This window comes from Schistocerca cancellata, chromosome 3 (genome assembly GCF_023864275.1).
Source record: "Schistocerca cancellata isolate TAMUIC-IGC-003103 chromosome 3, iqSchCanc2.1, whole genome shotgun sequence".
In the NCBI taxonomy this organism is placed as follows: Eukaryota; Metazoa; Arthropoda; class Insecta; order Orthoptera; family Acrididae; genus Schistocerca; species Schistocerca cancellata.
In genome coordinates this window covers 328,594,223-328,731,802 of record NC_064628.1, presented here as the reverse complement: position 1 = coordinate 328,731,802, position 137,580 = coordinate 328,594,223, and the positions used below count along the sequence as shown (strand labels likewise).

The window sequence follows — 137,580 nt, the reverse complement described above, 5'->3', positions numbered from 1 at the left end:
CAACTAGCATAAATGCCTTTTTATTTATGCACCCAGATGCATTTTGCCTTTTTTACAAGGCACCTTCAGTGGGTGTCAGGTTCAGTGAATTAGAAGTTACCTGACACCCACTGAAGATGCCTTGTAAAAAAGGCAAAACGTGTCTGGGTGCATAAATAAAAATAAAAATTTCAATGTGCAGCACGCAAAAAAGGCATTTTCTTTGAAACAACTGCAATTGTGAGAGTAACTGTGTGTGCAGAGGAGCGGCAAATCATCAAATTCCACAGTAAAAGAAATATATTGAAATAACTTTCAGAACTGCACACAAATTGTGAGATAAATGAAAGTTTAATTTATCTTCTGTTACCAAGTATCCCCACATATCACAACAAAAATGGGCTTTGTTTGTTTACCTCTGATGACCTGTGTAGAAAAGGACTGTTTGGATCAAATGCATATAATCAAATAGAGCTCCGCTTTTCCTGTATCATGAATCTGTAATGGTTTGTTTGTGTGTATATTGTATGGTCGCGGTAAATTACAACTTTACTTTCTTGCACTTAGAAGCAGTTACAGAAATACCATGGCCCAGCCTTCATACTCCTTTGCTCTGCTGGGATGTTTGTTTCAGCCTGGGAGGTTGCTTAAAAGACCAATGACTGCTGAATGATTTCAGACTCTTCTTCTTGTCAATACACATATTCATTTCCCGTTACGAGTACACTGCATTTTTACAGTTATACAACATTGGCTTTTACAGCATCTATAGTATGTCAGGGCTGTCAACAAACAACTGATTTTCCTTCCAAAGTCTCCAACTCCTGGGGCTTCCATGGACTGGAGCATATCTCCTAGGTGGGATGCAAGCAGCATGGAATAATTGCTCGCTGCAGTAAGTGCTGCAATGCAGTGTTGTATCACTGTCCCACTTTACTGATACGCTGCATTCACCCCAGCACATGGTACATGTACAAAGAAAACAAAAATTCCGTGCACAGAAGGTGGATGGTTAACGTCTATTAAACTAAAAAAGAAAATTCCTTTTAAAACTCATGGACATCATTTGTTGTATTGAAAGAGCAAGGTATAACACATTGATTTAAGCCAAAGCGATCTCTTACACTTCATGGTCAACCACTTATTATTATTATTGTTGTTGTTTTATTTTTTTGTGTGTTCCGTCCCGAACTAGAAATTATAGTTTGTAACACCTTACATTACAGTGAATTAGTCTTTAAGTTTTAAATTACCTTTAATCATCTTAGCATGGTTTCTAACCCTTATATGTGCTTACATCAGTCCATGGATTTAACTTGCAAATCCAGTACCAAAATTTCTATTTTCAGTCTACTGTTCCTCATACCATATGATTCCTATTTCAGAAATATGTGTGCTGTATCCACAAAAGATTATCCATCGAGTACATTCCAGGTCCAGCTATTAGTTGTTCACCCTGCTTACTCATGAAACAGGTAAATGGTCCTTCAGTATAGAAAACTAGTCCTGTTACCCAGGTTGTTTAAATTCACTAGCCCACAGAAAATGTGAAAAAGAGTGTGGCTTTCTTTGATACTGTATAGAATCCATCCGCCTCGGTAGTGTAGCCGTAGCGTTACTGCCTACCACGCAGAGGGCCCAGGTTCAATTCCCAGCGGGGGACTGGGTGTTGTGTGTCCTTCATCATCATTTTCATCATCATTGACTCACAAGTCGCCGAAGTGGCGTCAACTAAGAAGGACCTGCAATACGCCAGCCGAACTCCCCTAAATGGGGCCTCCTGAACAACAATGCCATATGATCATTTCCATTTTTTTTAGAATCCAACTACTACTCATATAAGGTTGTAAGTAATCAAGTCATACATGCATGACATTACTTACTTAACAATGAATCGTTCTTTTGAGGAGTTACAGGCCAAAAGCAACATGCAACTCATTGTTGCTCCTTACCTAATACTCGTGTTCCCTGTGACTTATGTAGACAAGGAAGCTCAACCACACACGTCATCATTAATTCATTTAGCCAAATATCATGTGACTTCAAGGAGCTGCACTATGCAGGTAAATTCTTCTATCTTGCTATACTGGAGTAAGCCTTCGAATAACAATGGCATCGTACCATTGTCAAGCTGTTGAACATACTGCTTATTGCAGAAATGTGGGGACATTGTCCTCTTATCTTTTCTTACTTCCTTTATGGCACAGGTCCTCCCTTGCTAGGATGTATGTAAACAGTTCATATCGAGATGCATTTTTCCCTGCATCATGAAGTATTTTTCCTATCCATTGACCACTTTCCTATTCTCAAGGTAGCTTATTCCCTTTTATGGATACAAAAGTGTCCTGTGTCAGTGAAGTATGTGCCACTGCTGACCATCTGCTACAGCTGGCTATGTTTGAATTCAAACTTCTTGTTGTTCCCCCCCCTTGCAGCATATGCAATAGGGACAGCAACAGCTATGAGTCTTCTCTGCAATGCACTGGAATGGATGCACCAGCTTCTATGAAATACTAATCATCCAATTTTAAGAAAACTATTAGGTAAAAAAATTGATTCTTTTGTGTCTTACTGCTTAATATCTTCTCTGTGCAAATGACTGAATATCATTTCATTATTCATCATAGTTACTGTGGTGCACTCAACTAAGTAAACAACTGCATGAAATTTTGAAGAATTTGTATTGGTAGCATTGAACTGCATTGACTATACGTATACAGGATGTATCATGATAGATGATAATCTGCTGGTAGTCGGCTGCATGTGCACTTTCCCCGAGTTAAGCATAAACAATGTTGCCATCTGATTAACTTCAGATTACCTTTATTTACAGTAGGTGCTCAAAATGATGTCCCTCTGTGGTAAGAGTAGTGTGACATATTAGCAGACACTCGACAAATTTCAGCTGCTCGGCTGCCAAAATCTGGGAAATGACTAGCTGAAACATGTCTTCCAGCTCTTCAAGCATGTGGGGACAGGTTGCACACACCTTGTCTTTTAACATTTCCTAAAGATAAAAATCACACGAATTTACATCTGGAGAACAAGGAGGCCACTCAACTATCCTATTATCAAGAACACTTCATACTGCTGTCAAAGAAGCATTGGCAATGTGGAGTTTTGCATTGTCCTGCATGAAATACTGTACATATTTTTGTTAGGTGTTAATTCATATTGCTCATATACCTGTCAGAACGTATTGTTTCATGGAAAAAGATTGGTCCAGTATTTCATCTTGCTCTAACTGCACACCACATTCCTGTTTTCACATCACGCAGAGGTTGATGATGTCATTCGTGAGGATTTTTGGAGCTCCAGTGTCGATTGTTTTGAGAATTTACGTACCCTGACAAATGCAGCTATGCTTCATCAGAAAAAACAGCCTCAGGATCAACTTTCCCATCATGCACAGACTGTAACAGCCAGTTGCAATAACAATCTCGAGCAACAGCACCCGCGATCCTCAGATGACGCACCACCGTTATTTTGTATGCTTTCAATTTCAATTTGTGCACAGCTCTGTGAGCAGATGCTCTAAAGTGCCAAACAATGCTGAGATTTTTTCGAACTTCTTTCCAGGGCCTCCCCTACCTCATCTGCTTTATTTTCAGTTAAAACACTAGGTTCTATAGGCCTTTATTTCTGTAACACAGATCTAGTCTCTTGAAATTTCTTCACTAATCTGCATATTGTTGAATTGTTGGGAACATGCACACCAGGAAATTTTCATATGAGTTCAAGACGATATTCCACATAAAATTCTGATTTTGCATAGTTCAGCACAAGAAACACTCATTGATCCCTCGTATATACAATAACGAATGGAAACTCGAGAGGAAACTCAAAACAAAACCCCCCCAACACTCAGCCATAGAGTATAGAAGATGAGTGCATAGTGTTTCTGTCTGAGCACCAGGCCCACTGACATACAGGCAGCGAAAGCTCCAGACTACATATACATTTACATCTATATGCTGCAAACCAATGTGAGGTACATGGCAGAGGGTATGTCCCATTGTACCAATTAGAGTATCTTCCTGTTCCATTAATGTATGGAATGCGGGGAGAATGATTGCTTGAATGCCTCTGTGTGTGCAGTAATTTTCTAATCTTATCCTCACGGTCACTATGTGAGTGATATGTAGATGGTTGTAGTATATTCCTAAAGTAATCATTTAAAGCCAGTTCTTGAAACTTTGTTAATAAACTTTCTCATGATAGTTTACGTCTATTTTCAGAGTCTTCCAGTTCAATTCCTTCAGTATCTCTGTGACACCCTCCCACAGATTAAACAAACCTGTGACCATTCATGTTGGCCTTCTCTGTACATGTTCAATATCCCCCGTTAGTCTTATCTGATAAGGGTCCCACACACTTGAGCAATATTCTAGAACTGGTCACACAAGTGATTTGTAAGCAATCTCTTTTGTAGACTGATTGTACTTCCCCAGTATTCTACCAATAAACCGAAGTCACCTGCTTTACCCACAATTGAACCTATGTGATCGTTCCATTTCATATCCCTACAAAGTGTTTCACCCAGGTATTTGCAAGAGTTAACCAACTCCAACAGTGACTCATTGATATTATAGTCATAGGATAATACCTTTTTTCATTTTATGAAGTGCAAAAATCTGCATTTTTGAACATTTAGAGCAAGTCGTCAATCTCCGCAACACACTGAAAGCTTATCAAAATGTTACTGAATATTTATGCAGCGTCATTCAGATAGTACTTCATTACAGATAACTCCTGCATCTGCAAAAAGCTTGATTTTACTATTAATATTGTCTGCAAGGTGATTAATATACAACACGAACAGCAAGGGTCCCAACACACTCCCGTGGCGCACATCCGAATGTACTTCTACATCTGACGATGACTCTCCATCCGAGATAACATGCTGTGTCCTCCCTCTCAAAAACTCCACAATCGAGTCACAAATTTCACTTGATACCTCTTGAATATAAAGCTATGCCTAGTTCTTGGTAAAAGGCACAGGTCACACTCATCTACAAGAAGGGTAGTTGAAGTGATCCACAAAACTACCATCCAATATCCTTGACATCAACCTGTTGTTGTATCTTTCGACAATAAGCATAGGTGCGGTACTGAGTCAAATTCTTTCCTGAAATCAAGACACACTGCATCTACCTGGTGGTCTTGATCCAAAGCTTTCAGTATGTCATGTGAGAAAAGTGCGAGTTACATTTCAGATGATCGATGTTTTCGAAATCCATGGGGGTTGGCATTGAGAAGGTTGTTCTGTTCAAGATACCTTATTATGGTTGAGCTGAGAATATCTTCTAAAATACAACAACAGGTTGATGTCAAGGATATTGGATGGTAGTTTTGTGGTTCACTTCAACTACCCTTCTTGCAGATGAGTGTGACCTGTGCCTTTTCCCAAGAACTAGGCATAGCTTTTTATTCAAGGGATCTATGATGTATTTAGAAGAGGGGCTAACTCAGCCACAAGTTCAGTATGAATCTGAAAGGGATTCCATTGGGGCCTGGAGTTTTGTTCAGTTTTAACAATTTCAGCTGTCCTTCAACACTACTGACACTAACACTTATTTTATTAATCTTTTCAGTGGTCTGGGGATTAAATTTGGGCAATTCTCCTTGGTTTTCCTATGTAAAGGAACATTTGAAAGCTTAAGCATTTCAGCTTGTGCTTTGCTGCCCTCAATTTTAGTTCCTGTCTCATTCACTAGGGAGTGGACACTGACCTTGGTGCCACTAAAAGCCTTTGCATATGACCAGAATTTCCTTGAGTTCTGTGAAAGGTCACTTGACAATATTCTGCTACTCTAGTCATTGAAGGCTTCACGCATTGCTCCCTTGACAGCCAAACACGTTTCATTCTGCATCTCTCTATCTATAGCCCCATGTTTTGTTTTGCACAAAATATGCAGTAATCTCCATTTATTTAGACATTTCTTTACAGTGACTCTATACCATGGAGGTTCTCTACCATTATGAAATGTGCTACTGGACACACATCTATCCAGTGCCCAGTCAACTATTCTTTTAGACTTGAGCCAGAGTTCCTCTTCGTGCTCCTGCCCTGTGCTGGAAGTTTCAAGTCCCTCATTGAGATATGACACTACTGAACACATGTATCTTTCTGCTTGTTTTAGTTGCCCATTGGGGCCACAAGTAATACCAGTTTCAATGTGGACTGCCGCCAAGAGATCAGGTCTATTTGTTGCCTTTAGACCCAGTACATTTCTGTCATGAGTGGGGTACCTGACTATCTGTTCTAGGTAGTTTACAGTGAAGGTATTTAGTAAAGTTTCACAGGATGTCTTATCATGCCCACTACTAATAAAACTAATTTTTCCAGTTAATTGTTGGTTGGTAAAGTCTCCACCAATGTTTACAAAATGACTGGAGATTTTACGTACAAGTGAAGTGAGGTTTTCTCTAAAGTTTTCGGTTACATCAGGAGACGAATATGATGGGTGACAGAAGGATCCAATTACCATTTTACACTCAGCCCTGATACTGAGTCTTGTGCAAACAGTCTCACGTACAGCTTCTATTTCTACCTCTGTGAAGTTGAGTTTCTTGTCTACTGTGACAAATACACCACCTCTATTTCGCATTTGCCTATCCTTATAATATACACATAAATTTTCCTGAAAAATATCACTGCTAATAATTTCAGGTTCCAATCAGCTTTCTGTGCCTAGTGTTATGTGAGCTTTACTGCTTTTCGTGAGTGTTCAAACTCAGGCACTTTGGTGCAAATGCTTCAGCAGTTTACCATTCAAATTTTAATACTTTAACGTGAGGGAGACATTTATTTCCTTCTGACACTGATACTTTGGGTTTCCTACAGCTATTATCATCTTGATTGGGTGGGGAGTTGCCTAATCTAAGAAACCCTTGTGTGTACCCCACACACACAGTCAGCTACCTGAGTATTAGCCTCTGATGTGTAGTGCATAACTGACCTTATTTCAAAAATTTTGTATTCTTTACTTATGAAGACAATTTAGATTAATTGAGACACTTGGCATTAACATTGGAATGTAATTCATTAGCAATCAAACAATCAAATATCACTGAAGGTGCATGGTTGTTCAATGTGCTAGGAATTTAAAATTGTAAAATACTGGGATAAGTGTGTATACAATTAAAAATCAAGTACTTTGGGAAGACCTTAAAAATATATGTTGATATGCAGAGTAAAGAGTACAGACAAAACTTAATACACAGAACAGGTGACAACAACCCAGTACCCATTCGGATACCTCGAGGGAAAGTAACTCATTTTCCTGTCCTTACATTAGTCAATCATTCTTATACACTTATCAGGTGTTGTAAGTTTGTGTTCACATAAGAAAAACCCGTCTTTAATACAGTGATGAGATAGTCAAATTTATTTCTGCTGATCTGCGGACATTTAAAGAAATTGTCAGATGACCTTGGTAGTTGATGATAAAAATTATGAGATTATATATTAAGATCTTTCCCTCAGTACGTTTCACGCACGGTGCACCTTATCATGATTTTTTTCTTAACTAAAACTATTTTTGCTGCCATACTCTTAAGTTACAATATTCTACGATTTATGGGCGCCATTTTATAGAAGCAGCTGGCCAGCTCTAGTAGTATCTTGTAGCAGGAGTTCATCACTTGCAAGCAGTACACAGGTGCACCTCCTCTGATGCTGCTACTTGTAGCTGGAATATCGCAAAGCCAGATGTTGTGCTAACTTTATTCTTCTTCTACTCTTCTTCTTATTTTATCCCCCCACGCCCATTATGGCACGGGGAGGGGGGGGGCTGTCAGCAGTACAGGCAATTGACAGCAAAAAAATTGAAGGAGATGATAAACAAGAAACAGATAGTGAAAATATTTACATTGAATGTAAAGGTGAAAAATAACAGTTTTAGAGATAAGATAGATGACTTTTTGCATTTTTAGTTAAAAACAGCAATAATAAAAGAGATAATGAAACACAATAAGCATACAGTTAAAACATTTTGCTATAACACAGATATTTAAAAGAAGCACTTTTCCTGACACTAGAAACTGGAAGGACCTATCATGGGATCAGGAGTCAGCTGTTGGAGGGGAAAAGGTTGGCTGGTGAGGAGAGTAGGAATGTGTTGGTGTAAGGATGGAGTACTGTTGCATTGCAGCCATGGAATAGGGGCAGCTGTTGGGACAGAAGAGGGGGTGGAGCAGAGTGGTGTTGAAGATTACGTTGTGAGAGGATGGATTTGAAGGCTGTTGTGACTTGCCGATCATTCAAAGTGCCGCCGCGCATTTATGCGCGTCCTCTACGTGCGGCGCTGTCTGCCAGCCATGCAGCAGCTGTACCAACTAAGCGGCCAGCCGAGCAGCGGCCGCTAGACTGGGACTCAGTGCTCATTCGAATGCTAACGTGTACACATGTCTTACTTGTCAACTTACTCTGTGACTTATATGTGTTGTTGTGTCGTTCCAAAATATATGTGTTAAACTTGAAGTTCTAACAATTGGCGATGAGGTAGTGGATTTTTCCTTTTCACCGTTGACTCAGGGTTCCACGGCTACTGTCGAGCAACTATTGCATAATCTCCTTGAACAGCAAATGCTTCTAACAGCGGCGATTCGCGATTTCGTCGTGGCGTCAAATGCGGGGCGTTTCTCGTCGTTGGCTATACCTCCTTTTCCTCCTTACGACGAGACGCCGGAAGACTGGTCTGATTATGAAAAACGTCTTCAACAGCACTTCTTGGCATTTCATGTCACGGACAAACAACCATGTAAGTCTCTGTTCCTTTCCTGGATTTCACCTCAAATGTGTCGGTTGTTGTCGCAATTGGCTCCTTTGAAGGATCCTGCGTCTTTGTCCTTTGCTGAAATGTGCTCACTTCTGTCTGTCTATTTTCAAAAGTAAACGCATGTGGTAGCCTCTCGTGTTGCCTTTTATCGTTGTTAAAAACAACCAAATCAATCCTATCGCGCTTGGGCTGCTGAACTTCACGGCCTCAGTCGAAAGTGTCAATTTGTTACTGACGTTCACAAAGAATCCTATGCCGATTCGATGGTACAGAATGCTACTATCCGGTCGGCGCCTGACAAAGAAGTTCGGCAACGTGCCCTTCAGTTGGCGAATCCGACTCTAGATAAAGTTCTCTCCATCGCACAGTCTTTTGAAATTTCTCGCGCCGCTGGGGCGCAAATCGAGGCATGGGGTGATGTCACCTCCAGTGAGTGGTCCTCTCCTGTCGTTGTAGTTGCTAAGCCAAATGGTGATATTCGTCTCTGTGGCGATTTCAAAGCCACTGTAAATGCTCAATGCCTCATCGACACTTACCCTATGCCCCCTCATGAAGAACTGTTCACTAAACTTGCTGGAGGCCAGTATTTTTCTAAAATTGACCTGTCAGAAGCTTATCATCAACTTCCTCTCGACGCTGCTTCCCGGCAGTATCTGGTCCTTAACACGCCTTTCGGCCTCTATCAATACCAACGCTTGCCATTCAGGGTTGCTAGCGCCCCTGCTCTCTTTCAACAATTCTTGGAACAATTATTGCTCCCTGTCCCTGGGTGTATCAATTACATGGACGACATTGTTGTCACTGGCTCCACCACTGAAGAACATCTTCAAAATCTCCGCACACTTTTTCATGTCTTACAGACTGCCGGTCTTAAGTGTAATCTTCAGAAATCACAATTTTTTCAGGCATCTATCACGTACTTGGGGTTTCAACTCTCTCGGGATGGTATTCGTCCGCTTCAACAAACTGTTGCTGTGATCGATGCCCTTCCTCGCCCTACATCTGTTAAGGAACTGCAGGCCTTCTTGGCGAAAATAGCATACAATCACAAGTTTTAACCGTCTGCGGCTTCGGTGGCTCAGCCGTTGCATCGCCTGTTGCATAAAAACGTGCCTTTTCACTGGTCCACGTCATGTGAAGCGGCTTTCCAGAAGTTGAAGACTATGCTGAAACAGGCCCCGTGCCTGGCTTCTTATCAGCCTGGCCAACATCTTGTTCTTGCCACAGACGCCTCTCAATACAGGGTCGGTGCAGTCCTTGCGCACCGTGTTTCTGACGGTTCGGAACAACCCATTGCTTATGCCTCCAAAACGCTCACAGATGCCCAACAAAAGTATTCTCAAATTGAGAAAGAAGCTTTGGCCATCATTTATGCTCTTCATAAGTTTGGTGTTTTTCTCTATGGCTCAAAATTTCATCTTGTTACGGATCACAAACCACTTGTTTCCTTGTTTCATCCATCAACATCACTTCCCGACAAGGCTGCACACCGCCTCCAGCGTTGGGCTCTTTACTTGTCCCATTTCAATTATGAGATTCATTTCCGGCCAATGGCTCAACATCCGAATGCTGATGCTCTGTCTCGCCTTCCCATGGGTCCTGATCAGGCATTCGATAGGGATGAACTTTTGTGTTTCTACCTGGATGTTGCCGAGCAGCGGGTTGTGGACAGGTTCCCCATCACTGGGGACAGGCTGGCGGCTGCTACGGGTTCTGACCCTACCCTCTCCCGGGTTTTACGCTGTATTCAGAAGGGTTGGCCATATCGCCCGTCCGCTAAGACTTCTGATCCGTTGCGGAACTACTACACTTTGCGCTGCCGCCTCACAGCTAGGGATGGTGTTATCCTCCTCTCCACTGACAATGCTTCGCCGTGTGTTGTGGTACCTGCATCTTTGCATGCTTCGGTCTTGCGCCTCCTTCACCAAGGGCACTGGGGTGTGTCTCGCACAAAATCTCTGGTGCGCCGTCATGTGTACTGGCCTGGCATCGACTCTGAAATAGCACATATGGTCACTGCCTGCGGCCCTTGTGCGTCACAGGCCACTGCCCCGAAGTCATCTTTGTCACCGTGGCCTTCGCCTGAGAAGCCCTGGGAGCGCATTCATGCTGACTTTGCAGGACCCTTTTTAGGTACTTATTGGCTCCTCGTAATTGACGCCTACTCTAACTTTCCTTTCATTGTCCGTTGCACGTCACCTACCACTGCGGCAACCACCAGTGCTCTCACCCGCATTTTTTCTTTGGAAGGCCTCCCCTCTACTCTTGTTACTGATAATGGTCCGCAATTTGCCTCTTCCGAATTTGCGGATTTTTGTGTTCGTCACGGCGTTACGCATGTCATGGCTCCATCATTCCATCCACAATCCAACGGTGAGGCTGAACGACTGGTCCGCACATTTAAGGCTCAGATGCGGAAACTTCTGACTTCTTCTGCTGCTGATGATGTGCTTCTCCAATTTCTGGCATCTTACCGTTTCACCACCGTGGGCGACCACAGCCCGGCTGAGCTCTTACATGGCCGACAGCCCCGCACGCTACTTCATCTTCTGCGGCCTCCCACCTCACGGCCGCAGGTGCCTTCACTTGGCCGGTTCACCGCCAACGACCTCGTCTGTGTGTGGGGACATGGCAGGCAGCCAAAATGGAGCCCGTGCCGCATCTTAAGACCGTGGCAGACGCCTGTATGAAATCCAGACAGACACGGATGTTGCAGTGCGTCATTCAGACCAGCTTCGGCCTCGGGTGCCAGCAATGCCTGTTACAAATGCCGCCACACCACCTTTGGCTCTACCTGACGCTCGGGATCTTGGCATCTTTCAATACTCACAACGCAGCCCTCTCACCATCATCGCGATGCCAGCACCAGAACGGACGCCACCAGGAGACGTGCCCATGCAGGAACCGGAGAACCATCCTCTGTCAGAGCAAATCTACTCGCCTCCTCCTCCAACGGACGCTGACACATCGCCCATGTCTCCTGTCATATCAACTGGACTTGACGCAACGGGCAGATTGGTGCATGGGGCCCCAGCAGATTCGACCCCTATGTCTCCTGTCATCTCGACCCGTTATCATCGGGGACACTTCTGTCCGTACGGGAAGCCTCCTCCTCGAGACTTTATGGCGAGTCAAACAACGCCTATGGACGTTAGCCATCTCCAGGACACCTCCATCAAGACCAGTGCAACAATTTCAAAGGGGGGAAAAGTGTTGTGACTCGCCGATCATTCAAAGTGCCGCCGCGCAATTACGCGCGTCCTCTACGTGCGGCACTGTCTGCCAGCCATGCAGCAGCTGCGCCACCTAAGTGGCCAGCCGAGCAGCGGCCGCTAGACTGGGACTCAGTGCTCATTCGAATGCTAACGTGTACACATGTCTTACTTGTCAACTTACTCTGTGACTTATATGTGTTGTTGTGTCGTTCCGAAATATATGTGTTAAACTTGAAGTTCTAACAAAGACTTTGCTGAACACCGAGATGAGGCAGATGGGGTGGTACGAAGAGGTATCAGTAGGAGGTTTCTGTTATTTAAGGAAAAGTAGGATTTTGGAGGTTTTCCACAACTCAGGGTAGTAACCTGTGGAAAGGATAGTGGTATAAAGGGTTGCAAAGGTGATGAGAAAGGAGAGGGGGCATTCTTTTAAGGTCTTGATAGGTGATGTAGTTGTGACCAGAGAGATGTGTTGCATTGCTGTGAATTACTTGTTTTATGTCATGCTGTGACTGGTGTCTTTAATTTTGTTTCTGGTATTTTATCCAAGTACTGGAAACTGGAAGCCAGGGGTGGGAGAGATTAGTGTTAGTACATTCATAGATGGTACAGAAGAGGGAGTAATCAAAATGAGAGTCATCAGGGGTGGAGGATAAGTTGGAGAGATAGGACACAAAGTATCAGCTTTGCTCTGGTTGTCAAGTAATGGAAGGTTGTTGAGAAGGATCGGGTAATGAGGTATAGGGTTATTGGCAGTGAGTTGATGGAAAGCTTTCCAGTACTTGGAAGAGTGTAGCATTGAGTCTGGTGCATGTCTGGCAGTAGTCCTGGTGTCCGCCGCTCGTGGTCTCGCGGTAGCGTTCTCGCTTCCCGAGCACGGGGTCCCGGGTTCGATTCCCGGCGGGGTCAGGGCTTTTCACCTGCCTCGAGATGACTGGGTGTTTGTGTTGTCCTCATCATTTCATCATCATCCAGGAAAGTGGCGAAATTGGACTGAGCAAAGATTGGGTAATTGTACGGGCGCTGGTAACCACGCAGTTGAGCGCCCCACAAACCAAACATCATCATCAGTAGTCCTGGTATATTTTAGCATTAAGTAAGTTCCTGGTGTGTGTCTGTATTTCCAAGTGGCAGATGAGTGTATCCCAGTCATGAGTGTATAAGAAAGAGCCGTACTGGTGATGCAGTTCTCAGAGAAGGCGTAGCTTGTGAGGGGGAGAGTGGGGTGATGAGAACATATGGCCTTGGTAGGTATGTGGGCAGATATTGCATGGGGATGGGATTATTAGGTTAGATGTAGATATTAGCACAAGTTTTTGGAAAGGAGGTTGAGGATAAGGCATGCAGTGGGAGTGTTTAGTAGTGTTATGGCCAATTCACCTCTGGCCAGGGGAAGGATAGCACTTGGTTTCAGGAGTATGTGGCCTGAGTGCTGAGGTGGAAAACAGAGCAGGCAATGAGAGAAATTTGTTGTAGGGTATGTGGTCATTGTAAGGGATGGATTTTTTGGAGGGCAATGGTGAGGAACTTGACGATGTCTTCAGCAATTGGAGTTGGGCGGAGTGAATCATTTGGACTTATAGCATGATCAGTAGGATGGATGGGTACTGTTAATTCTGGTTTGACAGGTGGGGGTTTAGCCTAGCACTGGACGAAGGTGGTCATTAGAGGTGTTCAGGTTGTCAGGGAGATGAGGTTGGGACAGTTTTTGTGGATGTTGGAGTCTTTAAAGTTAGAGCAGGTGAGGGGACTGAACTTTTAGTCAGGAATGGGATGGTCATTATAAATAAGGAATTTTTGACATGGTAGGACTAGCGAGGGGACTTGAAGGGTTCGACTTTATGCCAGTGGTTGTAAATCAGGGCTTCCTCTGTGAGGAGGTGATCAGTGCAAGGGGCAGACTCTGTGACGAATTGCATGAGATAGATGGGACACAAGGCATTGTAGATACAGCAGGCTTTATGGATATCTAAAACAGGATTCAAATTGAGTTCAGGAACTATATCCTCTGCTGTGATCTCAGGTCCAATCTTTGTTATTACAGCAGTGAAGTTAGGGGACAGTGAGGAGGCTGTTGTTGTTTGGATGTGAAGTGGTGCTGAAGGGAGTGAGGGAGGCATAAGGGCCAACAGTAACATGGGATTTTGAAGAGGAAGTCAGAGTGAAAGTTGGGATTAGTGGATTTTATGAGGATAGAATCTTTGTGGGGGGGGGGGGGGGGTGATTGAGTGATGAGGATGTGATGAATGTATTTTCATATTTTTAAAGTGAGGGATTTAGCATGTAGGAATTTGGATCAGGGCTGGAGATAAGGAAAGTGGAAACAGCCAGGGGAGAAGATGCACGGGAACAGCAGTGTTCATGTACTCAGTAGGATCGGGAGCTGTTTGTGACTTTTTGGTTATGTTGCTAGTAGTGGAGTCTGTGTTAGGGTACTTACATAGTTTTTTGTTGACTTGAGTATATTATGGAGGTTGGGGAACTGGAGGAGACAGGATGTGGTGTAGTGCTGGTACTTGCAGCAGGCTCAAGTAGGTTCAGACACGTGTTGATTGCGATGTGGTTTGAGGCTTTGTAATGGTACCTCAATGAGCTATTATTTATGTGGAGTTGCTGAGGAGATGGACGGTGTGGGAAAAGTTGGAAATGGGGGATAGACAAAGAATGTTGTTGAAGATGTGGAAGAGGCCATGGGAAAGGCAGTGTAGGTAAAGGAAGAAGGAAGTGACTGCAAATGGTGACAGTACTGTTGGAAGGGAAGAGTGGACATAGGGTGATGGGCTGCTCCATGTAGTCATAGTGCAAACAGAAGAGGTAATGGTGTAAATAACAGGGTGGCTGGAGTGTCCAGTGTGGATCAAAGGATGCAGTTGAACATACGCATGTCCAAAGCATAGCCTAGTGGCCCCTGCCAGTCTCTGCAGCAACAAATGCGAACTAGGGGCAGAGATCTCTAGTTGGTTGGTGCTGATGGTTGCGCTGTAACAAACATAAACTTTTCTGATATCTATGCAGTAGTAGATAATGATAAAACTGTGTAAAATGAGCCCCTCAATACCATTTTGATTCTGACAATATTTTTTGGCATTTTCTAAATGAATTTCTCTGTGTGTGCTTGTGGATTGATTACAATGTATGGTAATTATTTTTTGAAATTACATTCATCGCATTATTTTTTTTCTTGACAGTTTGAAATGTTTCTTCTTACTTTCACATATTTTCAGAAAACACCCACTGTTATCAGTTTTGCTCTCTATACCAGCCATCAGCAAATAAGCTTATTCTTGCCAAATACAAGTTCTGAAAAGATATTAGAAAAGAGACATTTAAAAAATATCTGACAGTTAACATTTTACAAAATGCACTTATCATTTGAGTAATATCTTCTGCACAAAAGTTATCACAGTTGAATTGTACCGATATCAGTAAAACTCTGTAAACTATCGAACTTTGTTTTAAGCAGTAATGACTGCTGCACACTGTTACTAGACTGTGCTGATACTGTGTTCGGCACGTGTGATAGTCACTTGCACCAATCTCAAGTGTGTGTGATGACAGAAGAACATCATCCAGACGCTGAGCGTTTTCGCCTCGTGGAGCACATTAATACGCCTGCAGCAACGGGCCACATTTATTCTTAGAACATTAGAGCAGCTAGTAATTTTTACTCTTTCTCTGAGTCATTTTCTTACTCTTATTAAAAACTACACCTATACCTAACTTAATGATCAGATTTTGACAATTAATTGATGTATTGAATGATGGAAATAAAAAAACGTTTCAGGAGTGAAATTAAAATTCAATATGAATGGATATGAATGATACGATTCGCTGATGGCATTGCTATCCTGAGTGAAATTGAAGAAGAATTACATGATACATACAATCTAATGACTACAGAATATAGACTGAGAGTAAATCAATGAAAGACGAAGCTCATGAGCAGTAGTAGAAATGAGAATAGTCAGAAACTTAGCATCAGGGCTGATGGTCACAACGTATATGAAGTTAAGGAATTATGCTACCTAGGCAGCAAAATAACCAATGATGGGCAGAGCATAGAGGACATCTAAAGCAGATTAGCACTGGCAAAAAGAGCATTTGTGGCCTAGAGAACTCTACTAGTATCAAACATAGTCTTTAAGTTTTTGGACAGAAATTTGTGGAAAACAGTGACAAGGAGAAGGGATAGGACTTCTATTAAGACATCAGGGAATGACTTCCATGGAACTAGAGGGAGCTGTAGAGTGCAAAAACTGCAGAGGAAGGCAGAGATGGTATACATCCATCAAATAACTGAGGAAGATAAAACCCAAATGCTAGATCGATCTGAAGACAACTTCACGCAGGGATGAATTAGGGGCCACGAATATATTTATAAAAGAAATAACATTCGAAGACAAAAATTGTCTCTGCTATGGCAAAATAACGAACAACTTACTGCAGACAGTTCAGTCTTCCAAGATTTTAGAATCTTATTGTAGGATATTCGTTGATCTAGTCATTTCAAAAAGACTAATTTTTAGTTTAACAGATGCCACATCACACTAAGGGCTATTTCCCACACATAATTTGCAAATAGATTTGTTTTTGGAGGGGGTGTGCCTTGAGCAAAACATAGTGTTTTATTTTTCTTTTTATTCCCCAGACATGTTTTGCTGAAGTTTCAGCATCATCAATGTTTTTAAAAATGCTTTTTCTACTGGTACACAAATAAATTTGTGTTTTTAAAAACAGTATTTCCATATCTGAAAAACCGACAATATTTTATATATATTGCATATATATACCTTGGTACCACACTCTGTGGATTTCCTGGATTTTAGCAATTCAACACAGTTAACTTTTGGATGGAGTTTGGATGGAGTCATCTGCAGATGACAAACTTGCCATGGATTTCCCGGATTTTATGTAATTTAATGCAGTTGTTTTGTTTCACAGTTTGTCAAGTGATGTAAAAAGGTACAATGAAATTGAACTTTTTGTGGCATGAAAAAAGTTGCACCTCTGAAGCAAGCCATTGAAAACTGGGAGTTCGTACATGCAACTGCAGTTTGCTGTGGCGACGCCTTGTTGGATGTGTGAACCCGTGTTTACTGTGTGTCATTCTGTAGGTGTGCCATTGTTTGTATACATGATGATTTTTATTAACATTTAAAAACACACGAAGCCACATAGACAGAGCTGTGACAAGTAATTACTGTATGAAACATGTCGCCGCAAATGTCGGGAAGTGCCCAAAATGTGAATGACAGATGTTGAAAATGTGACGTCAACAGATGACATACCTCGAAAGCGTGCCCTATTTATATCTACATTACGAGAGGTATTGTGACAGAACTCCTCTCAAACACTACATTTTCATGTGACACACCTTTCGAAAGGCGAAAACCGGATATTGGAAACAGTTTTTCGCTGTTGTTTTTACATGTTAAGTTCTGAAATTAAATACGGCCTCTGGAAAACAGCTGATCCATTAAACACAATTGTTATTTCTCTTCACTTAAAATATTACAGGTAGACAGCTTCATGATCAGTCTAAGACTTCTGCTTCTCCTTCACTGCACAGTACATCAATATTAACCGAATATTCTTAAAACAAGACTTAACTTGGCAACGCAAGCACGTTTCAAAACCGGTTGTGTTTTCATGGGAGCGAAAATCAATAGTGGAATTGGAAAACCGGCTACTAGAAGCGGATTTCCAGAATGTATTTTAAAGTGTTTAGATGACCACCCAGAAGAGGTATTGAGAAATCGGTTAACGAAATCTGGATTTGGCAGCCCCATGCAAACAGGGTGAAAGATATACTTAAGCTGTCTTGAAGGTCTCAATATTCAGTATATTTACGTAAGAGCGTGCAAAAACGTAGAAGGGCATAGAGAATGTTCCACTGATCAATTTGAGGTAGGGAACCAGAGGTCGGAGAAGCCAGTTTGAGATATCGATTGTCTACCGCTTTGTCTAGTTTTACTGTTTTCCAGCTTATTTACAACTAACATGCGTACAACTTAACATGTGCTGTGCTGTTTATTTGCATGTTCATTAATTATTACCTGCATGGAAACGAGGAGGTTACTAAGAAGTATCTCCTGGTCACTGAGTTTGAAGGAGAGGTACTGTTCCATGGCTTGCAAGGTTACCTGACCTGACTCCCCTTGATTATTTCCTCTGGGAATATCTAAAGTGACTTAAAGTCACTTGTGTATGAGACCCTAGTGCATACGGCGACGGAATTAGTTGCCAGAATTGTACCTGCATGTAAGGTGATTCGAAACACGCCAGGAATATTTATCAGAGTGCGTCAGAATCTTGTTTGCCGATGTCATGCTTGCATTGAGGTTGATAGCCATCAGTTTCAGTGAATTTTGTAAGATGCAGTACAAATGGTACGTTTATTGCGTCAAATATGGCATCTGCAGTTAACTGTAACTAATGTAAATAAAAAAGTTCCCTGTTATCTCCTTAAGATGGCTTCTCCACCCCTTGGTTCCCTACATCAAATGGTTCAGTGGAGCATCCTGTATGCTCTATCAAATTTTTGCACGCTCTTACGGAAACACCCTCCCATCTCTGTTGTCAAGGCAACTCCCAGCCTAGCCACTTCGCTCGGCATGGATGCAATTCAGCAAACGTCTCGGAGTTACCACCTTCGCCGCTGCGTCGCTAGTATTGTGCAGTATGCTGGAAAATGTCTGCACCAACAGTGCAAACGCAGTAAACATTAAGCTTTGTCGTTTCCCTTTCTAGATTTTCGAGAGTACGCTGTTGAAGTGTGATTAAGGGATTACGGTGGATTTATTTCGTTATAAGGTGATACATAACTGTAGTAATTTGGTATAAGATACCATTACAGAGCTTGCAAAAATCTGATGTGTGTTTTGTGTTTCACATGCCCTCCCAAATTTGCCACCTTATCAGTACAATCACACAAATAAGTTATTCCTTATGAGCCTGCCATATATTACATAAACACTGTAATGTCTTGTTACTGGTTTCACTTTACTGAAAGCAATTATGTAATGCTCTGTGCCTTTTTTGCACAAACCGAAGTGGTAAAATCAAAGGAGTTTCATTTCACGAATTTCCCAGCCAGAATGGCCTCAAGGAACAGTAGATCTTATGTGGTATACAGCCTTCATTTCCGAGAAGCTGACTATCGACCTAGAATAAAAATTAAGAAATTTCAGAACGCTGTTGTTCCCTCAGTTTTCTCTTTTTATCTAACTTGTACAGTCTGAGGAGTCAAACAAGAACGTAGGCTTATTACCAAACATTCGTTGAATGTGTCATAAAAAAAAACGAAAATATGAAAGCACTGGGAAAACCCATGATCAAAGCATTACTTCAGGTGTCTCCCTGGACATCGGTGACATTTTAGAAGAAAAGGTGATCGAAATAGAACAAAATAAATTGTGATTGAAACTGTGGAGAGTGCAATTTAAATTTTTTTTGTCATCCGTCTTCTGACTGGTTTGATGCTGCCCGCCACAAATTTCTCCTGTGCTAAACTTTTATGTCTTGAAAAGAAACTCAATGAAACCGCTCAAGAGTTGGGCCTTATAGCAATAATTGTCGCAAAGATTTTTCAAATATATAATTAAAACAGCAGAGCAAGATCCATCAAATGCAAAATATTTTTTCTTCTAGCGCAAATATCAAATTTCAAAAAATCCTGTCCCAGATGGACAGAAGATACTATAAAACAGAATATAGTGCCGCAATCAGTCTCACCCAAAGCATACAGATGTGCTAGAAAAAAATATCTTGCAGTTACCATCTAAGAGCACACTATCCTGCTATATGGGTAACACTTCATGCAAAACAGGAGTTACAAACGTTGTAAAAAGGACGAACCTCATAAGCTAAACTTTTGAATGAGTTTGAAAGATTTTGTTCCTTGATAGTGGATAAAATTGCAGTAAAACAGCAATATGATAGAAAGCCAGATACTTTCTTTGGTCATACAACATATGTTAACAAAAGCTATTAGAAGTTAAGAATGACAAGAATGTGAAAGAATGTAAAATTTCCATCAAAAATTTACTATTTTCATGATAGCGAGTTTATGCACGAAGTACAGGCTGCCTACTGTATTCTTCTTCACCAAACGAATCGCAGGCAAGGAACTACACAATTTGACACCGTTCATTAGCAGAGAGTTCAAGGACTGCAAATTTCTTACAGTATGTCTAGCTACTGACAATTATAGACCAATGTATATATGATAAGACACCTTTCCAATGGTAAAATTTTGAAGTCACAAATTATTCACCCAAATGATCCAAATCGACCACCATTTCTTGCGTTTGATCGGTGCCATATTTTAAAAAATACAAGAAACGTATTTTTGGAGAAGATCATATTTGACAGAGAAGACAAAATAAGTGACTGTCACTTGAACACCCTCTATGAACCGAAGGCAAATCAAGTCATAAAATCTGTCCACTTTTGACTCAAAAACACACAAGCCATAACAACATAGAAAAATGATGTGAAGCGATTGGGGGATATTTTTCCTACATCAATAAAGCTGGGTTTACACTAGCAAGTCGCTTGCAGAAGTTATTGCTACAAGTTATTGCTAGCCATTTGCAGCTGTGTTTACACAGCAGCGCAAGAATTAAGCAAGATTCTTCCGCAAGTTCTTTGGCAAGAAACTTGCGTCAACAATTTTCTGATACTGTTTACATATGCTTTCAGTACCACTACGAGTGTCAGCCGAAGTGTAAAATGACAAGTAGGCGGGTGAGATATGTTGGAGCTCTTGTAATTGTAATGCAAAACGTGAAAAAGAAAAAGAGAAGTATTTGGGTTAGAGAGTAGATAATGAGAAGATCGCAAAATGGTGCCTATAATAATCTTTTGCAAGAACTTAGTATCGAGAGCATGGATACCTTTGAAAACTTTTGCAGAATGTCCTCAAATGATGTGGAGTATTTGTTGATGTTAATAGCGCCCGTCATATCAAAACGAGACACAAACTTCCATACTGCTATTTCAGCAAAGGAATGTTTGCTAGTCCCTCTATGATTTACAGCTACCGGTGAGCCACGAATAAAATAGGCATTTCATTTATTCATGTGAAACATACAGCCAAAAAAAGTTTGAATTTTGAAATATTTTCTTTGTATGAGACTCATACAAGTCCCTAACGTACTTGTTTCATATTCCTGTCAGCGCGATTTCTCTGATCGTACCCGATGTATGTAGAGCTATTTTTAATGTCTTGAAAAGGGAAAATTATTTGAAGGTATGTGAAAACACAACAATGCAATTAAATTTTTATTGAAATAAACTGCATTATACAGAATGATATGCTTATAAAAATGTTTTTTTCTAATGCTCATAAAATGGGAAGTGACAAGCTAATTAAATAGAACATGTAATAATTACACCTCGTCTTTTTCTAAACTCCTAAAACAACAAGCGAGTGTATGCAGGTGGCAAAGGGGTTATGTCTTCAAGTTATGCTACTTTCTATGTACTTCTTTTACAGATGTGTCAAATATCGACGAGATTTCATTTAATGCGCTCATCTTCTTCACTCTATCCTTAAAGTCTCGGTTATGCACATTCCATATTTCGGGGTAGCTCTCCACGGCTTCAATAAAATGTTCTGTATCCTGCTTCAGCCACTCCCGTTTCTCCTCCATTTCTGAAATTTGTTTGCATATAATCTGTAAGATGGTTGGATAAAATTAAGTTACCACATTAAGTAAAATGTTGAATATGAGTGTTATGCAGACGACATACTTACTATAACTTGCGATTCCTACTTGCAGGAAACAGAAATAAATCCTAAAAGCTGCACGTTACTTGCAGATACTTCTTGTGTGGTGTGCACACTGGAAGCGGAAATCGTGCAGCAAGTCACTTCCGCAATGAATTGCTGCAGTCACAAGTCGACTTGGCGATATATTTACACTCGCAACTCGCGCAGCAAGTTCCTCCACACAAGTAAATTGCTGCAATAACTTGCTAGTGTAAACCGAGCATAATATCTCTACATAACTAATATCTCTGGAATATCTCCAAACATATTCTGAACATCCAAGACCACAGTAACAGTATATTTCATGAAAATGATACAGACATGGCTCAACACCCACGATGTTAGCAGTTATGACAACGCTAAGTTTTGTAAGAAAATGAAACGCCTACAGCCCTCAATGCTTCTATGTGCTATGTTCAGGCCGTAGTTGATGCTGATCCATATATACACCCAATCAGTGGCCAACATAAATGGTTACACAGACTATCTGTAAACAATGGCGTCAGCACTGCAACCATGGTTGGCAACTGTTATGTTGACCCCTGATGTGGTGTATATATGGATCGTGTTGACCGCTTCAGCACCAACTATGGCCTGAATGTGGCGCACTGAAGCACCGAAACTGGTAGCTGCACAATAAATAAGATCATAAGGATGACTGTAGACGTTTCATTTTCTTGCAGCAGTGAACGACTGTGGTCCAGAAGGCCTCCAGTCAAGAGGATGGACATACAAATACGCTAAGTTTTGTCCTGCCAAGATCAATTTTTTAGAACAGTGATGATGACAGGCATCATTGCCTGAAAAATGAGGTCCTTATGCATCTTTAGGATGCAAAAAGGAATGGCATGCACAAGGAGTGTTTTTCCTCACCAATTAGACTTACGAAGCATTTCGGTTGACTGTAGTGTTCTAAGTAGTGTGTGTTCGATGCCTATTGTGATTGAACTTTCATTTCATGCTAATACTCTATAGAAATGTTCTTCATCACTTTGAGGAGAACCTCAGTCAACAACGACATGCCGGATGCAAGAGCTATTATCCTTGCCCTTAATAGAATCTTGAAGATAGGAATTCCTTTTCAACAACGAAATCGTCGTACTCCGAGAGATGAATGCTGCGACAAGTCATCTGATCCAGTTTCATTGGAAGTGATACCTAAGATACCAGAAACAGTGACAAAAATCCTGCAGAAACATAATGAGCCGCAAGGTACACATAGTCTCTTCAAAAAATTTCATTACTGCCAGTTGTTTGATGATGGTGTTATTTATAAAGGGTTGGACAAGATGGCGGAAGGTATACAGGCAGTGGCGAAACGCTCCGCATTCAACAATAATTTTTTCTGTACCAAGTGTCTTTTGTGTAGTGAAAAAGTGATAAAAGGACTCCGAATATGCTCAACATTTCAGAAATGATGGCACTCTAATGTTTCACGCGAGCCGATAATAAGGAAATAACATGTGACTGTGTTACAAAGTGTAGTGGTCGTGAATCGGCAATTAAAATATGCATTGAAGGTGCGGAACTTTCTGTGTCAAAATCACTGCTCAGTGAATTAAAAGACGACAGAAATTACGTCAAGATGCTTGAAGATACATTAAGCTATATTACACAAAACTCTGTGAACTCGAAAAGTACTGAACAGTCTAAAGACACTGTGTGCAATTCAAATTTCCGTCCTGTGCTTAAAATGACGAACTATCATATACCGCCACGTAATAGTGACAAAATGTCGACGCCTAGTACAACTAATAAAGCTTATACAGAACAGAAAGAATGACAACACTATGTAAAGAGCCGAGGAATAAACATGAAATCAGTATATATTCCGACAGTCATGGCAGAGGAATGACAAACATTTTATGAAATGATCACAGTGTAAATGCCACCAATGTCATCAAACCAGGAGCTCCTCTGTGTGAAGTCGTTAAGAATAGCTACAATAAATGCAGAAGTACTAGCAGCTGCAGAGTTACCACATATATTTATTATCTCAGAACATGGGATGAAAGGAAGTGAAATTAATGTTTACAACATACAGGGATATAAAAGAGTTTCAAATTTCTGCAGATCTGAACATAATGGCGGAGGGGTGGTAGTCTATGTACACAGTAAAAAAGAGGGTACCATTCCATGGTCAGTACAGAAATATTGTTAAAAACTGCAGCAGTACAGGCAACATATTATGGGGAGAAATGTGTGATAATAAGTATCTACAGATCACCAAACAGTCAGATAAATGGATTTCTTAAAGAGTTAGAAGTACTGTTGGATAAGGATAGCCGGGAATTCACCTATATAATTGTAGCTGGTGACCCTAAATATTAACACACTAAAAGACAACTGTTATACAAGGAGTTTTCAAGATCTGATTAAAACTTATAGACTTCATTTAGCAATAGACGGTCCCGTGAGATACTGGAAAAATACAGGAACATTAATAGATCACGTGATCACTAATATACAACAGAGCAGGGAGACAGTACAGATCATAAACACGACCATTGCAGACCACTATGGGGTAGTTATTGAATTAGCAGGCAACATAGGAAAGCCAGAAGAAATATTTAAAGAGTTTAGACAAACAAAGCAAACAAACATAGATAGGCTACGAAGGCTATTGGAAAGTTAAGACTTTAGTGAAGTATACATAGCAGAAAACCTAGATAAAGGATGGGAATCGTTCTTGAAAACATTAGGCCATTAAATAGATATTGCATGTCCATTAGTATGTAGAGAAATAAATAAGAAGAATAAAAATTGGGTCAAAGTAGAGACAAAAAGGGAGAGGGAAGAGGTGAAAAGCATGTATGAAAAGTGTCAGTAAAGGCCAACCCAAGAAAATAGGGATGCATGTAGGCAAAAGAAGAAAACATACACCAAACTGATAAAAGAGACTAAATGTAAAAATGAAAGTGTCCAATATCATTGTAAGAAATGATCCACGGACAAATAAAGAATAAAGAAACTTGAAGATGAATAGTAAAATTTTTGTTGATGGCAGGACACAAACCAAAATTATTACATTTGCAATTCCACCTCTTCATCCGGTACTGATTACTTTATCTCTACACTACGGTGATAACATAGGCCTACAACTAATAACTTTGCCCTATACCTCTCAGTATAAACATAGAAGTTACAAAATTACTATCTTCTCTGTAATCAAGTAAAAAGTGTTCTCATTTTGCGTTTCTTCCCTTTTGCCCCTTCTTTTTCTGTGTACAGATGTCATTTATGAAAGGAAACTTACAGGTCAACAAAACTAAGAAGGTAATATTTATTTACTTGTTACACAATATGGTAGGTTTTTGTTGTACTGTACTTTGCATTTAACCAGCAGAGACCACAAGACCAGTAAATGAAATTTAAAAAAATTACTTCAATGTAAACACATATATGTCTAATTCAGTGAAAAAAGTCTGCCTGTCAGATACAAGGCTCGAACCATAAGCCTAATGTGCTAGAGTCATGCATGTAGGCCCACAGCCACACTGACATGAATACCTTACTTAGGATGGGAGGATCATTTGTGACGTCCAAATGATAGGCTCAATCACTGCATGTGTGGTGATGTACATCATCTGACCACATCACATTTTCAACATTTGTCATCCACTTTCGGGATATTTCGCGACATTTACAGACCCATGTCTCTTAAATTAAATTACTTGTCTCAGAGTCAGCTACATCGTTTTGGAGGTGTCTTATACATTAATAAGAATCGCCCTGAGTACATCATGAGAGGTACTGTGGCTCCACTCCTTACAACGATACACGTAGGTTTTCTCGAAGGCAGCGATAGATGTTTCTGTTGTCAATGCACTGCAGTATTCTAGCAGATGAATTAAAGCAGAGGCTGTTTATATGTTCTGCTGGTTCATTCACTGCAAATTTGGAAACTGTTTCTGTCTTTTCTTTCTTTGAAAGGGAAAATCTGCCCACTTTATACCCATTATTTACATAGGAGTGTATAGTGTGAAAAGTACCCTAGACGCTCCCCCAGCACAACATAAGTGTGCTGATTGCGTGAAGTATGTTCTAATTTGTTCGAAAAATTACAATTCACTGACAGGAAAGTAAAATTCTTCCTCTGCCCCTGAAAGTAAGTGAAACAACGAGAAAAAACACAGTATGCCATACCCCCTACAGAAAATATTTCATCTGCATATGTGCTTTATTTGAAGATGACCTTGTTCGGAAAATAAATCTCCTAAAATACACTGAATCGCCAAAGAAATTGGTTTAGGCATATGATACATAAACAGACAGAATACGGCTCTGCGGTCTGCAACACTTATATAAGACAACAAGTGTCTAGCAGAGTTGTTAGATTGGTTACTGCTGCTACAATGGCAGGTTATCAAGATTTAAGTGAGTTTGAATATGGTATTATAGTTGGTGCATTAGCCATGGGACACAGCATCTATGATGTAGCAATGAAGTTGGGATTTTCCCATATGACCATTTCATGAGTGTACCGTGAATATCAGGAGTATGGTAAAACATCAACTCCCTGACATTGCTGAGGCCAGAAAAAGATCCTGCAAACACAGGACCAATGATGACTGAAGATAATTGTTGAACGTGACAGAAGTGCAGCCCTTCCACAAATTGCTGCAGATGTCAATGCTGGGTCATCAACATGTGTCAGTGTGTGAACCATTCAATGAAACATCATCAGCATGGGCTTTCAGAGGAGAAGGCCCACTTGTGTACCCTTGATCACTGCACAACACAAAGCTTTACACCTTACTTGGGCCCGTCAGCAGCGACATTGGACTGTTGATGATTGGACTGGTCAGATGGGTCTCGTTCCAAATTGTATCAAGCAGATGGACGTGTACGGATATGAAGACAACCTCATGAATCCATGGACCCTACATGCCAGCAGGGGACAGTTTCTAGCGGTGGAGGCTCTGCAATGGTGTGGGGCATGTGCAGTTGGAATGATATGGGATTCCTGATATGTCTAGCAACAACTCTGTCAGATGACATGTACGTAAGCATCCTGTCTGGTCGCCTTCATGTCCATTGTGCATTCCAGTGGGCTTGAGCAATTTCAGCAGGACAATGCAACACCCCACACGTCCAGAATTGCTACACAGTGGCTCCAGGAACTCTCTTCTGAGTCTAAACACTTCCGCTGCCCACCTAACTCCCCTGGCATGAACATTATTAAGCATATCTGGGATATCTTGCAAGATGCTGTTAGGAAGAGATCTCCATCCCCCCTCGTTCTCTTATGGATTTATGAACAGCCCTGCAGGATTCATGGTCTCAATTCTTTCCAGCACTACTTCCAACATTAATCGAGTTCATCCCATATCATGTTGCGGCACTTCTGTGTGCTCACGGGGGCCCTACACGATATTGAGCAGGTGTACAATTTCTTTGGCTCTTCAGTGTAACTAGCTTGTAAACTTTCTTTTATACTTTTATAGGTAGCTGAATGTGAGTCACCTTTCAATTCTTTCTGACTGACGTCAATATTTTTTATGTTTTTTGTTCTGACCAATGAGATAAATTTGTTGGTTCTGGATGTAAGAGGTAGTTAGTTCCTACCAGATAATCAATGTGTTTTCAATATTCACTAACATTTTCTTGTTTCGTTTTTAACTTGTAAATGATTGACAATGGCAAGATCCAGAATCTCTCTCAAATGTGAAGATGAGTAATAAAATTACTGCTCATGGCAGGATGCAAACAAGTAGTATTATATTCGCAATTCCATTTCTTCATTCACTACCAAGAACGTTACCCACTTCACAACAATGATGATATACAGCTTATTATATTGTCCTGTGTCCTATAACTTCTGAACAGTGTAAACGCCAATAACTCATTATATGATATGTAATATCAATAAATTGTACTTTTCTGAGTAATCGTCAGTATGCTAATGTTTCAGAACAGCAACTATATTTCTAAGACATAATTTAGAATGTAGTTATAATATAAAACACCCAAAATACGAGTTTGACAATATCCAATACGACCTCATCTCGGTGTTTGAGCCAAATTATGTCTTTGAAAGGAGTGCAGCTACTGTACCTCTTGTAACATATATATATAAATAAAGGCACATTTCTCTTGTGAGAGGTTTTGTAGCTGCACTCCTTTCAAAGATATTCTTTGATTTTTTCAAAGGTATCGATAGATGTGTCTGTTGTCAGGGTATCGTCGTGATTGAAGCAGCCATTTTATCAGACGAACTAACACAGAAAATATTTATATGTTAGGTTCGTTCATTCACTGCAGATTTGGAAAGTATTGCTGTCTGTTCTTTCTTTGAAAGTGACAGCCTGCCACTTTATGCTCGTTATTCACGTAACTCTTTATAGTGCAAGAAGTACCCAGGAGCTCCCCCAACACAACATAAGTGTGCTGATTGTATGATGTATATTCTAATTTGTGGGAAGACTACAACTATTTCTGTATTTTCTTTTTTTTAAAAATGAGAACCTGTCAACTATATAGTAGTTATTTATGTAATGGTGTCCATTAAAAAAGTACTTAATTAGAAGCTCCCTCACTGCTAAAGAAATGTGCTTGTTGTGTGAAGTATATTCTAATTTGCGCAAAAAATTGCAATTCATTGCCAGGTTATTTCCCTTCTTCCTTTGTTCTTGAAAGTAGCCAAAACATCACCAGAAATCTACCTGCATCAGTAACAGAATATCTTTCACCTGCATATGGGCTTAATTTGCAGACATTGTTTTAAAGCCTCCTACAATATCTATCTTGTAAATTTCCTATTATATTTTATAGGTGGCCAACAATGAGGCTGTCACCATTCAGTTCTTTCTCTAGAGTCAGTCTTTTTTATGTTTTTTTGTTCTGACAATGAGTGATAGTTTTTTTCACCAGATAATCAACATCTTTTGAATATTCAGTCTTTCAAGCCTAATCTATAAATTATTGACAATATCAAGTCCCAGAAGCTCGCAGTACCATCAAGGTGAATCATTTTTTTTTTTTGTAGATGATAAGATGCGAACTAAATCTACCAAGATTTGCAATTCGACCTCCTCATCCACTACTCAGGAAGTTCCCCACTACACCAGAGTGACCAACGGCATTACAACATTTTGCCCTGTGTTATACGTCTCCCAAAATCATAAAAAGCCAATAATTAATTACCTGACATTTAATATCAATAAACTGTATCTCTTTGAGAAATTACCGATGTACAAGTGTTTTGGAATAGCATTTATTTATAGGATATTATTAAGGACATTATTAACTTATAATGTAATTACAATATAAGACACACAAATATGAACTTGACAATATCCAATATGACCTTACACAGGTGCTTCAACCACACTACATCTCTGAAAGAAGTGCAGCCACAGTACCTCTCATTATCTATTTGCAAATAGAAGCACATATGTCGGGGTCAGTATAATATTTTTATGGTGGACAGACATGAGGAGACAAGCCTGGGACATGTCTCCATTACAACTGTATAATATGAATTTGTAAAAATCCAACGATCCATGCAAAATGTTTACACTGAAGAGCGTACTATTTTGGCTGTGGTTAAATACATGAAGTGTAAAGTTGAAAAAGTGTTTTATACAAGAACATTACTTATTTATTTAGTTACATTGTTACAACAGTGAACAGATCCTAATTACCGACACTATTGTTTAATGTAGGCATTATAGGGAATCATTCATTGCAGGAATTTGCCAAACCTGACCTCTCTCACAGAGGACATAGCCTGTTTTATTACAACAAGCAGTAACATCTATTTCGACATCAAGAAAACTAGGATACTTATATCTTTTTTACTTCTGATCTCTATAACAGTTAACATGGATGGTACCCATTTGCAGTCTGTGTCCCACAAAGTGAACTACACTCCTGGAAATGGAAAAAAGAACACATTGACACCGGTGTGTCAGACCCACCATACTTGCTCCGGACACTGCGAGAGGGCTGTACAAGCAATGATCACACGCACGGCACAGCGGACACACCAGGAACCGCGGTGTTGGCCGTCGAATGGCGCTAGCTGCGCAGCATTTGTGCACCGCCGCCGTCAGTGTCAGCCAGTTTGCCGTGGCATACGGAGCTCCATCGCAGTCTTTAACACTGGTAGCATGCCGCGACAGTGTGGACGTGAACCGTATGTGCAGTTGACGGACTTTGAGCGAGGGCGTATAGTGGGCATGCGGGAGGACGGGTGGAAGTACCGCCGAATAGCTCAACACGTGGGGCGTGAGGTCTCCACAGTACATCGATGTTGTCGCCAGTGGTCGGCGGAAGGTGCACGTGCCCGTCGACCTGGGACCGGACCGCAGCGACGCACGGATGCACGCCAAGACCGTAGGATCCTACGCAGTGCCGTAGGGAACCGCACCGCCACTTCCCAGCAAATTAGGGACACTGTTGCTCCTGGGGTATCGGCGAGGACCATTCGCAACCGTCTCCATGAAGCTGGGCTACGGTCCCGCAAACCGTTAGGCCGTCTTCCGCTCACGCCCCAACATCGTGCAGCCCGCCTCCAGTGGTGTCGCGACAGGCGTGAATGGAGGGACGAATGGAGATGTGTCGTCTTCAGCGATGAGAGTCGCTTCTGCCTTGGTGCCAATGATGGTCGTATGCGTGTTTGGCGCCGTGCAGGTGAGCGCCACAATCAGGACTGCATACGACCGAGGCACACAGGGCCAACACCCGGCATCATGGTGTGGGGAGCGATCTCCTACACTGGCCGTACACCACAGGAGATCGTCGAGGGGACACTGAATAGTGCACGGTACATCCAAACCGTCATCGAACCCATCGTTCTACCATTTCTAGACCGGCAAGGGAACTTGCTGTTCCAACAGGACAATGCACGTCCGCATGTATCCCGTGCCACCCAACGTGCTCTAGAAGGTGTAAGTCAACTACCCTGGCCAGCAAGATCTCCGGATCTGTCCCCCATTGAGCATGTTTGGGACTGGATGAAGCGTCGTCTCACGCGGTCTGCACGTCCAGCACGAACGCTGGTCCAACTGAGGCGCCAGGTGGAAATGGCATGGCAAGCCGTTCCACAGGACTACATCCAGCATCTCTACGATCGTCTCCATGGGAGAATAGCAGCCTGCATTGCTGCGAAAGGTGGATATACACTGTACTAGTGCCGACATTGTGCATGCTCTGTTGCCTGTGTCTATGTGCCTGTGGTTCTGTCAGTGTGATCATGTGATGTATCTGACCCCAGGAATGTGTCAATAAAGTTTCCCCTTCCTGGGACAATGAATTCACGGTGTTCTTATTTCAATTTCCAGGAATGTATTTTGTTTGTATTTGATTAGGAAGAAAAGCTGTGAACACAGAATTTACTCTAGTTTTCAATAAATTAAAGAAACTTTGAGGTTACTGTATAAGAGTGTAGGACAGGTGTCACTTGCCACTGAAACTTCTTTACTACACGACAGATGGCGGCGAGGAGTAGAATGGAACTTGGGGCCTGTGAACATATCACATTTGGATCGATCTATTGCTTATACAGACATTTACACAGATATCTGCGCTGACATATCGTTGTGTATATGGACAGGCCTTTATGGATGTAAGAAATCATGATGGAAAAGATAAACAAGTTCTACTTGCTGCTTTACGAACATAATTTTATGCATTTTTTGGTATCTAGCTAAATTTATGTGGATTACTTCTGCAACAAAATATTCAGTAATTGAAAGTGCTTATTAGATTTAAATTTTTGTGTAAATTTATTATAAATTCTTTGTCATAGAATTGTGTAAGGGTCTCCTGGTTGCACACAGCTGTACGGCCCGTAACAAGCACTCGCCAGCCAGACACAGTGATGATGGGTGTGCGTAACATACATGTTTTATGATCCGCCTTCGTTAATAACACTTTTTAAACTTACTTCTCGTGTTTGCGTATTGCCCTACATCAAGGACCTACCACTTACAAATCCTTACAAATATTTCGCCTAATTATCATCCAGGGTACAACTCAAACTACCCCCTTATAACTGATATTTTATAACAGAATACATCTGACCAAGATACATGGATAAAGGAATCAAATACTTCCACTCAGTATTACTGTACATAAAATGGAATGAAACAATCTATACACAACCCCACATAACGCTCGGAACACAATGTTCTCACCATAGTTTTACAGTCCTTGTGAGTCCACCACTTCTTCTTCTTCAGAACGCAATGTTCTCGCAATAGATTTACAGTCCTTGTGAGTACACCACTTCTTCTTCTTTTCTTCCATATATTGGATGAGGTGGCCAGTTTTATCAAATCTAATTGAATCTGATATATGACTATCAGAAGATGCCCTTGATGCAGATCTTCCAGCTCCTTTCGTTAAAGCATGGTATCTCCGCAAGTACCAAGCTGTTACTTTCCTCTTGAATGCCAGCTGAGATATATTTTTGTTTCTTCCTTTATTATGCAAAATCCAATTGTTTTGTATGGCGACATCTAACATCAATGTACAGATAGACCAATACCACTTTTCGCTCTTCATCCCTGTATGTTAGTATGCTAGATTCTGATTCATCTGGTCGGTACATCCTGTATATGCATTATATTTGGCTACCAGTTTTGGCCTAGAAATCATTAATTGTCACTTTTTTAATTGTGAAAATCTCTTAACTTGTTCGACTTCTCAAGCACCACATGGAGTAAACCTCACTGTGGCATCTGAGTTGTCGACCCATCACACATACAATAATACATCATTCTTCCCTATTGCTACCTCAGGATGTCTACGATCTTTCTTGGAAAATCATTTTTTGTTTTCCAATGGACGTTCTTTTGGAGTTATGTTTTCTCTGGTTTTATCGACTGCAGAGTATCCACAGTGCTTGAGAAATGAAAAAAAGATGCGCCTGAAAATAGATTGTCCATGTAGAATCTGTAGCAAAGGTCTCTCTTCACTTCAGGAATTTCATCTAACAAAACAAGTAAGATTCATGCCATCTTGCCAAAAAACTTGTCATAAACTGGATTAGCTTTATGACCTTTTCGCTCATACAGTTCAAAATTGATCAAATATCCATTTTTGGTGTTGAGGCTCCAAATCTTATAGCTGAGCCTAGTAGGCTTACCATGGATTAATTATTTGCATATGTGGCAGCTTCAACATAGTACTTCACCATACATCCATCATATGAAAGGTGTCCCTAGGTATGAAATTCTCAATGCAGTCCTTCTTCAACATCTCCATAACTGGACGAATTTTCCATGTGTTCTCATTTTGATTGATCTTAGTATTATGTGCACAGTGTAGAAACCTACATATTTGTCTCTTCTCATAGACTGAGACACAGACAAGTTTTTAATGTTATCTTCTGAGTCCTAACAGTTCCTTCCAGCGACTAACACACAAAACAGAGATAAACACTGCATCTCATCTGCTGTAATTTTTGGGTCTTGACAACTGAGAAATAATGCATTATGCTTTGTTTGTTTCACCAAATGTTGAGTAAATTCCTGCTCAATAAAAAGATCAAATGTATCAATGATCGACATGTTTTTGTGACTCGAGTAGCCAGGCCTTGGAAATGTAGAGAGATTTTGAATGTCAAAGTCAGCTCCCTTCTCGCACTGCCACCAACATGTATCTCTATCAGAAGACCAGTTCACCATATTGTCCAAAAATAAGGTAGTATTACTTCGGATACAGTTTCTATGGTACACTTGGATGTGGTGCAGCTAGTTCAAGTGCAATTGGATCTTGTGCAGCGTTCATTGATTGAGTCAGTGAGTCATGGTCTTCGTAATCAACGCCGATCCTATCGTTATTTGACAGCCTTATTTCAGTATTAGCTCGTAACTGTCAAGAGGACAAGTTGTCTACTAATCTGTAACAATACAGAATTGAATAAAAAAATCATGAAGTAGTCAGTATCAGTAAACAGACAATTCAAAACAAACCAGTGGTAGGTCTACTTACCCGCCAATATCATAATTTCCTGACTATTCATCCATGTCTACATCTGAATCTGGCAGCTCAACAAACACATCACCTACAATATCATCATTATAAGGAATTTCCAGGGCCACAGCAAGCTAAAAACCTCTTCTAAAACAAAAAAACCAAAATTCATCATTTTAGTGACTAAAAGGGCCTGGAGTTGCCATATGGCAACACCAAAGTTCAAACGGCATAACTCAGTGTAACTCATTTCACAACAAGCTATTATTTTCAAAGAATATATAATTGAGTATATAAAGCATAACTATATTAAAAAACAAAATCATATTTCATGTATCATTGTGTAGAACATGCTTACTTGAAGTTATACTCAATTTTCATTCTTCATTCTGCAAATGATGAATTCCAACACTGCAAAGGTCGCAACTTTTAATTGTATTGTTGAAACTATTGAAATGTAGTGATCTTTACAGTCTTGCAAGATGGAAGCAAGTGATGCCAACACTCTCGCTACATTGATATTAGGAAAACACCGATTTTAAAAAAGTGCTAATGGTTTAAGTAAGCGTCTGTGGCAAGCTTATTTATTGTTACATAGCTGTCTGGATTTTGTGTGAAGTAGTTTTGCAAATCTCAGTGGTCATATTTAATTAATTTCACTAGGTATCCCAAGCACAAATAAGGCACTTGCACTATTAAAAGATGTAAGGAAATCCTGTAAACCTTGAAATTTCCCTTCTGTACCACATAATAACATTTTTCGTATCTACACTCTTTTGTTTTCTTTCGATTTAGGCCTTCCTTATCTAATGTGGAAGTTATCCCTGCAAGCTGCAAACCATTTTATTTCAATAAATGTCATTTTCGTACATATGTGTACTGCAGCATCCCATTATGCAGTAGTAGTGGTAGTAGTAGTAGTAGTAGATTTATTCAGCCATAGATCTCTTTTTACAAGGGTATAGGACATGTCAAAGTATTTACAAATTTAGATCAATTTAAAATAGGCCAATTCGTATACACATATATTTACAGACTGGTAGTTGGAGACAACTCCTGGTAGACAATACTTTTTTACAAAATGGTTCAAATGGCTCTGAGCACTATGGGACTTAACATCTATGGTCATCAGTCCCCTAGAACTTAGAACTACTTAAATCTAACTAACCTAAGGACATCACACAACACCCAGTCATCACGAGGCAGAGAAAATCCCTGACCCCGCCACATTGTTCACTCATATCTCGCTATCAGTCACTGCACACACTATACACACATTGTTTCATAATATTTCACTCACTACACACACACACACACACACACACACACACACACACACACACACTGGTAATCTCTGGGCCATTTTCTGTACCCCAGCTTCCCATTTCTATCCTGAAAAACTGAGTCAGTATCCTTCCATAATTAGTTAGATGTTGAGCTCAGAAAGAGGAAGACGTGTTAGAATTGTGCTATGCATAGCTTGGGGATAAGTATTTCTAGAAAGGAAAAAAAGAAGGAAAAGATCATAAAGTGAAGGTGTTATGTGGAATGTTGGATATTTCCTAATCTTTATTATTATTATTATTTATTTGTGTAACCTGCTCTGTTTTAGCTAATTTATCCTTCAATGTATAAAATGTATTGCATAACAGGTACTTTTTACCTGCCTTTTTAAATAAGCATATTTTGGCAATTTCTTTAATCTCTTTTGGTAATTTATTGTACAGTTTTATTCCTTGGTCGAAAATGCTGTTTTGAGTTTTGTATTTATTTTTTATTGGTAAATTTAAGTTGAGTCTATCTCTTGTTGCATGATCATGGACAGAGCTGTGTGTGCAGTAATTACCAATGTTATTTTTGATGTGTACAACTGCTGGTAAATGTATTCACATGGAGCAGTTAAAATCACCAATGTTCTGAACAGATCTTTACAATGAGATCGACTAGTATTTTTGGTTGTTATTCTTATGGGTCTTTTCTGGAGTTTGAAAATTGTGTTCATATTTTGTGCATTTGTTCCCCAAAAAAGCTGAGAATTGAGTGTACATATGAATAATTTGTAACTAAAAGACACTGCATATTACACATTGATGATAGGATTCTAAGGTCATAACATGCTGATGACATTCTTTGTTCACACCACTTTAACTTAGAATCGATATTCATTCCTAGAAATTTTGCATTTGTTACACAGTCTATAGAGGTGCCATCTACATTTAATTTAACGTTGTCATTTTTCCTCTTCAAACTGAAATTCATGGCATCATTTTTCTTTATGTTCAATGTCACTTTGTTACTTATTGACCAATCATAAACTTCCCTGAGAGTTTCATTTGCTTTCTCGGCCAGGCGTTCTCTTGTTTTCTCAGTGAGTATATCATTGCTGTCATCAGCGAAGAGGATTTTTTTCACCATGAGTAACACTACTGGGAGAGTCACTGATGTATATCAGGGACAGTATTGGTCCTAATATGCTACCTTGCGGAACCCCTATATTAATGTATTTTAGTTCTGATAAGTGTTTTACTAAATGTTTGGATCTATTTGAAGTATGTGTTATCTCTACTTTTTGTACTCTATCTGTTAGGTATGATCGAAACCAGTCGTTAGCTACCTGTCTTATTCATAATGCTTCTATTTTATTTAATAGAATCGTGTGGTCGACTGTATCAGACGCCTTAGAAAGATCCAAAAATATGCCTGTGACACACTCATCTTTATCGAGAGCATCAAGTACAACTTTTGTGATTTCTACTATGGCTGACTCCATATATTTGACACTTTGCAAACCAAACTATGATTCGCTTAAATGATTGTATTTATTCAGGTAATTCATTAATCTGTCTTTCATAATTGCTTCTATTATTTTTGAGAACGCTGACAGCAGGGAAACGGGCCGGTAATTTTCTATGTCTTCTGCATTACCTTTCTTAAGCAAAGGTACAAGTCTTGCTTGTTTTAACTGCTCTGGAAAAGGATTCATTTATTATATTTGTTAAAAGGCTTTGTATAATCCCTATGCATTGTTTCAGTACACACATCGGTACTTCATATAAGCCTACTGACTTCATTCCCTGTGGTTTGAAGTAACATCATTGTATTTAGTGCAACATTATTTACAGGTGTTATATTTGTTTGGGGGAATTTTTGCTGTAATTTCTCTGCAATACTTGAAAAATGCTCGTTTGCATAGTTTTCTAAGTGCTGTGTATCGTTTATTACTTTATCCCCCTCCATTAGCGGTATGTTTGCCTCTCCTCATTTTCTTTTTTTATAACATCCCAGACTGCTTTGCTTTTATTCTCTGCATTATATATTGTTTTGTCATTAAATGACTTTTTTGCAGCAATCAGCACCTTCTTATAAATCTTTTTGTATCTGTGATAGAAATTTAAGAATTCTGGATCATTGCAAATGTTTTTCATGGAACTGAGGTGTTTAAGTGTTTGGGGAGATTTCTTAATACCTGCTGTTATCCATCTGTTTTTGTGAGATGTTGATACAGACATGCATAATTTTGGAAATTCCTTGTCAGTGTTCAATTTAAACAATGTGGAGAATTTTGAGAATTTCATATTCATGTTTCCTTATACACTTCATCCAGCTTTGTTTTTCTAGTTCTTGATTTCTGATAGATGTCGTTTGTAGGCTCGTAGTTTAGGGAATGATTCGATGCCTGACTTTACTGTTGTTATTTGACAGAAGTGGTCTGATAGTCCGGGATCTTTTATAGCTACATCACATTTTTCCCTGTCCATATTTGTGACCATGTTGTCAATTACTGATGGAGTCGTTGTGGTAACCCTTGTTGCACTATTGACCAATAGGGACATGCGAAAACTTTGAAGTATGTTTATGAAGGTGCTGCTGGATTCATTTATGATGCTAGTGTCCACACTACTACTGGGAGATCTATACACACACAAAATGATATACATGCTACTCCGTTTTGTTTGTGCTCTTCGCGCATAAAATGGTCGAAAATCATCTTGCGAAGATCGCACGCCCGGCGAAAAAACAGTTGAGGACAATCTTGCGACTTTACACCACATGGATTGACTTTATATGCCATGACGTGACTGACAGTGTGAATACTCCTTGACATGACGGTGCCGTGACGGACCGAGTGAATTGGCCTTAAATGTCAATTTCGTACAAATGTGGACTCCAGCATCCACGTACATAAGCTACCATATTGTGTCTGTGCACTCCACACTTAAAAACAGCTGAAAATCATGTAACAAAGTTTGTAATTCCGTCGAAAAAATAGTGGTTGGGGTGTTAAGATCACGTGACATGAATTGAGTTGAGGTGACGTGATACTAGCACGATGGCCAGTGTGAATAGATCTTAGCAGAAATACCGCAACTGCGTATAAATATGTTTTATTAACTGTAGATAACAGAACACACTAAACAGCGCGAGCATACAAAGTAGTTCGATAATGAACTGTCCACTCCAAAGACCTTCAGCCTCGGAGAACTTACTCGAGTTGCTGACGTCGATAGTCAATCCACTGTCGATCTCTCGATTACTGCCACGCAAGTTGCACAACTAACAGCAATATTTTGACAGTTGGCAAAAAAACTGTGATATGAACAACTGTTTTGCTGCATCATATTTCTCGATTTTGAAGAGAGATGTATACCGTGAACCTACATCAACTACGCACGTCGTTTCAAAATTAGTTTGATAGCATAGATGAGAAACTGGGTTATATTTTTGCTAACTTCGGCTCCGTCATGTGGCAGCATTTGGAGTGTACATAAAAAAAACCTGTAAATCACTCGACCATATAATAAAGTTTTTAGTAGATACAAGTCGTCTATCGCTATGTAATTTGAGACAACTGGAGGTTATGGCGCAAAACATCTGTCAATCTTTATCTCATGTTGAATAGGATTGGTAGGGGTGGGGGAAAGGGTTCCAAACCGGAAAACTTAATCGCGGTCGCTTGCCGCTTTGGAGGGTGAATTGACCTTGTTCGAGGAACCGACGTTGCATAATGTCGAAACGAATCGTCAAGGCTGCAGCTGATTAGATAAATGTACAACATAATGGACCAGTTTAAATAGCATAGCAGATACGCTGGCCTATGAGGACGGAGGCCGTGCATCAATTTTGAGAGTAGAAAGTTACATTACAACGAGCGCGGCAACACGTGTGTAAGCTGACGTAAATACAAGGAGCATTGCATCTATTGAAAAAGTATAGGAGAGAAATACATCGACGATGCCCCTTGAAGATTATAAGGATATAGTTGGCACATGCGCTAGCATTACGACGATTGGACAATTTTTTTCAGGAGTGTACGTATATACTGATGAACTTAATTGAATTCTTGTTCAAGATGTTAGAAAGATTCATTAATTTAACGTAATTATTACAGATTTATTTGCAAGGACATAGTAAAAAAGGGATCAACAGAAAATGTGGCAGACACACCATTCATCGGCGGTATTGCCGTGTAAGTATGGGCGAGCCCGTTAGCGTTTAGATTGTGTTAAATATTAAATTAAATTTGCTATATTGCTGTCATTAAATTAGTGAAAAATTTGCCGTGTATAATCTTTAAATGGCAAATGAAATGAGTTTGCGTATTGTTTCACACAACCATTTATTTTTACTTAGACACAGGCATCAGTCTGGTTCCCAGCTAATGGGTTCCTGCTTAATGAGAGTAAAACTCAAAAGATTGTATTTAGTTTGAGAGATCCGCCAGCAGAAGACTTCAAGAATAGTGTTAAGTTCTTAGGTATTGTTATAGATACTAAATTGACTTGGGAGCCACATATTAAATACATTAGTGCAAGGTGTATTTGTTAAAGAATTTAATAAACCATGTACCTGCGGCCTATGTAAGATCAGCCTACTTTTTTCAAAGTATTATATCTTATGGGCTTTTAATATGGGGCAATAGCTCACACCTTCAGGACATTTTGGTACTTCAGAAGAAAGTAATTCGAATTATCACAAACAGTGATAAACTGGCCCACTGCAAACCACTGTTTATCGACTTAAAAATATTAACTGTGATAAATATGTATATTTACACTGCCCTACTGCATATAAAGAGCAACTTATCAAAATACCAGCGTAGAAGAGATGTACACTCTCATGGAACCAGAAATAGTAGCAATCTTGACATACCTTACTACAGATTATCCAAGTCATTGAACAGCTACGAAGTGGTGGGTATGAAGATGTTTAATAATTTGCCACTAGAATGGGTAGAAGCTCCATTTGATTTATTTAAAGACAAATTGTTCAGTTGGTTAGCTGCAAATCCATACTACTCACTTCAGGAATTTTACGACTATAAAATATCATAGTGGTACCGATTTGGAGAGTGCAGCATAATTTCTTTAACTGAATCAGTTATGATGCAATGTTTTCATATTATTTCATTTTAAATATTGTATTTTATGTAAAACCTATGTCACATATTGATCTTTAACCCATGTATATATGCTGTATAACTTGTATATATGTAACTTGACTTTGTCAATTGCTGTAATAGCTAAATGACAATAAAATTTCATTCATTCATAGGCAAATCAGAAATTGGAAGCCTTGTCTGCAGAATTGCAGGCATGAGAAATGTTATTTTCAGAATAGTTAAGTTGTGATTAAAGGCTAAATGTCACCTGACAACCATGACCCTTAAATTATGAATGTATGCATCTCTATATCGCCTGCTTTTGAAAATATGTAGAGGAGATAGACTAACATCAATTTTTTTTTTCTTTGCAGTTCTCTTCTTATGTATGTTTATGCAAAAATCTTGAATGATCCAGCAATGGTGTCAGTGAACATCGCTGGAATAACGCTCAATGTTTGCTACTTGCTTTGTTATTATTTATATACACATGATCAGGTAATTTCATTTACTTGAATGTTTACAGATTGATATATAACTAAGCAAAATTCAAAGAGAGACACGTTTTACTTAAATTCTTAGCATTATTTTGAGGATAATTTGAGTTTAATGACTGTGTAACTGTCTTCTTTCAGAAATCTGTTCTGAAACACACATGGAATGCTTTTTTGATATGTGCTGTTTTTGTCGCATATGCCTGGTGGGAAGATCCAGACTTAATTGAACATAGATTTGGAATAATTGTAACTGTGTTGCTGCTTCTTCTTATTGGATCGCCACTTTTTTCACTAGTAAGTAATATAAAAGCGTTGCAGAAAGTAAAAAGTATTCATATGACATGGTTGTCTGGGAGATGTGTGTATCTGAGAAGTGTAGGTGACTCTAGAGTAAGTGTGTATGGGTCAACAGAAACATCCGATCTCACACGTCGGCTTTGACCCGTGACGTAAGGGTGTTGTGGTGTGTGACGTCATTACGGCGCGGAGTTTGGTTTGTGAGTGTGGCGTGTTTGTAGATGTTGCCTCGTTGACGTTACCTTAGTAGGAGTTTTAGGTCCTGTAATATATAGTTTACCTTTTTACTGTACTTTTTGTTTTAACGTCGTCTATGAGGCTTTTATCAGTTTGCCATTAGATTGTTCAATCTTTGTGGTCTATATGTTTTGTCGCTACTCGTTATGTCTAATGAATCAATATTGTTTTTTTCTTTTTTTTTTATTTGTTTCTTTTTTTATCTTTTGATTGACCTACACATTGATCTGTAGCGTAGCCCTGAATATGAGGTTAGGTTGGGAGTTTTTTTTTTGGCGGGGGTGGGGGGGGGGGGGTCAGGGTGGGGCGCAGCCCCCCCCCCCCTGTCTGGCCTTGAGTACCACTTGTTTATTATTATCTTTGTTTGCTATCAATGTTAGCAGATTGTTCTTGTGAAACCTTTGTGTGTGTTGTTTTTCTATGTGTTTTCGTCTTTGTGATACGTATGCAACGTTTTTATATCCGCCCTATTGGAATTGTCGTTTATGGTCGTTTCCGCCATATTTGTGACGTCATGGGTCAAAGCCGACGGGTTGGATCGGACGCTTCTGTATTTCCTTGTGTAGTATAGTGTCATGCTTGTGGAGGGTGATGAGATAAATGAGAGGCTGCCATATGGTGCTAGCACATAGCTCCTCTTGAATAGCACCGAGCCACCCCCCCCCCCCCCCCCATCCTCTCTCTGAGCTTAACATCCCCATCTGACTGATCACTGTCAACAGTGTCAAATCTAATTCTGTTAGAGATGGTAAAGGATCTGGTAGATCAATTAAATGCAGTTCATAGTGTCTTGAAAACGAGAGTCTAAGATGAATATTAACAAAAGTAGTAAAACAAGGGTAGTGGAATTTAGTTGAATTAAATCGAGCACTGTTAAAGAGAATTTGGTTAGAAATGAGGTACTAAAAATAGCTTTGAATTTTTGCAGCAAAATATCTCAGGATATCCAAACTAGAGGACGTAGCATGTAGATTGACAATAACAAGAAGTGCATTCCCTCCCTCCCTCTGCCCCCTCCCCAAAAAAAAGGGGGAGGGGGGGGGAAGAGAGAGAGAAAGAGAAATTTGCTAATGTCAAATATATGTTTCAGCACTAAGAATCATTTTTCTGAAAATATTTGTTTAGAGTGAGGAATTGAAAACTGGATGATTAATGATTCATAAAACAAGAGAATAGAAGTTCGAAATGTGGTGCTACAGATGAATGCTGAAGATTAGATTGGTCAGTTGTATAAATACTGAGATGGTGAATTGATTTTTTGAGGACAGAAATGTATGGTACAACTTGACTAAAATAAGGGCTCTGTTGACAAGACACATCCTGAGGCACTGGTAATTGGGGGGAGGGGAGTATGTGTATGGTGCTGGGGGGGGGGGGGGGGAGGAGGGGGAAGAGATAGGGTTTGGGATTGTAGGTTGCAAAAGCTATGTAGATGTGAAGATGATTGCACAGAATAGACTAGACGCAACAATTATTATTATTATTATTATTATTATTAAGCCATTGCTCCTTTCCAGTTACCTTCCCAGTTAGAGGTTAAAATAGTTGTATTTGCTACTCCACAAACAGCTGTTTAGTTGAGGAATGTTTTGGAATGGTTGCTGGGCACAGAGATAGAGATCTTTTATTTAAGCATAGTACATAATGCTATGTCCTTTCCATCAATCATCGCTTGCAGCCAATGTCTGTAATTCCTTTGTGTCTTAATTTATAATGACTGCTGGATCAAAAATGGTCTTCTTTCAGACATGCAAAAGAACAGATTCTTTCTGAATGAGTTATTCACTCTGCAGCGGAGTGTGCGCTGATATGAAACTTCCTGGCAGATTAAAACTGTGTGCCTGACCGAGACTCGAACTCGGGACCTTTGCCTTTCGCGGGCAAGTGCTCTACCAACTGAGCTACCGAAGCACGACTCACGCTCGGTACTCACAGCTTTACTTCTGCCAGTACCTCGTCTCCTACCTTCCAAACTTTAGGAGACGAGGTACTGGCAGAAGTAAATCGCCCGTTCAACCTCACTCTATGGCTCACCCTTCATCGGGTTCTGCTAAATCTCGAGCCCAAAAGTCAGACACCAAGACTTCGAAAAAAGAGCATACTCGTAAAGATTTTTTACGTACCCCAACTTCACAACCATCAGTTTCTCCTTCATCTAAACATGATGTTTCCAAGAAGGCTAATAAGAAACCCAGTTCCTCTCCTTCTCCGCCAAAGTGTGTCTCATCTACAGCACCACCTGGTGATAATCGCCCTCAGCCGTCTTCTGTGTCACCGAGGCGCACTGCTGGCGGCCGATCAACCGGCCGATCACTGGTGACAGGAGCTGCTCCTGAACAATCTATGGATCAGGATCTTCTGCTTTCGGCTGACTTCCGTTCCATGCTGTCGGTCGCAAGCTCTGAGCAGTCGTTGAGTTGACGGCAACCTTGGTCACATTCCTTCATTTTCTGTTCGTCCTATGTCCATTATCCACTGGAATATCCGCGGCATTCGAGCCAATCGGGATGAATTGTCGATCATCTTATGATCCTACTCGCCGGTCATCTCCTGTCTTCAGGAAACAGAGCTGCGTCCCCACGACCGCTTTGTTCTCCCCCATTTTCAGTCAGTCCGATTTGATCTCCCCTCTGAAGGCACTCCAGCACATGGAGGACTTACGATTCTTCTCCATGATACTCTCCACTATCACCCAATCCCCTTAAACACTTCCTTCCAAGCTGTCGCTGTCCGTCTTTCCCTTTCTGGATACACCTTCTCTCTTTGTACTGTATACATTCCATCTTCCAGACCAATGGCATGAGCTGATCTCCTTCATCTTGTTGGTCAGCTATTTGCTGGTTGGGGACTTCAATGCCCACCACCTGCTTTGGGGATCTCCACATCCTTGTACACGTGGCTCACTATTGATAGATGTTTTCCACCAAGCGGATCTTGCCTCAACACTGGGGACCCTACATTTTTGTCTGCCTCCACAACAAATTTCTCTCATTTGGACCTTTCCCCCCGGTCGGTACTGTCCCGCTAGCTCGGCGCTTTGAATGGTTCGCCCTTGATGATGCACACTCGAGTGACCAGTTTCCATGTGTCCTTAGACTGGAGCCTCAACTGCCATATATGCGCCTGCAACGCTGGAAGTTTGCCCAAGCCGATTGGACACTTTTTTCGTCTCTAGCGACATTCGATGACCGTCACTTTCCTAGCATCGCCGATGAGGTCACTCATATGACAGACGTTATTCTTACAGCTGCGGTACGTTCAATACCACACATCTCCGAATTGCCCCGGCGCCCCCCCAAGTTCCTTGGTGGAACGAGGCATGCCGTGACGCAATACATGAGCGGCGACATGCTCTTCGCGTTTTCCGCCACCATCCTACTTTGCCCACCTGTATCCGCTATATGCAGTTCCGTGCTCGATGCTGTTACGTCATCTGTGATAGCAAGAAGGCAAGCTGGAACTTCTTTACTAGCTCATTTAACACCTTCACTCCCTCCTCGGAAGTTTGGAGTCGGATTCGGTGGTTTTCTGGAGTGCCTAGTTTCTCCCCGGTCTCTGGGCTCACTGTTGCGCATGATACGTTAGTGGATGCAATTTCTAACTCATTGGGTCAACACTTTGCTGAGATTTCGAGCTCTTCAAATTACCCGCCAGTGTTTCTCCCGAAGAAACGTGCGGCGAAAGTGCAACCTGTTGCTTCCTCCTCTCCAAATCGCGAAAGCTATAATACCGTTTTCTCCATGCGGGAACTACAACATGCACTCTCTTCTTCTCGCTCCTCCGCCCCAGGACCGGATGGTATCCACATCCAAATGTTGCTGCATTTATCAACCCATAGTCTGCATTACCTCCTTCGCCTTTATAATCGAATTTGGACCGACAGTACTTTTCCCAGACAATAGCAGGAAGCTATCGTTCTTCCTGTTCCAAAACCTGGAAAGGACAAACATCTCCCCTCTACCTATCGCCCCATTTCTCTCACGAGTAGTGTATGTAAGGTTTTGGAGCATATGGTGAATTGCCGTTTAGCTTGGTGGCTGGAGTCCCGCAGTCTTTTAACATCTGCCCAATGCGGTTTCCGAAAGCATCATTCTGCAGTTGACCATCTTGTTGCTCTCTCCACTTATATCATGAACAATTTTCTCCAGAAACGCCAAACAGTAGCAATATTTTTTTTGATCTGGAGAGAGCATATGATACCTGTTGGAGGACAGGCATCCTCCACACACTGTTCTCTTGGGGCTTTCGAGGTCGGCTGCCCCTTTTTCTTCGCGAATTTATGGCAGAGCACACATTTAGAGTACGGGTGAACACTACTCTCTCCTGTACTTTCTCCCAAGAAAACGGGGTACCCCAGGGCTCCGTGCTGAGTGTTGCTGTCTCCTTCCCGATGTGTCAGGCTTCCTCTTTGTGGACGATTTTGCGATCTACTACAGCTCTCAACGGACCAGCCTTCTTGAACGACGTCTTCAAGAATGTCTCGATCGCCTCCACTCTTGGAGCATCGAAACCGGCTTTCGCTTTTCTCCCAGTAAGACCGTTTGTGTTAATTTTTGGCGTCGTAAGGAGTTTCTTCCACCTTCCTTACATCTAGGACCTGTCAACCTTCCGTTTTCAGATGTCGCTAAATTCTTGGGTCTTATGTTTGACAGAAAACTGTGCTGGTCCTCCCACGTTTCCTATCTTTCGGCTCGCTGTCTGTGATCCCTCAACACCCTCCGTGTCGTGAATGGTACCTCCTGGGGAGCGGACTGAGTGGTACTTCTCCGCCTCTATCGCACCTTAGTGCGCTCAAAATTGGACTATGGAAGCATATTTTACTCCTCTGCTCGGCCATCTATTCTTCGGCTTCTCGACTCTATCCACCACCGTGGATTACGTTTAGTGTCTGGAGCTTTTTACACCAGCCCTGTGGAAAGCCTTTATGCTGAGACTGCTGAACCTCCGCTGTCCAATCGGTGAGCAGTCCTTCTGAGTCGTTATGCTAGTCATCTGTCTTCCATGTCTGCTAATCCGGCCCATGACATTTTTTTCGACGCCTCCTTAGATGTAGGGTATGCAGGCCGCCCTTCCTCCCTACTACCACCGGGAGTCCGCTTCCGTCAACTGCTCCATTCTCTTTCCTTCTGCTTTCCTAGAACCTTCTTGACAACTTTGGGTACAGCACTGCCTTGACTCTGTCCCCGAACCTGCCTGCTCCGTGACCTTTGTCAATTTCCCAAGGATGGTACCCCTTCACTTGTTTATCGTCGAGCATTTGCTGCTCTATGTGCACAAATGAAGGAAGCTACATTTATTTACACTGATGGCTCGGAAACATCGTTAGGTGTAGGGAGTGCCTATATTGTTGGCGACACCCCAAATCTATTTTGGCTTCCCGAGCAGTGTTCGGTTTATACTGCGGAGATTTACGCTGTTCTCCAGGCTGTCCAATACATCCGTCGCCATCAGCGGATACAGTATGTTATCTGTTCAGATTCTCTCAGCTCTCTCCTCAGCCTCCAAGCTCTCTACCCTGTCCACCCTCTGGTCCACCGGATTCAGGACTGCCTCCACCTGCTCCACTTGGGGGGCATCTCTGTGGCATTGCTCTGGCTCCCAGGACACGTTGGTATGTGTGGAAATGAGGCAGCCGATATAGTGGCCAAGGCTGCAGTCTCTCTTCTTCGCCCAGCTATTCGCACGATTCCCTTCGCCAATCTACGGAGTGTTTTATGTCATCGTGTTACTCTTTTATGGCGCGCACATTGGTCAACACTTCCCAATAATAAATTGCGGGACGTGAAAGCTCTTCCCTGTGCTTGGACCTCTTCCTCCCGAACGCGTCGTCGGGAGGAGGTAATTTTAACTAGACTCCGGTTAGGGCACTGTCTTTTTAGCCATCGACATCTTTTAAGTGGTGATCCTCCCCCACTCTGTCCCCACTGCTCTCAGCTGTGGACGGTAAGACACCTTTTACATGAGTGCCCCTATTTTACTTCGTTACGCGCCCGTCTACAGCTGTGGCCTGATATATCTTACATTTTAGCAGATGACAGGCGCTCAGCCGATCGCGTTCTCGAGTTTATTAGTGCCAGTGAGATGACGTCAGTCATTTGAAGCTCTTTTTGGGGACAACAACCCCCGTCTATAGTGGTTTTTTAAGCTTTCCTTCAATTTTTAGTTTCTCCAATTTTTTTAGTTTCGTTCCCATTTCTGCCTTTTCCTAAGTCACAGACTGGGCGCTAATGACCGTAGCAGTTTTTCGCCCTAAAACCAAAAACAAACAAACAAAAAAAATTTCTGTTGAAGATACCTCATTATGTTTGAGCTCAGAATACACTGATGAACCAAATCATTGTGACCACCTGCTTAATAACTTGTTTGTCTGTCTGAAATGAAATAGATCACTGATCCTGTGTATTGGGGATCTGACAGTTTGTTGGTAGGTTTTTGGAGGTATGCGGAATTAGATGGTTATGCACATGTGTAATTCGTGTAATTAATGGGCTTCTGGTTAGCGTATGCTGTGATGGTGCCCGACAGAGATTGAGGTGGGTTCCGTAGGATTTACATCAGGCAAATTTCGTTGCTAGGATGTCAATGTTAGTTCACTGTAATGCTCCACACGCCACTGTAGCACGGTTTTTTCTCTAAGACACAGAAAATTATATTGCTGGAAAATGACATAGCATTTGGGAAGACATATCAAGGGATGCAGGTGGTTCGCAGCTGCCAACGCGTCTTCGATTACTACCACAGGTCCCTTGCAAGTGCAGGAGAACATCTCCCATAGCATAAGTCTGCTCCCACCAGCCTGTCTCTGTGGCATGGTGCACATTTCAAGCTGCTATTCACCTCGATGGTGGCATTTGTGGAGACGACCTGTGACCTAGTGTAGCAAAAATGTGATTCACCCAAAGAGCCAACACATTTCCATTGATTGACAGTGGAGTCCCAATGGTCACATACTCACTGTAATCATAATTGACGATGTCTTTGGGTCAATATGTGAGCACATTGGGGTGGTCTGTTACAGAGCTCCCATGTTCAGTTATGTACGATAAATGCAGTCTGAAACATTTGTCACATGCACCAACATTGTGCTCTTTCGGCAGAGGTGCCATCTACCCTACTTTACAGAGGAGACAAGCTGCCAAACCCCACAGTCATGGACATCCAACCATTTAGCGCCTAGTGGTATTTTCACTGTCTTACATCTTTCTGTAGATGGCTCATGACTTCAATATTAATTTTATATATGATGGTGTAAGAAAAAGGGTGTTGGTAGATCTAAATTCATATGATCTGATGCAGACTGTGTTTTTTCCAACTATGGTGCAGGGGAACAGTAGCACAACCATAGACAATATTTTTATTTGTTCTTCATCACTAGATGGGCATTCTGTTAGTAAAAGTGTGAATGGCCTTTCAGACCATGAAGCACAAATTTTAACACTAAAAGGCTTTTGTACTCAAACCAATGTCACATTTAATTACAAACTGTGTAGGAAAGTTAATCCAACAGCAACAGAGAGTTTTTTAAACCTTGTCAGGAACAAGAGTGGCAGGATGTTTATAGTGCCGATGACATAGATGATAAATACAATGCTTTCCTTAACACATTTCTCATGCTCTTTGAGAGTCGCTTTCCATTAGAACATTCTAAATGGGGTACTAGCAGTAATAGGCAGCCCGGGTGGCTGACTAGTGGGATAAGGATATCTTGTAGAACAAAGTGGGAATTATATCAAAATGTTAAAAGTAGTCACAATCAAGCCACTGTAGCCCATTACAAACAGTATTGTAAGGGCTTAAAACATTATTAGGAAGGCAAAGTGTATGTGGTATGCAAATAGAATAGCTAATTCACAGAATAAAAATAAAACCATATGGTCAGTTGTGAAGGAAGATTCTGGTCAGCAGCACAAGGTTGATGATATAAAGTCAGTTTGTAGTAAAAAATTTCTGTTACTGATAAATCATATATATGTACAGTATTTAACAATAATTTTCTGAGCATTGCTGGTGAATTAAATACAAATTTAGTTTCTACGGGAAATCATATAAATTTCTTAGCAAATGCCTTTCTGAGATTGACGTCTGAAATACTCCTCTGTGATACAGACAAGAGGGAGATTGAGTCAATAATTAAATCACTGAAGACTAAGGACTCTCATGGTTATGATGGAGTGTCTAGTAGAATATTAAAGTACTGTGCTGCACATGTTAGCCCTATATTTAGCCATATTTGTAATTTCTCCTTTAGGAATGGTCAGTTTTATGAGCGATTAAAGTACTCACAAGGGAACCTCCCCATCGCACTCCCCTCAGATTTAGTTATAAGTGGCACAGTGGATAGGCCTTGAAAAACTGAACACAGATCAATCGAGAAAACAGGAAGAAGTTGTGTGGAACTATGAAAAAAATAAGCAAAATATACAAACTGAGTAGTCCATGTGCAAGATAGGCAACATCAGGGATAGTGTGAGCTCAGGAGCGCCGTGGTTAGCGTGAGCAGCTGCAAAACGAGAGGTCCTTGGTTCAAGTCTTCCCTCAAGTGAAAAGTTTAATTTTTTATTTTCAGACAATTATCAAAGTTCAGGCACTCACACATAATCAACTTCGCTCTCCAAAATTCCAGGACATGTTCAGATTTGCTTGGACATATGCAGGATTTGACGTCTACACACGGAAAAATTTGAAAACGTTTGCATTCATTTGTTGCAGTTTGTGACAGTCTTTTGTTTTCATCATTTTTTTGGGAGTGATTATCACATCCACAAGAAAACCTAAATCAGGCAAGGTAGAAGAATCTTTTTACCCATTCGCCAAGTGTACAAGTTAGGTGGGTCAACAACATATTCCTGTCATTTGACGCACGTGCCATCACCAGTGTTGTATAGAATATATCAGACATGTTTTCCTGAGGAGGAATAGGTTGACCTATGACCTTGCGATAAAATGCTTTCGGTTCCCATTGGAGAGGCACATTCTTTCGTCTACTAATCGCACAGTTTTGCGGTGCAGTCGCAAAACACAGACACTAAACTTATTACGGTGAACAGAGATGTCAATGAACGAACGGACAGATCATAACTTTTTGAAAATAAAGTAAGTAAACTTTTCACTCGAGGGAAGACTTGAACCAAGGACCTCTCATTCCGCAGATGCTCACGCTAACCACAGGACCACGGTGCTCCTGAGTTAACACTATCCTTGATGTTGCCTATCTTGCACATGGACTACTCAGTTTGTATATTTTGCTTATTTTTTTCATAGTTCCACACAACTTCTTCCTGTTTTCTTGATTGATCTGTGTTCATTTTTTCAAAGTCTATCCACTGTGTCAACTTATAACTAAATATGAGGGGGGTGCGATGGAGAGGTTCCCTTGTCAGTAGTAAAGCCGCTTTATAAAAAGGGGTAAAGGGATAATGTAGATAATTTTAGACCTATTTCTATGTCATTACTGTTTGCTAAAGTTAAAGTTATTGAAAAGGCTATGTGTAAGGATAATTGATCATTTCATATCACACGATTTGCTATCAAATGTACAGTTCGGCTTTAGAAGTCATTTGACAACTGAAAATGCTATATTCTCTTTTCTCTGTGAGGTACTGGATGGGCTAAACAAAAAGTTTCGAACACTTGGCGTATTTTTTGATTTAACTGAGCCATTTTATTGTGTTGATCACAAAATATTGCTCCAGAAGTTGGACCATTGCAGAATACGGGGAGTAGCTCACAATTGGTTCACCTCTTATTTTAGCAACAGGCAGCAAAATGTCATTATTCACAATGTTGATAACAGCTGTGATGTGGGGTCTGAGTGGGGTACTGCCAAGTGTGGGGTGCCCCAGGGCCACTCCTGTTCCTTATTTATATAAATGATATGCCCTCTAGTATTATGGGTGACTCTAAAATATTTCTGTTTGCTGATGACACTCGTTTGGTAGTAAAGGAAGTTGTGTGCAACATTGGCTCAGTTTCAAATTTTGCATTATATGACCAAAGTCCATGGCGTGTATAAAATAAACTAACGCTAAATCACAGTAAGACTCAGTTTTTACAGTTTCTCACACACAATTCAACAAAAGCTGACATTTTAATTTCACAGAACAGGCATATGATTAGTGAAACTGAACAGTTCAAATTCCTAGGGGTTCAGATAGGTAGATGCTGTCATGGAAAGCCCACATTCAGGATCTTGTTCAAAGACTTAATACTGCCATTTTTACTATTCGAACGGTATCAGAAGTGAGTGATCGTTCGACACGAAAATTAATCTACTTTGCTTATTTTCATTTGCTTATGTTGTATGGTATTATAATTTGAGGTAACTCTTCCCATTCTAAAAGGATATTTTTGGCTCAGAAATGGGCGGTTCGGGCAATAAGTGGTGTAAGTTCATGAACCTCTTGTTGACCCATATATATATATATATATATATATATATATATATATATATATATATATATATATATATATATATATATAATAGAGGGAAACGTTCCACGTGGGAAAAATATATTTATTTATCTTTCCTCTCCCACATCCACACCGGTTGTTCAGAGCATCCTCCTACAGGCCAACCGCAAATTAGAAAAGCATGCCACCCTCCACCTTAAAAAACTATCCAATCTCCTGGTTTCCCACCTCCGGAAAGGCAACTCACTCACCCTTCACAACCTTTCCAGCAAACCTCAACCTCCTCTCATTGCACACAAACCCAGTCTCTCCCATCTACTCAATCTCCCACTTCCAGCTCCACTCCCTCCAAAACCTCAAAATTCCAATCAACGCAATCTGGAACCACAACACCCCAATTCAGTAGTTAACCTTTCCTCCAAACCTCTCTCCCAATCCGAAACCTCTGTCCTATCCAAAGGCCTCACCTTCAGCCCCACTCCCAGATTTAACCAAACAGCCCTCGTCAAAGATTTACTGTCCTACACCCGTACTCTCTGCTGGAAATATCACTTTGCCACGAAGAAAAATGATCCTAATCCTACTCCTAATGATCCAACTCCCCAAGACACTAACCAAATTGAACCATGCCTGGAACAGTTCCGTCCTCCGTCACAGCGGGACCCACCTCCTCTTCCTCAAAATCACCCTCTCCTAACCTTCCAGGAATTTCTGACTTCCAGCCTTGCCTCTCAATCCTTCTTAAAAAACCTTAATCCTACTCCCAACATCACCACTGCTGAAGCCCAGGCTATCCGTGATCTGAAGGCTGACCGATCCATCGTCATTCTTCCGGCTGACAAGGGTTCCACAACTGTGGTACTTGATCGTCGGGAGTATGTGACTGAGGGACTGCGTCAGCTTTCAGACAACACTACTTACAAAGTTTGCCAAGGCAATCCCATTCCTGATGTCCAGGCGGAGCTTCAAGGAATCCTCAGAACCTTAGGCCCCCTACAAAACCTTTCACCCGACTCCATCAACCTCCCGACCCCACCAACACCCCGCACCCCTACCTTCTACCTTCTTCCCAAAATTCACAAACCCAATCATCCCGGCCGTCCCATTGTAGCTGGTTACCAAGCCCCCACCGAACGCATCTCTGCCTACGTAGATCAACACCTTCAACCCATTACATGCAGTCTCCCATCCTTCATCAAAGACACCAACCACTTTCTCGAACGCCTGGAATCCCTACCCAGTCTGTTACCCCCGGAAACCATCCTTGTAACCATTGATGCCACTTCCTTATACACAAATATTCCGCATGTCCAGGGCCTCGCTGCGATGGAGCACTTCCTTTCACGCCGATCACCTGCCGCCCTACCTAAAACCTCTTTCCTCATTACCTTAGCCAGCTTCATCCTGACCCACAACTTCTTCACTTTTGAAGGCCAGACATACCAACAATTAAAGGGAACAGCCATGGGTACCAGGATGGCCCCCTCGTATGCCAACCTATTCATGGGTCGCTTAGAGGAAGCCTTCTTGGTTACCCAGGCCTGCCAACCCGAAGTTTGGTACAGATTTATTGATGACATTTTCATGATCTGGACTCACAGTGAAGAAGAACTCCAGAATTTCCTCTCCAACCTCAACTCCTTTGGTTCCATCAGATTCACCTGGTCCCACTCCAAATCCCATGCCACTTTCCTTGACGTTGACCTCCACCTGTCCAATGGCCAGCTTCACACGTCCGTCCACATCAAACCCACCAACAAGCAACAGTACCTCCATTATGACAGCTGCCACCCGTTCCACATCAAACGGTCCCTTCCCTACAGCCTAGGTCTTCGTGGCAAACGAATCTGCTCCAGTCCGGAATCCTTGAACCACTACACCAACAACCTGAAAACAGCTTTTGCATCCCGTAACTACCCTCCCGACCTGGTACACAAGCAAATAACCAGAGCCACTTCCTCATCTCCTCAAACCCGGAACCTTCCACAGAAGAACCCCAAAAGTGCCCCACTTGTGACAGGATACTTTCCGGGACTGGATCAGATTCTGAATGTGGCTCTCCAGCAGGGATACGACTTCCTCAAATCCTGCCCTGAAATGAGATCCATCCTTCATGAAATCCTCCCCACTCCACCAAGAGTGTCTTTCCGCCGTCCACCTAACCTTCGCAACCTTTTAGTTCATCCCTATGAAATCCCCAGACCACCTTCCCTACCCTCTGGCTCCTACCCCTGTAACCGCCCCCGGTGTAAAACCTGTCCCATGCACCCTCCCACCACCACCTACTCCAGTCCTGTAACCCGGAAGGTGTACACGATCAAAGGCAGAGCCACGTGTGAAAGCACCCACGTGATTTACCAACTGACCTGCCTACACTGTGAAGCGTTCTATGTGGGAATGACCAGCAACAAACTGTCCATTCGCATGAATGGACACAGGCAGACAGTGTTTGTTGGTAATGAGGATCACCCTGTGGCTAAACATGCCTTGGTGCACGGCCAGCACATCTTGGCACAGTGTTACACCGTCCGGGTTATCTGGATACTTCCCACTAACACCAACCTGTCAGAACTCCGGAGATGGGAACTTGCCCTTCAGCATATCCTCTCTTCTCGCTATCCGCCAGGCCTCAATCTCCGCTAATTTCTAATTTCAATTTGCCGCCGCTCGTACCTCACCTGTCTTTCAACATCATCTTTGCCTTTGTACATCCGCCCCGACTGACATCTCTGCCCAAACTCTTTGCCTTTACAAATGTCTGCTTGTGTCTGTGTATATGAGGATGGATATGTGTGTGTGTGCGAGTGTATACCTGTCCTTTTTTCCCCCTAAGGTAAGTCTTTCCGCTCCCGGGATTGGAATGACTCCTTACCCTCTCCCTTAAAACCCAAATCCTTTTGTCTTTCCCTCTCCTTCCCTCTTTCCTGACGAGGCAACCATTGGTTGCGAAAGCTAGATTTTGTGTGTATGTTTGTGTTTGTCTGTGTGTCTATCGACCTGCCAGCGCTTTTGTTTGGTATATATATATATATATATATATATATATATATATATAAAAATCTCATTTCTTGTTAACAATATTAGCTTATTCCCAAGAATAAGCAGCTTTCACTCTGTTAATACTCGGCAGAAATCAAACCCACATTTGGATCGGACTTCCTTAACTCTTGTGCAAAAAGGTGTGCAGTATACTGCTGCATCCATTTTTCAATAACCTACCACTTGAATTCAAAAATCTTAGCAGGAATCCACGCGCTTTCAAATCCAAACTGAAGACTTTCCTCATGGGTCACTTCTTCTATTCTGTCGAGGAGTTCCTTTAAAAATTAAGTTGATTCTTATTGTATTGTTGATTGCATTTACTTAAACTTATGGAGTGACTTTTTTCAGGTTCATAAACATTTATTTTTATCTGTTATTACTTTTATGTCGTAATTTCATGTACTGACACGTTCCATGACCTCAGAGATTTGCTCCTCAATTTGGTCCTACGGAATTTGACGTGTGAATAAAATAAAATGACAGTAGCACATGAACATTCAACCAGCTTTTCCATTTTCAAGATACTCATTCACAGGTTCTGCTTCATAATAATCTGCCCTTTATCAAAGTCACTTATCTCATTGGATTTCCCCATTTGCAGCCCATTTCTTCACTAGGGCTATGCCGCCTCCATGTCTGCTCCAGTTTCATACTTTTGTTACTGTGTCATGTGCCTGCAGTGCCAACAGGCACCATGCAACATTGTGGTTGCCAGAGGTCCTGTACATCAAATCAAATGACTTGAAAATTGTATCTAATGAGATGAATATATCACACATCGCACATGTTTTGGCTAATCAGGGTATGTTCCAAGATTCTGCAACAAGTAGTTGTTGAGGATACTACAGGATAGTTTTGTGGATCACTTGTGCTTTAGCTTTCAATTATTTTACCAGTAAATCATTGCAGAATAAGATAGGCAACTGGTGTCATCTGGACTAGTCCTGTAGACCTTCTCCTTGCCAGGATAGGATCTTGCCTCTACAGTTCTGACAGTTCCAACTCTTGTTCACTTACAACAATGACCAAATCGCCCAAAGTATGAAATTATTTATTCATACAAGGACATTACCTTCTCTCAGTTGCCCTCAGGTGAGATTACGAGTTGGAATGTGCCTCGTGACCCTCTGCTGGGGTCCCTGCCTGCCCACACTAGAATGTGCTCTCAGTGTTTCCCAACTCGCCCGTCCTTGTTGTTACCCAGACCATGAATTAGGATGATCTACTTCAAGGACCTAAAGTTTGTCACACTCATGACCTTCAGCCTTCTGTTCATCTCATTTCAGGAGTATCAGGGTGCTACCATCATTTACACTGATGTGTCTAAAATCGTGGCTAGGGCAGGATATGCTTCATCTTCCAACAGTCAGGAGTTACTAGGAATGCGTAGTGTTTTAATGGAAGAGCTGATATCTGTTAACAGAGCCCTCATTGTATTAAACAGACCTCCTCTGGTTGCATTTTAATGTGTAGTGACTCAATGAGCAGTCCCCGGGCCATTGATCAATGTTAGCCTTGTCACTGTATATCACCTACCTTTCTCTCTGACCTTAATCCTACTGTTTACTGACATGTTTTTCTCTGGATCCCAACTCGTGGTTATCCCGGAGAATGGATTGGTCAACCTTTTTGCTAGACAAGCGATTATTCACCCTATATTCACTTTGACAGTCAAATGTGTGGTTCTGCAGGTGAACATAAGTCTTCAACTCTCTCAGAGATGGAACGTCACCTGGTGGCCTGTGCTGCTCCTAATAAATCCCACATTGTCAAGGAGACTATGGTTGCATGGTGTTCCTCTCCCATTGCTCATGGAAGGAATCCACTGTCTTGTCAGCTCCATCTCTACATCAGTCATAACAGTTTAACTCTCGGTTTTGTCTCTTTTAATGATCCATTCGCCCACTGTGGTGGCAGAGCCATACACAAAGTAGCTCACAGTTCAGTGGAATAGTGCCGCCTCCTGGCTCTTCATGCCAAGAATGGTATGAGGATTCTTTGCCTCTAGTATTGTTGGGCGGCATACTTACAGTTGAACTTGTTCTTAGTTTCCTTCAAGGAAGTGGTTTTTAGTCTCAGATATAATGTTTTAAACTGTTCTCAGATCGGGGTTGGGATGGTTGCGATTGGGATGTCTTCTGCTGCACAGTGGGCTTGTATCAACATACCTCCTCTGCAACCACCTTGGCCATTGTTCTTCTACTCAGTTTTAAGTACTTTACAATGCAATTGGTCCTTTTTCAATTTGTATCCTATTTAATTTTTAGGAGTAGCACTTTGATGAAGGCAAGACCTTAAAGATTCCTTATCCTTGATACTAGCTACTGACCAGTTGAATAGGTTTTTATGTTCTTTCCAGGAGAGTGGGGTCTATTCCCATGTTTAACACTATGACTGCAATGGATTGTGGGATGGACACCCCTCCCCCTCCATCAAATCGCATGCTGAGCCCCATGGGACACTCGCCTACATCCACCCACCCACCTACCAACCTGATTATTTCGTCTCATTTTACTTTACCTTATTGTCGATCCATTGTTTTTAGCCTTCTCACTTTCAATGCTATGAATTTCCTGGTTAGAACACATTTGTATTGTATTAATCAAACAATGGAAAATCCAGGATGGAATGTAACAATATTATGAGAGGAAAGTTGCTTTGCACCATATAGCAGAGATGCTGAGTCGCAGATGGGCACAACAGTTGCCTGAGACTGCAGTCGTGTGTGTGTGTGTGTGTGTGTGTGTGTGTGTGTGTGTGTGTGTGTGGTGGGGGAGTCAATGGCTGAAAGCTTTAATTGTGAGAGTCATTTTGTTGTGCCTATCTGTGACTCAGCATCTCCGCTATATGGTTTGTATTGTATTACTGTCTTAGTCCTTCAGTGGGTCAGCTAGGGAGTGATGCGAGTGAATGAAGTCTCTCTCACTGCAAATGAGTCCTGCAGAAGCCCTCCACTGCTCTCTGACCTGCTTACCAGCCTGACATATATTACACTTTTACCTCTCTTTAAATAATTTATCATCTCTGTCATCAGTATGCCTTGATTTGCCCCCTTCGTACATACTGTTAAAATTCTGTCAAACTTCTGGCAGATGTCACTCTACATGGGCAATCACCTGATATAAGGACTGATGACCTGGTTGATCAATCCTTTAAGCCTTCTCCCCCCCCCCCCTCCCCGCCCCCAAATCTCTGGTCATCTATTATAAAAATTAAACTCCATCCGAATATATCTCAGAACACGCAATGGTGCTGACTGACTGCTGTGCCAGCCTCAGCCTACAGGTGTCACTGGATGCACATATGGAGGGTTCTGTGGTCAGCACACTGCTCTTCCAGCCAGTGGCAGTTTTTGCGACTGGAAAGATATTGAGGTCACTACTTTGCAGCTGCACACCAACAGAGCATTAATAGGTCTTCTTGACTGATGAATTGTTGACAAAATTACCATAGCTTTCTCTAGTCAGGTTACAAATAGCTTAAGGAACAAAATTGAATGAATACGTATCTTTAATTTTGTGATGTAACCAAGAAGAGATACCATATACCTTAATAAGATTTTCACCATAATTGTGGTATGTACACTGCAATAAGTCTTCCTATCAGATTAAAGTTATGTGCAATACTTGAAATTGTATTTGAACCTTTGTCTCACATATGTAACTTTACACCAAATAAGGCAGTGGAGTGTGCCTCTCACTAATTTCACTGATAAGAGTGCCTCCTACTTGCTTTACCAAAGCCTAAGTGCATGTTACTGGTTTCATTTAACCCTCGAGTGGGTGTGCCTGTGTATAAAGTGCACCAACCAAAAATAAAATGATTTTGTGCAGATCCATTTTTGTTTCACAACTGCAAACCTATACCTATTCCTACAGTATTGCTTCAGGTAAAACAGCGATAAATTGTGTTGTCATATGTCCAGGTGAGCAGCAGTAATATAAAATACAAAGCGAGCTAGGAGCTAGGGGAGAAAAAATTTATGATCAGTTAAAAAAAAAAATGACCCTAGTTATGAACTAGCAACATAATCCCACATTGAGGCAGTTGTCTACAATGTAATTAGTGATCGAATAAGCAGCTGACAGAGATCTGATGAAACCGCACTGCTTAATGCTTTGAATGAATGCATCATTACTGTCTCTTTAGCCCCTGTCCTTGGCAAGAGTTATAGTGAAAATTTATGTTATTATTGTTTAATAAAACAGTAGTTTAGCTCATATTATGTAAGTTTATTTTCTCCTTGTTTAAATAAACTAAGATTAAACTGTAATTTTGATCATACTTGGCTTACCTTGGTAACATAAGGAAAGCTATTCTTTTCGTGTGTACAAAGTGTGCTGCACGTTCGCTCATGTTATGGAAAAACTTGAGGGTTAAGAATGTTTGGTGCCTGTATAACACTCTTTTTACTCAAGTAAAATGTTTCCTTATACATTACCTTGCTGGAAGGTTGCTCACATATAGAAAATAAAATCCATCTGCTCTTATTGCATAGAATTCCACTATTACATTGTTACATTGCATACCACAGTCTTGTGGTTATTACTGTTGCCTAGTGGCTTGCTACAAGAATCACTACGAGAATTTGCAGAAAGTGATCTAAATTTTTGCATACTCATCACCATCTTAATGTACTTTGCTTAATTTTGTATGCACTAGTACACTCCTTTCTTTGTAGCTTAATGTTTGTCCATATTTTATGTTAAATATGATGATTTGCTAGTGGTGGTTCTTTTTCGTTATTAGGGTGAAATCATAAGAAGTAAAAGCAGTGCTTCTCTACCATTTCCATTAATACTGTCGGGGACAGTAGTTTCTGCAGAATGGCTTTTGTATGGCATTATAATTAAAAATCATTTCATTCAGGTAAGTATTATAAAGATTAGCACACTGTTGGAGTATAGCTATTGGCACTCACATTTTCACTTTTAGTAATATTGTTTTGTGCACCCATGGGATCATTATGATTGTCTAATCAATTTCCACATAGCTGTTTCAATGCCTTGTGTTCATGCACATTCAATGTATCTCTATGTTGTTTCCCTAGCAGCCTGTGCTTGTTGTAATGGTATGACAATGGAATTGCCAGTGGAATGTCATTATTATTTTGTATATAAAAACTACAGTGTATGCTGAATGTGAATGCACTCACTAAATATACCCTTCCATTACCAATGGAAGGATTAAAGCATCATTTTAGATCTGCTTTATTTTTCCATATTAAATAATGTTAAGATAAAAGACATTCACAGCTGCAGTCCCCTCCTCTTGAAAGGGGGTGGGGGTGTGATTTGTAAAAACTTACTGAATTTTCACATACAAACTACAAGCAAATAAGATGTATTGGGTGCCTTTCTCAACTTTATTGCTTCAAAATACAATTCAGCAAAAATATGGAGAGACTAAAACCCAGAGATTCAGTCTACAGTCAAAATGTAAGCAACAAATCAGTTTGTATAGCTGCAGAAGAAAGTAAGAATTGCTCCAAACCATGAATTAGGAGTTAGGGGAAAGAGAAAGGTGTGAGAGTTTGAGTTTGAGAGTGGGACAGGGAGTGTGTTGAGAAGAAAGTAGGAAAGACTAATAAAGGTCAAACTTAAATGGAGACCCCATGATGGATGAGACAAACAATGACCACTGGCTTCCATGAGACTGAATGCTTAAAAGTGGCATTGCACAAACGTGACAGTGATGAAAGTATCTAGACAAAAAGCAGGTTGTTATGACCTGGTGCCTGAGAACAAGCATCTCAGAAATTGTGAAGATGGTTTGCTGTTTGTATGTTGTTGTTAGTTTTGAGCAGCTATGGAAAGTTGTTGAAAGATGGTGAACCACGAGTAGACAACAAGGTGTTGGACATCGATGTCTCATCACAGAATGTACAATACTGGTGCAGGCGCAAGTGCTCTGGAGCACACAGTTCAATACACATTGTTGAACATCAGGCTCCACAGCAGATGACCCCTGCATGTTCCCATGGTGACCGAATGTCATCAATTATGATTGCAGTGGGTGCATGATCATAGATGATGGCCCTTGGGTTAATGGAAATGTATCATCTCACCAGATGAAGCACGTTTCTTATTAAACTAAGTTAATGGTCATATCCAAATATGCCATTGCCCAGGCAAAAAGTTGTTCGAAACATGCATACTGCTATGGACATGGACTTTTGAGGACAGCATTATGTTATCAGGGACATTAACTTGCACTTCTGGGGGATCTATGCTGGTTATCAAAGGCACCATGAGACCTTTGAACTGTAAGAACATTACTGCAGACCACTTCAATCCCTTCTTGTTTGATATCTTCTCAGATAACAGCGGCATTTTCCAGGGGGGGCTAACCATGTCACAAGGCCAGAATTGTGCTGCAGTGTTTTGGGGATTGCAACAGAGAACTCATTAATATCGTCGGCACCAAATTCATCTGACCTGAACCAGTGGAACACTTCTGAGATTTCTGAGATGCTATGGGACCAGCTCAGCATCCTCCAACCACTGGTCCATAATTAATGGGAACTGTGTGATCTGTGCGTAGATATAAACTGCCACATACCTCTGGAAATTACCAAGGAGTTGTTGAATCTGTACCATGTAGAATATTTTTGTATTTCGTTCTGAAGGTGGACAAGCACATTGTTAAGGAGTGGTCATAACATTTTGGCTCATCAATGTGTGTGCTGGAAAGCAGGTACCAAGTGGTGAAGTTTAGAAGTACTCCTTCAGCCATGGGCATCCAAATGACTCGTATGGTGAAAAATGTTTGCATGTCACTGCAGTTACTTTCCACCGAAGTTCCAAGTAGCTTCAGGGGATCAGTAAATTTTATTCCAGGTTTTTCTCATGCAATGAGAGAAATATTTGTTGGGTGTTAACTGCTTCAGTTTGTAAAGGGAAATTGCTATCCTCGTAATATAAAAAATCCATAAATTAAAAGAGGAATCAGCATGCTCAGTTTAAAGTTGTTTGTGTACTATTCTGTAACACGTTGGAACCAACAGAATGCAGCCCCCACTGTGAATGTTGTTCTTGGGCACGAGATTTGTCAGTTGCTATTCATAAGCAGCTGGAATTGCCATGACTGCTGTCATGTGATTGGAAGTTTCTGTGAATAGGTGTGTTAAGAAGGCTACTAAGATACCAAAGTACCTCAAGTACTATCCTCTCCAATGGATATCATCTCCTGTACAGAAAATATTGAATCTATTGCCTCTCATCTCCTTGATAATGAGTGGCATATAGTGGTAGATCTAGCTGCCCCATGGAAGAGGCATTGGCCATTGAGGACTCTGGGTACTACACCAATCTCCTAACCAATAGGAGGTGCTTTCTTTAGCTAAAAGTGACCATGAGCCAGTGAGAGGCATCTCACGTGTTGTGAAAGTTGTTGTGTCCATTGTCAAGGAAGCATGGGGCTGTTAATCAGCAGTAGATCAAACATTTACGTGTGTAATGTACCACTTAAGGCAATTGCAACAGGGGAGAGAAAGATTATCTTGGGCATTCAGTATGTCTTCCTGGAGACCTCATTTAATGTGTCGAAGTGACTGTTCTGGCAGCCATTCTGACTAGCTCTTCTTAAGTTTCCAAAGTTTTACAATGCCCAACTGAGTTTATTGTTGTGCCACACTCAGAAAAGTAGGCAAGAAATGCACAGATCCTGTCCAAAAAACAATTTCCATAATCTTTCTTGCAGACTGTTTGCAAGCTCCCCCCCCCCCCCCCCCCCACTTCCCCCCTCCAGGGAATCTGTGTGCCACCACTCCGTAGACAGCAATTTGGTCTCACAGTTGACTTGTCTCATCTCCAGTTAAGATCTGATAAAGTCAGTCATGACCTGTTTTGTAAGAATCCAGAAATGTCAGTGATTTAATCATCCATTTGTTCTTTTGGATTTCTGTCAAGATTTTTGATATCAATCTTGCACAAAAGTTATGATAGCCTAGCTTCTTTGCAACATTTCAATGCAGCAAGAGTCATAAAATTTGTGGGAACCTCAACAAGAGCTTCATCATTGGAATAGGCAGTTCTGTGGAATCTTCTTACTGACTTTCACAACCAGTTCACCAGTCACAATCCACCTTGCTCTTCATCATAAACATTAATTTTACCTTTGAATGTAATGCACCATTGGCCCACTCCACACAAAATTTTCGGGCCTAGAATACCAACCATTATTTAAAATTTTGCTGGAAGACTTCTGTGCGATATATCTTAAAGGGTAACACAAGCTAAAAAAAATTTTTTTTAAAAAAATCAAGGTTGTTTTTCATATTGATTTTAGTTCTTTAGTAGATTACAGATTATGCAATAATGATGGCAAAAAGTATAAGTAGCTTTCAAATTCTTTTTTTAGGCTATATTTCATAGTGTTGGAAAGTTCTTTTAATCTTTAGCATTCAAAGAATTGCTAAGTTTCATAGTTCCAAGGGAAAATATATTGTCACTTAACATGAAAAAAAATATTTGCTCAGTCAAGTGAAAGCGTATTTTTAATAGGTAAATGTGGGGAAAATCTGGGATTTTTTCCTTGCCTGTGTATACAATAATCATATTGCACAAATGAGTGGTACTCATATCAAATAAGACTTTTTCTGGATACCGAATACTCCAAAGAAGGGAGCCAAGAATGGTCACAGATTTGTGTGACCCATGGACACCATAATGGACGTGTACATAAAAAGTTTCAGGAACAAGCTTTTTGAGGAATCTACATTACTGGGAAATGGAAAAAAAAACACTACGAATTAATCGAACCCGCAGAGAGAAATTTTGTTGATCCACTCTTGAAGATGATTACAACGAACAGTGTCCCCCTCCCCAGGGAGCCCACAGCTCTTTTGGGGGTTGTGTGTGTGGTGCACACGGGGCCCCGGGCTATTGCAGCTTCTCTACCCTCGTGGGCTGCATTCCGTTCTTCCCCCTTCTGCCCTCCCTCTTTCTCCCTTAGTGTTTCCCTTTACAATAACTCGACTGTTCCCTTGGTTCTGCTGTTGCTTTATCTCTTGTCTTGCTTTTCAACTCCCCCCTCCCTTTCTTTCTTTCCCCATCCTCCTTCTCCCCCCTCCCCCCTTTTGGGGTTTGGCCTCACTTTCAAAAATGTTTCTGTAGTGTGAGCCATTTCGGGAAGATTCCTCTATTCTCTTCATTCTCATTTCCCCACTGTAGTGTCCTCCTCCTCTCTCCTGCTAGGTCACAAGCAAGGTAGCCAGTACCGTTGGTGGGGCTGTTACATACTCATATGGTTGAGCTCCTTGACAACACAGGGATCACACTTCTTGCACCTGAGCTATGACCACTTCGTGTATGCCTAGGAGAAGTTGATTATCGGAACTCCCAACGATGACCGCTGTGCCAGGTGGCCCTTGATGCTTCTTAGTGGCACCAATGGGGTGAACCCGATTGCAGTGGGTGGTACCAGAGCAGACACTCCAGACATGAAGCATGCTAAGCTCCATATTTCTGGCCACTCTTCTGTTGCTGTCTCTTCGGATAGGGACAGTTCTCTCTCGGGTTCTACTTTTGCTTCCTTTGCCTGCCACTCCCTGTGAGGAGGGCCAGGACACTGGCTTGGGGCAAAACACTTTCCCTGCTACTTGGTTTGTTCCAGGACAGATGGGGAGCCTCTCGCCATTACCAAACTGCTGTTTCTTTGTAGAACACGTTGAAGATAAATTTGATGAAGTTGACTCCCTTAGTGACTGAAGAGTTTTTGATCAGTAGGGAACCAAATCATATCTTACTAAGTCAAGTTGTCTTTGTGCTTGTGAGTCCTTAGGAGACATCCCAGTGAGCATTACTCCTCAAGTCCTTAAATATGACACAGGACATTATTTTCCACAGGGACCAGCTCCTTCAATTTGATGAGAAAGTCGGGACTAATCTGTCGCAGCACGGTGTCCGTTTCATCTGGCTTGTCCAATCTTGATGATAACTGCACTTTCATCCTGTGTTTTGAGGGGGATACCCCTCTGGAAAAAGTCAGTTACTGTTTACCCAGTGTGACTTGAAGTCCTATGTTCCACCTCCCGTGCACTGTTTCCAGTGTCTCAGTTTGCAGGACCCATACTCCGTGGGCCTCAAGGCTGCTCATTCTGTTTTGGATCTGGATACTGCTGTGACTGACTCTCTTCCTGACCACACCACCTCTCGCCGTCCAAAGGAGGAAGGTGGTTTCGAGATGAGGCCCTCCTGACATCCTTAGGAGTGTCGCTCCTCCCTCTCAACCACCAACCAACCTAAATTCGCGGATGTTCCTCCTGCCTTATCGGTGACAGACACAGACTCGGCACAACTATCAATTCTTGCCTGTTTGATGTCCATATGACCAATGGAATTATAATGTTTATCATTTTCTGGAATTGCAATCTCTTCCTTCGCTCTAACACATAGCTTGTATTTTATTGCAGGAATGTCATTTTATGGATTCTCATTTGCAAATTTTTGTTGTTTCCAAGCCTTCTACTGGAACAGGGTTGGCCTTGCAAGCCTCTGGTGGTGTCTGTAAATTGATCTAAACTGACATTGTTAGCTCCTGGGTTCCTCTTCAAACTGCACTGGAAACAGTGGTTGTTCAGATCCATTTAGACTGGGCAGTAACAATATGTAGTCTCTGTCTCCCCACAGACTGGCCTCTTACACTTTCTGCCCTCCTTTGACAGCCCCCTCCCCCCTTCCTTCTCCTTGGGGATTTTAGCACCCATAATACTCTGTGGGATGGTACTGTGACCACTGACAGAGGCAGGGTTGAAGACCTGCCTCCTCAACACCAGAGCTCCTGAACACTTTAGTGTGGCATGCGGCACTTCTGTGGCCATTAATCTTTCCTTCTGTAGCCCTTGATTCCTCTCCTCTCTTCAATGGGTAGTCCATGATGATTTGTGTGACAGCAATCATTTTCTGATTGTTTCATCTTCCCTTCAGCATCAGTCACTTGGATGTCCTTCCAGGTGGACCTCTGCTAATGCGAATTGGGATGCCTCTCTCTTGGCTGCCATACCACGTGCTCCACCACATGGTGGCACTGATGAGTCTCTACAGAGTTCGAGTGACGCCATCCTTTCAGCTGTTGCTTCAGCGATTCCCTTTTCCTCAGGTTCTCCCCAATAGAAGACTGTCCCTTGGTGGATGCCATAATTGCTGCAGTTATTAAAGACCACTGTTGTGCCCTCCAATGCTACAAATGGTATCCATCTCTCGACCACCTCCTGGCCTATAAATGCTTTCATGACCAGTACTGTTATCTAGTTAAATGCCAGAAACAGGTTTGTTGGGAATGATATGTCACTGCCATAGGGCTGTGTACTTCCTCTTAGCAGGTATGGGCAAAGATCAGGTGCATTTTGGCCACCACCCTCCTACAGGTGTCCCAGAAATTTTCCTGAACGATGTTATCCTCGCCTGCACAGACTATATCGCTGAACATTTTACTCAGCATTTTGCCTTGGCCTTGGCATCGGCATCCATCAACTATCTGCCCGCATTCGATCTTCTCAAACACCGTCTGGAATGCCTCCCTGTATCTTTTGTTCCTTGTCACTTGGAGCCTTGTAATGCCCCTGTAGCGAGTGGGAATGTGCTAGCGCCTGTGCTATCTGCCCCAACACGACTTCTTGACTGGACTAGGTGCACAACCAAATGCTTAAACACTTATTGGAGAGTGAGGGGAATTCCCTTCCCAGTGGCAAGAAAGTATTTTTGTTCCAGCTTTGAAATCTGGTAAACTGCCTCTTCAGATGGACAGCTATCATTCGATCCATTTAATGAATGTCCTTTGCAGGTTACTTGAATGTGTAGTGAGTTGTATTGGATCCTTGAATCATAGGACATTTTGGCTCCACTCCTGGTGGTTTCACCAAAGTTGTTCTACTGCAGATAATTTAGTCTACTTTGAGTCTGCAATCTGAACGGCTTTTGCCTGGTGTCAACACCTTGTTACAGTCTTCTTCTATCTGCATAGAGCTTATGATACCACATGGTGCCAAAACAGCCTTGCCACTTTGTGTAAATGGGGCCTCTGGTGCCCGCTCCTGATTTTTATCTAACACTTCCTGTACAGGTTAGCACCTCCCTTAGCAATTTCCATCTGCAGGAGAATGTAGTTCTGGTTTAAGTGTCCCTCACTTTTAGTGGCTATTGGTGATCTGGTGGTGGCTGTGAGATGTACAATCTTTCCCTCTTTGTATGCTGATGACTTTTTCATGTATTTTTGTTTATCCACAGTGGCTGTGGCTGAACACACTCCAAGGAGCAATACACTGAATGCAATCTTGGACTCTCACTCATGGTTTCCAATTTTCGGGTGCCAAGATGTGCATTAGGCGTTTCTTTCGTCATGTTAGAGTGCATCCCATCCAGATCTGTACCTTGATGGGCGTCCCTGAATGCGTTGGTCTCTCATTGGTCTTTTGGAACTGGTCTTTCATTCCCAGTTGACATGGCTTCTCCAACTTTGTCAGTAAAGCAGACATGTTGTTCGCAGCTCAATACTCTTCAATGTCTCAGCACTACCAACTGCTGCGTGGACCGCTGTATTCTGCTCCGGCTCTACAAAGCATTGTTCCAGTTCTGTCTAGATTATGGGAATCTCACATATGGCTCAGCATCACCTTTGATGCTACAAATGCTGGACCTGATACACTGTTGGGAGAAGACTGGCAACTGAGACCTTTTGGACTAGCCCCATGATCAGCTGCAGCAGAGGCTGGTGTTCCACCATTACAGTTTCAGCACCAACAGCATTTCCATCTGCATTTGCATACAGTTCCTTTTTTCAGAACTCCAGATTCCCCTCTACCACCTCTTCTCTGGGCCATCTCACACTCAACCCCATGGTTCATGTCCCGTCCACAGTTCTGTCTTGACCTATGACAAGATCCGAAAGACTTGGCTCCACCTCAAGCCATCTGCTGCCAATTCTTCTCCATTCTTGGCGCATTTCGTGGTTCAGAAGTAGTCTATACTGATGGTTTGATGGTTTCTGGTCACACTGGCTCTGCTTATGTTCATGCACTATGTAATGAACTCCCGTTCTTGCCAAATGGCTGCATTGTTTTCACTGCAGAGATGGTAGCTATTTCTTGTGCTCTTGAGCATATCTGTTACTGCATTGGAGAGTCCTTCCTTAACTTTAGCGACTCGTTGAGCAGTTTATACGCTTCATGATCCCTTGGTCCTGACTGTCCAGGATTACCTTTTTGCCCTCAGTGTGGCTGTTGGTGGTCTTTATGTGAACCCTGGGTCACATCTGGATCCTGAAGAATGAAGTCGCTGACAGTCTGGCCAGACTAGCTACTGGCAAGCCACCTCTTGAGATAAGTATTCTGGAAATAGATCTTTGATCTGTATCATACTGCCAAATTTTAAGGATTTGGAATATGGAATTGTATACCCAGACTTCACTGGATGAACTAGAGGCAATATAAAGGATATAACGAATTTGTGGAGGTCCCCTATGGAGGCCTCTCACAAGGGCTCCACAATGGCCATACTTTGTTGACTCATGGTCATCTCCTCTGTCTGAGGATCTGACCCACTGTTGTTGTGGTGCCAGTTTCATGGTGGTCCATATTTTGCTGGGCTGTCCTAACCTAGCCGTTCTGTGGTAGACTCTGACCTGGTTTTGCAATTTATCTGTGAAGGGGTTTTTTATCACTCAGTCTAATGGAAGGTGCCTTAGCCTTGTCAGCCCATTGAAGAGTTGGCAGAATGGCCTGTTACCTCCTCTGCCTTAACTAGACAATAGGTATCTGGCTGGGCTTGGTGGTCTGCCCCACCTGTTCTTTCACTCTTCTCCCCCTTCTTGCATGTTCTTTTTTACTTTGTGTTCTTCCTATGTTTACCGTGATTCTCTTGCCCTGTCACTGTCACTAGTATTTTTCTGTGAATTATTGTTGGATGGGGCGCCTCTTGTAAGTGGAAGGGGGTATATCCCCCATGGCACTTTCTGCCTTTGAAGGGCTCTGTTAGACCTTGGAGTTTTCTTTCCTTGTGTTTCACACACTTGACCTTTCTTTGGTGTGCAGTTTTGGTTTGCCTGTTCCAGGCAGGCGGGACTGATGACCTCGTTGTTTGGGCATTTTGATTGTTAAACCAACCAGCAACGACAATCACACAGACAGTGCCATACCCATCCGTGTATAGTCAAATGCCAGTGTTAGTGCTCTGTATACACTCCTTTTGCAAAAGTGAAGCCTGCAGTTCTCCCATGGAGATGATTATAGAGGTGATGAATGTAATCTTGTGGAATGGCCTACCCTGCAAATACTACCTGGTGCCTCAATTGGGCCAGATATCCTGACAGTCTGGCAGACCTTGCAAGATCACGTTTCAAACAGTCACAAATGGTCTCAGTGGGGGAAAGATGTAGGGATTGCGCTGGCCGAGGTAGTTGATGTACGCCTTGGAAAGCAAGTTGGATGGCACGGGATACATGTAAATGTGCACTGTCGTGTTGTAAAACCACATCACCTTGTTGGTGCATGAATGGTGGCATGAAGGGTTGAATGATGATTTGGAAGTCCCTTCATTGTTCATTGTTCTCTCCATGATCACTGGAAGAGAAAAGCCATTGTCAGATATGGCTCACCACACTGCGATGCTGCATTTTGGCCCTATGTGCCTCTGTCATGTACACTCCAGAAGGTCGTGCTCACCTGTACGATGCCAGATACACCTGTGACCATTTCTGGCACCTAAGTAGAAGCAACTGTCATCACTGAAGACAAGTTCCCATTTGTTTGTGCACAAGTGCCTGTTGCTACACGATGTTGGAGTGTGTGCAGAAGATGCTCTAATGAGACACAGGATCATAGCTCTGCTTGATGGAGATGGTTGCAAAGGGTTCTCACTGATACTCCTGGAGCTACAGTGTCCCCAATTTGTTGTGAATTTTTTGTGTAGTACAATACTGCACTTTGTAAAATGCGACAGCCTTGTGGCATGCACCTGTGCATTGCCGCTGTCCGGACTCAGGCTGACGGGCATGGGGACCTTCTGCTGAGATCTGGCAACAACCTTGATGCAATGTGGAGACCTCTTGCTCCACATGTATCACATTTCTGCAATATGACTACCCAGTTTCCCACAGACCTACTAAACACCCTCGCTCAAACTCTGTCAATTGCACAAACATATCACATCTGTGCAGTTGAGATGTGATAACCGTGTTGCAGAAACAGACAGAGCTCTTTACGATATGGAAAACTGGCTACTGCTGGCTCTGTAGGTGGAAAGCTGCTGCAAAATGTGCAACATTTTGTGGCTGATAACAAGGTTCCTGGTTTGGTGTGCAGCTGATCATCGCATTAACTGCCCTCTCTTGTTGAGTCCTTTGCAAATATGGCATATCTTAGTCACTTGTGTCAAGGGATTCTGTAATTTTCCAATATTGTACTAGAACACAGTATGTATTGCACCCTTAGGGACTGTCCCAAGATTGGACTAATTATAACACATACAGATTTATTTAGGCAGTCACTCTTCTTGCCCTCTAAATGAGAATGGAATGAGAAGCAGCCATAATACAGATAGCACACACTTTAAGTTGGCCCCTGAGCAGAGGATGCTGAGAGCAAAAGCTTGTGAGTGGCTTGTTGCACATTGATTGCCGGGACAAGCCGCACCTCCTCCTTGAGCAGCCATATTATATCTTATAAAAGAAACAAACTTGTAATGGATTAATGTGTAATAGAAAGACACAAATGTTGACTGGTTGCTAGGACCAGGTACACCTTCTTTGCTTATTTTTGTAAATAATATTAAAAATTGCTATGCACAACTCTGCACACAAATAAACACTACATTTTTAGTGACTATGTATTGCCATTGCACACACTACCTTCATGTAGCTAAGGTAGGCAATGGAGTACATTCTGGAGTGACATGAAATCAGCCGACTTGCTCCAACTGGAGAGTGGCAAAGTTATAGTGGTACATGGGAAGGACTCTTTGTCATGCACTTCATAGTAGGTTTCAGAGTACAAATGTAAATCTAAGATGGGTTGTCCGTGAGTGATGCACGGAAATGAGATAAACTTTGCCAAAAATCCTTTCTACACCTTTCAAAAATAATCATGTCGTACACTTACTAAGTCTTAAACATGTGAGCTGGCGTTTCGAAAGATAAGCCCCATGCATTCTGCCAGTGTGAAATACTCCAACACATAATGTACATAATCAGGGAGATAGAAATTAATAAGAGGACTAGTGTGATTTATCAACAGAATGAAAAGTTCTGTCCAGCATTTCATACTAGCATGGCCACAAACCATTCACCCTCTCTGAGTTGCCAAAAGTTATCTTGATCAGTAAATGTGATACAGAAAATAATTGCAGGAACATGGGTACTTAAACCATTTTGGTTCTTTACACTAATATTCATGACACTTTTGGATTTGGCAATGCAACATCAAAAAGGGAGTTCGTTCTCACCAAACACTTGTTTGGGGTTTACACACTGCTGTCTTTCCACAGTTTCACCATTATTTAACAGTGTCTCTTCTCCTTCTCTCTTAAGAGAACCTATTTCCTGTATTGGTATTTTTCATTATATTTTGTTTTATTGATGTATATTATCGTTATTGTTACTACTACTACTGCTGCTGCTGCTGCTAGTATTATTATTATTATTATTATTATTATTATTATTATTTCTTTCCTTTCTCAGACATTATGTCTGGTTAAAGGTGGAAAGTAACACAGACCTTGATCGAGCGTGACTTCTGTATATGTACGGTATATGTTACATTGCATTTAGGAACTTTCGGGTAGTTGAGCATGTATCAATAATTACAGATTTCATAGTTGTATATATACATTTGGATGTAGCTGTATTGCGTTGATGTACTGGTGGATATTGTGTGGTATGACTCCTGTAGTTGATAGTATAATTGGTATAATGTCAACTTTATCCTGGTGCCACATGTCCTTGACTTCCTCAGCCAAATGGATGTGTTTTTCAATTTTTTCTTCTGTATATTTGTTGTATTGGGTATGGATATTTCGATTAGTTGTGTTAATTTCTTCTTTTTATTGGTGAGTATGATGTCAGATTTGTTGTGTGGTGTTGTTTTATCTGTTATAATGGTTCTGTTCCAGTATAATTTGTATTCATCATTCTCCAGTACATTTTGTGGTGCATACTTGTATGTGGGAGCATGTTGTTTTTTTTAGTTTATGTTGTATGGCAAGTTGTTGATGTATTATTTTTGCTACATTGTCATGTCTTCTGGGGTATTCTGTATTTGTTAGTACTCGTATTGTACATGCGCTTGTGATGTGATCTACTGTTTCTATCTGTTGTTTGCAAAGTCTGCATTTATCGGTTGTGGTATTGGGATCTTTAATAATATGCTTGCTGTAATATCTAGTGTTTATTGTTTGAACCTGTATTGCAATCATGAATCCTTCCGTCTCACTGTATATATTGCCTTTTTTTAGCCATGTGTTGGATGCGTCTTGATCGACGTGTGGCTGTGTTAGATGATACGGGTGCTTGCCATGTAGTGTTTTCTTTTTCCAATTTACTTTCTTCGTATCTGTTGATGTTATGTGATCTAGAGGGTTGTAGAAGTGGTTATGAAATTGCAATGGTGTAGCCAATGTATTTATATGAGTGATTGCTTTGTGTATTTTGCTTGTTTCTGCTCGTTCTATAAAGAATTTTCTTAAATTGTCTACCTGTCCATAATGTAGGTTTTTTATGTCGATAAATCCCCTTCCTCCTTCCCTTCTGTTTAATGTGAATCTTTCTGCTGCTGAATGTATGTGATGTATTCTATATTTGTGGCATTGTGATCATGTAAGCGTATTGAGTGCTTCTAGGTCTGTGTTACTCCATTTCACTACTCCAAGTCAGTATTGGTATAGCATAAGTATTTATAGCTTTTGTCTTGTTTCTTGCTGTCAATTCTGCTTTTCTGAGCAAGTGCATCTTGTCTGTCACTTTAGGAGTGGAGCTCATGTTGAAGTGTCATGTGTTTTTCTTGTTTCCTATCCAGATTATCCAGCTCTAGTTGGATCCAGTGTATCTGATAATGAGTGTAGCCCAGATATTGAGTGCCTTGATGGTATAGCTGTCATTCAGTCTGTTTTATTTTCCTGACATCTTTGCTGACCAAATATTTCTTACATGCCCATGCTTGATATCGTCCAGCTGTGAAATGCCTAAGTATTTGTAGGCTTCTCACATTCTGTCTACACTGCATGAGTGGGACTTTTGGGGTTGCTTACCAGTTTTTATCCAGAATCTCCTATATCACTGTCCTGGGTCCAGATAGGTTCAGCCCTCGGCAACCAATAAGTACAGGAAATTGGGATACTCAGAGTTGGGTTCTGAGTGTAACCCTCTTTGCGAGTATGATCGGTAGTATTGTGGCTGCACTGGGACCCACATCTTCACCACCAATATATATGGATGACTCTACCTGTCTTACCTTTCTACATCATTGAGCACTGCAAGGCACCAACTTCAGGAGGCCATATAGAAAATACATAACTCAGCCATGAATTGTGGATATCAATTTTCTCCCACAAAAACCGGCTTGTTCAATTTTGTCAACTTTGAAGTGCCCATCCTTAACCAGAACTTTACCTTGGTAGCCAGCTAATTGAAGTCATTAAAATGTTCAAATTTGTACTCATTTTATTTGTTGATAAGTTAACCAGGGTACTGCATGTATGCTAACTCAAGACGAATTACATGAGGACACTTTAATACCCTCAGACTTCTCAACAACACCTCCTGGGGTGCAGACTGCACAGTTCTGTGATTCTACAAATCTTTAATTTTCTTCTGTTGGAACTTGTATGTGTTGTGTGCATGTTAGCAGTACCATCAGTACCAAACTTGGTAGATGCTGTCCACCACAGTCATGCAGGGTTAGCAACTGAAGCCTTCCATATGAGTCCCACTAGACAGCATCCTGGTGAAAGGTGGTATCCCACCCATAGGGTCAGACACAAGCAATTCATGGTGAACCATGCAGTCTGTCTGTCTAGTGCCTAACCATCCATGAACTCGACTCTGCATTGTAATCAGCAGTTCAGACTTTTTATGAATAGTCCACATATTGGTAGACCAACTGTGGTACGATAGGAGGCTCTGTGCAAGGACCGCCCACTGCCTACTCTTTCTGCGTATATAGTTCCCTTTCGGAACCCACTGTGATGTGTACCCAGTCCTATGAATCGATGCACTTATTTCATGCTCCTAAGAAAAATGATGACAGCCCCTGCCATTCTCAGGCATTTACTCTGTTCAGGTCTCCATGACTAACTCAGTTCTGAGTCCATCTACGTAGATGGATTGGAAGTCAACCACAGGGTTGATTGTGCTGTTGCACACACAGAGGCATGAGAAATATTCTCTGCTGAGAACATGCAGTGAATACATTGCAGAGTTGGATGCCGTATCATAGGCTATGCAATACATTAAAACTTTCACAAAAATGACTTCCTAGTTTGTAGTGACTCCATGAGCACTTAAAAGAATATTTCAATGCTACTCAGTAACTTCATGGTTGCTAACATCCAAGACCTATTAGGTGACCTCCACAGCTCTGAAACCATCATAACACTCATCTGGACACTAATCTACATAGGTATTCTCAAAAATGAATTCACTGACAAATTAGCTAAAGAAGCAACATAGGAAACAAATTTGCATTTGGAGTACCGGGCACAGCCCTAAAACTGCAACTGCAGAATCAAACTTTGAAAGTCTGGGATTTGGAATGGCAAGCATCAAACTTACCCCTGAGTTCCTTTTATGCCCCAAGTACACCCTCCAATGCAGCTGTGGTAGTCATCTCATGATATCCTATATTCTCACAGTGTGTCCTGCTGGCTGATGAGAGACAAGCCATAAACCTGTCTACCTCCCTGCCCTAGATACTTGTGGATGATGGTACAGCAGCTATCAAAATCCATACATTTCCTTAGAGAAGGTTGATTTTATAACTTATGTAGTGAACCTCAATGTTTGATGTCAGTAGTTGATGTGGTTGGAGGGGGGGGGGGGGGGGGGCACTGTGGTGTGCACTCAGTGATTTTTGGCTATTTTCTCTGTCTGTACTGTCATGCAGTTTTAAATTTTTACATGTGTGTTTTATTTATCTTACTATTGAAGCTAATTATAACAATGTAATGAAAAGGATGGTTGCTACTCACCATGTAGTGGAGATGCGAACCAGTCTGACTCCAGCTGTCAGTCTATAGTCATGTGTGAGTTGAGTTTACAAGTGTGCATATCGTGTGTGTGTGTGTGTGTGTGTGTGTGTGTGTGTGTGTGGTGTCTATTTTTGACAAAGGCCTTGTTGGCAAAAAGCTAACTTTCCAACAGTATTTTTGTTGTGCCATTCTGCAACTCAGTATCTCATCTATATGATGAGCAGCAACTTTCCTTTTCATTATATTGTTACATTCCAGCCTGGATTTTCCATCATTTGTTTAAGCTAATTATATGTATAGTCCTTATAGTCTTCATGACTTTCTGACCCCATTTATGTCACACTGACTGTGATGATGCTTCTTAGTGTACCCTTCAGTGACTGGCTACAGGTTTTAGTTCCTTGTGTTTTATCTCGCTTTTAACTATCTAACTTAAGCTACTGTCATGTAAAGTTTCGGCCATGATGATAAGGTCACCACAGACCCAGGAGTTGACAATTCTCCTTTCCTCGTTTCACATAATTTTACAGGAATTTCCTATAAGACTAGGGAGTGATAACCAGGCTGATTAGTCCCTTTAAACCCAAAATCATCATCATTTGTAGGCTTCTGGCTGTTGGTGCTTGATTGTTTGTCCATTTGGCATTTCAATGGTTTTTTTTTTTTTTTTTTTTTTTTTTTTTTTTTTTTTTTACTTTGCCCTTCTTTAAGGCCAGTGTGGTGCACTTGTTTAAGCTGAATTCGATGCTGATGTCATTACTGAAGATGTGGAGTGTGGGAGTGTGAAGCCAAGAGACTGGATTTCATTTTCAGTTTTTCCACTGAGCTTCAGGTGATCCACACCCACGGGTGAGATTTTCTGAGAATTTCTTGCTGTTTGACAGCCCAGTTTGGTTTCTGTAAGGGGGTGTCAGTGGAATCAAGGTAGTCATGAACAACAATGGGGACAATGAGTCTCAGGGGAATATGCCTCTCTCAATGTTGACTAGTCCATAACTTTATTTTTCAACAAGTAGTTCTGTTTTCCAGTGTTCCATTTTCTGTGATGTTCCTGATGATGCTGACTCTGATGGTTTCCAGGCAATTTATGATCCAACAGTGTGGCAGTGAGCCAAAGACTTTTTTTAGTCAATCTAGGTTATATTCAGATTTATTTTCTAGTGTTTGCAGTTTTATAGAATCATATTGTCAGTCAGAAATTGGTGTTTTGTACTGCTGCCTACTCGCTTGTCATCTTTTTGCTCTGCTTATAAGATGTCGTATTCTTCCAGAAAGTCCTCAATTTTGTCAGCTGTAATGCCTGTCAGCAACTTCACCATGGTGGACAAATGTGTTACTGGCCTGTAATATTGAGGTGTTGCTCCTTTAGCTGGGTTCTTCTGTATAAAATGAGTTTTTCTAATTATTAGCCATTCACTGATGTTTCCCATCTGCAATACTGTGTTAGTGTTCAACTATTCTCACTTGGAGTCTAGTTAGGTATTAGAGTCAAAGCTGTTTAGCTGATCGGTGCCAGGGATGTCCAATTTATTACTGTCTTCGCTCTTCTCAATAGTTTCAGATGTTGCATTCAGTTCCAAAGTCCTTGTTCACCCACAAATAGTGTAGTACTTCTTTTTAGTTTCTGAGAAAGCTTTCCATAACTGGGTTGTTGCCTCTTTTCTCGTTATTCAACTTTAAGTTGGCTTGCTGATTTAGGCTGTGTTAGAACTGCCTCTTATTAGATTGAAAAGTTTGATTTTGACATGTACTGGATGATCGCAGTCTTGTATCTTTTGATTTTCCAGCTGTCACAGTTATTTGTAGCTTGAAAATTTCTCATATTTAACCAATACATTATGAGATACTCTTTGGTCTTCGTTATTCAGGTTATGCTCTCTCCTGTTGTTGAAGTTGTTTGCATTATTATTATTATTATTATTATTATTACTATTTATATTATTCCTTTTCTCAGACGTTATGTCTGGTCAAAAATGGAAAGTGACACGGACTTTGATCAAGTGTGACTTCCTTTTAACTGTACGGTATATGTTATATTGCTTTTAGGAACTTTCGGGTAATTGAACATGTATCAATAATTACGGATTTCTGTAGTTGTATGTATAAGTTTGGATGTAGCTGTATTGCATTGATGTACTGGTGGATATTGTGTGGTATGACTCCTGTAGTTGATAGTATAATTGGTATAATGTCGACTTTATCCTGATGCCACATGTCCTTGACTTCCTCAGCCAGTTGGATGTATTTTTCAATTTTTTCTCCTGTTTTCTTTTGTATATTTGTTGTATTGGGTATGGATATTTCGATTAGTTGTGTTAATTTCTTCTTTTTATTGGTGAGTATGATGTCAGGTTTGTTATGTGGTGGTGTTTTATCTGTTATAATGGTTCTGTTCCAGTGTAATTTGTATTCATCATTCTCCAGTACATTTTGTGGTGCATACTTGTATGTGGGAACGTGTTGTTTTATAAGTTTATGTTGTAAGGCAAGCTGTTGATCTATTATTTTTGTTACATTTTCATGTCTTCTGGGGTATTCTGTATTTGCTAGTATTGTACATCCGCTTGTGATGTGATCTACTGTTTCTATTTGTTGTTTGCAAAGTCTGCATTTATCTGTTGTGGTATTGGGATCTTTAATAATATGCTTGCTGTAATATCTGGTGTTCATTGTTTGATCCTGTATTTCAATCATGAATCCTTCCGTCTCACTGTATATATTGCCTTTTTTCTTAGCCATGTGTTGGATGCGTCTTGATCGACGTGTGGCTGTGTTAGATGATACGGGTGCTAGCCATGTAGTGTTTTCTTTTTCCAATTTACTTTCTTCGTATCTGTTGATGTTATGTGATCTAGAGGGTTGTAGAAGTGGTTATGAAATTGCAATGGTGTAGCCAATGTATTGATATGAGTGATTGCTTTGTGTATTTTGCTTGTTTCTGCTCATTCTAGAAAGAATTTTCTTAAATTGTCTACCTGTCCATAATGTAGGTTTTTTATGTCGATGAATCCCCTTCCTCCTTCCTTTCTGCTTAATGTGAATCTTTCTGTTGCTGAATGTATGTGATGTATTCTATATTTGTGGCATTGTAATCATGTAAGTGTATTGAGTGCTTCTAGGTCTGTGTTACTCCATTTCACTACTCCAAATGAGTAGGTCAATATTGGTATAGCTTAAGTATTTATAGCTTTTGTCTTGTTTCTTGCTGTCAATTCTGTTTTCAGTATTTTTGTTAGTCTTTGTCTATATTTTTCTTTTAGTTCTTCTTTAATATTTGTATTATCTATTCCTATATTTTGTCTGTATCCTAGATATTTATAGGCATCTGTTTTTTCCATCGCTTCTATGCAGTCGCTGTGGTTATCCAATATGTAATCATCTTGTTTAGTGTGTTTTCCCTTGACTATGCTATTTTTCTTACATTTGTCTGTTCCAAAAGCCATATTTGTATCATTGCTGAATACTTCTGTTATCTTTAGTAATTGGTTGAGTTGTTGATTAGTTGCTGCCAGTAGTTTTAGATCATCCATGTATAGCAAATGTGTGATTTTGTGTGGGTATGTTCCAGTAATATTATATCCATAATTCGTATTATTTAGCATGTTTGATAGTGGGTTCAGAGCAAGGCAGAACCAGAAAGGACTTAATGAGTCTCCTTGGTATATTCCACGCTTAATCTGTATTGGCTGTGATTTGATATTATCTGAATTTGTTTGGAAATTAAGTGTGGTTTTCCAGTTTTTCATTACTATGTTTAGGAACTGTATCAATTTAGGATCTACTTTGTATATTTCCAATATCTGTAGTAACCATGAGTGGGGTACACTATCAAAAGCTTTTTGGTAATCAATGTATGCGTAGTGTAGCGACCTTTGTTTAGTTTTAGCTTGATATGTCACCTCTGCATCAATTATCAGTTGCTATTTACATCCTTGTGCTTCTTTGCAACAGCCTTTTTGTCCTTCATTTATAATTTTGTTCTGTGTTGTATGTGTCATTAATTTCTGTGTAATGACTGGAGTTAATATTTTGTATATTGTTGGTAGGCATGTTATGGGGCGATATTTAGCTGGGTTTGCTGTGTCTGCTTGATCTTTAGGTTTCACATAGGTTATTCCATGTGTAAGTGTATCAGGGAATGTGTATGGGTCTGCAATGTAACTGTTAAATAATTTAGTTAGATGTGAATGTGTTGAGGTGAACTTCTTTAGCCATAAATTTACTATTTTATCTTTTCCAGGGGCTTTCCAATTGTGCATAGAATTAATTGCTTGGGTGACTTCATGTTGCAATATCATCACTTCAGGCATTTGTGGTATCATCTTGTATGTGTCTGTTTCTGCTTGTATCCACCGTGCATGTCTGTTATGTTGTACTGGGTTTGATCGTGTGTTGCTCCAGAAGTGTTCCATGTCTGTTATGTTTGGTGGATTGTCTATTTTAATGTGTGTGTTATCTATTGTCTGGTAAAATTTCTTTTGGTTTGTGTTGAATGTTTGGTTTTGTTTCCTTCTATTTTCACTTTTTTTGTATCTTCTAAGTCGTTTGGCCAATGCTTGTAATTTCTGCTTCTTTTCATCTAATTGCTCTATCACTTCTTGTTGTGAGAGTTTACCTAACCTTTTTCGTTTTTTTTTCTGACATTTCATTTCTTATAAATTGTGTTTGCTGTCCGATGTCTTTTCTCAGTTTTTCTATTCTGATCTGTAGCCTGTGTTGCCATGCTGGTTTTGTTGGTTTCTTCTGTGTGTTGGTTGGTTCTGATCTCCGTCTAGTGTGTATATTTAGTGTAGTGAGTGCTCCTATATAAACCAGTAGTTGTAACTCTTCCATAGTTGTGTTTTCATTTATTTTGTTGTGTATGATTGTGTTGATAGTTTTTATTGTTGTTTCGACTTGTGGGTTATTTGGTGGTCTATCCAAGAATGGCCTAATGTATGTATTTGTGTCTTTGTATTCTATGTATGTCAACTGAAATTTCTCTTCTATATCTTACATGTATGTCACTTCGTGTTCTATTTGTGCTTGTTCTGGTGGCTGTCTTAAGATTTTGTTTTCCTCTGATTGTTTAATTGATGCATGTTGTTCGTTGTTTGTTTGCTCTGGGATGTTTGAGTCCATTACTGTGTTTTCTTCTTCTTCTGATTGACATTATTTTGTTCCAGTATTTGTTGTACTTGTTGTTTGATGTTTTCTAATTCTGACTGGGGTATTCTGTTATTTTTGGTTATTACACGGATCTGATCAGCTAGTCGTTGTTCTGTTAAAAATTTTAATTCTGGGTATCTGGTAATAAATGTTGTGTATACTTGTGATCTGTATCCAGTTGTGTTGGTTCCTAGGTTTGTTGCTTGGTAATAACAGAACATGAGGTGTCGGTTAACTTCATCTGACCATCTCATCCTCTGTCTTTGTTTTCCTTCTAGGGTGGTTGCAGGAAGCATATCCTGCAAAACACCTCTATTTGGATTTAAATCATTTTCCAGTTGGCTAGCAGTGTCGTTACCATTGTGGGCGGGCATAGGGTTCAAGTGCCGTCCCCGACCATGACGGCGCTTGTCCGAGGCTTCTTTAGTTCTGTCCTGAACCAACTAATCACACTAAAAGAGGGGATTAGCCCTATTAGTGGTTTGTTCTTTTCGTCGCCTTTTACGACTGGCAGAACATATCGGAGACCTGTTCTTTTCCCGGGCCTCCACGGGTTCATCATCATTATTATTATTAATTTTCTTAAAATATATTATCATACATTTCACCACAGCTGCCCAGGTGTATTTTACTTTCCTGCTTGTAATGTAATGTTTAGTTTCCATTTGCAAATTGTTATTTCTTAACAAGTAGTTCTTATCTGAATCACCACCCTCCTGCTCCATGGCTAAAAGAGATTGCCTTGTGTGTTCATTCCCCCCACCCTCCTGCCAGTAAGTTGGTACTCCTTGTGTAACAGAGATATTTTATAATTTGTTGTTCAGTTGAAGAGCCATTTGTTAATTTTTATGTTCCGTTTAGTTGCAGAATGCAGTTGCTCTCGTATTGAGTGCCATTCAGCTGTCACTCTTTGTGATTTATCCAAGTAAACCAAAAGAAAAAGAAGAAAAGAAGAAAGATTAATGCAGATGTGTTTCTAGAGTTAGCAAATTTTTACTACATATGTATACATTATGTACATATAGTTTTAATATATGGATCTGTTGGCAAGTAGATTCCAAACTGTAAAGTATGTTCATCATTTGTGTTTGGTAAGTTTTAAATTATTTATTGCAATAAAACTGTTAAAGTATTTCCGAATCTTTGTCAGAAACAGAAAAACAGATGTTGGGCATCTCTCTCTCTCTCTCTCTCTCTCCTAGAACTTTTCAGTGTACAATTCACACTGTATCAATGTATAATTGTGTGTTATTTATTGTCACCCATTTAAATAATCACTTACATTAAGAAGAGTTTGTGGCAGTTTTACAAATGTGAATATCGAATTATTGCTGCAAAACAAAAGGAGTACAAAATAATAGAAAAGGAAAAATTCTGTGGAGAAATTTCACATGGGCACAGCTTACCTTCAGGAAGTGCAACTCCCAATACAGCCAACAGACACACACAAATAGAAAATGACAGTCATCCCATTTCACAAATTCGTTCTTCAGGGCAGAAAAGAGAGAATAAATGGAAGACATGGGAATGTGTGAAAGTAGGTTATGTGTTACACATAGTGGGAAGCACCAATCTATTTTGTGTGTGTTCTGTTGGCTGTGCTGAGAGTTAACAACTTGATTGGATAGCCTGTCTGCAAACTGAATTATTATAAAAGACTTGCAGTACACAAGACAGTTTGTGTTTACTCATAATAATGCAGTGAATCAATGATTTCCAGATGAGTATTAATTACCTAGACCAGTATTCTTTCTTTCATAAAAGTGTGTGTGTGTGTGTGCGTGTGTGTGTGTGTGTGTGTGTGTGTGTGTGTGTGTGTGTCCTGGCAGTTACTCCTGCATGCTGTTTTCCTTTCTTCAAATAGATCTTCTCACATTCAATTTGTGGATACTTCATTATTTGTACAAATCACATGAAAAAATTTGGACTCAAATAATAAATTTGTGGGGGCAGGACTGTGACAACTAATTAGTGTTTGCTGTCGGAAGAATAATTTTGATATGAAAAATATATTATTTTAAAATGTGAAGTATTGTTCCATGGTGTCACAGTTCAGTTAAAATAATTGTGTGAAAAGCCAGAGAGTGTGGAATAGTACAGCCATTTTCCATTATCTTTCTCATGTGGTCATGATGTTGGCATACCAACTATCAATGTGCAAGTACATTAATGTGTATCATGACACCTAATAATAGTTCTTTTCTCCACTCCCACCACTTGGAATTTGAGTCACTTTACCATCTTTGATGTATGAAATGTGAAAATTACTGCTATAAATTGTAGTACTCAGGTTTTTATCATGTCCATGTTATCAAATCAGTATGTAACATCATTTTTAAAGTACATGAAAATAGAGATACATTCTGTTTTTATGACAGTGTGGAAGATGGAGCTTCCAGGCTTGAAATTCACCCATACAGCTCTGATATTGATGAATTAAAAGTATCACCTTTGTGTTGTGGGTGGAAGGCTGTGTTCTTCTGAGTTGTTATTTTAGAAATAATAAACAAAGCAAATAAAATTATATGTGTCATAATTAACAGTAACATCTTATTAGAATCCGTGACGTGCCATATAGAAGATATCTGAAAATAGGAGATAGAAAGGTCGTCTTATTTCAATGACAGTAGAGAAAATATATCTCGTGCCATATTTAGAAAAAGGCATCCAGTAGTGTCAATGTATCTTGATTTAATCATTAGCACAAAGTATGACTTTATGCTGGCATATACTACTACTACTACTACTACTACTACTACTACTACTTTAGGTGATATCTGTGGTGTTTATCTGATTCCACATTATTTCAGTTCAGATTTTTCTTCCAGTGCAGTTTAATCCAATATCTGAAAAGTGTGTACCTTTTGCACATTTAGTGCTAGTAAGAAAATTTTTTCATGTGAGTTATTTATATCTCTCTAATTTTGTAAATTATAACAACTATCACTTTTAACCAGTGCTGTGGATCATATTGAATATTTATAAAAATAAGACACCATTTTACATGAAGTTGAGAAAAACGGTTTTGTACGGCATAGAACAAAACATCCAACTTTATCTTTTTAGAAAATAGGTGAAAATTTTGCAGGTTCATATTATTCATAAGTATTTTACATGAACTGTTAAGACATTCCACAGAAATTTTATATGATTGTTATGCTAGAAAATTTTCCTATATTTTGTAATATCTTTTGTACAAGGTAAAATATTTGCAATAAACATGTAATTTTGCAAAAAAATACTGTTTTTTTTACAGTACTTCAGTTTGGTCCACTGTCTGGAAGCAGTGGTGGATCATTTTTCCTCTTATTTTTGTTTCTGTTTATACTAAGGATTTGAACTGCAGCAAATCATTTTACCTGTTGATATTTAAATCCTGTTCAAAATACTGAAGTGAGGTGTAATATTTTAGTACTGCAAAAGTCAAAATAATCTTTTTTACCATAGGTTGTGATAAAAACAGACCGAATTGTGCCTGAAAATCACTTTTTACATTTTTCCATGGCCCTATGCATTGTCTTTGACTTTATTTTAATTTTGTGTGTGTGTGTGTGTGTGTGTGTGTGTGTGTGTGTGTGTGTGTTTCTTTTTTCCCTTCCAGTGGCGTTTATGAATTGTTCTTTTAATAAACCCTCTTGCAACATTTTTGCAGAACATGTACAGGAACAATGTACTTTCTTATATTCTGATATTTACACATTCTGCTTGGTATTGAACTGGTGAGATGTAATTGTCCTCTGAAGCAAATCCACTTCATCTCCCCCAATTCAGCAAGGGTTCTGCAGATTGTCTGTTTAATGGACCAAGTAGAGAAGCTTGTTCAGAACACTCTCACCTTCCTCCAGAAGCAGGATAAAGAAGAATTATTCTGATGGGTATCAGGATCTATTAGAACCCATGTTAAGAAGTTGGTGTATATGGCAGTCAAGCATCCTTGTGAGGTAACCACTGACTATATGCATCCACCAAGGATAAATGGCAAAGTGTGTGATTAAAATTGAAGCAGACTAAGCCCTTCTTTGGTTAAATTTACTCCCCTATTTCTTTTGATCTGGCCTTTACATGTTCTGACGTGTATCTGATTCATGAGGGTGGAAAAAATGCTGTTTACTAATACATGTTAAGCTGATGCCATATCAACTGTATAAAACATAGTAATTTTCATAAAGTTCTTTTCTAATGTTTACGCTTAATTATACAGGGTGAGTCACAAACTATTGCTACCAAGAATAACTCCAAAAGTATGATAGGAGCTGAAACATGCCCATTTACAGAAGGTGTTTGAAGTGATGACCATTTGTATCAATGCAGTGCTGCAATCTTCTTATCGAGGATTGAGTGGTATTCCTTATCATATCAGCACTTATTGAAGCACATGCCCTGACATTTCCCTCTTGCATATCTTCAGGTGTAGTTAGAACATCTTTATAAACAATGTCTTTTACAAATCTCCACAAGAAAGAAATCCAGAGGTGTCAAGTCTGGCGAACGAGCTGGCCACGGCACATCTCCTCCGTGACCAATCGAACAATTTGGGTATTGTCTCTGCAACTCATTTCTAACCATCAGCAAAAATGTGCTGGACACCCATCGTGTTGATACCACATTCTGTTCCTTGTTCCTAAAGGTTTTTCTTCCAATAACAGACCTCATTTTCTTGCATGAATGTGGTGTACTTCCTACCATTAAGATTTCCTTAGATGAAATAGGGGCCTATAATTCTGTCCTCCAGAATCCAACATCTTACATTCACTGACCACGGTTTTTGGCGTGCAACTTGCTGCAGCCAACATGGATTTTCAATTTCCCAATAATGCATGTTATGCAAATTAACATTTCCATGGTACGTGAATGTAGCCTCGTCAGTAAATAAAATAAAATCAATAAATGTGTCATCCCTCTGAATCTGAAGTTGAGCCCATTGGCAGAAATCAATAAGACACATAAAATCCGTACCAGTTAATTTTTGATGGAGACTGATATGGTAAGGATGATATTTATGGTGATGCAGAACACGGACAACACTACTCTGGCTCATGCCAGATTCCCTTGCGATTTGATGTGAACTGACACAAGGATCTCGAACCACAGTGACAAGAGTACCAATTTCCATTTCCTCGTTAGTAACTTTCCTTTGCCAGATATGATTCTGATGCTTTAAAGATCCAGTTGTTCTCAGTGTATCGTCCACATACTTAAATGTAAGATGTGTCGGGTGAATACGTTGAGGAACTCTTTTAGCGTATAAGTTCTAGCTCTCACTGAATTTCATTGGCATTCCCCATAAATGAGAAGCATATCGACTTGTTCTTCAAAGGAATATGTCATTCATATTAGCTTGATTTGAAGATACTAGTCTTACCATTCCTATTAGTGTTGTATTGTGAAACGATCGTATAGTGTTTACATGTCAATGGCATATTAGATGGATATGCTGTATTCTGCAAATATTTACTATTTGCACGACATGAGAGAGAATTGTCAGATCATGTGCTTCCATAAGTGCCAAAGTGATAAGGAATACCACTCAATCCATGATGATAAGCTTGCCGCACTGCACTGATACCACTGGTCATCACTTCAAACACCTTCTGTAAAGGGATGTTCATGCCACCATTTTGACCTTCACTGACCTTCAAAGACCTCACTGTTACATATCTTTGTATTTGTCTCGATAGCCGCTATCAGAAAATAAGTACCAACTATAGCTTCCCATGTAAAAAACAAAGTTGACCTTCATATATCTCTGATGCGACCCCACCTAGCAACAAAAAACCGTCATATTACGGCCCACGTTGTCCCATGCAACATTTGTCCCACAGATTTTTCACTTACTATCATACTTTCGGAGTTATTGTTAGTAGCAATAGTTAGTGACTCATCCCGTATATGTTTCTACATGATGGCCAGAAACAAACTGAACAGCTTATAAGGGTGCTGCAGATAGGTTTTTGGGAAATAATTGTCAAGAAAGAAATTCCGTAAATTATTTAGCATTGAAGTCATCCAGTCAGGCCATTGCATGTGCAGATTCAAGTGGTCCATCAGAGACAGTGTCGCCAAACATGAGTGGTAGAAAAATTGGAAATGGGATGGTAGTAAGTGTCGAACTTGAGCGACAGGCTGGGCAGTCTCGTGTGCTACTATCAATGCTATGAGAACAACTGATAATAATTACATCTGGCAGCCCACTTGAATTTGCACACGCAATGGCCTGATTGTCTAACTTCAATCATAATTAACTCGGAAATGGTGCAACATATTGAATTTCATAACAATTATTTCTCAGCACAATCTGCTCTGCAACACCCTTACAAGCTTTCCAGCGGTTTCGTATGACGCTGTATATCCTTACAAGGTTCCGTCAATGAGTGCACTATACCAACCTATGGGTGCACTATTGAGCCTGAAGGAAAGCTGTAGTGAAGAGTAGGTGGTGTCGTCAGCAGTGCTTACAGTTGTAGAAGGTGTGTGCAGCTTTTTTTGGTAACAACTTGTCTTCTGTTCACCATTCGCATCAGCTGCCTCCAAATCCAATAAAGTTTGGATAAGCAACTTGTCTTTTTATTTATATTCATTGTCATCTCCATGACTTTTAATTAAATTTAGTACCCTCTTCTGTAAACTCTTCATGGTTTGCAAAATGTGAGAGGCAGAATTCTGGCAATGGCTGGCAATTAATGTTGGTAATGAAGGAGGTTTTCAATGATGGTAGCTGATGTTTAGCCCCTGCCAGTTTGTAGCACTGGTTGCACAGTGTCTTATGTAACAAGGATCTGTCCTCTTGCAATGCTTGACATTCTCTTCTGGTGCCCATTTAGAATTGATTTGTTGGAGCTGTTGATTATTGACTTAGGATTGTAACTTGAAGTTTTCATAGCACAAATTTGGATGCTTGTCGGTGTCCCCGAACAGCCAATGTCGGAGGTCCTCCATTCGTACCTTGAATGCTATTGTGAGATGCTCTGTTGGAAAGTACTCAATATCTCTACAGGGCACCAGTGAAAATGATGCAGAAAGTGCACCTCTTACAAGGGTTCAAAAGTGATTTGTCCTCACAGGTTTATGTACCTGAATTTCCCTCTGGAATTTGAGTCTGTTGGTTAGTGTTGATGTTGGTTATGTAGGCCTTGGCGTTGCCTCCATACAGCCAGGTTCTCCCCCGTTTTTCCTTATGCGTTAACTGGTCTTGTGTGTTATTTTATTTCCCTTTTTTTTGTGTCTTCCTCCCCTAAGGTTGCCCCTGTTGTGATCATGATATGGTGTGGGATCAGGGAGGGATGATGGCAGTGCTGATGCCCCAGTGTGCATAGTGTCTCTAGGGCACCCCTGCTCTTGCCATTTCCTCCCCTCCCCCTCCCACCACCACCACCACCACCACCACCACCCCTGCCCCCGCCCCATTCTTTACTCTTCATGCTGCCCCTACATTTCTTTTATGTCTTTGTTTCCCCATTTACTCTTCCCCTTGACTGTACTGTGCTGTTTGTATATTTTCTCCCTTGGTTTTTAGCTTTATATCATGGGACCAATGACCTTGCTGTTTGGTCCTCTCCACCAACCAACCAAGAGTGGTTCATAAACATCTGTTAGCAAAAATGTTCATGTGAATGTTTTGCCATGACCAAAGTCAATGGTGCAGACAGTATAGCCGTGCGACATAATAATTGAACCATTTTCCGTCGAGAACTGAGGCAAGTGATCTGAAGTATGATGACAGACTGTGTTGTTTGGGATAGTACTTATCTCAGATCCCGCATCGACCAGAAAATGTCGGTTGGTATTGATGTCAAGTATACGAGGGGGACCCAAAAATGACTGGAATCGTAATGCCGTACATCGTGTACGGTTGCGCCACCAGAGGGTTGTAGTAGGAGTTCTGCTGAGTCATTCTGCCACGCGGCGTCATCCAACAGTGAGAAGTGTGGTTTCTTTGGCAGTTCTTTGAGTGTGCGTACAGTGCAGACGTGATGTGAGGAAATGGCTAGTTCTTACAAACAATGTGCGGCGCTCGGCAAGAACATAGCAGAAACTGTTGCGACGATTCAGACAGCCTAAAAAGACCATGCTCTTAGTAAAATGCAAGTGTATGAATGGTTTTCTCGGTTTAAAAAGGGAGAAATGGTGGTTGAAGATCAGCCCTGTTCCGGTCGACCTTCAACTGCTCGAAGGGAAGACAACACCGACAAAATCTGTGATCTCATCAGTGAAGATCGATGCAGGACAATCGACCAACTCGAGAACTTGTCTGGGTTGTCCTGGAGCTCAGTTCAGCGCATCTTGACCATCAATTTGGGGATACGAAGAGTGGCAGCAAAATTCGTGCCAAAGCTTCTTACCGGAGATCAAAGGGATCGTCGCTTTCAAGCCTGTCTCGAAATGAAGGACGCGCGTTCAAAGATGATCCACATTTTTCAACAAAATAATTACAGGTGATGAGTCATGGTGCTATGGGTACGATCCGGAAAGTAAACAACAGTCATCACAATGGAAGTCACCTGGCTCGCCTTGACCAAAAAAAGCTCGACAAGTGAAATCGAATGTGAAAATGATGTTGATCTGTTTTTTTGACAACAAAGGGATCGTACACTCTGAATTTGTCCCAGAAACCAGACAGTAAACCAACAATTCTATTTGGAGGTTATGAAACGGCTTTGCAGAAGTTTGTCACGAAAACATCCGGCTTTGTGGGATTCTGGTGTGTGGTTCCTGCATCATGAAAATGCTCCCGTGCACACGGCTCTCAGCGTTTGCCAGTTTTTGGCCTCGATGAAGACAACTACCTTGACCCACGTGCCCTATTTGCCAGATTTTGCACCCTCAGACTTCTTCCTATTCCCGAGGATGAAAAGAGACTTGAGAGGGAAGTGTTTTGCGGATGTGGAAGATGTAAAATGCAATGTCATGAAAGTGCTAGCAGGTATTAAAGAGGAAGAATTTAAAAAGTGCTTCAAACACTGGAATGAACGTTTGTACAAGTGTATTAATGCTAATGGAGAGTACTTCGAAGGAGGTTAAGGTTGTATTTGAAAACAATAAAGTATATGCTTTCTAGAAAGAAATTCTGGTTATTTTTGGTCCGCCCCCCCCCCCCCCCCCCCTCATATAAAGGCATCCATTGTTGTCAGATATGGGAAGCAAAGTAATTTGATTCACATGTCTGGAGGTATGGCATACTTCAATAATTTTTTAACATCTGACGCCTAAGGAAGATCATGGCATTAGGGTGCTCACATGGAAATGTGCACTTTGATGCAGATGTGCTGAAATGCACACGGAATCAGAACCATTATACAATCTGATGATTACTGTTGGCACTTGGAGTAGTGTGCGGCACTTGCCAGTTTGTTACTGTCAGCTGACAGTGCAGCTTGGTAGCTGGGAGGTGCTGACCTGTGATGGGAGTATCATGAATCTTCAGATGCGTTCAGTGCTGCTAGTTACTGCCAGCTGTGGTGTAGACCAGGGTGCGTGCTGTGGCTCCATAGTCAATGTCATGAATCACTGGATGTACTGGATGTACTCAGTGCTGCGTGATCACTGCTTGCCATATCATAGCACAATATAGGTACTGGATAACAAGGCTGTCCATCTCGTAATGCGAAAAAATGGTCAGGTGTTTATAGTTTAACGTTTTGCACAAGTCCTCGTTGATTATGAAGGGCACCTGAATCGTGAGGTAATTTGCTCATCCATATGGCCTACAATGTATTGTTTACTATTAATTTAGGATCCAGTAAGGTTTGTAGATGGTGCCAAAACTGTGGGGATGTCCATCTGTTCACCTGCTCTGAGAAAATTGTTTGGTAGATTTGTTCCTCAGGTGACTTGCATATTCATTGTAATAATACCACATTAGCCATCTCAGATTTGCAAAAGAGAGATGGTGATAGGATTACATCGTTGATGGAAGCATGCTCACATATGTGACTCAGTAATGTGAAATATTTCGTTATATCATCACTAAATAGATTACATCATTGATGGAAGGATCCCCACACATGACACAGTAATGTGAATGATTTCATTATATCAGCACTGAAATAGATTCCAACAATGGTGAACTAATTCTGTAGTTCTACAGGTAGGAACTGAAGCAGTTTTACTCATCCTGGACAGTGAACACACACTCGGAAATCTGACCATATGACTGTCGATCAAAGGGTATTGTTGAATGTAACCCCATAGATCAGCTGCAACATAGTAGAAAACACAGGTATATTCTTATTGTTCTATCAGCAGAGTTCAATCAAGAGGTAGGAAAGAATTCGTCACATAGGTACCCAGTACGGAAGAACACATTGAACTGGAAGCAGTATGAACACGAAGCTGTACTAGGGTATAGACCTGATATAAGTTCAGTGATACTTGCAATTATCAGCCTCTGCTGCTTGTCCGTCATAAAGAAGTCAATCATCTTTGGAAGGTAACACAGAAGTCTTGTGCTCATGTGGGAAGAGGGTTACAGTCACTTTCATTAGTAGCTCCATACCTGTATGTCTCCATATAATTCATTGCTCTGTGCAATTCTTTAGAAGCATAATCAATATTGGCAAAAGGTCATAATAGTCTTTGATGGTCCACAATGTCCAGTGTCTTGACTGGGAGGTAGTGCCACATGTTTCTAGAGTTTGTTCAAAATGTACATTTGTTGAGTCACCAGTGTAAGAGTTTGATAATGGTGAGCATGCAGAATAATATGAGGATGCTGTTGTCATGAATGACATCACTTTGTCGTGAATCAATACACAATAAGACACACTTAACAACTCAAGTACACGGTAAGACAATAATGAGGGAGGGAAGAGCAAAGACAATAGGCTTAGAGCTGTTTGCCCTACTGTGGCTGAGAGCCGGGTCCTTCTGCTGGCAGGTTCATGTGGTGTCCTCGCATGGCACAGCCCCAATGTACTGGTAGGATTGCAAGACTAAGAATAATTCTCCTACAAAAATGTCCAACATTTACTCATCAGCAGTGTGCTTGTGCAGTGCGTTACTATGTTACATATCCTAAAACATCACTGCTACTGTCAGTGTGGAAATCTGTCATGCTGCACTAGTCTGTCCAGTACCACTATTTTTGCTGTTTCAGCAAGCTAACCTACATTGCAACATTGCATTGGCCTTGTTAAATTACTACAGCTGCAATATCCCCCACGTCCCTGTCACCTCAGCTGCAATACGTTGCTCAGGCTCACATTAATATCCCTATACATGCTCAGTCTCCTACATTATCCCCCTCTATGAACAAGACCTGGTCCCTCGGATTGACTTCCAAATCAGTTTGATTTATGCTACATTCACAAAAAATACAGAGAAATTTTATAACCAAAACCACTGGCAACTTGCCCGTGTGGGTTAGATACCAAATTCAATTTTCTTGTTATGCTGCTTACTGCTAATTTACTTATGAGCCTATTTATCACACTTGTTTTGTGCTTCCGGCAGTTCAACCTACATGGCTTGTCATGTTGCTCTCTTTCCTCTTAACTGTAGATAATCATAAATTTATATCTTTTCTGTATTCACACTTCTGTCTCTCATTCTCACTGTGTAACCTGTGTTAGGGATGCTCACGAGGGTGATTGTTCGACTCCTTCTCCCCACTGTATCGACTGCAATGATGACCATGCCACCACCTCCTGAGATTGTCCCATGTATCTTGATGAGTGGGCTGTCCAGGAGATCCAGGTGAAGGAAAAAGTGCCTTACCCGGTCACTCGCTGGTTGTTGACTAGTCGGAAACCCTGCGATGTACCATCTGGTACCTACAGAACTGTTCTTACTAAATCTTGCTCCATGGACATGGCCCTGCAGACATGCAATCTCAAATTCAGCACTGCAGTTGTGAAATTGCCCATTGTCTTGATAGCATCCCCATCTCCAACTCCAGCTGTGTAGCAAGCCACCAAACTTCCACCTCACGGGACGAAGTCACTTGCTACACAGTCAGCAGGCCAGAAAGGACAGAAGGAATACTCCCCTGAAGACTTCCTATGTTCTTCCAGCCAGCGAACATTTGAGTCTTCCTCTGCCAACTGGAAAGGCTCAAAGACGTCAAACAAAGCCAAACAATCTTCTCCTTCACCGACTCGGAGATCCTCTTTGACGGTGTCAACACATGATACCCTCGCCCACTGACCTTCGTGTTGTCGGTGCACACCGCCAACCATTTTTCTGCCCTGGACTCCACAGATTGACAGAGGAAGAATGCTGATGCCCCTGTAGCTCTCATGGAGCAGGACCCTCCAGTGTCTGTGCCCTATCACAGTGAATCTTCGAAAGCTGGTGCTCGTCAGCTGCCGAGGTGACACTCATTATGACTCTCCTCCAATGGAATGTCCACAGCCTTTGTTCCAGCAGAGAGGACTTATGGCTGCTCCTAGTACTGGAGCATCTGCTTGTTCTCAGCTTCCAGGAAACGACCACTTTGAGCTCTTGCATTTCTTCCCAGTCTGCTTTAACCTTTCGCCCAAGGACAGCATTTTATCTCATGGGTGAGTCACACTGCCCATCTAGGATGATGTTTATAGTCAACCGTCTTCCCAACTACCCAGCTTCAAGCTGTTGAAGTCCACATTTTCCTTCCTCACTTGACCTTTTTCCTTTGTACCGTTGACATCCCTATGTCATTTGGTGTCACCAGTGCTGACTTCCTCTAGCTTATTGGGCAACTCCCTCACACCTGTCTGCTGCTCAGTGACTTCAATTTTCACCTTCCCCTTTGGGGCTTGCTCAGAAATTGGCAGAGCTGCCCTCTTTGCTGACCTCAATTACCTTAACCTCGTCTGCCTTAACATGGGAGCACCCATGTTCCTTTCAGACTCCACTCACACCTATTCCCATTTGGACCTCTCCTTTTGCACTGCCTAGCTCACCTTCTCAAATGGTCCATTCTCTCTGGCATGTACTTGACTGACCATTTCCCATGTGCTATCTGATTGCTGACTCCTAGCCCACCTATGTGATCACCCAAATGGTAGCATTCTAAGGCTGACTGGAGGCTTTCCTCCTCCCTGGCAACCTTGGGGCGCTATTTTGTGGAGATTTCGAGCTCCATCTGCTATCATCCTGGCTTCCTCCATCGGAAATGAGTGGAGGAGGCTCGGGTGATACCCTTCGCTTCTCAGAATCGCAAATGCTACAGTGCCGCCTTTACTATGAGGAAGCTAGATCATGCTCTCACTTCATCCCGATCCTCCACCCCAGGGCCAGACAGTGTTAACATTCAGATATTGCAGAACCTTTTTCTTGTGGGCAAGCACTTTCTCCTTCACATGTATGAGGGTTGGAACTTAAGTAGTGCCAACTATATATTCACAACCGAAACAAAAGAGTTACATGTTTGCACCTATTACTGTCCTTCAAAGTAGTCACCAGTGTTGTGTAGAACCCATTGCCAGTGATGCGGAAGGCATAGTATATCGTTAGCAGAGCCTGTTCTGTTGATGGTGCAAATGGAGCGGTCTACTGCCTGTCCAATCTCTGGAACAGTTCTGAAATGAATGCCATTAAGTGGTTCCTTCATCTTCGGAATCAAATCAGTCAGAAGGACTTAAGTTGGGGGAGTATGGTGGATGCTACAGTACTTCCCAGTCCCATCAACCGAACAGAGCAGCCACAGCCTGCACTGTATGCGCCCACGCATTGTCATGCAAAATGATGAGTGGGTTGCGCAGAAAGTGTTGCCACTTCTTTCGCAAAACTGGTCGCAGGTGATGCTCCAAAAATGACTAGCTTTGCGAAAGAAACGGAGACACTTTCTGCGCAACCCACCCATCATTTTGCATGACAATGTGTGGGCGCATACAGTGCAAGTTGTGGCTGCTCTGTTCAGTCAAAGAGACTGGGAAGTACTGTACCATCCACCGTACTCTGCGGACTTAAGTCCTTGTGACTTTGATTTGATTCCGAACATGAAGGAACCAATTCATCTCATTCGCTTCTGAACTGTTCCAGAGATTCGACAGGCAGTAGATCGCTCCATTCGCACCATCAACAGAACGGGCTCTGCTAACGGTATACTACGTCTTCCACATCGCTGGCAATGGGTTCTACACAACGCTAGTGACTACTTTGAAGGACGGTAACAGGTGCAAACATGTAACTCTTTTGTATCGATTGTGAATAAGTAGTTGCCACTATTTAAGTTCCAACCCTCGTACAATCACATCTGGGCAGAGGGCACGTTTCCCACACACTGGCGTGAAGCCACTATCATACCCATACCTAAGCCTGACAAGGACAAACACGTTCCTTCTAGTTATCACCCTATTTCTCTCACCAGCTGTGTTTGCAAGATGATGGAATATATGATTCATGTGTGGCTGGTAAGGTGGCTCAAATCTTGCAATTTAGTATGTACTGCACAGTGTGGATGTTGAGTGTGCTGTGCTGCAGTTAACCATCTTGTCACTTTGTCAACCCATATCGTGAATGGTTTTCTGTAGAAATACCAAACTGTTGCTGCATTTTTCGTTTTGGAGAAAGCCTGCTGGAGGATAGGTATCCTCCATACTCTCTACACATGAGTCTTCCATGGCTGCATGCCCCGTTTCCTTCAAGAATCCTTGAAAGACCGAGTTTTTAAAGTATGTGTGGATTCTGCATTGTCGGACACCTTTATCCAGGAAAACCTTATGCCTCAGGGTTCTGTCATGAGCTATCGCCATTAACCCTAAAATGGCCTGTCTCCAGCCATCATCTCCAGCTCCCTTTTTGTTGATGATTTTGCCATCTATTGCAGTCCTCCACGGACCTGTCTCATTGAGCGGTGTCTTCAGCGATGTCTTGATCATCTTTACTTATGGAGCATTGACAATGGCTTTCGTTTTTCCACTGACAAAGCCATTTGTATGAATTACTGGCGGCGCAATTGGTTTCTCCCACCACCTTTACTTCTTGGGCCTGTTGCCCTTCTGTTTATTGAAAATACTAAATTTGTGGGGCTTATTTCGATAGGAAATTTTCTTGATTTTCTCACATGTCTTACCTGGCTGCCTGCTGCATGCGGTCCCTCAGTATTACTTCCTGGGGAGCAGATCGGACCACCCTCCTCAGCTTGCACCAGTCTCTTGTCCAGTAGAAACCAGGCAATAGGTGTTTCCTTTATGCATCTGCACATTTGTCCTTCTTACACTGTCTCAATACTATCCACCATTGTGGCATCCGTTTGGCCATTGGCATCTTTTACACTAGCCCGGTTGTGTGTCTGTATGCCAAAGCCACCACTGTCATACTGCTGTGACTTTCTCCTTGGCAAATACTGTTTGTCTTCCATGCCTGGCCACCCATCCTACGCCTCCTTCACCTTCCTCATTCATGGGGAACAATTGCAAACCCCAATCGCTAGCGTGGAGGTTCAGTGGGTTACCCTAACCTTTTGGCCTAGAAAGGCATACTAATTCCTTCAGTGAAGCGCATGTGTAGTGCAGAACATCTAAGGGCATCTCAGACCTGTTACTGCTCAATCTCGTGTGCCTATTAGCTGCCTGTCCCTCTAAGAATGAAAGTAATCGCTGACAGCATGAAAGGTGTCATGTGACTACTTAGCAGGCTAGATTGCCATTCGTTATCAGAATTAACCAGACAAATCACAAGGAACGGCCATGCACCATCACCCACCGAATCAATAAAGAGGTAGCAATCTGTCAATCCTTCCAGTGTCCAGACTTGGTGAGGTTGCCTGTGTCAAGTCAAATTAAGCTGCAGATTCCACTCCTGGTAGTGCCCTTCCATCAGTTGGTCCTAAGTCCTAGGAGAAATCCAATGTTGACGGGGGCTGTCATAGCATGATGCACTTTGTGCTAGTCCCCATTGGGCAAAAGGAAATCTGGCAGTGGAACCGATACAAGTCGGACCCCTGTTTTAGAGGGAGATTGGGAAAGAGTTTTCTGCATGAGCGTAAGAGTTCCCTGGAATCCTCTTGCAGTGTGGTAGGGTTTGGAACGTAATGACTGTGATCATTTTAACCAGTGTCTTTTATTACGTAAATGAGTAGAATCATATCATTGACAGTTTTATTCCAGAAATATACTACAGTATTCCATCATTAACAAGTTAATGTTTTTCCATAAACCTGGTAAGACTAGTGCCTCTGGAGGAGTCATACCCCAAATTTTATTGAACAATGAGTTGAGCCAGACTGACAATATATATAAAAATGAAAATATTGTTAACTCCACTATTACCAGTCCCAAGCCCGTGCTTCTGTCTAGCAAGTAATGGGGAGGACGAGGGGGAGAAGTAGGTACCTCATTAAAAAAACCTGGGTGCATCTGGCTCCAGTTGGTAGTACCCTGTGAGGGCTTTGCCTAGGATTACATGTGAAACCTAGCCAGTGGTCTCGAATGCAGAATAGGAAGTCTGATTTAATTCCCAATGGTGGGTACAATGGAAGAGCCTAGTGGAGTGAACGACAAACAGAAAAAATTCAAATTTAGGACTAACAATCTGATCTTCCTTTAGAATCTAATTCCTTACTTTGTATGTAATACAATTTCAATTGCAATATGGTAAGTAAGCAAAATGAATACACTACCCCAGATGGTAACTCGAAAGAGAATCTCACCATTGTGTCAAACAGTGCATTGAGACCAAGGGTTCAGGGGAGTCCCAACAGCTGCAATCAAAAGGTTGAATCAGAGCAACCTTGGAATCCTTTTAAAATAACATTCAATAAGAAATTATTTCTGGGCATTTTACTCAAGACTGGTAAACAAAAAGAACTAGAAATACTCTTCGAGAAAAGCAAAATTCAAATTTTAGCAGTTCAAGAAACGAGATTCCTAGATGAAAATGTAGTAGATATTTGTAACTACACAATCATCAAAGGCAAACAAGCATTCAGAATCATGAATCAGATGCCATTATTGGGTACAGCTTTCTACATTCATAAAAGTATAATATGAAATGTAACAGAATTTAAATCCACCTAAAACAGAATATCTTTCCCATCAATTAAATGCAAAAACAAGATATACACATGCATTAATTGCCATGCACCAATAAATGAAGACAACAGGAAAAATCCACAAAAAACAGGACTCTGGGATCTTTTAGAAACTGAAATATCCAAAATTCCAAAGATGAATACCATATTTCTATTAGGCAACTTCAATGCACAAATAGGCAGAGAAAAGAAATTTAGAGATGTAGTAGGACAGTACCTAGCTTATAGGAGAAACAATGCAAATGGTATGAGGCTAATCAGTTTTTGTCAGACCTCTGACCTGAAACTAATGGCAACCTTCTTTAGGAAACTCCCAACAAAAGCTAAAACTTTGAAATCTTCTAACCTGATGTTAGGAGAATTTCAGTTAGATCATGTGACTATTTTGCAAAAATGCACAATGGAAATTATGAATGTGAAAGTAGTAAGAAATGGCTGTGTTTCTGATCATTACCTCTCTAAAATTAAAGTCAAACTCCTACCTAATAAAGAACAAAGAAAGTCAAAATGGTTAATAAAATATAATACATACAGACTTATGATAACAGAAGAATGAATTAAAAACTATCAAGATGAAATTAAAGTGGCTAGACATGGCAGCTGGCAAGAAATAGCCAAAGAAATTAATAATGCCACACAGAAAACATTTGGGAATGAAATATGCATAGAAGCTATAGGGGAAAGGGCTAAAAAATGGGAAAAATGGAAATGCTGTAAGAAAATTGAAGATTATAATCAATTTAAACAATGAAGAAAGGAGACATCCAGGTTAATCAGGAATACTAAATGAGCTTTTGAAAAAAAGAAACTTTTGGAAATAGACAAAAACTTTATAAAAATAGTACTTGTGACTTTTATCAAACTTTTAAGAACAAATCATAGGGCTACCAAAATCCAAATGTCTTTCAAAAATGAAAACGGCAAAATTGGGTTAAGCTATGCTGAAAATTGTGAAATGCTAGCAAGATATTTTCCTCGGCTTATGAACTGTCCTGAATTAAATCATAAACTGGTATTCTCAGATAGTAATGAAAATGTGGAAGAAGATTTACAACAAACTAGAGAAGAAATTGAAGAAATAATTAAAACCCTCTAAAACAACAAAGCTAGTGGAGAAGATTCTATTACAGCTGAACTCTTGAAGTGGTCCTTGCCAAATGCAGCAAATAAGATAAATTTACTTTTTGATGAAATCTTGAAAAAAAAAAAATCCCAGAGGAATGGAAGGTTCCCTTGATACATCAACTCCACAAAAAAAAGGTAATAAACAGGATGTAAATGACTAGAGAGGAATCACTTTACTCCAGCAGCGTATAAAGTATTTTCAAGATTTTGTTAAACAGAATAGAAACAACACTAGACTGTCATTCAGATGAATATCCAGGTGCTTTTGGGAAGGGTAGGTCATTCTCAGAATAAATAATTCATCTCAAATCAGTAATTCGCCACAGATTACTTAATTCAAAGGACATTGTAGTTATGTTTGGTGATTTCAAAAAGGTATTTGTGTTGTCAGAGAAACTATAGCTAAAATAATGCGAAAATGTAGTGTGAAGTCTAAACTGGGAAACCTAATCCGTGAAACACTTACAGATACAGTCTGTTAAGTAAAATTTATGGGAGAAATTTCACAGTCTTTCAGAATAAAGGCAATGGCCCATCCCAATTCTTTTTTGATAGTGTGTTAGACAAGACAGTGAGAATATGGAACAAAAAACTTATTAAACTCAACATATCGCTGATATGGCTAGAAAGAGAAAGCAAAAAGATTGAAATCAACTGTCTTGCATTTTCAGATGATTTTGCTATACTTTCTGAAAATGTGGCATCTGCTATAACAGAAATACACCTCCTGGAAGAAATAGCTAGCGCAACTGGCTTAAGATTTTCTGCAGGAAAGAAAAAAAACAAAATTTTTAACAAATGTTAAGGATGCTCCAAAACAAAATTCCTGAAAACAGATATTGACCAAAGAGGGAGGGTAAAAAGTTGAAAGCTCTAGGGGAGATAATCCAAGAAAATGCTTTGGAAAAATCTGCAATAGAGGAAAGGTTGCATAAAATGAGGAGAGCATATGGTATCACCAAAGGCCTCTACAATAAAAAGGGCCTATGCAAAAATAAGACTTTACAACACAGTATGGAAGCCAGAATGCCTATATGCAAGCAAATGCCTGGCATTATATTATAATTTAGATAAATTAGAAGCACTAGAAAGACAAATTATAAAGAAACTGTCAGGACCACAAAATAGAACAGAAGGTTGGAAATTACAAAGTAATGCTGAGAGATACCAGATATAGAAGATATTTAAAATGTAATGAGAAAAAGATGACTCATGTTTTTTGGACATTTTTTCGTATGCCAGACAGTAGATTAACCAAAAAGATTTTGAAATATTTGTGAGGTAAGAAGTCCATAAGTTGTTTGAAATAAGTAAAAAAGGATTTAGAAAGAACACTATAAAACAGAAGATATAAAAAACAGAGAAGCCTTTCAGGAAAACATGTTGGAAAATGGGATTACAAGGCAAGGTAGCTAAAAACACTTGTTCAAAATGGCCTGACGACAAAAGGAAGCATAATGAATAGATGAAATGTACTGGAAGAAAAGAAAAGAATGAAGAACTGAAATTGGAATGTGGTCCTCAGATGGCCTATTCACAGTATAATAATAACAACAACAATAACACCCAATGTTGCCATTTTAATATCGATGTATTGGGGAAGAAAATATCGCCAATATAGATCCATATTTTCAGAGCGAAATATCGGTATTTTATCAAAAGCCCTACTTTGCTGCAGAACCTTCTTGTGGTGTGACTTCCTCAGCCTCATATGAACATTTGCACCAGCTCAATCTGATTAATCTTTCAACCATGTCATGTTTTCATTCACACGCACCAGAATTGTGCTTGATTGCCACATATCATCTGCCAACTGCACCACACAATACCTCGTACGGTCCATGTTTCACATAAATGGCTGCATTACTGTTTGCCAAATCAACTGTATGTCAAGTTTTGCTACACACACATACACACACATTCATGCTGTACAGCCATGCTGCTGCTATGCTGTCCTGAAGAACAACACGTGGCACTACATCTCAAACTTCTGCCATTCCACACTGATAATCCTCAGCTTTGGTTCACTGTTGCAAAAGTCATCTTCACCACAAATTCTGTCATTACTGACAATATCAAATATGTTGTCTTACTAATCTATCTGGGTATCCAAGCAAATGCCATCAGTGACATCATTCCCACACCCACTCCCAATCATAAGTATCTGAGATCAAAAATTACATTCCTGCAATGTTTGTCACACACTAAGGATCAGCTGCCTCGTGTATTGTGTGATGAACAATTACAAGCGGGGACTCTACCCCAATCTCTATCTCTAATGCCCTCATTGTCGACAGGATGCCAAACGCTAATCTCCACCCCCCCCCCCCCTCTCCCTTCCCTACTCCCAACTATGGCAGTGCCTGTGCATAAAAATTGACCCACATTTCATGTCTGACAAGGACTTATGGACACTTTGAGCGGCTAAATTCCCTATGCAAGTTCAAATGGTGATAATGGCAAGTGAACATTGAGCGCTTGATGTCCATCTTTGCCTGGCTAATCGAATTTTTGCAGTTGATCAACATTGACAACGAACCAACAGCACTAACAATAATAGTGATAGGTGTGACACGATACTGCCACGGATCTGTTTGCGTCCTGCCTTTGGATGCCGCCAAGCATTTCTGATCCCACCCCTATGCTGACATCATTGCAGACAGCACGGTAAACACCCCTAGTTTTGACAAAACACTCTCAACACGGTCATTCCAAATGCACTGAATGCCGATCATGTGCAGCTGCAATACTACTGGTACCATACATGCTTCGGGGACACTGCACATAATGGTAGACAGCTCTGTCAACACCCAAATCTGCTGCATGGCTCACAACAGACACCCCTGGCCATGTCAGATGCATAAATCACCTCTATCATCATGACAACATCTCGTACTCCTCAACACATGACACTTCTCTAAATAACAGAATATACACTCCTGGAAATTGAAATAAGAACACCGTGAATTCATTGTCCCAGGAAGGGGAAACTTTATTGACACATTCCTGGGGTCAGATACATCACATGATCACACTGACAGAACCACAGCCACATAGACACAGGCAACAGAGCATGCACAATGTCGGCACTAGTACAGTGTATATCCACCTTTCGCAGCAATGCAGGCTGCTATTCTCCCATGGAGACGATCGTAGAGATGCTGGATGTAGTCCTGTGGAACGGCTTGCCATGCCTTTTCCACCTGGCGCCTCAGTTGGACCAGCGTTCGTGCTGGACGTGCAGACCGCGTGAGACGACGCTTCATCCAGTCCCAAACATGCTCAATGGGGGACAGATCCGGAGATCTTGCTGGCCAGGGTAGTTGACTTACACCTTCTAGAGCACGTTGGGTGGCACGGGATACATGCGGACGTGCATTGTCCTGTTGGAACAGCAAGTTCCCTTGCTGGTCTAGGAATGGTAGAACGATGGGTTCGATGACGGTTTGGATGTACCGTGCACTATTCAGTGTCCCCTCGACGATCACCAGTGGTGTACGGCCAGTGTAGGAGATCGCTCCCCACACCATGATGCCGGGTGTTGGCCCTGTGTGCCTCGGTCGTATGCAGTCCTGATTGTGGCGCTCACCTGCACGGCGCCAAACATGCATACGACCATCATTGGCACCAAGGCAGAAGCGACTCTCATCGCTGAAGACGACACGTCTCCATTCGTCCCTCCATTCACGCCTGTCGCGACACCACTGGAGGCGGGCTGCACGATGTTGGGGCGTGAGCAGAAGACGGCCTAACGGTGTGCGGGACCATAGCCCAGCTTCATGGAGACGGTTGCGAATGGTCCTCGCCGATACCCCAGGAGCAACAGTGTCCCTAATTTGCTGGGAAGTGGCGGTGCGGTCCCCTACGGCACTGCGTAGGATCCTACGGTCTTGGCGTGCATCCGTGCGTCGCTGCGGTCCGGTCCCAGGTCGACGGGCACGTGCACCTTCCGCCGACCACTGGCGACAACATCGATGTACTGTGGAGACCTCACGCCCCACGTGTTGAGCAATTCGGCGGTACGTCCACCCGGCCTCCAACATGCCCACTATACGCCCTCGCTCAAAGTCCGTCAACTGCACATACGGTTCACGTCCACACTGTCGCGGCATGCTACCAGTGTTAAAGACTGCGATGGAGCTCCGTATGCCACGGCAAACTGGCTGACACTGACGGCGGCGGTGCACAAATGCTGCGCAGCTAGCGCCATTCGACGGCTAACACCGCGGTTCCTGGTGTGTCCGCTGTGCCGTGCGTGTGATCATTGCTTGTACAGCCCTCTCGCAGTGTCCGGAGCAAGTATGGTGGGTCTGACACACCGGTGTCAATGTGTTCTTTTTTCCATTTCCAGGAGTGTATATTCTCGCATGGAGCAGTGGCCTCCAATTTCTCATCAACACTGATTCTCAGGTTAGCACTTCTTCACCTGCACCTGCACCTGCACCTCCCCTATCAATGTTGGTCACACTGCAGCTTCAGCTGAAGGCCCCTAATGGCTCTGTTATTATGTTCATGGTTCACAATCCTGCACACTCGACCTGGGATTCTGCATGTTATTCACTTGGATGTTCATTACTGCTAATGTAAGTGAACTGGTTCTTGGTGTCAATTTTCTTTGGGCATTCCACCTCGTTCCCCCACTGCACACTGTGGAACCGTTTGACCATGCCATTCGACGCCAGATGGTAGCTTGTTGTCCTGTGTAACCGGATGCCACACAGTCTGGCGATGTGCTTGAACAACGCGCAGTTGAACTGACAGCCACGGTCAGTTTTCACGTGACTGGGACATCCGAAGCGTGCTACCCAGGTGTCGACGAATGCGGTGTCGACGATCTCAGTGGTGATGTTCACGACGGGCGTTGCTTCCGGCCAGCAAGTAAAGCGGTCCACCATAGTTAGCAGATATGGCTTGCCTTGAGAGAGAGGAAGCGGGCCGACAAGGTCCATGTGCAGGTGCGCAAATCGGCGTCTCACGTCAGAGAATGTGCCCACGGGTGCGTGGGTGTGCCTACCGACTTTGGTGCGCTGACATGCCATGCAAGTGCGTGCCAATTCACGGCAGTCCTTCCGATGCCCGGGCCAGACAAAATACGGAGCCATGAGTGTCGCAGTGGTGTTGGTGCCGGGATGTGACAGTCTGTGGATGCGGTCAAAGGCACTGTGCCGGAATTTCTCTGGAAGGAACAGTCAGTGCATGCCGGTTGAGATGTCACACCCAATCCCCCGTGCAGAGCCGGGGACAGGCACCAGCTACTGTGAAGCTCTGCTTCATTGCGTCCGTCCAATTTGCAGGGGTCTTACCCTTTGAGATAGGACCGTGTAACGCCTTAGTCAACGGCTCTTGCACGGCGGCAGCGTTGGGCAGGTGTCAACGATGGAAGTTCAACATGCCGAGGTAATGGCGTAATTCTCTGTGTGTCTGCGGACGTGGCATGTTCAGTATTGCTTGCACTTTCTCCGGTAGTGGCGTCGATCCAGTGGGGGTAATTAAGTGGCCAAGGAACTCGATTTCAGCCGGCTGGAGTGGCCGAGCGGTTCTAGTCGCTACAGTCCGGAACAGCGCGACCGCTACGGTCGCAGGTTCGAGTCCTGCCTCGGGCATGGATGCGTGTGATGTCCTTAGGTTAGTTAGGTTTAAGTAGTTCTAAGTTCTAGGGGACTGATGACCATAGCAGTTAAGTCCCATAGTGCTTAGAGCCATTTGAACCAACTCGCTTTCCGTCACACCGAATTCACATTTCCCTGGATTAATAACAATGTCAGCTTCACTCAGGCGCTGAAAGATGGTCGTTAGGTGGCAGCGGTGGAGCTCAGGCGACTTGGAACACACCAGGACGTCGTTGAGGTACGCGAAACAAAATGGCAAGCCTTGCAAGACGCCGTCCAGGAACCGCTGCCAATTCTGGGCAGCATTCCGAAGATTGGAAGTCATAAACAGGCTTTCGAAAAGTCCAAAGGCGTTACAATAGCTGTTTTTTTAATGTCATTGGGCGCCACCAGAATTGGGGTGTACGCCTTTGCACAATCTACCTTGCTGAACACCGCACAGCCTGCCAAAGCGTAGCTGAAGTCTTGCAGGTGTGGGACTGGGTATCAGTCCGACACCGTTCACGAATTAAGGGCGCGATAGTCTCCACACGGGCGCCACGAATCGCCTTTTTTGGGTTCTAAGTGTAACGCCGATAACCATGGGCTGCTCGATGGTCGAACGATGCCTTGCCGCAGCATGGCCTCGAATTCTGCCTTTGCTGCTGCAAGTCTATCGGGCGCGAGTCGACGTGGGTGACACGATGTGGGGGGTCTGGGTGTTGTTATTATGTGGTGCACCGTCGAATGTTTAATGTCTTTCGGTGCGCCAGCTGGGCCGGTAAGGTTGGGGAATTTTTCAAGGATGCCAGCGTAAGGTCCGGGGCACTTCACAGGTTTAACACTGTAGAATGCAGCCTGCCGGTGCTGTCCCGTTATCTTTAAATTTGTTGTCGCATCGATGAGCTGGCCATTTGAGATGTCGGCTAGCAGCCTGTAGTGGCAGAGAACGTCCGTGCCCAGAATCGGCTCATTAACATCGGCCACAGTAAAAGTGCATGAGAATGTGCGGCGTAGAGCTGGATCTAAATTGCGGCTGTGTGTGCCGTAAGTTTTAATAGCTGAATTGTTTGCCGCTGTGAGGGAGAGTGCCTCAACCCGCCTTCCTTCTCGTAACATAGAACGGGGGAATATCGAAAGGTCCGAACCCGTGTCGACAAGGTACCTCACACCTGCACCCCATTCCGCGACAAACAGACGCTTCGATATCGCACTGCAGCTGGGTACACCTAGGCCCGGTCGCAGCTGGCCTTTGCGTGTGAGCAAGGGGCACAGCACCTGGTTGCTTCATTGCCGAAATGGTTGTGGTACCAGCAGTAGGTCGGCTCCCAATGTGGCTGCGGGAGGCACGTGCCACCACGGAGGTTGGGGGACGGTGTCGTAAGCTACCGCGGCTGCGGTGCTAGGCGCCGTTGTCAGTGCATCGTGCACCCGGTCGGCCAAGTTATCGATGGCATCCAGCTAAATCACCGTCTGTGCTGCTGTCACTGCCTGCACCTGAACTGGGAGACGGCGCACCCAGATAGTGCGTAACAGAGAATCTGGCACCATGTCGGACTGCGCGAGGCTCCGCAAGTGGCGCAGGAACTGTGAGGGTCTCTGGTCGCCGTGTTCCTCTTGCTGCAGCAGTTGGTGCACTCGTTGTTCCTCGGACAATGAGATCCGCCGGATCAGCTCTTCCTTGAGTCACATCGGCCGCGTAGTTCTGATCGAGCTGGCTCACTACGTGTCCAAATTTTGCCAGGTCACAGGGTACGTGGTTGCTCAAAAAGACCGCCTTCACTTGGCTGAACCACATTAGAGGGTCGAGGGGCCAAAAGGGAGGCAGCCTGATCAGCACCTGTCCAATGCTTGTGGGTGCTCCGGCGATTGTAGGAGGCGTCGGTGGGGCGGGGATTTGCGCGCCAAAATTGTCCCGAGCTGTCTGTGGCTGTGCAGCATCCGTGCGTGTAGCCCGTGCTTGTAGCTCACTCTCCAGTCTCTTGTTGCATGCAAGCAGGTCTTCAACATCTTTTGCAACTCTTCTAATGTCGCCATCTTAGCTTAGAGATGAGTCTTTGCACAAGGGGAAATCACACAATGATTTTTTTATATATAAATAAAAAAAATCATTGTGTGATTTCCCCTTGTGCGAGGACTCATCTCTAAGCTAATATATATATATATAGAGCACTGTTCGGGCGCGGGCATGTACGCGCCAGCCTACTCGAAGTTCCACGTCAGTCGTACCGACAAACGTTCATCGCCACGTGGTTTTAGCCTCAGATCACGTCGGGGTCACCAGTGAAGCGGAGACGTGTGGTATCACCGCTTACGGTCATTAACGTGTGGTGAACTGGCATTATTGCCATGCCCACGCACTATGTTCAAGGGAGAGGCTTGGTGACAGAATGACTAGAGCAGTTTCGGTCGTGACACATTTATTCTTTGGAAGTCTTACACTACATTACAAACGCAATGCATCATTAATGTTCGTCCATACAGGCATGTTGCCCTAGCGGTACGGCTCGATCACAAACCCAGGAGGGTATACACACCAGTGATGAGCCGTGGCGCGACCGCATGGACTGAGCGAGACAAAAGGCCGTGTCGCCGAATGTCAAGCTCCTGGCGTGAGCGGAAGCGCCGTGATGTCCGCGGAAGGGAGGAAGGCATTGTCAAACAGAAGGGTGCACTCCGCGAAACTAGCGACTGCGTTCCAGACTGCGCGTACGCGTTTGCGGGGGAGTCGCGTTGACTCGACGCACATGGTCAGCGACGGCGAAGTCGGTGGAGCAGAGATGTATGTCGCATTGCATTGACCAGCTTGCACTGTCTACTTGCTTTGTTCCATGCATCTGGTGCGCGACGCACCATTACCAAAATTTGGCGTAGCGGTATAGTTGCATGGTTCATGGTGTGGGTTCCTGTAGTCATGTCCTAGTTCATGAACCACGGGCAACGTATGAGTGGCCAAGTAAGTGGTCCCGACAGTCGGGATACCAGTTACTTTGGAATAAGGCTGGGCATCTTGGACGTATTCTGAGTCGTGGTCACCTTTGTGCTCATACGGCAAAGACTACCAAATCCACCGGTTAGTCCCTGAGCCGTTAGGGGTAAAACCCAATGGGATTCGGGGCAAGTAAGGCTAGCAACCTGCTTCCCTGGTACTTTAAATATGATGCTGGCAACAATCAGAGCAAAATGCCTCGGAGCTTTGGAGGTGACGGAGTCCCACCTCTAACTGACAAACCAGGGACTCCTAAGATACAACTTGGCAAACAAATGGTAATGAGATGGGGAGCTATTAATATCAATGGGGGCTACTCTGGGAAGAAGGTAGAGCTGTCAGAGGCTGCAAGTAAGATGGTGCTGGACGTTTTAGCTGTTAGTGACATTCGGGTAAGGGGTGAGAAAGAAGAGGAAGTGGGAGAATACAAGGTCTACCTGTCAGGAGTCAAAGCAGGAATAGCACAATGGGGTCTAGGGCTTTACATCAGGAAAGAAGTGGAACCCAGCGTAGTTGCAATAAGGTATGTAAACGAACGACTGATGTGGATAGATTTGACAGTGTCTAGCAAGAAAATTAGGATTGTGTCAGTATATTCGCATTGTGAAGGGACAGATCAAGATAAGATGGATAGTTTTTATGAGGCACTCAGTGATGTAGTTGTTAGAGTAAAGGACAAGGATAGTGTTCTGCTCATGGGTGATATTAACGCCAGGATTGGAAATCGAACAGAAGGGTATGAAAAGGTTATGGGTAAATTTGGAGAGGATATGGAGGCCAACAGGAACGGGAAACAACTCTTGGATTTCTGTGCCAGTATGGGCTTAGTAATCACAAACTCCTTTTTTAAACATAAGAACATTCACCGGTATACTTGGGAAGGCAGGGGAACCAGATCTGTCATTGACTATATAATAACAGATCAGGAATTCAGGAAGGCTGTGAGGGACACACGTGTATTCAGGGGATTCTTTGATGACACTGATCATTATTTAATCTGCAGTGAAATTGGGATTGTGAGGCCAAAAGTGCAGGAGGTCAGGTCCGTATGTAGGAGGATAAGAGTGGAGAAACTTCAGGATAAGGAAATCAGGCACAAGTACATAACAGCGATCTCAGAAAGGTACCAGTTAGTTGAATGTAGTCAATTACAGTCATTGGAAAAGGAATGGACAAGGTACAGGGACACAGTACTAGAAGTGGCTAAAGAATGTCTTGGAACAGTAGTGTGTAAAAGTAGGAAGAAGCAAACAGCTTGGTGGAATGATACAGTCAAGGCAGCCTGTAAAAGGAAAAAGAAGGCGTACCAAAAATGGCTACATACCAGAACCCAGGTAGACAGAGAAAGTTATGTTGAAGAAAGAAACAAAGCCAAACAGATAATTGCAGCATCCAAGAAGAAATCGTGGGAAGACTTTGGAAACAGGTTGGAGACTATGGGTCAAGCTGCTGGAAAACCATTCTGGAGTGTAATTAGCAGTCTTTGAAAGGGAGGTAAGAAGGAAATGACAAGTATTTTGGACAGGTCAGGAAAACTGCTGGTGAATCCTGTGGATGCCTTGGGCAGATGGAGGGAATATTTTGAAGAGTTGCTCAATGTAGGTGAAAATGCGATCAGTAATGTTTCAGATTTCGAGGTACAATGGGATAGGAATGATGATGGAAATAGGATCAAATTTGAGGAAGTGGAAAAAATGGTCAATAGATTGCAGTGCAATAAAGCGGCTGGGGTGGATGAAATTAAGTCGGAACTCATCAAATACAGTGGAATGTCAGGTCTTAAATGGTTACACAGGATAACTGAAATGGCCTGGGAGTCGGGACAGGTTCCATCAGACTGGACAAAAGCAGTAATCACACCAATCTTTAAACATGGAAACAGAAAAGATTGTAACAACTACAGAGGTATCTCTTTAATCAGCGTTGTGGGTAAAATCTTCTCAGGTATTGTTGAAAGGTAAGTGTGAGTATTAGTTGAGGACCAATTGGATGAAAATCAGTGTGGGTTTAGGCCTCTTAGAGGTTGTCAGGACCAGATCTTTAGCTTACGGCAAATAATGGAGAAGTGTTATGAGTGGAACAGGGAATTGTATCTATGCTTTATAGATCTAGAAAAGGCATATGACCGGGTTCCTAGGAGGAAGTTATTGTCTGTTCTACAAGATTATGGAATAGGAGGCAAACTTTTGCAAGCAATTAAAGGTCTTTACATGGATAGTCACGCAGCAGTTAGAGTTGACGGTAAATTGAGTTCATGGTTCAGAGTAGTTTCAGGGGTAAGACAAGGCTGCAACCTGTCTCCACTGTTGTTCATATTATTTATGGATCATATGTTGAAAACAATAGACTGGCTGGGTGAGATTAAGATATGTGAACACAAAATAAGCAGTCTGGCATATGCGGATGACTTAGTTGTGATGGCAGATTCGATTGAAAGTTTGCAAAGTAATATTTCAGAGCTAGATCAGAAATGTAAGGACTATGGTATGAAGATTAGCATCTCCAAAACGAAAGTAATGTCAGTGGGAAAGAAATATAAACGGATTGAGTGCCAAATAGGAGGAACAAAGTTAGAACAGGTGGACGGTTTCAAGTACTTAGGATGCATATTCTCACAGGATGGCAACATAGTGAAAGAACTGGAAGCGAGGTGTAGCAAAGCTAATGCAGTGAGCACTCAGCTACAATCTACTCTCTTCTGCAAGAAGGAAGACTAAGACTAAGTTATCTGTGCACCATTCAATCTTTCGGCCAACTTAGTTGTATGGGAGCAAAAGCTGGGTGGATGCAGATTACCTTATCAACAAGGTTGAGGTTACGGATATGAAAGTAGCTAGGATAATTGCAGGTACTAGTAGATGGGAACAATGGCAGGAGGGTGTGCACAATGAGGAAATCAAAGAAAAACTGGGAATGAACTCTATAGATGTAGCAGTCAGGGCGAACAGGCTTAGATGGTGGGGTCATGTTACATGCATGGGAGAAGCAAGGTTACCCAAGAGACTCATGGATTCAGCAGTAGAGGGTAGGAGGAGTCGGGGCAGACCAAGGAGAAGGTACCTGGATTCGGTTAAGAATGATTTTGAAGTAATAGGTATAACATCAGAAGATGCACCAATGTTAGCACTGGATAGGGGATCATGGAGGGACTGTATAAGGGGGGCTATGCCCCAGACTGAACGCTGAAAGGCATAATCAGTCTTAAATGATGATGATGATGATGATGATGATGATGGTATAGCTGCACTCATGAATGCCGGGCGTCACTTACTTGTGTCGGCTGTGCTGTAGTTCAGCACTTTGCGCGTTTGAATGATGCGGCTGCCACAACACGTATTCTATGTATACAACATTCACACCCCATTGTCAATAAAAACACACACACACACACACACACATACACATCACCAAATCGCAATTGTGATATCAATGGACAATATGTTCCCTTGTTTTCGGCTGATGAGCATTACAATAAATTATCAAATCACAATCATGATATCAATGGGCAGTATTTTCCTTTGCACTCAGCAGGTGAGCAATACAGTAATTACAGTGAACGAAATAGGTTTCACGGTGCTAAAGACAAAGAAATCCTAATCAGACACCACAAATTTCATTCATATATTCCATAAAAACATAGTGTATACTCTGATTTTTCTCAAAGCAATCAGAAGGGCATTCTCCAGATCATGGAGTGACTGGAAAAGAATTTCATATGTAGTAGGTTACATCCACAGAGACGCACTTCTGCGGACATACAACGGAGCAGACAGATGTGTAACTTATAAACAATTTGAAAAAGGTTTTGTAGTGGACTGACAAGACAGCCAGTCCACAGTGACGGGTAACCGAAAGGCACGCGTTTAATTCACGCTGGCTTGCTTAAGTCTATAATGCTATAAAGAAAAGTACGTAGCTGCTGGAATACTTAACTTTAATGCATCATTTGTATACAGCATTCTGGATGATACAAGTGAGACTCTCTCTAGAAATGGTTAATGACGCCTTGCTAAGTCGTAGCCATGGACTTAGCTGAAGGCTATTCTAACTATCTCTCGGCTAATGAGAGAAAGGCTTCGTCAGTGTAGTCGCTAGCAAAGTCGTCGTACAACTGGGCCGAGTCCTAGTACGTCTCTGTAGACCTGCCGTGTGGTGGCGCTCGGTCTGCAATTACTGACAGTGGCGACACGCGGGTCCGACATGTACTAATGGACCGCGGCCGATTTAAAGCTACCACCTAGCAAGTGTGGTATCTGGCGGTGACACCACAGGTTCTTTGGCCAAATTTTTGTCTCAAACTGTTGGAGAGCGTATCTGAAAGCAGGCCATGGAACCAGAGCTGTTCAATTCCAAATATGACAATTTACAAAGATATCTTGAGAAATACCTAAATATGATGCATTCGCTAGACAAACCCATTAATATGCATTATATACCCTGTGCCCTTATAACTACACTACCATTCTATATCAAAGAGAAACTGTGGCACACTGCTGACAGTGATGTGAAATATTTATTGATAGTGCTGGATTCAGTTGATTAGCTATATGAAGGTCACTGATGCGGGTGCTAAAAAAGCAACCACAATGTTTACATGAGTGGTATGCAGAACACGCAGGTTAGCTCACATAATACTGGTGCCACAGCTGCGTTCAGTTACACAGTGCAGTAGAATTGACAGCCTGATTCTGCAAAACAGTTTACTTATCAATATCAGCAGACACAGTCGAACATGTAGGTAATCATAACATTACAAATGTCTGCTTGTGTCTGTATATGTGCGGATGGGTATGTGCGTGTGTGCGCGAGTGTATACCTGTCCTATTTGCCCCCTAAGGTAAGTCTTTCCGCTCCTGGGATTGGAATGACTCCTTACCCTGTCCCTTAAAACCCACATCCTTTCGTCTTTCCCTCTCCTTCCCTCTTTCCTGACAAAGCAACCGTTGGTTGCGAAAGCTTGAATTTTGTGTGTGTGTTTGTGTTTGTTTGTGTGTCTACCAACATGCCAATGCTTTCGCTTGGTAAGTTACATCATCTTTGTTTTTAGATATATTTTTCCCACATGGAATGTTTCCCTCTATTATAAACATAACATTACATACACGACAGACGGTAACCCAAACAAGAGACGCCAAAACAATAATGGTAACAATATGAACAGAAACAATTGGAACTGGAACATGAATAAAAACAACTATAAGCCAAGACACAATCAACAACAAAGCTGTTACACTAATTATGGACATGAGTACCAAAACACTGGTCCAACAACAGCAATGCCTGTGGCTACTGCCGCAACAACCAATGCAAAACCAAAACAGGATTTTGCCTACTAATCAGCAAGTTAAGTCACAATGTTCAACCACAAAAACCACAACAGATTGGAGAGTCAAGTCGGCAGTACCCAAACGTGAATATAATTGAAGTATCATGTGAAACACAACCTTCACCTGCACCAAATACAACGTCAACAAACTAATGGCAGTCACCACTGAGCCCCAGGTCATGGCTGATGAAAGTTGGGGGTGTGACTTCAGTATTGAATCATTGTTTCATACACCCATAAAAGAACAACACAATGATGATATTGTAAATAATTTTGAGCAAAAATCACTATTGTTCATATGCTATAATCACAATGAGGAATTTATTCAGTGAACCGCTGGAGGAAAAAACACAATGTAGTTCATCGGCCAATGAAATAGCTTCAGCTACAACTACTGGTATAGTAGGAGGTATTCCAAGCAGCATTGTCTTGGATTCAGGTGCTGCTTTGAGTGTTTTATCACACAGATCTTATAAGAAAATGATAGAATTTGAACCAGTGCCCATGTTTCCTGTATAAAAATTGTGGCTGCTGTAGGAAATAAGTCAAGTAAATTTATGAAACAAGTTTTTGTGACCATTAAGGTAGGTAATGGAACAGTACAATGGCCATTCTTCATGGTCCAAAATCTAGTTAACTTTATAACAGTTTTATGAATATAATAGAGGGAAACATTCCACGTGGGAAAAATATATCTAAAAACAAAGATGATGTGACTTACCAAACGAAAGCACTGTCATGTCGATAGACACACAAAGAAACACAAACATACACACAAAATTCAAGCTTTCACAACCAACAGTTGCTTTATCAGGAAAGAGGGAAGGAGAGGGAAAGACGAAAGGATGTGGGTTTTAAAGGAGAGGGTAAGGAGTCATTCCAATCCCAGGTGCGGAAAGACTTACCTTAGGGGGAAAAAAGGACAGGTATACACTCGCACACACACATACACACACACACACACACACACACACACACATATATCCATCCGCACATACACAGAAACAAGCAGACATTAGTAAAGGCAAAGAGTTTGGGCCAAGCTTTTGCAACCAACGGTTGCTTCATCAGGAAAGAGGGAAGGAGAGGGAAAGACGAAAGGATGTGGGTTTTAAAGGAGAATGTCTGCTTGTGTTTGTGTATGTGCAGATGGATATGTGTGTGTGTGTGCGAGTGTATACCTGTCCCTTTTTCCCCCTAAGGTAGTCCTTCCACTCCCGGGATTGGAATGACTCCTTACCCTCTCCTTTAAAACCCACATCCTTTTGTCTTTCCCTCTCCTTCCCGTTGGTTGCGAAAGCTTGAATTTTGTGTGTATGTTTGTGTTTGTGTGTCTATCGACATGCCAGCGCTTTCGTTTGGTAAGTTATAACAGTTTTAGATATGTTATGTGAAAAGGACAGTATGACTGACTTCTCGAAACTTACACATGGGAACAGTAAAATCACTAATCACTATTGATTTAGATACCAGGGCAGTGAAATACGACAGGTATTGCACTAGATACAAAATCCAAGCAATACAAGAAGGCAACGAAGCAAAAACACACACACACACACACACACACACACACACACACACACACACACACACACACACACTTGTAGCAGATGAAGAATGTGATGAATGTGATGATTTCGTAAGTTAGTAGAAACAACTGCTCTTAGTGACGATCAACACAATGAACTTCTTTAGCTACTATCTAAGTACACACAGATTTTTACAAGATGACGCTATGTCATTAAGAAGTATATTTACAAAATTGAAGTCAAGCCTTACAAGATTTTCCTTCACAAATTTACAATGTACCCTTGTCTCAGCGACCTGAGGTGAAGCATGAAACTGAACAGCGCAATGGAACATTATGAAACTACATCTTGTTACAGTAATCTGTTACTTGGTGTAACAAAGCCTAACGGGAACATTAGATTTGTGTTAGATGCCGAAGCTAGTAATGAGATTATATTACCAGTGCACAAAAAAGCCTGAGAAGTTAGAGTAACATCTGCAAAAATTTTTAGGTGCTAAGTACTTTTCCACCATAGACATGACAAACTCATTTTGGTAAGTGGCAATCACTCCTCATCTCAGGAAACATACTGCTTTTATATTCAGGGTCAAACATATCAATTCTGCGTTCTACCTTTCAGACTGAACATCAGTTCTGATGTATTCATAACTGCTTTGGACATGGGGCTTGGAGACAAATTGGTATAAAGTGTTACATTATGTAGATGACGTTCTGGCCTCCACAAAGACATGGAAATAACATCACAAAATACTTGAAAAAAATTCTGTACAAATTTGCACTAACTGATGTAACAGCAAACCATAAGAGGTCAAAATTTACATCTAGTGAGATAGGGTATCTAGGGCTCAATTAATGCACAAAGTATATGCCCTAATCCACATAAGTCAGATGCTATTAAAAATTTTCCTAGTCCGTGTACTAAAAACACTTGAAGTAATTTCTGGAGTTCTGTTCTTCTTATGTTTCTTCCCGCAACAACTATTAAATAGTAAAAACCTTCTAGTTTTACTTTAGAAAAATCATATAGGGATCTGGACAGAGCACTGCCAGCAAGATTTACAAAACATAAAACATGCCTTAGTAAATTTAAACATTTTAAACCATTCAGATTTCAGTACGACATGTGATGATTCATGCAGTGGCTTAGGATCTTGTCTATTTCAGGTGGTTATGAATGGAGAACAGCAACAGGTAAGCTGTGACACAATCAGTGTAGCATTGCAAATATTGTTGATACAGCATTAAAAGTATTCCATAGTCATTCTCATTTTCTACATCAGTAATCAAACCATGTGGAAGACGAGACAAAGCATCAGCAGTGATGTTGTCCTTTCCCTTAATATGAACAATCTCAAATGAGTAATTCTGCAACGACAAAGCAGCGTGATAATCTGGGATGAACTAACTTACTGGTTAATAAAAATGTCATGGCTTGGTGATCAGTACAGATTTTCTTGTGTTTGCCATATACATAATGTCTAACATTTTTTGGACGACAAGAGACAGTGTGGTATTGGGTTGCAAGGCACACACCTCTCTCAATTCAGTTAACTTGCACATTGTGTGTAGCCGATCCTCTTCTCTGGGTAATCACCTACGTTGATCTCCCAAAAGCTTCTTCTCCGAAGACCATAGCTGGTTAAAGGAATTTCTTAAACTACTTCTCTATCCTTGAAATAATTTGGGTACATTTAGAATACTTTTCAGTTCAATCACTTTATATTTTCAACTTCCACAGACAACAACTTCTGCAAGCTAACTTAGTCCTTAAACGTTATACTCTTTTACACATATTCAAATATCATTGGTTTGATAACCAAATAATTTATGAACATCATACATGTGTCTTGCTTGGTACACAGTCAAGACATGAAGTAAGTTAAAAGTCTCTAGTCTCAAGCGAGTCCAATACGTGAATGTACACAGAAATCTATATTCAGTTGTTCATTAGTCTTTTTACAATCAACACAGACACTAAAGAGCACAGAATACAGAATACTACACAAACGTATCTTGTTCTTCTCTACCCGTACACGGAAACTCTGTGGACCGTACAACAGGTACTTGTCTGCCGCCGTTCGGCCGCTGGGTCTATCTTTTTCTCGTAACTGTTTTTTTTTTTTTGACCTGCACATATGAATAGGCAATGCACAGTAGAGAGTATTTGTTTCTCTCACTCACATCTAAAATATCGGGTGTTCAAAATGGTGAAAGGCTGAGTGGTTCTAGAATTTACTCCAAAATTCTCGAATCACTACAAATGATTAAACTTCTTAAATGCCAGACAGTTAAGAGTTTCTAACTCAGTTGTTCAATATGTTCATTCACATTCACTTGAGGTTCACCAAAATTAAGTGGGCAGCATTTCGGAAATTATCAAAGGAAAGACGAGAAAGAGAAGCCAGTCCTAAAGACACTTGGTAGAGTAGATAAATTTTTTGCAAAAAATGTTGCTGGTTTGACTTTGAGTTCAAGTATTGTAAGCTGGGGTGAGATTGATCCATTTTTTGGGCTCCATTTACATTGTAGCTCAGTACCAGCTATTTAAATTCAAGCAAAATTGGAGAACTTATAATTGCATGATGCCTAAGGAATGTAGGAATGATCTTTTAGTTTCAGAAATATAATAAGTTGAATACATTTTGAGAAACATACACTGAAATTTTTGGAACAATTTGACCTGGGCTTGGGGAGACATTGGTCCATGTTGTGAATTCTGTGCTTGTCGGTGACTCTTTTGTTCTGGAATAATGTCACCCAAGTCCAGTTATGTTTGGATGACTGTAGAAAGATAACTGAAAGAAAATATCATTTACAATTATCCCATATTATTATTTTATTAGACAAAATACAAAATTAAATGCGTCATCATCATCATCATCATCATCATTTAAGACTGATTATGCCTTTCAGCGTTCAGTCTGGAGCATAGCCCCCCTTATACAGTTCCTCCATGATCCCCTATTCAGTGCTAACATTGGTGCCTCTTCTGATGTTATACCTATTACTTCAAAATCATTCTTAACCGAATCCAGGTACCTTCTCCTCGGTCTGCCCCGACTCCTCCTACCCTCTACTGCTGAATCCATGAGTCTCTTGGGTAACCTTGCTTCTCCCATGCATGTAACATGACCCCACCATCTAAGCCTGTTCGCCCTGACTGCTACATCTATAGAGTTCATTCCCAGTTTTTCTTTGATTTCCTCATTGTGCACACCCTCCTGCCATTGTTCCCATCTACTAGTACCTGCAATTATCCTAGCTACTTTCATATCCGTAACCTCAACCTTGTTGATAAGGTAATCTGCATCCACCCAGCTTTTGCTCCCATACAACTAAGTTGGCCGAAAGATTGAATGGTGCACAGATAACTTAGTCTTAGTCTTCCTTCTTGCAGAAGAGAGTAGATTGTAGCTGAGTGCTCACTGCATTAGCTTTGCTACACCTCGCTTCCAGTTCTTTCACTATGTTGCCATCCTGTGAGAATATGCATCCTAAGTACTTGAAACCGTCCACCTGTTCTAACTTTGTTCCTCCTATTTGGCACTCAATCCGTTTATATTTCTTTCCCACTGACATTACTTTCGTTTTGGAGATGCTAATCTTCATACCATAGTCCTTACATTTCTGATCTAGCTCTGAAATATTACTTTGCAAACTTTCAATCGAATCTGCCATCACAACTAAGTCATCCGCATATGCCAGACTGCTTATTTTGTGTTCACATATCTTAATCTCACCCAGCCAGTCTATTGTTTTCAACATATGATCCATAAATAATATGAACAACAGTGGAGACAGGTTGCAGCTTTGTCTTACCCCTGAAACTACTCTGAACCATGAACTCAATTTACCGTCAACTCTAACTGCTGCGTGACTATCCATGTAAAGACCTTTAATTGCTTGCAAAAGTTTGCCTCCTATTCCATAATCTTGTAGAACAGACAATAACTTCCTCCTAGGAATCCGGTCATATGCCTTTTCTAGATCTATAAAGCATAGATACAATTCCCTGTTCCACTCATAACACTTCTCCATTATTTGCCGTAAGCTAAAGATCTGGTCCTGACAACCTCTAAGAGGCCTAAACCCACACTGATTTTCATCCAATTGGTTCTCAACTAATACTCGCACTTTCCTTTCAACAATACCTGAGAAGATTTTACCCACAACGCTGATTAAAGAGATACCTCTGTAGTTGTTACAATCTTTTCTGTTTCCATGTTTAAAGATTGGTGTGATTACTGCTTTTGTCCAGTCTGATGGAACCTGTCCCGACTCCCAGGCCATTTCAGTTATCCTGTGTAGCCATTTAAGACCTGACATTCCACTGTATTTGATGAGTTCCGACTTAATTTCATCCACCCCAGCCGCTTTATTGCACTGCAATCTATTGACCATTTTTTCCACTTCCTCAAATGTGATCCTATTTCCATCATCATTCCTATCCCATTGTACCTCGAAATCTGAAACATTACTGATCGCATTTTCACCTACATTGAGCAACTCTTCAAAATATTCCCTCCATCTGCCCAAGGCATCCACAGGATTCACCAGCAGTTTTCCTGACCTGTCCAAAATACTTGTCATTTCCTTCTTACCTCCCTTTCAAAGACTGCTAATTACACTCCAGAATGGTTTTCCAGCAGCTTGACCCATAGTCTCCAACCTGTTTCCAAAGTCTTCCCACGATTTCTTCTTGGATGCTGCAATTATCTGTTTGGCTTTGTTTCTTTCTTCAACATAACTTTCTCTGTCTACCTGGGTTCTGGTATGTAGCCATTTTTGATACGCCTTCTTTTTCCTTTTACAGGCTCCCTTGACTGTATCATTCCACCAAGCTGTTTGCTTCTTCCTACTTTTACACACTACTGTTCCAAGACATTCTTTAGCCACTTCTAGTACTGTGTCCCTGTACCTTGTCCATTCCTTTTCCAATGACTGTAATTGACTACATTCAACTAACTGGTACCTTTCTGAGATCGCTGTTATGTACTTGTGCCTGATTTCCTTATCCTGAAGTTTCTCCACTCTTATCCTCCTACATACGGACCTGACCTCCTGCACTTTTGGCCTCACAATCCCAATTTCACTGCAGATTAAATAATGACCAGTGTCATCAAAGAATCCCCTGAATACACGTGTGTCCCTCACAGCCTTCCTGAATTCCTGATCTGTTATTATATAGTCAATGACAGATCTGGTTCCCCTGCCTTCCCAAGTATACCGGTGAATGTTCTTATGTTTAAAAAAGGAGTTTGTGATTACTAAGCCCATACTGGCACAGAAATCCAAGAGTTGTTTCCCGTTCCTGTTGGCCTCCATATCCTCTCCAAATTTACCCATAACCTTTTCATACCCTTCTGTTCGATTTCCAATCCTGGCGTTAATATCACCCATGAGCAGAACACTATCCTTGTCCTTTACTCTAACAACTACATCACTGAGTGCCTCATAAAAACTATCCATCTTATCTTGATCTGTCCCTTCACAATGCGAATATACTGACACAATCCTAATTTTCTTGCTAGACACTGTCAAATCTATCCACACCAGTCGTTCGTTTACATACCTTATTGCAACTACACTGGGTTCCATTTCTTTCCTGATGTAAAGCCCTACACTCCATTGTGCTATTCCTGCGTTGACTCCTGACAGGTAGACCTTGTATTCTCCCACTTCCTCTTCTTTCTCACCCCTTACCCGAATGTCACTAACAGCTAAAACGTCTAGACCCATCTTACTTGCAGCCTCTGCCAGCTCTACCTTCTTCCCAGAGTAGCCCCCATTGATATTAATAGCTCCCCATCTCATTACCATTTGTTTGCCAAGTCGCATCTTAGGAGTTCCTGGTTTGTCAGTGAGGTGGGACTCCGTCACCTCCAAAGGTCCGAGGCATTTTGCTCTGATTATTGCCAGCATCATATTTAAAGTACCAGGGAAGCAGGTTGCTAGCCTTACTTGCCCCGAATCCCATTGGGTTTTACCCCTAACGGCTGAGGGACTAACCGGTGGATTTGGCAGTCTTTGCCGTATGAGCACAAAGGTGACCACGACTCAGAATATGTCTGAGATGCCCAGCCTTATTCCAAAGTAACTGGTACCCCGACTGTCGGGACCACTTACTTGGCCACTCATACGTTGCCCGTGGTTCATGAACTAGGACATGACTACAGGAACCCACATCATGAACCACAAAAAATTGCAAATAATCTCAAAACTAACTTCAGAAAGAAAAAAGAAAAAAATAATAACTCAAGTACAGTAATGAAGTTATCTCATTGAAATAGAACAATAGTTACAAAATTCAAGGTAACTCCTTTTCACTTGGCCTTTATCGTTCTACTTATATAAAGGAATCTAATTCTGGTACACTAAAGTATCCTCTTTTACTCAACAATGTAGGAGGTGCTATTTTTCTGATTATATCCTCCCAGTCATATTCCATAGAATCTTCTTTAGCAGGCCATTTACAGCTTCTCCCAAACGTCATCATACAGCTAACAGTAGGTCCTCCTGTGTCATTATCAGAAAGTTTCTCAATAATCCCTGGATACTCTTCTCCATTGTATTTAACAGTCACAAAGTCACCCTTTTTCAATTCTTTCTTCTGTTCTAATGTGAAACAAGATGTTTTAGGTGTAGCTATTTCAGTTTCTGTATCACTGAGGGTCTCACTCGGGTCATCAGATTCCAGTTCCATTTCTTCAAGTTCGGTTGAATCGTCACTATCACCACCATCAGTCAAGAATACAGTTTTCTTTGGATGTCCAGTTTTCTTCTTTGCCTTTACTGTCTCAATCTCTTTACTCAAATCATCAACAGTAATGCTCTGTCCAGCAGGCACACTTAGCTTCTTTCTCTTTTGCTTGCCAGGAATATTAACTCCTTCAATATATTTATGTTTATCTTGTAGGTATTGTAGAAATGAATCTCCTACTGTTTGCATGTCAATCTGTTGCTGCCTCTCAAATTTGCTCAGGAGTTCTTGTTTATTTATGGGATATATACTACATTTCCTGAAACCTGAAATGAGATTTTGCTTCACTGTTAGTAAGATTGTTTCAATTAACTTCTTTAAAAGAGAAGGATAAGTATCTTTAGGAATTCCAGATATTCAGCTACCACTCTCAGTATCTCTCTACTCTTGGAGAATGTTTCGCCATGCCAATTTCAATAGTCTAAACACAGCAACATCCAGTGGCTGTGTTACGTTTGTTGAATTTGGTGGCAGACATATGAAGTGAACATTAAATTCTTCACAAGATTTTAGGATTTTTCACTGATATGGGAAGCGAGATTATCACCTATCATCACTTTTGGCCACTTTGCCCACTGCCTGGCGATGCAGTACATCGATTATTTTCTTCTGGGTGTGCTCTGCATGGATGTACTGCCATGCCAGACATTGGGCAAAGCACTGACATATAAAAGAACCCAGATTAAAATGGTGCACTTGGAAATGGACACACTGAAACTAGTAGCGCAAATAAATTAAAATAGAACCTGGTGGAATCATGTCATTTGTCAAATTTATTGAGGCTGTGGGCCCCACTTATGCGGTGTTCACCTCTTCTGAAAGACAGATTACCATCTGCAAAGCAATGGACAGGTAGAACGCTGGCACCATATACTTAAAACAGCTTCCATGTGCCATGGAGGGGAATAGTAAGACGCCCTGCTGTGGGTTCTTTTAGATGTACATTTGACTTATAAAGAAGATCTCCATGCATCTGTGCCATAACTTCACTAAGTGATCGAAAGTATCTGGACACCACAAAAACATACGTTTTTCATATTAGGTGCATTGTGCTGCTACCTACTGCCAGGTACTCGATATCAGTGCCCTCAGTAGTCATTAGACATCGTGAGAGAGCAGAATGTGGCGCTCTGTGGAACTCATGGACTTCGAATGTGGTCAGGTGATTGGGTGTCACTTGCATCATACGTCTGTACGCAAGATTTCCACACTCCTAAATATCCCTAGGTCCACTGTTTCTGATGTGACAGTGAAGTGGAAACGTGAAGGGACACATACACTACAAAAGCGCACAGGCCGACCTCATCTGTTGGCTGAAAGAGACCGCCGACAGTTGAAGAGGGTCGCAATGTGTAATAGGCAGACATCTATCCAGACCATCACACAGGAATTGCACACTGCATCAGGTTCCACTGCAAGTAGTAGGCAGTTAGGCGGGAGGTGAGAAAACTTGGATTTCATGGTCGAGCGGTTTGCTCATAAGCCACAAATCACGCCGGTAAATGCCAAACAACGCCTCGCTTGATGTAAGGAGCATAAACATTGGACAACTGAACAGTGGAAAAACGTTATGTGGAGTGACGAATCACGGTACACAATGTGGCAGTCCGATGGCAGGGTGTGGGTATGGCAAATGCCTGGTGAACGTCATCTGCCAGCATGTCTAGTGCCAACAGTAAAATTCGAAGGCTGTGGTATTATGGTGTGGTCGTGTTTTTCATGGAGGGGGCTTGCACCCCTTGTTGTTTTGGGTGGCACTATCTCAGCACAGGCCTACATTGATGTTTTAAGCACCTTCTTGCTTCCCACTGTTGAAGAGCATTTCGAGGATGGCAATTGCATCTTTTAACACGATCAAGCACCTGTTCATAATGCACAGCCTGTGGCGGAGTGATTACACGCCAATAACATCCCTGTAATGGACTGACCTACACATAGTCCAGATCTGAGTCCTACAGAACATCTTTGGGACGTTTTGGAAAGCCGACTTCGTGCCAGGCCTCACAGACCGACATCAATACCTCTTCTCAATGCGGCACTCGGTGTAGACTGGGCTGCCCTTCCCCAAGAAACATTCCAGCACCTGACTGAACGTATGCCTGCGAGAGTGGAAGCTGTCATCAACGCTAAAGATGGGCCAACATCATATTGAATTCCAGCATTACCAATGGAAGGTGCCATGAACTTGTAAGTCATTTTCAGCCAGGTGTCCAGATACTTTTGATCACATAGTGTACTTTACGCAGAAGCACACACTCTTCCAGCAGACTTCGCTGAGCCACCGCAACTGCCTATAGACAAAGAATTGCTTCCCCACCTCGTACGCAGATTCAAGCAACACATTGCAACCTTAAGATACCACTCCTGCAGGTGCATGACTCTCAAAGAAACTTCATCCAAAAAGCTCTGCAGGACTGTGACCACGTCATGTTACGAGATGATAGTCTAACCGGCATTAGACCTGCTTTCCGAGGCCCACATTAGACAGGGCAACTACATCTTTGATATTTTACTGCATGGAAAACCGACAACTGTTACAGACAACAGACTTAAACTGACGTGAACCGTGCTCGATGCCATTGACACACCTGGAAGTAGCATTAACCACGTACATGACATTTTGCACATCGACCGGGATGACAACGAAATAATAGCTCGAGTGGACTGGGCTAGTTCCAACCTGAGGAGATCTCAGTCAGACTAATCGACGACTTTGTTTACATGGAAGGACAACACGTTGAGCAACACTTCCATGACAACACGCTCCCAGGATCATACTGCCAGTAATACAGACTCTCGTCGGGTATTGATCTCGACTCCATCACTTCCACATTTTCAGCAAACGATGTTCTCACGGTCTCGGCCGCTAGACAACACTCTCTGCTCGAGCAATTGCCATTGGAACAAGACACTCGCTCTGCTACGGCACCGTCGCCTCTCTTACTTCAGCTTCCTGCACTCGCCATCCCTGATCTCCATTCCTGTTTCGGATGACCTCACCAGCAATCACCTCGCCTCACGCAATACCATCTTTTATGGCTGTTTCCTACCATGCATGCTCCACCTACTCAACGTAGTGAGAAATAGTCCAGCCATGCCACTGCATAGGCAGCCAGCCACAGTACAGATAGCCACAGGCACCTGCGCGGAGATGGGGTCTGCAGCAGCAGTGTCCATCTCCTCTGTGCTCTGCACTCCCAGGGGTCTGTGGCGACATAACCGCGATTGCGTGAGGCACCGTGAGGGAACATTTTGGCCAGCTCTATGCCTCCATTGCAGCACAATCTTTGAACTAGTCTGTTCTGAGCTTCTGTGGCGTAAGTATGTTCTCTGATGTATCTCCACTTAATAATTAAGTGTAGATTCACGGTATTTGTGCTCTCCATTTTTTAACTTGGAGAATTTTCACCTGTGTCCACTCTACAATTTCATTCCATTGGGTTATATTCCGGACAGTGGTCGGTGATGTGATTACCCATAATTGTTCAACTATTTTGTTGGGGTTGTCGTAGTAGTAGCTGTGATGTTGACGACTGATTGCTAGCATTTTTCTTATTCTGAATGTCTGTAATGCTGCTGTCAAGTAAAATCCATAACGTTGGTGTAATGATGCTCTATATTTAGAGATATATAAATTCACGGATTCCAAAGGCAATTCCTTGTAAATGGCCAATAATGCACAATTGTCTCTTCCTCCACGAATCCCTGCCTGTCACGTCGTTTATAACTGCACCCACCTAACTGTTGCTATGTGAGTGTTAGGTACGGGCTGTCTCAGCTGACTTGCAAAATCCTCACTGGTCGCTACGCTATCTATTTAACGAGAAGTTGTTGGCATCCAATGGTTTAATTTTTTAAAACCAACAAATACACTTTTGCTATAAGGTAGAACTGGGCGACGTTAAATTGGGTGTTCTAACGGACTATTGCAGCAGATTTGTTTAGATGACTGTCACCTTAGATGATTCATTTATTGTACATGAGTGTCCTTACATTTGTTTTCTTAAAACAGTGAGCTGCGATACTGTTTAACATCTAACATCGTATTTACATATAGCTTAGAACGGAAACGTGGATATTTGAGGGAAATCTGTCAAAATATGTTCGACATATTTGTTTTGCAGTGTGGCAGTTGCTCAGTCTTGTACTTAAATCTACATCTATATCAGTACTCTGCAAACCACCGTGAGGTGCATGGCAGCAGGTACGTCCAATGTACCACTTATTAGGGTTTCTTCCTGTTCCATTCACGTACGGAGCGTGGGAAGAATGACTGTGTGAATGCCTCAGTGTGTGCAGCAGTTATACTTATCTTACCCTCACGATCCCTATGTGAGGATACATAGGGGGTTGTAGTGTATTTCTAGAGTCATCATTTAAAGTCGGACCTTGAAATTTTATTAACAGACTTGCTTGGGATAGTTTATGTCTATCCTCAAGAGTCTTCCAGTTCATTTCCTTCAGTATCTCTGCGACACTCTCCCACGGATTAAACAAACCTGTGACCATTCGTGCCGCCCTTCTCTTTATACTGTACACTCAGTACTGCCGTTAGTCCAATCCACTATGAGTTCCACACACTTGAGCAATAGTCTAGATCAGGTCGCACAAGTGATTTGTAAGCAATCTCTCTTGTAGACTGATTGCACTTCCCCAGTATTCTACCAATAAGCCGAAGTCTACCACCTGCTTTATCCACTCTATGAGCATTCTGTTCCATCTCCCTATGAAGTGTTACACCCAGGTATTGGTCTGAGTTGGCCAACAGTGACTCACAGATATTATAGTGATAGGATACTATGTGAAGTGCAAGTTGTACATTTCTGAATATTTACGGCAAGTCGCCAATTTCTGCATCATGTTAAAATCCCATCAAGATCTGACTGAATATTTATGCATCTTCTTTCAGATAGTACTTCTTTACAGATAGCTACATCATCTACAGAAAGCATGATTTTACTATTAGTATTGTGTGTAAGGTCATTAATATACAACACGATCAGCATGGGTCCCAACAGACTTCCCTAGTGTACGCCCGAAGTTACTTCTATATCTGACGATGAGTCTCCATCCAAGATAACATGTTCTGTCCTCCCTACCAGAAAGTCCTCAATTCACTCACAAATTTCTCTTGATATCCCACATGATTGCACTTTTGACGATAAGCGCAGGTGCGGTACTAAGTCAAATGCTTTTCATAAATCAAGAAATACTGCATCTACCTGGTTGCATTGATCCAAAGCTCTCAGTTTGTCATGTGAGAAAAGTGCAAGTTGGGTTTCATATGATTAATGTTTTCGAAATCCATGATGGTTGGCATTGAGGAGGTCATTCATTCTGTTCAAGATACCTCATCATGTTTGAGCTCAGAATGTGTTCTAAGATTCTACAGCAAATCGATGTCAAGGATAATGAACGATAGTTTTGTGGATCACATCTAGTACCCTTCTTGTAGACGGGTTGTAACCTGCGCCTTTTTCCAAGAACTGGGCACAGTTTTTTGTTCGAGGGATCTACTATAGACTGTAGTTAGAAGAGGGGCTGACTGAGCTGCAAATTCAGTATAGAATCTGACAGGGCTTCTTCTGGAGCTTTGTTCAGTTTTAATTATTTCAGCTGTTTCTCAACACCACTAACACCAAGAGCAGGTTCACATGACAAGCGCTTAACACTCGTTTTGATAACGCCCATTTACAGCTACTTACACTCCTGGAAATGGAAAAAAGAACACATTGACACCGGTGTGTCAGACCCACCATACTTGCTCCGGACACTGCGAGAGGGCTGTGCAAGCAATGATCACACGCACGGCACAGCGGACACACCAGGAACCGCGGTGTTGGCCGTCGAATGGCGCTAGCTGCGCAGCATTTGTGCACCGCCGCCGTCAGTGTCAGCCAGTTTGCCGTGGCATATGGAGCTCCATCGCAGTCTTTAACACTGGTAGCATGCCGCGACAGCGTGGACGTGAACCATATGTGCAGCTGACGGACTTTGAGCGAGGGCGTATAGTGGGCATGCGGGAGGCCGGGTGGACGTACCGCCGAATTGCTCAACACGTGGGGCGTGAGGTCTCCACAGTACATCGATGTTGTCGCCAGTTGTCGGCGGAAGGTGCACGTGCCCGTCGACCTGGGACCGGACCGCAGCGACACACGGATGCACGCCAAGACCGTAGGATCCTACGCAGTGCCGTAGGGGACCGCACCACCACCTCCCAGCAAATTAGGGACACTGTTGCTCCTGGGGTATCGGCGAGGACCATTGGCAACCGTCTCCATGAAGCTGGGCTACGGTCCCGCACACCGTTAGGCCGTCTTCCGCTCACGCCCCAACATCGTGCAGCCCGCATCCAGTGGTGTCGCGACAGGCGTGAATGGAGGGACGAATGGAGACGTGTCGTCTTCAGCGATGAGAGTCGCTTCTGCCTTGGTGCCAATGATGGTCGTATGCGTGTTTGGCGCCGTGCAGGTGAGCGCCACAATCAGGACTGCATACGACCGAGGCACACAGGGCCAACACCTGGCATCATGGTGTGGGGAGCGATCTCCTACACTGGCCGTACACCACTGGTGATCGTCGAGGGGACACTGAATAGTGCACGGTACATCCAAACCATCATCGAACCCATCGTTCTACCATTCCTAGACCGGCAAGGGAACTTGCTGTTCCAACAGGACAATGCACGTCCACATGTATCCCGTGCCACCCAACGTGCTCTAGAAGGTGTAAGTCAACTACCCTGGCCAGCAAGATCTCCGGATCTGTCCCCCATTGAGCATGTTTGGGACTGGATGAAGCGTCGCCTCACGCGGTCTGACGCGGTCTGCACGTCCAGCACGAACGCTGGTCCAACTGAGGCGCGAGGTGGAAATGGCATGGCAAGCCGTTCCACAGGACTACATCCAGCATCTCTACGATCGTCTCCATGGGAGAATAGCAGCCTGCATTGCTGCGAAAGGTGGATATACACTGTACTAGTGCCGACATTGTGCATGCTCTGTTGCCTGTGTCTATGTGGCTGTGGTTCTGTCAGTGTGATCATGTGATGTATCTGACCCCAGGAATGTGTCAATAAAGTTTCCCCTTCCTGGGACAATGAATTCACGGTGTTCTTATTTCAATTTCCAGGAGTGTACATTTTATTCATGCCGTACACATGCTAACGGGCGTTTTAATAAATAGCGCGTTGAACGCTGCGCTAGCGCTCGACTGTTGTCAGCGCTCGTCAACGCGCGCTTTGAGATCATTGGTTTTCTGTGTTACCGTCCAGTTGATGAAATGAATTGAGCGTATGGCATTGTTGGCCGGGAGGCCCCATGCGGAAGAGTTCGGCCGCCGTATCGCAAGTCCTTTTTAATTGACGCCACTTCGGCGACTTGCGGGTCAATGATAATGAAAATGATGATGGACACACAACACCCAGTCCCCTGCCAGGAATCGAAACCGGGCCCCCTGCGTGATAGGCGGAAACACTAGCGCTGCGCTACGGTAGTTGAGCGCGCGCATTCGACGCGGATAAACGTATTTTAGGGTTTGCTCAGTTCATCCAGAAATCGCCCGAAATGAAAACGGAAGCTTTTAGTACCGAATTATTTATAGATGAAATAGAGAAACGTCCTGCGATATGGAACATGACAAGTAGTATTTATTCAGATAAAAAATTAAGGAGAAGGGCTTGGGAAGAAATCGTTCTCTTATTCTGTTAAGCCGATGACAATGAAGAAATTATTATGTGAGTACATATATTTATATTTTCAATAAGTCTGCGTTGCAATTTAAATATTGCGGTCTAACCAATCAACTTTACCTTCGTTGATGAAATAATTTGTAAAATGTCCTCGAACATTGCCCGCCTGTCGCACAGCACGCCTGGTATAATGTGAGACTAGATTTTCCGGTGGTGGAGTGTGATGAGTACCTTCATAATTGTAGCCATCCCCCATTCTGACATAATTGTGTACTGTACATATCGATTTTACGATCTTTTCTGCGAAACCGGTGTTAACGTCTAATGATCTATGTAAAATACGCCATTTATTGCACATTATGCCAAAAGTACATTCGACGTACCGGCGTGCTAATGTCAAACGGTTATTAAATATTTTTTTAGCATAAGTTAGTGACCTTCCCCATAAGGCCGCATTAAATTCTCCATCATGCCAGAAGCTTCAGCAGCCACTATCACTATCGTATGGTAACACTGTTGGTCTATTTTGTATTAACAATGCCTTTGGCTCAAGTAGGTCTAATGACCTTTCCGACCTAATGTTAACCCATACAAAACAATAGTTTGCATCCGCTAGCGCCAATAAAACTAGCGAAAAATAATTTTCGTAGTATAATACATTGAATCTATGTGTTCAGACTGGATTAACCGTATATGTTTCCCGTCCGAGGCTCCCAAACAATTGGAAACTTCGAATTCTCTTCAAATATCGTGGAAATTTAATACCACTTTTCTTTCGTTGCTTCACTCACAACAATGGGTCTCAATTTTCTCTAAATAGTTTGACAGACACGTGGTATTATAGTCGCCGCGGTACATTTGCCAATTGTATAATGGTAGCTTAATGTCCCAAGTGAACATCCTGTAGCCAAATATCTGAAAAAAACATAAAACCTTAATATAAATATTTGAAAAGAGGCCAAGAGGATGGTCTACTATTACTAAATTCTGTTTTTTTCGTCATCATTCCAACAAAAGAAATGGAAGAGTTTACGAGATAATCATATGAGAGAGGTAAAGAAAACGAAAACTGTTAAATATGGATCAGGACTTCGAAAAATTCGTCATATATTCATTATAATAGATTACGATTTCTACAGGCATCTACAGCCAACAAAGATGCAGAATGTAGTTTCGATGCAGATAATGCATCAGCTTCGTCAGATGTTGCTGACGTAGAAGTAAGTTCTGCCTTTCAAAGGGTCCTAAATCTACTCTAAGAAAAAAAAAAAGTTCTGCTGACGAAAGATTTGCAAGCATATTAGAGCACAGTTCAGCACAGAAAAATGCTTCAGAACCAAAAGAAGATGACGATAAGACAAGCTGTTTTGCTTGCCACTCGTTAAAGAGATTAAAAAAATCCCGGAATATAGACGACTTCATACTAAAATTAGCATTTATGATTTCATCTTGCAAAACCAAATTTTCCTTCAAGGACCGCAGCATTAGTCATTGGAAAATCAAGATTATCATAACGAAGAAATTATTTGCCACAAGAGCAGCGTCATCAAGCTTCTGCCGAAAACTTTCAATATCACTATTATACGAGGGCTGTCCAGAAAGTAAGTTACGATTGATCGCGAAATCAGAAATGTTTCATTTGTAACAGTTAGCTACATCTTTCAGCTACTTCTCTACGTAGTAGCCGTTCTGACTCAGACATCCGTCGTAGCGTTGTACCAACTTTCCAATACCCGCCAGTGCTTTCCGACAATTCTCTACGCTGGCCTAAAGCTCGTTGTCTGTGCCAAAATGTTGTCTTCATAGCCAGCGGTTCGTTTGAGCAGAGATGAAACTCAGTGGGAGACAATTACGGGCTGTATTGTGGGTAACCAAACATTTCCAATTGAAACGATGCAGGAACATCTTCATTGCCCTTGCAGAATGAGGCTGAGAATTGTCTTGAAGAATAAACCGCACGACAGTTATGTAATGTTCGTTGCATAGCTTCAGGGGAAAATTCCCACCAGGCCCTCGTACTTGGCGGGAGACACTATTTTCTATAACATCTTTACGCGCTCACTAAGAGCTCAGGAATGAAAAGAGCGACATAATTCTACCTAGAGTCATACTAGAGACTGCCCAACACATCTTTGCAAAGCTTTATCGGATTTTCGTAGTCGTATCCATTTCGCGACCGATCGTAACTTACTATCTGGACAGCCCTCGTAGATTACAGCAATCTAGTGTGCCAAACAGTTTAGCACATTATCGTTATACTTTACAGTTATTCTGAGAGCAACAAAACGTTCTAGTTTCTTTAAATTTTCCTCCCTTAACAAGTATTAAGATAAGTGTGTTGATTAATAAAAAAACTTACCTCAATGTAACTGCGAGTTATTCTTCTGGTGAAATACAATATCGCACAGCGTTTTTATCTGCTACGATTCACCGTTTATGAGAGCCAGTAAATCATCCAATGATTTAATATATATTCTGAAATAGTTAAAAAATTTTGGTCCGTATTGTCTTAGCTTAAGATACAAAGTTATGTACTGGCTTTCAGTCAGCCTGTATGAAAAAAATGCATGGACCCAATATCTCCGTCTTCTGTCGCGTTGTTTTTGCCGTCGGTATAAAATCACCGTTAAAAGAGTTTCTACGCCCATCTTCAACAAAGTAGAGCTCAAACTGAACCAGGGCAACGCGCATTCAACGCCTGACAAGCGAGCACGTGAACACTCCACAAAAATTTTGCGCGCATTAAGCGCTTGTCGTGTGAACCTGCTTATACTTATTTCATTCATCTTTTTGATTGGTACTAGGATTAAATTGGACAATTCTCCCAGGGTTTCCTTTGTAAAGGAACATTTGAAAACGGAACTAAGCATTTCAGCCTTTGCTTTGCTGCCCTCGATTTCATTTCCTGTCTCATTGGCTAGGGATTGGACACTAACTTTGGTGTCACTAACAGCCTTTACTTACGGCCAGAATTTGTTTGGGATCTGTGAAAAATCACTTGACAGTATTCTGCCACCGTAGTCACTGATGGCTTCACGCATTGCTCGCTTGACAGCCAAACGCGTTTCATTCACATCTCTCTGTCTTTAGCCCTGCGCTTTGTTTTACGCCTATTACACAGTAATCTCTGTTTCTTCAGAAGTTTCTTTACAGTGACTGTAGACCAAGGAGGTTCCTCCCCATTATGAGCTGTTCTACTAGGTACATATCTGTCCAGTGCATGGTTAACTAGTCTCTTTAAAGTTGAGCAATAGTTCCTCTATATGCTTCTGACCTGTGCTAGAAGTTTGAAGTTCCTCATTGAGATATGACACTACAGGGTTTTCTGTCTAGTTTACTGAACATAGGTCTTTCTGCCTGTTTTGTTTGTACTTTGTACTTTGGTAATCATTGTTACCACAATCGCATCATGATCACTTATACGACGTACGATGTGGACACCCTCAAAGTGATCAGGACTATTTGTTGCCATTAGGTCCAATAGATTTTCATCATGAGTGGGCTTCCTAACTATCTGTTCTAGATAGTTTTCAGAGAAGGCATTTAGTAATGTTTCACAGGCTGTCTTATCACGCACACTACTATCAAAACTGTAATTTTTCAAATTAATCGTTCAATGATTTAAGTTTCCATTGATGATTACAGTTTGATAAGGAAACTTACCTGCAAGTGAAATGAGGTTTCCTCTAAAGTTGGGTATGGAGCTGGTTAGAATCACCCGGGCAATCTCCTACAAGCAGTCCCCTTGGTTGAAGGAGTATATTGATTTGAATACGAGACAGAGAGCTTTCGCGAGGTGTGACTTTGAGAAAGAGTTTTATAAATTAATGAATAATTCAATTTTCGGTAAAACTATGGAGAATTTGAGGGGAAGACGTGAAATTTTTATTAGAACCGAATGGGATTGGCGTTATGGCGTAAGAAAATGCATTGCCAGACCAAATTTTAAGCGGGTCTCCATATTCAATAAGAACTTTGTTGCTGTGGAGATGGCGAAGACTGCAGTAGAGTTTACTAAACCTATCTATGTGGGGATGTGCATACTAGACCTATCCAAACACCACATGTACCGCTTTCATTATGAGTTTGCGAAAACTCATTTCGTAGATCCTAAATTACTTTATATGGATACAGATAGCTTCATCTATTGGGTGAAGGACTGTGATCCGTATGAAGTAATTAGGTGCCACGGTAATGAATTCGCACGTTGTCATGTGCAGCCAATAATCCTTACGCTGTTATTCCGCAGAACAAGAAGGTCATCGGTCTCATGAAGGACGAGTCGAATGGATTGCCGATTGTAGAGTTTGTAGGTCTACGGCCAAAAATGTATGCATATCGCACATCAGAAGGTGCCACCCAGAGGCGGGCTAAGGGTGTGCGTCGCATGGCATCGACAGCCCTATTTATCGCAATGTCTGCGCGGTGGTGTTCGTGGTGCTGCACCGCAGCCACAGCATATGGTGTGCCAAATCAGTATTCGATTGAGAGGACACGAGGTGTACACTGTACTACGGTCTAAAATCGGTGTATCGCCTCATGACGATAAAAGGGTCATTTGTGATGACGGGATTGAAATTCACCCGTACTCACACTACTCACTTGTAGCGAGAGAAGGTGTGGGGGACTCTGAGAGAGAGAGAGAGAGAGAGAGAGAGAGAGAGCGAGAGCGAGAGCGAGAGCGAGAGCCAGAGGGAGGGAGAGTGTCTGCAGAGTAGTAGTATAACCCTTTTATCATAGTGTAATTATTTTGTGTGTGTGTGTGTGTGTGTGTGTGTATTTATGTGCGTGTGATGTGTGATGTGAGTGTATGTGTCATGTAAATATTTTTGTGTACAATGTCTGTGATCGAAAAGCCAGTATAAATTTGAAAACTGAATAAATCACGGAATGATGTAGATAGAGAGGTACAAATTGACACACATGCTTGGAATGACATGGGGTTTTAATTAGAACCAAAAAATACAAAAGTTCAAAAAATATCCGACAGATGGCGCTTCATTTGATCAGAATAGCAATAATGAGCATAACAAAGTAAGACAAAGCAAAGATGATGTTCTTTACAGGAAATGCTCAATATGTCCACCATCATTCCTCAACAATAGCTGTACTTAAGGAATAATGTTGTGAACAGCACTGTAAAGCATGTCCGGAGTTATGGTGAGGCATTGGCATCGGATGTTGTCTTTCAGCATCCCTAGAGATGTCGGTCGATCACGATACACTTGCGACTTCAGGTAACCCCAAAGCCAATAATCGCACGGACTGAAGTCTGGGGACCTGGGAGGCCAAGCATGACGAAAGTGGCGGCTGAGCACACGATCATCACCATGACGCGCGCAAGAGATCTTTCACGCGTGTAGCAATATGGGGTGGAGCGCCATCCTGCATAAACATCGTACGTTCCAGCAGGTGTTTATCAGCCAGGCTGGGGATGATGCGATTCTGTAACATATCGGCGTACCTCTCACCCGTCACGGTAGCAGTTACAAACCAGAATCACGCATTTCCTCGAAGAAAAAAGACCCGATAATGGTAGATGTGGTAAATCCAACCCATACCGTGACTTTCTCGTCGTGCAATGGAGTTTTCACGACAGTTCTAGGATTTTCGGTAGCCCAAATTTTGCAGTTGTGGGCGTTGACAGACCATCAGAGCGTGAAATGAGCTTGGTCGGTCCAAAACACGTTACTCAACCAATCGTCATCTTCCGCCATCTTTTGAAACGCCCACACCGCAAATGCCCTCCCCTTCACTAAATCGCCATGTAACAGTTCATGATGCCGATGGAGTTTGTACGGATAGCATCGGAGGGTACGCCTAAGTGCCAACCAAACAGTAGTGTATGGAATGCCGGTGCGACGTGAGACTGCACGAGCGCTGATTTCCCTGTGCATAGACGAACCCGCTACAGTCTCCATTTCGTCCTGAACAGTCTCAGCAGCATTACGCCTTGTGCTCGGTCGGCCACTACGGGGTCTATCGTCTAAACAACCCGTGGCTTCGAACTTCGAAATCATTCTCGCTGCATTTGTCAACGGACCTTTACCCGTTCGAATCCCCTTCCTATGGCGATAGGATCGTAACGTTGAACTAGCACATTCCCCATTCTGATAATACAGCTTCACTAAAAGCGCCTTTTCAGGTAACGTCAACATGCTGCGACTGCTGCTGCATCTGATTCTCTCTCTCATTACAGCTCCATGTATACACGATTGTCATGCGGAGTCACTGACGTTTTGCTGTCCAGCGCCATCTGTCGGACATATTGTGAACTTTTTTTGTTCTAATAAAACCCCATGTCATTCCAAGCTTTAGAGCCACCCAATTAATTGTTATTATTAAAGTATTTCAGCTGTCTGTGGGGGAAAATGTGTAGAGCCACCCAGTTCAAAAAAATGTTTTAGAGTTGCTCAGTTAAGTTTGAACCATCCAACTAATTGTTGTTGTTCTTATTAAAGTACTTGATGATAAATGGACTTGTTGGAGCCACTCAATTAATTAATTATTTCACGGAAAATGTCTACTTCAAAACAAAAAAAAATTTAGAGCCATCTAGTTAAGTAGGAGAACGTTAATTCACAGAGCAGCTCGCTTCAATGTAGTCCATTTGGATGGAATTTCATTGTTGTTGTTGTTGTGATCTTCAGTCCTGAGACTGGTTTGATGCAGCTCTCCATGCTACTCTATCCTGTGCAAGCTTCTTCATCTCCCAGTACCTACTGCAACCTACATCCATCTGAATCTGCTTAGTGTATTCATCTCTTGGTCTCCCCCTACGATTTTTACTCTCCACGCTGCCCTCCAATACTAAATTGGTGATCCCTTGATGCCTCAGAACATGTCCTACCAACCGATCCCTTCTTCTGGTCAAGTTGTGCCACAAACTTCTCTTCTCCCCAATCCTATTCAATACTTCCTAATTAGTTATGTGATCTACCCATCTAATCTTCAGCATTCTTCTGTAGCACCACATTTCGAAAGCTTCTATTCTCTTCTTGTCCAAACTATTTACTGTCCATGTTTCACTTCCATACATGGCTACACTCCATACAAATACTTTCAGAAATGTCTTCCTGACACTTAAATCTATACTCGATGTTAACAAGTTTCTCTTCTTCAGAAACGCTTTCCTTGCCATTGCCAGTCTACATTTTATATCCTCTCTACTTCGACCATCATCAGTTATTTTGCTCCCCAAATAGCAAAACTCCTTTACTACTTTAAGTGTCTCATTTCCTAATCTAATACCCTCAGCATCACCCGACTTAATTCGACTACATTCCATTATCCTCGTTTTGCTTTTGTTGATGTTCATCTTATATCCTCCCTTCAAGACACCATCCATTCCGTTCAACTGCTCTTCCAAGTCCTTTGCTGTCTCTGACAGAATTACAATGTCATCGGCGAACCTCAAAGTTTTTATTTCTTCTCCATGGATTTTAATACCTACTCCGAATTTTTCTTTTGTTTCCTTTACTGCTTGCTCAATATACAGATTGAATAACATCGGGGAGAGGCTACAACCCTGTCTTACTCCCTTCCCAACCACTGCTTCCCTTTCATGTCCCTCGACTCTTATATCTGCCATCTGGTTTCTGTACAAATTGTAAATAGCCTTTTGCTCCCTGTATTTTACCCCTGCCACCTTTAGAATTTGAAAGAGAGTATTCCAGTCAACATTGTAAAAAGCTTTCTCTAAGTCTACAAATGCTAGAAACGTAGGTTTGCCTTTCCTTAATCTTTCTTCTAAGATAAGTCGTAAGGTCAGTATTGCCTCACGTGTTCCAGTATTTCTACGGAATCCAAACTGATCTTCCCCGAGGTCGGATTCTACCAGTTTTTCCATTCGTCTGTAAAGAATTCGTGTTAGTATTTTGCAGCTGTGGCTTATTAAACTGATTGTTCGGTAATTTTCACATCTGTCAACACCTGCTTTCTTTGGGATTGGAATTATTATATTCTTCTTGAAGTCTGAGGGTATTTCGCCTGTTTCATACATCTTGCTCACCAGATGGTAGAGTTTTGTCAGGACTGGCTCTCCCGAGGCCGTCAGTAGTTCCAATGGAATGTTGTCTACTCCGGGGGCCTTGTTTCGACTCAGGTCTTTCAGTGCTCTGTCAAACTCTTCACGCAGTATCGTATCTCCCATTTCATCTTCATCTACAACCTCTTCCACTTCCATAATATTGTCCTCAAGTACATCGCCCTTGTATAGACCCTCTATATACTCCTTCCACCTTTCTGCTTTCCCTTCTTTGCTTAGAACTGGCTTTCCATCTGAGCTCTTGATGTTCATACAAGTGTTTCTCTTATCTCCAAAGGTCTCTTTAATTTTCCTGTAGGCAGTATCTATCTTACCACTAGTGAGATAAGCCTCTACATCTTTACATTTGTCCTCTAGCCATCCCTGCTTATCCATTTTGCACTTCCTGTCGATCTCATTTTTGAGACGTTTGTGTTCCTTTTAGGCTGCTTCATTTACTGAATTTTATATTTTCTCCTTTCATCAATTAAATTCAATATTTCTTCTGTTACCCAAGGATTTCTACTAGCCATCGTCTTTTTACCTACTTGATCCTCTGCTGCCTTCACTACTTCATCCCTCAAAGCTACCCATTCTTCTTCTACTGTATTTCTTTCCCCCATTCCAGTCAATTGTTCCTTTATGCTCTCCCTGAAACTCTGTACAACCTCTGGTTCTTCCAGTTTATCCAGGTCCCATCTCCTTAAATTGCCACCTTTTTGCAGTTTCCTGAAACTCTGTACAACCTCTGGTTCTTTCAGTTTATCCAGGTCCCATCTCCTTAAATTGCCACCTTTTTGCAGTTTCTTCAGTTTTAATCTACAGGTCATAACCAATAGATTGTGGTCAGAGTCCACATCTGCCCCTGGAAATGTCTTACAATTTAAAACCTGGTTCCTAAATCTCTGTCTTACCATTATATAATCTATCTGATACCTTTTAGTATCTCGAGGGTTCTTCCATGTATACAACCTTCTATCATGATTCTTAAACCAAGTGTTAGCTATGATTAAGTTGTGCTCTGTGCAAAATTCTACCAGGCGGCTTCCTCTTTCATTTCTTAGCCCCAATCCATATTCACCTACTACGTTTCCTTCTCTCCCTTTTCCTACACTCGAATTCCAATCACCCATGACTATTAAATTTTCGTCTCCCTTCACTATCTGAATAATTGCTTTTATTTCATCATACATTTCTTCAATTTCATCGTCATCTGCAGAGCTACTTGGCATATAAACTTGTACTACATGTAATGTCCCCACAGAAAATACCCTCTACCACGCACCAATTAATCATAGTCAATCAAACCATCCACATTCATTCACTTTGGAAAAGTATCTGATCTGATTTTCTCGTAACATATGCGGCGACAGCTCGACGACGCCAAAGTATTTTCTAGTGCGTTTATTCTTTGAAATAACAGAGATGCATATATGCATTCTCCATGGTTGTTGGAGTGGTAACGAGGACAGCTTCTGTAGTATCTGTTGAGGGATTGACGTGTTTCTGTGAGATACATATTCTGCTTTTCTTCTCGCTAAAGCGAGCCAATTGACATTGTGCCGCTAGCGATTTGTTTGAAGAGAAAGAGACTGTAAACGGAAAATAATTAATCACGTGGAATCACCGGAGATCTGGATAGGTAATGGAGATGGATTTAATACACAATTTCCTTCATATATAAGGTTTGTGACTTTTTTGTTCTGGAGTGAATGAACGAATGAGTTTTTTTC

The 137,580-nt window shown here is 41.7% G+C and overlaps 1 protein-coding gene across 1 annotated transcript; it reads left to right on the top strand.

Annotated features, from left to right (window-relative positions):
• Positions 1 to 38,298: 38,298 nt before the first annotated feature.
• Positions 38,299 to 81,661, top strand: LOC126175023 (sugar transporter SWEET1-like). The gene is made up of 6 exons (XM_049921522.1): positions 38,299 to 38,986; positions 39,067 to 39,144; positions 40,431 to 40,554; positions 40,692 to 40,847; positions 59,289 to 59,408; positions 80,723 to 81,661. Exons 1-6 carry the CDS (start codon positions 38,910 to 38,912, stop codon positions 80,822 to 80,824), a joined length of 657 nt encoding a protein of 218 aa, XP_049777479.1. The 5' UTR covers positions 38,299 to 38,909; the 3' UTR covers positions 80,825 to 81,661.
• The last annotated feature ends 55,919 nt before the right edge of the window (positions 81,662 to 137,580 follow it).

Bases quoted from the DNA above. Each gene is read 5' to 3' on its own strand.
- LOC126175023 (XM_049921522.1), top strand. From the start codon at position 38,910: ATGCCCCTTGAAGATTATAAGGATATAGTTGGCACATGCGCTAGCATT. The intron at 39,145-40,430 runs GTAAGTATGGGC...TTTTCTTTGCAG, and splicing joins TTCATCGGCGGTATTGCCGT to TTCTCTTCTTATGTATGTTT. The intron at 59,409-80,722 runs GTAAGTATTATA...TGTTCCGTTTAG, and splicing joins TTAAAAATCATTTCATTCAG to TTGCAGAATGCAGTTGCTCT.